Source organism: Rhipicephalus microplus, chromosome 7 (genome assembly GCF_043290135.1).
Source record: "Rhipicephalus microplus isolate Deutch F79 chromosome 7, USDA_Rmic, whole genome shotgun sequence".
In the NCBI taxonomy this organism is placed as follows: domain Eukaryota; kingdom Metazoa; phylum Arthropoda; class Arachnida; order Ixodida; family Ixodidae; genus Rhipicephalus; species Rhipicephalus microplus.
In genome coordinates, this window is record NC_134706.1 from 22,261,540 (window position 1) to 22,372,898 (window position 111,359).

The 111,359-nt window shown below is 46.4% G+C and overlaps 1 protein-coding gene and 11 non-coding genes across 12 annotated transcripts; 6 read left to right on the top strand and 6 right to left on the bottom strand.

Annotated features, from left to right (window-relative positions):
• Positions 1–31,466: 31,466 nt before the first annotated feature.
• On the top strand, positions 31,467–47,090 carry LOC142766847 (uncharacterized). The gene is made up of 2 exons (XM_075868074.1): positions 31,467–32,450; positions 46,873–47,090. The coding sequence occupies exon 1, from the start codon at positions 31,502–31,504 to the stop codon at positions 32,408–32,410; it is 909 nt and encodes a 302-aa protein (XP_075724189.1). The 5' UTR covers positions 31,467–31,501; the 3' UTR covers positions 32,411–32,450; positions 46,873–47,090.
• A 15,933-nt stretch (positions 47,091–63,023) lies between these two features.
• Positions 63,024–63,096, bottom strand: TRNAT-CGU (transfer RNA threonine (anticodon CGU)). Its single transcript has one exon. It is a non-coding gene; the product is annotated as a tRNA-Thr (tRNA).
• A 383-nt stretch (positions 63,097–63,479) lies between these two features.
• On the bottom strand, positions 63,480–63,552 carry TRNAT-CGU (transfer RNA threonine (anticodon CGU)). Its single transcript has one exon. It is a non-coding gene; the product is annotated as a tRNA-Thr (tRNA).
• Positions 63,553–63,935: 383 nt separating this feature from the next.
• On the bottom strand, positions 63,936–64,008 carry TRNAT-CGU (transfer RNA threonine (anticodon CGU)). The gene has a single exon. It is a non-coding gene; the product is annotated as a tRNA-Thr (tRNA).
• Positions 64,009–64,391: 383 nt separating this feature from the next.
• TRNAT-CGU (transfer RNA threonine (anticodon CGU)) lies at positions 64,392–64,464 on the bottom strand. Its single transcript has one exon. It is a non-coding gene; the product is annotated as a tRNA-Thr (tRNA).
• Positions 64,465–64,847: 383 nt separating this feature from the next.
• TRNAT-CGU (transfer RNA threonine (anticodon CGU)) lies at positions 64,848–64,920 on the bottom strand. Its single transcript has one exon. It is a non-coding gene; the product is annotated as a tRNA-Thr (tRNA).
• An 824-nt stretch (positions 64,921–65,744) lies between these two features.
• On the bottom strand, positions 65,745–65,817 carry TRNAT-CGU (transfer RNA threonine (anticodon CGU)). Its single transcript has one exon. It is a non-coding gene; the product is annotated as a tRNA-Thr (tRNA).
• A 390-nt stretch (positions 65,818–66,207) lies between these two features.
• TRNAT-CGU (transfer RNA threonine (anticodon CGU)) lies at positions 66,208–66,280 on the top strand. Its single transcript has one exon. It is a non-coding gene; the product is annotated as a tRNA-Thr (tRNA).
• A 383-nt stretch (positions 66,281–66,663) lies between these two features.
• TRNAT-CGU (transfer RNA threonine (anticodon CGU)) lies at positions 66,664–66,736 on the top strand. Its single transcript has one exon. It is a non-coding gene; the product is annotated as a tRNA-Thr (tRNA).
• Positions 66,737–67,119: 383 nt separating this feature from the next.
• Positions 67,120–67,192, top strand: TRNAT-CGU (transfer RNA threonine (anticodon CGU)). The gene has a single exon. It is a non-coding gene; the product is annotated as a tRNA-Thr (tRNA).
• Positions 67,193–67,575: 383 nt separating this feature from the next.
• On the top strand, positions 67,576–67,648 carry TRNAT-CGU (transfer RNA threonine (anticodon CGU)). Its single transcript has one exon. It is a non-coding gene; the product is annotated as a tRNA-Thr (tRNA).
• A 7,175-nt stretch (positions 67,649–74,823) lies between these two features.
• On the top strand, positions 74,824–74,896 carry TRNAT-CGU (transfer RNA threonine (anticodon CGU)). The gene has a single exon. It is a non-coding gene; the product is annotated as a tRNA-Thr (tRNA).
• The last annotated feature ends 36,463 nt before the right edge of the window (positions 74,897–111,359 follow it).

The following is a 111,359-nucleotide window of genomic DNA, read 5'->3' on the forward strand; positions in this document are numbered from 1 at the left end:
TGCGATGCCACAAAGAAGTCATTGATTGGTACTCCGAGTTCCAAAATGTAGCAGTGGTTGACTTTTTAAGACGCCGTCGCTGCGCCTGTGCTCTAGTGGCTACTGGCACACGCAGAACGCGATTTCGCAAACCGACCCATATAGCAACGATGAATATATGGTGGCTTATAAATGAGAAGGTTAGAACCTCGTAGTAGATAATTAAAGATTTTTCGCCCTATAGAGCACGGGATCAGTTTTGTCGAATAGGCTGGTATCGACGTAATAAGTAGAGCTGTGCATTTTTAGAATGGCGTGCTTGTAAAAAAAGCTTGATGTGAATCCAAGAGAACAGGTTCACGATCGTATTTTTCTACGGGTATAATGATTGCATAAAATGGTGAAATATGTGTATCTCTTGAAAGAGAGTAAGAGAGGTCGAAATGTATGACCACAAGGGTGGGCTTTTGCACACTGTTTCCTGCAAAACATTTTGGGCTTAACTGCGATAAAGTGGATACTCTGCACCAACTCACGTCATCGCCATTGTATTAAGTGCAGGGGCTTAGGTTAAACACAGTGTGCTTTGTTGTCACAAAGCCAGTTTCATTCCTTTCTTACCTATCACGCTATGTGAGATGTTATTGAAATATTCTAAAAAAAGTCTGCAATAGGCATAAGTATTTGCATAACTTGCGCTTGCTAGTATATACAGAAAAGTGCGGCGGCACGGTCGATTCTAAAAAAAGTATAGTGGCACGTCATCGTGGTTTTTTGGAAATAATGTCTGGTGGGATAAAGAAAGGGTTTGGAAATGAGGGGACCGTACGCAAGAGTATGCGCAAAGCCACCTATGACGTTCTACAAAATCCATATTAACAAAAAAAAACCTAAGAAACCAACGCTAAATCAATAAAATAAACAGGCAAACAAAAAAAAACCCACAAACATATACACCTAGAAACAAAGAATTAGCGTGGCTAGGACTAAGTCGCGCAAGGCCGGGTCACATCAAACCTGGGAGGCAGGTTGTACCTTCGATTGGTGACGATCTTCAGCGAATACTTGGGCGGTATTTAGGCTCGTGTGGTTCATGACGATAGTAATTTTCTCTATATGACACATGGCGAAGCATTATTAACTATAACAGCTCGCCTGTAAAATTCCTCCAGTCCGAAAGTGCAACAGAAAAATTTCATAATGTTTCAACTACTCTTGGTAACTCTTGGTTCTCTTTGTTGAGAACATAAGAGCTCTGGTGCGAAGTTTATGTAGGTCGTAAGTGCCACAGATATTGGCAAAATCAGATCCTATTTAGCTCCTCTTCTCAGCCACCTGTATAAAGCTTGGCAACCCTTCGGCGAAACACATTTGGCTTGTATGTACGTACCACTACATTGGACACATCCCCAATGTTACAGCCACCCTTGTTAAGCATGTGTAGCGAATGATGGAGGGTCACTAAGTTTGTGCCGGTTAAGGTTGAAAATTATTTGCATTTTAGACACGGGGCAAATGTTGTTCTTAACAGCCCTACAGGCAAAATGCGCGAATTAAAATATTCGTAGTCACTGTATGCACGGCTAGGTGGCCGCTTCTGGTCTATTGGTATGCTTTGCTGCTTCACACATCAACATTGCGTTGGTGCTAACTTATGCTGTGCCTCCTTATGAAGATTGCCGTTGTTAGAGTTTTCTACGACATATGCATGCGAACAAGCGTTTTTGGGTTGAAAAGTTGAAAAAGAAAGATGGCGATACGCTTAGTGTTGCTGCGGACCACACGACGTAATGACACGCTGCTGAAGTCGAAGCGATGCGGTAGTTGTGCTTGAACACTGGTGTTTATTCGGGTAAAAATAAAGTGCACCCCCATTTTAGTTTTCATGATGACCCTCTTTTGTGGCACTGCCCCCCCCCTTCCATTTTTAGATGCGGAAGCATCTTATACTCGCGCCTTGTAGTGCGCCGTCCGCGCCGTCCGCGCCGTCCGCACCGCTTCTCGAACATTCGACAGCTGACGCGCGCGCATGCGCCGTCGCGCCGTCGCCCACCATCTGTGCCGCGCGCGCTTCTCCTTCGAGAACATTCGACAGCTGACAGCGCATGCGCCGTCGCGCCGTCGCCATCTGTGCCGCGCGCGCGCTTCTCCTTCGAGAACATTCTACAGCTGACAGTGCATGCGCCGTCGCGCTGTATCGCTGTATATATACTCAAGGTCGCCGCTCGCTCGCTCATTTGCCGCTCGTCGGTTGGTTTGTACGGCGCGTCGACGTCCAAAGTCGCGGTGAAATGAATTCCAACGAATCCACAAACACAATGATCGACGTCCCTTCGACCAGCGCCGTCCTTTCGCACACGTGTGTACGTGTTCACTCATTTAACACCCCCTCCTACAACCACGTTAACCAATTTAGCCATCGACCCAAGTAAGTCGCAATTTAACACCCCATTTCACAACCACGTTAACTAATTTAGCCATCGACCCAAGTAAGTCGCACTTTAACACCCCGTTAACCAATTATATGCTCCGCATCCTCCTCAGTGTTCCCCCGAGGGAAGCTGCGGGCAATTTTTTTTTATTGCAAGGAGTGCCCTATCACCTCTACCAGTCTGAAACGAGTCCCCTAACAATGCCATGGTTAAACAGCACTGGTGTTTGCGGCGCTACGCTAGCAGACAATAGAGACTACATCAACTTTATCTTAGTGCGTGCTTAGTGCAGCGTAGTTTAGGATGTGCGTTGTGGACACTACATCTGTGTTTGCGCAGTGTTAAACTCAGCTGTCTAAATATAACTGCGAAATGTCGGAGATGAAAGCATACACAGGAAGATTAAAATTTGAAGAAAATATTGTAACGTTTGAAAGAGACAAGTGGACGTTGAAAGGGGGCCGTTTATTAGGTCGTTAGGGGCAGATCAGAAGCGGCCGACTGGTTAAAGGTCCTCCTGACCCTCTTCTTCCTTTCTCGCTCTCGGCGACAAGTGCGTTCACCATGTACGCTTCTTTGTCTTCGTGCATGTGCGCAACATTCCTCTCCGCGCAGACGAAGGCCGCCGGACGAATCAGTCAAGTTGTCGTGGCGTGTACAGTTTTAGGCGGGAAACATGAACCACTTGAGTTTTGGCAGCTCGTCAACCACTCGCCGTGAGACGAGCTATTACATATTTGACCTCTGTAAGTTTGTCGACAATGACAAAAGGTTCATCGTATGTGGCCAAAAACTTTTGGCATAACCCGCGCTTGCGTATCGGAGTCCACAACCACACCAGATCACCACGGCGATAAATCACAGGTCGATGGTGAATGTCATAGCGTGCCTTCGCTTTGTCTTGTGATGCCAATGTGCGTAGTCTAGCTATGCGACGCGCCTCTTCGGCGAGGCAGAGAGTCTCGGCGACAGTGACGTTGTCGTGATCACAGAATGGTAATCTGTGTCGATTGTGTGCCGGGGCGAACGTGCATGAAGCAAAAAGAAAGGGCTATAGCCTGTAATCTCGTGCTTCGCGGTGTTGAACGCGTAAGTAATGAACGGGAGTACGTCATCCCAGTTCTTGCGGTCGCATGAGACATACATAGACAACATGTTAATAATGGTGTGGTTGGTACGCTCCGTCAGCCCATAAGTTTGGGGGTGGCATGGTGTTGAGTGACGCAGGCGGGATTCACATAAACGGAGTAGCTCCTCCACGACATCCGCTGTGAATTGTCGGCCACGATCGCTGATAATCAGGCGAGGTGGGCCGTGTCGGAGGATGACGTACTGTAACAAGAACGATGAGACTTCACTGGCGGTTGCGGAGGGGACGGCCGCCGTCTCGCGGTAGCGTGTGTGGTAGTCGACGCAAACAATTATCCATCGGTTGCCCTTAGCCTATTTTGGAAATGGGCCCAGAAAGTCAATCCCCGCTTGTTCGAAAGGTGCGCTTGGAGTAGGCATCGGTTGTAGAAGACCAGCTGGACCAGTTGATGGACGTTTGTGACGCTGACATTGCATGCAGCTTGCCACATTACTCTCAACGGACTTTTGCATACCAGGCCAATAAAAGCGCTCTTTAGTCCGGTGAAGCGTCCGCGCCAAACCTAAATGTCCAGATGTAGGGTCGTCGTGCATGACACTCATATTAACGGTTCGCAGGCTCTCCGGGACCACTAGAAGGAAACGCGCGCCAGTGCTGGAGAGGTTTCCTTTGAACAACAGTCCATCACGCATACAGAAACGGCGTGCACTAGTGGAAGCGGATGCAGCGGTGAATAGTGGTGCTAGTTTAGCGTCCTTCCGCTCTGAAACTGGGATAGTCTGGGAATGTAGGCGACACAGACGCTAAAAGCAGGTCAAGGTCATCGGATTCACAGTCCGTTGTGCTAAGTGGCATACGAGAAAGACAGTCCGCGTCAGCATGTCGACGACCACTCTTGTAAGTGAAGGTAAAACTGTATTCTTGTAGCCGGAGGACCCAGCGCGCAAGGCGGCCACAAGGGTCACGAAAGTTGACAAGCCAACACAACGAGTGGTGGTCGGTTACGACTGTAAATGGGCGTCCGTACAGGTAAGACCTAAACCGCTGAATCGCAAATAATACCGACAGACATTCTTGTTCCGTAACAGTGTAGTTTTCTTCCGGTCTGCTTCGGGAGCGACTTGCGTATGCGATGACGTGTTCGCGGTCGCCGTAACGTTGTACTAGGACGGCTCCAATACCTATGCCGCTAGCATCCGTATGAAGCTCTGTCGGAGCAGAAGGACTGAAGTGCTGAAGGACGGGTCGTGACGTCAGCAAAAACTTCAATTGACGGAATGAAGAATCGCACTCCGGAGTCCACTCAAAGGAATTGTCCTTTCGTAAGAGGCATGTGAGAGAATACGCAACATCGGCAAACTTTGGAATAAAGCGGCGGAAGTACGAACAAAGCCCCAGTAAACTACGAAGCTCCTTGATGGAACGCGGCGCATTGAACGCCTCAACTGCTGCTGTCTTTTGATGGTCAGGGCGGATGCCATCCTTGTCAACGAGATGCCCGAGCACAAGCGTCTGACGGTCTCCGAACTGGCATTTCTTCGAATTTAAAATTAAGCCAGCATTTCGGATACAGTTCAAAACAGTATCCAGACGAGAGTTGTGTTCACTGAACGTGCGGCCTAAGATGACGTCGTCGAGGTAGCACATGCAGATGTTCCACTTCAAGCCACGAAGAATGGCGTCCATACACCTCTCGAACGTTGCTGGTGCATTGCACAGTCCAAATGGCATCACGTTGAATTCGAAGAGCCCATCTGGGGTTACAAAAGCAGTCTGTTCCTTGTCCTCTGGGTGCATCGGAATTCGCCAATAACCGGATCGTAATTCTACGGAGGAAAAATAAGAGGCCGATTGTAAGCAGTCTATTGCGTCCTCTATACGGGGCAGCGGATATACGTCCTTTTTAGTCACGGCATTCAGTCGGCGATAGTCAACGCAAAATCTCCAAGATCCATCTTTCTTCTTAACAAGGATTACCGGTGCTGCCCACGGACTGGCTTACTCTTGTACCACTCCCTTTTGCATCATTTCCTGCACTTGGTCGTTGATAATTTGTCTTTCTGACGGGGACACACGATATGATTTTTTTTGGCGAATCGGACTTGCCACGCCCGTGTTGATGGTATGGCGCGTTCGAGACAGGGGGACAGGGATTACTTTGCCCTTCTGCGCAAAGTCAAATACCGAAGCGTGCTTCAACAGCACATTCATTAAAGTTCGGTGCTCGCTTGAGCTAAGTGACTTAATTATCGTTGCCATAAGCGCCCCGTCCAAATTGTGACAACCAGTTCCGTCACGTTCTTGCGGCACGTCTGTGAGCTCGACCACTCATAAGGTGGCGTGTTCTTCGCTGACCGAAGCTAATCTCAAACCATTGGGTAGTGTTACGGGCTCAGAGGAACAGTTTACAGTCCATAGGTCAGTTCGTCTGCCATCTATCGACACCACACAATGGGGAACTAACACATTCTTCTTCACGCAGTTTATGTGCATTGGTTCTACGCTCGCATCGAAGCTGTCAGAATACGCTCCACGACAAACAACAGGAACACGTACGGTAGACAACGCAGGTATGAACGTATCGACACAGACACAGAGCGTAGTTTGATCATTCGCTGGAGTTTCCAGAAGTTCTGACGACATCTGGCCACTCACAAAGACTTTCCCCGTGTGACAGTCTACAGTGGCACCACATTCTCGCAAGAAGTCCATGCCGAGAATGACATCATGTGTCGACCAAGCAATAATCGCAAACTCTCTCGTTATCACAAGGCCTCCCAAAAATACTTCAGCACTACATACACCAATAGGGCGCAACGGCTCTCCACTCACTCCACAGAACGTCGAAGTTTCATCCCAGGTAAAACAACTTTCCGCCCTAACACGTCTTTAAAGGAAGCACTCATCACAGAAATCGTTGCGCCTGTGTCTACCAAGGCCATCACAGGCACATAATCCACCAAAACACGCACTTTGTTTTTAAACATACACACAGGAGGTATTTCTGTCAGTAGCACGTTTCCAGTGACCTCACCCCCATTGGCCGCGCTGGCTAGTTTTCCGGTGGCGAAGAGGGCGCTTTGCGACGCAGCGGTGAAGGAGAACGATGAGCACGAGGTCGCGGTGGGGGCGTTAAACTCCTGCCAGATGCCGGGGAGATGTTGCGGAAGTTGCTGGGCCAATAGTTGTCATCAGGTGGTATATGGGCCGGCCGCCGGACACCATGAGGCTGTTAGAAGGATCGTGAAAAGTCAGATGGTCGGTGATACCGAGGAGTCACCCGACGGTTGCAAAATCGCGATATGTGGCCTGTCACACCGCAGCAATAGCACACCGGCCGAGGTCGAAACGTTGGTCGCTCGTCGTTGAATCGAGCGTCATTATTTGTTCTTGTGTAACGAATGTACTGGTCGGGTACGTCGTACCGAGACGTCGGGTGTCGAGGAGGCATGCGCTGAGAGCATCGGTCATACTGCAACGCGAGAAATCTGGTTGTCATCCTTGACTGTGGGGCTGGGCTGTACTCCACAGTTGCCGCGCTCATCGTCGGTTGCCATGGGGTCAAAGGAGGCACATCCATAGCCTCGCGTGGCAGAGACAACTCGCGATGGTCAGCTGTCGAACACGACATTTCTCGGTGCGATAGTTCCTCACGAACAATCTGTCGAATGGCAGAAAAAAGTTCGAGGCCAGGATTCGTGTCCACACTGGCAACAGTTGTAACGTTAGCCAGCCGACCAAACGTGGGCGCGATTCGACGCATCTTGAGTGTTTCAAACGTTCGGCAATGCTGAATAACGTCGGACACAGAACTGAGGCTTTCTTTTCCAATTAGAAAATTATACACGCCTTCAGCGATCCCTTCGAGCAGATGCCCTACTTTGTCCTCTTCCGACATGGTAGCGCAGACCACCTTGCACAACCTTAACACTTATTCTATGTAAATGGTGCATGTCTCACCTGGTAGCTGTGCCCGTTGCGACAGTGTTTGCTCAGCCTGCTTCTTTCCAGCAACCGAGTCGCCGAAACACGCCCTGAGCTCTTCAACAAAAAGATCCCACGTCGTGAGTGCGTCCTCGTGGTTCTCGTACCATACCAGTGCGGTGTCGGTCAGGGAGAACACTACGTTGGCTAGCATAGAGGCTGCATCCCAACCGTTAAACTTGCCCACACGTTTGTACTTGGTGAGCCAGGCGTCTACATATTCTTCAGCTTTTCCTCCGAAGGGCGGTGGAACTCGGTAGTACGGAGGCGGGCCATACGGTGCCGTCCTGGAAACGCCTGCTTCTTCGGGCATGTCGAAGTCACTCACGGCAGATGGTGGGAGACCGGCAAGTCGACGGCTTCGTCGAAGCTGTGGCAGTGATCGTTCCGTAGTTGAAGCGCTTACCCAGCTCCTCCACTACTATGTTACATTTGAAAGAGACTGGTAGACGTTGAAAGGGGGCCGTTTATTAGGTCGTTAGGGGCAGCTCAGAAGCAGCCGACTGGTTAAAGATCCTCCTGATCCTCTTCTTCCTTTCTCGCTCTCGGCGACAAGTGCGTTCACCATGTACGCTTCTTTGTCTTCGTGCATGTGCGCAACAATATATGGGATAGCCAAAAAGTTAATGAGCTATGAAGTGTAATATTTAATTTTTTAAGTCACCTGTCTTTCACTCACATCACATCAAACTGCTTGATATGAAGTAACATAACTTAGCAGGATGTATGGTTTCAGAGAAATTTGGACGAACAAGCTGCCTGCTCACTCCACTGAAAACTCATTAGTTGTTAATTGTACTCCGAAGAAGCAGACGTGTTTAACAGGGCACGGCCAAAAAGCAGAATTTTCATTCAAGGTACAGAAATTTTCTTCGCAATGAGGCGTACACTTCTCAGAGAACTGCCACATTAATTCTCTTGAGCCTGTAGCATAAAGGTGACTTATTGAATAATCAGTGACCTATCTTGAGTTGATTTTAAATGATATGAACATTTGTACGTGTATAGTTATTATATACATTTTAGGTGTCTTTAATGAATCACTGGTACATTGTAGCGTTTGCCACTTTTCTGTGCCCCACACCTGCTAGAATTTTTCGTTCGAGGGTATATTATTTGTGGAGTTACGGATGACGCAGTTATATACAACTTCACGCAACAATTGAAACTCTCTGTTTAGGCCGCAGATCAAGTATACCATAAAGATTGGCACAAGTTATTAAAGGCCGTGTATGGTCCAGCTTTAAAGAGAATACAAACGAACAGATTTCGTAGCATTTGCGAATAATTTACAGCGCTGCCTACCCAAATTATTGTGTTCTTTTCGTCATGAGCCTCCACGCCACTGTACCATTCTATAGTATGCCTAATTAAAGCTACAAATAGCACGTTAGCAGTGATTGACACGGAGCTGTGTATTGAAGAAAATTGAGGCTTTTACGAAGAGGTGGCATGGTACTACTCAAAGTTGGAGAAAGTAAGCTGACTGTCCAGTTTAAATTCCTGCACAACTTGGCAACAAACATGCGGAGTTATTAAGAAAGGCAATGAAGTAACAATAAATTCTGTTTTGTTCGTATTCCCACAACTGTTGTGCAACTGTTCTTTAAAATATGTGGCGTCGATGAGGTTTCACTTTTAGCTCGACCTTTACCACGATTATGTTAGCGTAAAAATAGCACTGAACAATGCCCATAGCCAGGCATAGGTTTTCTAACCAACATACTACTGCTAAGTTATTGTCTATAGGAAGAGCAGTATGCGTTGTGCAAAAAACAACAGATGTTTCTCAATTGTTTTTTAGGTTTAAGTTTGACAAAAATACCACACGTTTGGTATTTCAAATTTTATTATTTTATTGCCACTTGGAATTTAAAACACGCCCAAGTATAGGGTTGATACACTTAAAAAAAGTTTGTATTTTCGTAGTCACAATGGCATTTGAAGACCGATAATGAATATGGGCTACTTAAGTTAGAGGCCGTTTAGAAGACAACAAGGAACACTTATGTAATCAGGAATGTTCAATGTTTGCACGCACACTTGCCTACTAGCAAATAATTTGATGGTAGTTCCCATAAAATACATCACGAAGCAAGACAAAACAGTACTGAAACCTCGACTTTAAAAATCTGCGTCAAAAACACCTGTTGCGTCATTCAGTGCAACTCGTATAAGGATGAAGAACTAGTTCATTACGTATGTTAGAACTACCAATAAATACGGCACTATTTTGAATTTGCTTAATAAAATTTCTTTGGTTACGTGAGCCCTAAAGCCTCGCAAAATTATAATATTTTAGGTAAGCAGTAAGATCTAATAATGATTAGATGGGTTTGTACCTGTGCTTGAAGATCAGAGCTTATCTTCTATTGTCGAAAATCATAGCTCGCTTATACCTAAATATACCGAAAGGATTCGATGAAAGTACTTCTGTCTGTCATCAAGAAAAAAAATGTGTAAGCTAAATAAGTAACATGAACAATCAAAGCACTCGTACGCTTAAAAAGCGGAGCGCGTTATGGCAGTTATTACTTCATTATTTTATTTTATATACCGCAGCGTTGAGAGAGAGAGAGAGAGAGAGAGAGAGAGAGTTATTGAATGAGCCGATTATACAATCCCGTCTCGACCAAAGGGTAAAGAAAAGGCTACGCTATTGTTCACCTTGGAGCTGAAATTATTCCGAAGGTGCTTCATAGACAGGCGGAACGCTTTGCAGTGACGTTGAACGCAAGACAGGTGCTGCTACATTGAGGAACTTCCCGGGAGACCACCGAGTCACATTGCATCATTTGCCGTCTGGAGACGTTCATTCTCCGAAAAATGGCTCGCCTGCTTGGAAAGCGCAGTGCACTAAATGTGAAAGCTAAAAACGTCAAAGTTATATATAGAACCGTTTTAAACTTTCTGCTGTTGACCAATTCAAGAACACTTGAAAGGCACCGATGATGCCATAAGTAATAATTTTAGTAAAATTTGGCAGCCTCTACTATGCCATATTCGTCCTTCTGTGATGAACAAGATATCCGCTAAGCATTTGCAAGACATTATGTGTCGTTGTTGATGCGGTGGCTGATGGTATAGAATGAAAAAAATATTTAGAATTTCCGGGGCGTTTAAGATTTTTACTGGTGATGACAATGACAATAAAGGATTTCGGCTGAGCCCTTCGTAAAGGTAAGATGCATTCAACGACCCACTGGTTTCAACTTTTGTATTGTACAATGGTGCGATGTCTGGTTACAAAATTTATATTGTGTGACGCTTGGTTGTCATTTTAAGAGCTTGCTCGCCAGGGTTTTTATGCTTGGGGCATGTATCTTGGCGAGTACGCTAGATGTGCAGCTGTGCAAGGTAACCAATTGTGGGCATGTACACATGCGCACCGTAATTTTATGAAATAGGGATGTACTCACTGTGCCACTATGCCATTCTTCATTCTGCTGATAATCGGGGTTGCCACTGCACATCTGTCATCAGGAAATTTTCCGCACTTTGTATTGCGAAGAAGGCTCGTCAACCGGTGAAACCCGAAGTGAGAGCCCGGAAAGAAGAGGTGGCATGCAAGCTGTGCCAAGAGAACCTCAACTCGCCTTCCACCTGTATTGAAATTGCCTTTTCCAACTTTATCTGCACCTCTAAGTCGAGATACCCTCGCCACATACTTCTCCGACCATGATGTTGTAATCTTCATAGAAAAATGCATCCAATAGTTTTGTAATCACTGATGTAGGCCTTGTATGCAATGACATCGGTAAGCGAATGATTAGACCTTGTGTATATATAGGTGTGTATACCCTATAACAACGTGTCATGTCTTTATATGATGGTAGATGGCTTGTACTGATGATTCACGGGTGATGATCCAAGCTCCTCTATCATCACTAATTTCGTAGAGGTGGCGGGATTTTATCTATTCAACCACATTATACAGATCAAGTTTACGTGGTTCTTTTCCGACATAACATCTGTATAGGTTTTTTGTAGAATAAAAGTCCAAGCAGTAGCGTGGCTCTGTGGTCGAATGCTGAGCTGATATATAGAGGACCCAGGTAACAAACCAATTCCATCCTCGACGTACATCATTATTTTGTTTTTTTTTTGTTTTCCTTTTGAGTGATTGCGGTTACGAAAACTGGGGATGCAGAACAATGGTGCTAAAAATGGCCCCTGTAATATCGCACTTTGTTACATGGTAAAGCAGCCAGCGTATGCATTTGCTGTTTTTGAAAAAATAAACAGAGGAAAAACGGCAAATAAATAATTGCCAAAATTGGTTTTTGAAATGCATGCAAAAACCAGCAGAGTACAGTGCTCCCACTTACCGAAAATTGTGATGTTGTGCAGAGCTCGCCGTTGTATGCATGGATTCGTATTTTCTCGCTAATTCATTCTGTCAGCCCGGCCTACGAGCTGCAGCTAAACTTGGGGATTTCAAACAAATACAACACACTTAGTTAAACAAAGGAAGCAGTTGCAATGTCGCAAGGAAGCAACCGAAAACCTTCAATCAGGTAGACACGTGATTGTAAATAAAACGAATTTCACTGAAAGATGCCAAGAAGGAGCGATTTCTCTGGGCAACTCAAACACTATTATATCTCTTAACCTTGCTCGCTGAAACTATAGGACTGAAGAGATTTCTACTTAGTTGAGCTCAACAAGATTCGAAGTGCAAAAGGTGTCAAGATATAGAAAGGATCGATGTTAAATTCCGTTTCGTTTATTTTCACCATCAAAAGAAAACACGATAGCCGAGCTGCCGGCGGTAAAAGCTACCTTTAGAAAATTCTCAATTCTGTGAGCATCTACAATGAAGAAACAACGTGGTGCTGTCACAGCCGCATTAAAGAAGGCGTACACAATGTGTCACATTGTGGGAACCAGTATTAAACTATAAATTGAGGACTAAGAAACATATAGACACATGGCTAATAAAGCACATAACTGTATGAATCCCGTATTAACTTCGCGGAGAGAAAATGACTGAAAGCACAATGAAACATCAGGTACAACGTAGTTAGAGCATGCAGTCATCATGACGTAAAAATGTGGCTATCCAATTGAGAGTAACATTTTCTAGATCATGAAAGAAAGGCTTGATGCGGTACTGTACACAACTTAATAAAAAATGACTTACAATTTCTGTGCTTGCCCCGCTCTACAACATGTTTCTACAACAGACAATATATTTTGTTCCTGGGCTATTTTAGGAAACAAGTGTCACATATAAAAGTTCTTGCAGCAGACACAGTGTTGAAAGCGTGGTTCGAGTTAGCCGTTTCATTTAGCGGCTTAATTGCCTAGGAGACATTTGTGGAACAGTGTTAATTAACAAAAGCTGAACATTAGAAGCACAGCTAAAATTAGTAAAGCTACGAGTGATTCATGCATGGTCAGCCCCAAGGGCACTAAAGCATATTGTTGTGGCGGCCTCCATTGTAAACTCCTAAAACCTAAAAACACACCTGGCGAAAAAGTTCCAATAATTAGTGAAAATTCACGTCACCGCGAGTAAAGGCATCTAAAAATAAAGTAGAACATGTGGTTGACCTCTATGCGTGGAGCAAGTGAACGTGTCAGTAAATAATCGGGGGACCCTTAAGCTTCGCCTTTAAGAGTTGAACGCGATGGCAAAATATGGCCCCTATTGCGCCCTTCAACCACTAAGTGCATACAAATTATTATGCTTTGTTACACACACACACACACACACACACACACACACACACACACACACACACACACACGCGCGCGCGCACGCACGCACACACACACACACGCATACACACACACACACACACACACACAAACACACACACACACACACACACACACACACACGCACACACACGCGCACGCGCGCGCAAGTGCCATGTATTTACAATAATAGAGTGACTGTGTAGTGTGGCCCCTTCCCTCTGCTAAAACGGCGCTTTGCTGAAGTCGAGACGTGTTTTTCACAATGCCTCACAGATGGCCCACAGACACACACACACGCGAATGGTACATACAGGTTTTCGATCAAAATGAAGAGTCCAATATACACGCGCTGTGCTCGCCATCTTGGAGGCCATGTGCACATATGGCAGCACATTATCTAGCTTTTGCTATTTGCTTGATCAACGCCTCTGGAAATGCATGGCATGTTTTCTGCTAGATGGACATAGCTGCCCATTTTAGAGCTGTTTAAAAGTTTCTGTGTGTTTCTAGCAGCGATGGCTGCGCTATCACGGCCTTTTTCGACGTAGTGTGATGGTCTCCCAAATGCGCCTACGAATCGTTGAATTGGCTTGTTTTCCTCGTGACACCTGTCGAACGAAATACGTTAAAGGCCAACTCCGGCGATTTTTTGACCATGACAAGGTTATGGTGTATTTATGTTCCTGAGACACTCTTGTACCCGGCCCCATCGCTGAAATGCTCAGGAAATTCGAAAATAATCTTTAATATGCAAAAACGTGCAATACCGAAACCGAAACTCAACCTTGTGCCCTGTCTGCGTATGACGTATTATTTGGTAGAGCCGGAGGCCGTCTACTGGTTACGCCGGCGCGGAGAATAAAATATGTTGAAGCCAGTCCAGCGAAGCATCGACCAAACACCACATATGACAAAATAAAACATTCCTATACTATAGTCATGCCAAACACCACCGCTTTCGCCTTGTGGAAAGCACAATAAACGCTGTATCGGCCAGAGTACCGATGCCATCGGCTGCGTCACTTCCATTGACGTACCAAACATGACGTCACACAGACAGTGTTGCCAATAATTCTGGCAATTGAAGTGAGCTTTTCGAGGCAACCTTTAAAATTCATTTTTAAACGATCAGTGCATCACTCAAACCTGTGATTTGGCACAAAGGACGAAAATGTGCAAAGGAACACATCCAGCGAATTTCATGGAGATTCATTGAGCTGAAAAAATCACTGGAGTTGTCCTTTAAGAAGACTACTTTCGCTACATGGCATTTATGTAGTGTTTTTTTCTCTTGTATCTGCAAGTGACGTATCGAGAGAAAGACGAAGACGACGTTGTGAACGATCACGTGTTTCATGTTCTCCGCTTCGAAGGATTTATCGGCCATGGGCCAAGGTGCTGCTCAGCCTTGAGCTAGCGGCAATGACTACCGTGTTGTACTTCCTCACCTTCCCTCCAGTAAGCTCGTTGTGGACTCTGTTTTTCTATATGCGGACTTAACTGGGCGCCCCCACTGGGTTCAAGATTTCAGAGATGCTCTTCGGGACATCATTGACTTGAAGGAAATAAGCTATCTAGGACTATTCCAAATGTATCATGTTTGGATGGTCAAATGCAAGTCAGCGCTGACGAAAACAAAGTTGGTCACAAGAGGCAAATTTTTTTCAAAAGTCGTCGATGCCTCGTTATTGACCCGGATCCCATGGAAGTAAAGGTGAAGCTTATGTAGCTTCCTGAGCGCTTGGAGGACGCCTATGTTTGCGAGGCACTGCAAGTTTTTGGGAAAGTCAAGACAGTATCCCAAGAAAGCTGGAAAGTAGCGGACATGGAACAAATGCGTCAATTAAATAGGGATGTTGTTTTGTACCTTGCTGATAGAGTTCGCGTTGCTGATATTCCTCATATTCTTGTTGTCTGTGGAGTGCGAAGCCTTGTCCTGATACCTGGCCGCCCGCCACTTTGCCTTCGGTGCAGTAAGGTTGGACACAACCGCCAAAACTGCAGGACCCCTCGTTGTGACAACTGTCGACGCTTCGGTCATTCGGCCGAGAATTGTGTTATGACATACGCCAGCATGCTGCGACAGCACACACAACAGCCAGATGATAGCCTACAAGAGCACATTATGGATGCCACGCGACGGGAGACCCTCTGACAATATCAGATGCTGCGGGCTCTACAAATAAAAGACTAGAAGAGAAAAGAAAGTCACTCGCTGTTGACACAGTTGAAACTTCTGCGTGCAAAGAGTCAAGTGAATTCTGCAAGCAGCATACCCAAAATGACTCCGCACAACCCCTAGCACAAGTTGAAGTTCCTACGAAGAGCGCTGTTGCGCTGACCCATAAAGACCCTGAACAACCACCAGTACAAGACAGACACTATGAGTTGCATTCCGCAGAACGTTCATCACCTGCTTGCACTGCAGCTCAGCAGCAGCTTTGTCATTATGGTGCGGTGTCAGAAGATGATATGCAGATCTGTATGGATGCAGCAATACCGAAGCGTCGCGCATCGTACAGCTAGGATTCAAGCAAAGGGAGTGACCCAGCGTCAGTGACTAGGAAGTCATGCTGTCGCAGAAAGTCCATGCCCAAAAGGAAGTGTCGCCGATCCCGATCTAAGAGTCCTGGTGAGGGTTCACGGGAAGCCTCAGCGCCAACTGTTGAGAGTGATCAAGTGGGACAATAAGGGCATTAGAAGGTAGTCAACATGGCGCAGTCTGGGTGACTTATCTTTGATACCTTGAACGCACGCGGCCTTAGGTCTTCGTAGAAACAGGCACAGCTCCGTAGACTTCTCAATCGGAAGTGTCTCGACTTTGTCGCCGTGTAAGAGACAAAGATCGAGAGCGAGGAAGACACCGAGAAGGCTCTGCGGCCTTTTCTGTCTCAGTAGAATGTGCGTGTCTTACATGCAAAAGGTTTATCTGCGGGCTGTTGGTTGTTTCTGAGAAAGAGCCTACCCTGTTCAGCATTCTGCTCTAGTGTTGATGAAGAGGGCAGGTATATATGCTGTGATTTCTTGTTGCAAGGAGTGCCATGGTGAACTCTAAATCTATATGCATTTATTGAGGTTCCAAAACGACTTGAATTATTTGAAAAAGAGCGTAGTTTAAGTGAAGTCGACAGATGCATGGTACTTATGGGAGATTTCAACTGTGTATGTGAAGCTATTGATCGTAATAATCCTTCTGGAAGGAGAGGCAAGAGTGGAAAGATTTTATCCGGTATCGTAGATAATGCAGGACTAATTGACATCGGTGTCTCGAATCGGGCAACGGCATATACAAGAGTACAGGGCGATTTATTCTTGCCTTGACTGGATTTACATGTCCTTATCACTCCTCACTCGCAAATGTCCTGCTGCACTGAAGCTGTATCATTCTCAGACCATTATACTGTTATTGCGCAAATTGGTGAAAAACGTCACAAACAATTCCGTCCCCAGTGGGTCCTTTGGAAAATGAATGCGAAGCTCCTTTGTGATCAGGAATTTATGAATCATATCCAGATGACAATGAGGCAATCCTTTTCGATTGGTTTGCCTATCTTCGCTGCTTGGGAGCTTTTAAACAAGAGGTTCGTGCTATAGTCTTAAAAATTGGGGCTGTTAAGTCTTTCTATAGAAAGAATGATGAAAAGATACTTTTTAAAAGTCTTTGCAATCTTTATGAGATGGAATGCGGAATGCCGGGAAAGTACATCAAAGACATCGAGGATATTGCTACAAGTATGTTGGAAGTTCATGGAATGATGCGCGTCTGTGCCTGACGAAGAGGACGAAGAGTACTCTCCGCTTGGTGTCTGGTCAACCAGTCACGCTGCTGTTGCTGCGGGTTTGAAATATATTTCATCCTAAGCCTCGTCAATGCGGCTTGTCTTCTTTTTCGTAACATGTTTGGTAGAAGCGGAACGTTCCGCGTCTTCACCACGAAGCTTCGCAGTGGCCGCCCGACCAGCGTCCGGCCATGACTTCCATTGAGGACAACCCGTCACCACCTTCAGCTGGAGCGCCCGCTGCTACGTACCTTACAATGCCCCACCCCCGTGATCCCGGTACGTTTGCCGCCCAGCCTGGCCTTGACGTCGACTACTGGCTCCGCATGTACGAGTGCGTTAGCCTGACTCACTGATGGGACTCAACCATGATGCCCGCCAACGTAATATTTTACTTGGATGGCCCCTCGCGTGTATGGTTTGACGCCCATGAGGCCGAGCTAACCTGCTGGGACATCTTCAAGGGACAACTACGCGACATCTTTGGGGACCTATCCGGTTGACAAATGGCCGCGCGACTAGAACTCGCCACTCGTGTACAAGTCATCCACCGAGTCGTATGTCTCGTACATACAGGATGTGCTCGCGTTTTGCTGCAAAGTAGACGAGCAAATGACTGAGAGCGACAAGGTCAGCCACATACTCAAGGGCATAGCGGACGACGCTTTCAACTAGCTCGTGTACAACAACGTCACGACCGTCGATCTAATAATTAACGAATGCCGTCGCTTCGAAATGGCCAAAAATTGCCGAGTTCTGCGTCTATTTTCGCTGCTCCCAAATACGGCTGTCACGTCAATCTTCACCGATCTCGGTGCCATACCCCCCTACACGAGAATGTTAAACGCATTGGCGCCGTTTCATCCACTTCCACTTGATCACGGCACCGTGCAAACAGCTCCGGCGGTGTCAGTTAGTCAGACAGTCATGCGGGAAGAAATTGCTAACATTGGTTTTCTGGTCACCTGCTCCGTCTCTCGACCGGACTACAGACCGATGCTAATGAATCCACAAGCCATGACCCATATTTTCGGCCCAGATACCGCAATCCAACGGAATGGAGAACAGCAGATGACAAACCAATCTGCTTCCACTATCCCCGAGTTAGCCATGTCTCCCGCTACAGCCCCCCCTCCCCCGTTGGAGCCAATTTTCTTATTCTCCTCGGCTATACGCATACCCCCGCCGGTGCTCGCCCAGCCATGAGTATCCTGCTACGCACCTAACAGCTGCTCTAACGCTCATTCACTGTCACCGCAACTCCGTCGTTCTCCGTGACCCCAAACCCTCCGTTATCCATCGCCGACTATTTAGAGATCTTCCCGGACGGAAAACTAGATTATGCAGCTCCTGGAGGTAGTGCTGCAACAAGTGTGACTGACCCAAATCCTCCGTTGACGCTCTCTTCTAATAAGATTTTGCTGGAAGTGTATGTGGATGGTCTTTCTTTGACTTTTTTGTTGACACTGGAGGTCAGGTGTCTATAATAAGTGCTGGTCTCTGTGTTTTCGAAAGACATTTACTGTTCTTAGTGCGCAGGGAAAGTTTGAGAAGAAGGTAGAGCAGTGGGATAGGACAGGCGCGCTCTGTTCTATCCCACTGCTCTAGATTCTTTCTCAAACGTTCCCTGCGCACTAAGAAGAGTAAATGTATTTCGAAATGCAATACCAACCAGCCCAAGTGGCCGCTCTTTCGTCTTTTTGCCGCCCCAAAAAAGTACTCACGCCTACTGCAACACAAGCCATTCGTGTCGCCGATTGTGCAACTGTGGCCGTCATTGGAATGTGTACCGCTCATATTAGCCTTGCCAGCCGCCATGTACCTGTTTTATTTATTGTGCTCTACAACTGCCTTCATTACCGCATGCTCGGGGTGGACTTCTTATCGACGCATGCTGCCCTGATCGACTGTTCTGCCGGCACACTCTGTTTAGAACTTCTTCTTCTTCTTCCAGATTCTCGCCCCGAGCTGCCGAAAAGCCTCTGTACCACAGATTTCAGTCGGATACCGCCAAAATCCCTCAAATTCACTGAATTGGCAACAAGTTCACCCGTTATTGACAATGATTATGTCGTCACGCCTATTCATAATGTTCTCCTGGCGCGCAACATCACTGTGCCACACTCAGTCGTAACCATAGCCTCTAACAGAACATGTCTGCCCATTATCAATTTAGGTTTCACGCAGCAAGTACTACCACAGGGAATTTCAGTTGCCACGCTGCAACCCCTAATAGACGTACGCCTACGTCACCGATTTTGCGGCAGACGTATGCTCCAATCTTCCACATCGCCCACAGAATGCCACATCCCTCAATGCGACCTTGCGCCCCATGATCGACCCGAAACTCAAACCTGAGCAATCCGAAGCCCTATGCCACTTTCTGGTTTCCTACCGTGACATATTTGACATCGACAACAGTCCACTCGGTCTGGCTTCCCTCGTGAAGTACCGCAACATTACTGCTGATTCACCTCCCATTCACCGCCGATCATACCGGGTGTCTGCCTCAGAGCGTAAAGTAATTCAAGAAGAAGTCAACAAGGTACTAGCCAAAATAATTATGGAACCCTCCTCGAGCCCATGGGCATCTCCTGTCGTGCTCGTTAAAAAGGAAGATCACACGTGGCACTTCTGCGTTGACTACCGCCATCTTTATCGAACCACGAAAAAGGACGTTTATCCTTTGCCCCGAATTGATGACGCCCTCAATTGTCTTCACTACGCACAATACATTTCTTCAATTGACCTGCGTTCTGGCTACTGGCAGATTGCGGTGGACGAGAAGGACAAAAAACTGCATTTTTAACTCCCGATGGCCTATACCAATTCAAGGCGATGCCGTTTGGGCTATGCAATGCCCCAGCCACGTCCGAATGTATGAGAGACTTATTACAAGGGTTCAAGTGGACAACATGCCCGTGCTACCTGGATGATGTCTTTGTACATTCGCCTACATTTGGGATGAACCTTCAGCGTTTACCAGCAATTCTCGACATCTTCCGCACTGCTGGCCTACAACTAAACTCGTCGAAATGTCACTTCAACCACCAGCAGATCACAGTGTTGGGCCACCTTATCGCCGCACCCGGAGAAAATTCGTGCCATACCGAGATTTCCTGTGTACCCCAGTCTGTCAAGGACGTCCGGAGCTTTGGGGGACTTTGTTCATGTTTTAGAAGGTTCGCGAAAGATTTAGCAACAATGGCTCGACTACTGACCGACCTTCTGAAAAAAGACGTGACTTTTAAGTGGGGTTCCACTCAAGCTGCTGCTTTTTCTCACCTCATCGCCCTGCTCACTACTCCACATATATTGGACCACTTCGATTTGTCCACTCCGACAGAAGTCCAAACCGATGGCGAGTGCTCACGGGATTGGAGCCATCCTAGCCCAACGCCAGCAGAGACACGACCGAGTGATCGCCTCTGTTAGCCGCCTTCTCACAGCTGCTGAGCACAACTATTCAATAATAGAGCGTGAATGTCTTCCTATTGTTTGGGCAATCACGAAATGCCGTTCATATTTATATGACACGAATTTCCCTGTAATAACGGACCACCACGCGCTATGTTGGCTTTACTCACTGAAGGATCCTACTGGCCGGCTTGGGCGCTGGGCTCTGCGACTGCAAGAATATACCTATACAGTCACGTATAAGTCAGGACGTCTACATCAGGACGCAGACTGCCTCTCCCGCTACCCGGTCGATGAATTGAGCACCGTTCCTGACACCGATACCGACGCTTGCGTCTTCTCTGTTTCGCAAATGACCCGCATCGGTGACGAGCAACGCCGTGATGCACATTTGCGTGCAATATTCGAACATCTCGAATCACCATTTTTTGACAAGCCCTATCGCTCATACATCCTTTATGATGGTGTACTATACCGACAGAACTTCTACCCAGGTGGATCAGCCCAGCCGCTCGTCATTCCAAAACACCTCCGCTCGGCAGTGCTCCACGAACTCTATGACCTTCCAACTGCCGGTCATTTTGGTGTGTCACGCACTTTCAACGGGATTCGCCAACGCTTCTTTTGGCCAGGGCTTTCACGCTCAGTCAGAAGATAAGTTGTGGCTCGTGATAAATGTCAGCGCCGCGAAACATCATCGACGCTGCCCGCCCGGCACCTTCAACCACTTGACATTTCGTCAGAACATTTCTTCCGCGTTAGCTTAGACCTCTTAGACCCTTTTCCTTTGCCTTCTTCTGGCAACAGGTGGATAGCTGTAGCCACAGATTATGTCACGGGCTACGCCATCACACGAGCACTTCCAACAAGCTGCGCCACAGATGTCGCCAACTTCCTCCAATACGACGTGATCTTGCAACATGGAGCTCCACGTCAGCTGCTTACAAACCGTGGCCGCACCTTTCTATGAAAAGTCATAGCCGATATCCATCAGCCATGTAAAACAAGCCACAAGCTCACTACGTCCTACCACCCGCAGACAAATGGACTCACGGAGCGTGTGAATCGAACACTTACAGATATGCTTGCGAAGTATGTTTCTTCCAACCCCTCTGACTGGCAACTTGCTTTGCCATACATGGCATTTGCATATAATTCTTCTCGCCATGACGCTACCGCTTACTTTCCATTTTTCCTGTTGCTTCGCTGAGAACCTACATTATCCCTAGATACAGTCATTCCGTCTACCACAACACCGACCAGCGGATATGCCCTTGACGCTATCACTCGGGCTGCCCACGCACTTGAAATCGCCCGCACTCGCTTTCCGGCCTTTCAAGAGAACCAGTGGCGTTTGTACGATCAACGGAACCACGACGTGCACTTCTTACCCGGTTCATTGGTCCTGCTGTGGTCCCCGACCCGTCAAGTCGGCTTGTCGGAAAATCTTCTTTCCCGCTACACAGGTCCATATAGAGTCCTTCGTGAGGTTACACCTGTGACATACGAAATTGCCCCTGCTACTTCAACGCCTTCAACTGCCCCACAGACCACCGATATTGTACATGTGACACGCTTGAAGCCTTACGACGACGACGAAGTGATTGCTTAGCAGATCGTTGTTTCAGTAAGTGCTCTCTTTTTTCACCTAATTATAAGTGAACTTCGCGAATATCACATACGTGTCCGTCGGTGATGAACTTGGACCCCCATGGACGTCCGCCAATTTAGGCGGCGTCGGCGGTGGCCGCATCCAGGAAGCGTACGGGACTCTACAGCGGCTATGACAGCGAGGGCACTCCATTTTACCCAACGAGCAGCGAAGAGCCTTCCGACGACGACAATTTTAAGCTGGTGCTGAGCCGTAAAGCGAAAAGGCGGAACGTCAGAACATCTTCGTCATGGAGTACGTTGAACGACAGAGTGCCAAGGAGACCCATGACAAACACTATCCTTTTTGTCCCTGAGGTACCGGACGGTAACATGAAGCGCCTCAACAGGCAATCTGTTTCGGTGATGCTGGAAGGACTCGTGCCAAACGAGATCACAGACATCAGAGTGAACACGCGTAAGAACGTATTGGCCATCGACGTTTTACATGCTGCGGCACTTATTATACTGCGCAACGTCAACGACCGGGGGGGGGGGAACAAAAGTTCGGTCCTACATTCCTGTGAGCCCTAACGTCATCACTGGAGTCATCTACGTTGTGGATACTGCCATTCCCAGCTCCGACTTCGATGTTCTGGCCAAACCGGCAAATGAAGCCAGCGTCATCGCAGAAGTTGTCCGTTTGGGAAACTCACGCTTGAAGATCATGTCCGAGGGCGACTCTCTTCCTTCACACGTAAAAGTGGGCCATTTTCAGCATTCTGTGTGACCTTTCGTACCGAAGCTCTTACAGTGTTATAAGTGCATGAAGATGGGCCACGTGAGAAGCGTATGCGAAAATAGGACGGTGTGTCCTCGTTGCGCGGAAGCCTACTCTGCGGATGACTGCGAAGCAACTACCCTCAAATGCTCAAATTGTCATGGGTCACATGCAGCTTCATCAAAAGAATGCCCTAAAATCCAAAAAGAAATAGCGGTATTAAAACAAATGGTCAGAGACAATTTGTCGCATCGAGAGGCTGCCAGGACCGTCCGAAAGAGGCGTCATCGTCGCCGCAGTTCATCTAAGAATGCCGCAGATGCTGCATCGAAAGCGCCACTCCACCACCCTTCTCTTCTACCGCCCTCGCCTCCCAGACCGAAGGCGGCCAGCGCGGTCGACTAATCAACCAGCAGCACTGTTGCAGATGAATCAGTTTGGCCTTCATTGCCGAAATCACAGCCACCTGCGAATTCCAAGCGCACATGGACAATCACATCACTCCAGCCAGCCGCTGACAAGCTGCCTGAGGAGGACACAGAGGTCATTAGAATGTTCCGAACACTGCTGAATGCCATGTGAAAGCTGTGCAGCAGTCTGAAGTCTTCTCCACTCGCTCAGAGTGCACTACAAGTACTGGATGCTCTTAGTCCAGTGTTTGAAAATCTCCAGTCGCAACCTTGGATCGACCCATTTTCTCCTTCCGCAACGAGGTCCGACAAGCGTCGATAATGCAGTGAAACGCGAGAGGCCTGAGATCCCGCATCTCTTCATTCCGTCAGTATATATTCATGAATCGTTTTTCTATAATAGTTATATGTGAACCAAACGTGCAACAACCTCCTAAACTATCAGGGTATGAATCTTTCGTTTCTTCAACGTGCGAGGAACGCAGCAAGGTGGTTGTTTACATTCGCACAGATTTTACATATGTGCATCACACAGTTCAACCACATGATGACAATCAATATGTCTGCTTACGTGTGAAAAAGGAAAAAGTGTCATACACACTCATTGGTGTCTACATATCACCATCCGGACGATTTCAACAACACCGCCTACGAGACATACTGACAACAACTACGGGCTCATGGGTCATAACTTGCGACTTCAACGCACATCACTTAATCTGGGGTAGTTCGACGATCAACACTAAAGGAAGAAACCTCGTGTCATTTGCCTTCAAGCATGACCTATGTTTCTTAAATGATGGCAGTCCTACATACCGGCGGGGCCTTACGTACAGCAGTTGCCTCGATTTGACTCTGGTGTCCAGAAACTTCCGGTCGCAAGTGCACTGGTTTTCAGACATCGAAGCGCATGGGAGAGGCCACATTCCAACTTATATGCGAATAAGGGGTCTTACTAACTCCTCTGCTAAGACCACAATACAAAGAATTGATTGGTCCAAATTTCAGCGACTGATGGAAAATACATGCCGTGAGGACCCTGAATAAAACTTGGAGGATGTCATCAAACAGGCAATGAGGGAAGCTTCCTGTCTCCTCCCGTTCACCGGCAAGCGTTGAGATTTCGACGTTGAACTGGAAAAATTGCGCGCGCTTCGCCGAAGGGTGGAAAGGAGATACAGGCGGACGAAAGCAATATGCGACTTCTGGCTGGCACGATGCATATAGAAAAAAGTCCAACGACGTTTCGACAAACTTGAACAGGAACGCTGGAAATCATTCTGAGAATCATTGGATCCGCGAAAGCCGTTGTCACGCATATGTAGCACTATTCGTGGCCTGCGCTCGACTCCCCAACAAAGACATCCTTTTATGGCTTTAGCCCTACATTTAGGCCACACCCAACTTGAAGTGGCAAATGAGTTCTGTACGTGAATCGCTGGTGTGTCCGCCTTGTCCGCTAGCACCATTAGGAGTGTTATCCCTGAACCCCGCATCTACAAAATGGACAATCTTTTCACTATACAAGAACTTGACGCATCTTTGGCGGCTTCCCGACGATCATCTTCACCAGGACCCGATGGCATCACCTACTCCGCTATAGCCAGCCGTCAACAGGAGGCTAAGGGACAGTTGTTAAGCAATTACAAGCACTCATGGCAGGCGGGCATTGTTCCCCAGGATTAGAAGATAAGTCCGCTTGTGCCACTACTCAAAGCAGGAAAGTCACCATTTGATTTGACATCATTTCGCCCTGTTGCCTCGCAAGTTGCGTAGGAAAAGTCATAGAAAAGATGATACTTACACACCTAAAGTGGTACTTCGAGCGCTACAAGGTATACCTAAACTGTATGACGGGTTTTCGGCGAGGTAGGTCATCTCTTGATAACGTGATTGATCTCACAACATTTATCCAGCAATAGAAGAGCCTCAAGCGCGTACCACTGGCACTTTTCCTCGACGTCAAAGGGGCTTATGATAACGTAACACATAAAGCTCTCCTAGACTCGTTGGAAGCTGTCGGAATTGGTGGTCGCATGTTCCAATGGATCCAGGATTATTCGACGAGAAGTTCTTTTAGGGGTGAAGCTCCTTAGGGCGTGGACTGTGCGCCCCCTGTAGCCTGTATGTAGCCACCTCTAGTTTAAATCTTGCAGTGTTTACTAGATGGCGGTACCGTCCCCTGTATGTAGCCACCTCTAGTTTAGTTCTTGCAGTGTTCACTAGATGGTGGTACCGTCTCCTATATGTAGCCACCTCTCGTTTAGTTCTTGTAGTGTTTACTAGATGGTGGTACTTGTAGCTGATGATGAAAAGATGCAAGATGTTATAAACTAGAAAGCGGTACTTGTTGTTGATGAAAGACGCGAGATCTTATAAAATAGGAATGATGTCACATATGGCGCGTGTCATTGGTTGAAGGCAATCGTTCGATTTAGTGCGGCGACGTACTCTAGGGGGAGCGATGTAATAAAATCGAGTGGGCAAAATGTACAGAGGATTCATGGTTTACCAGGTTTACCTCCGGAGCTTCGCCCACTCATCATCATTCACTTCGTGGATAAGGCGGAATTTTTTTTTGTACAAACCTCCGATGGACCTACCACCAATTACTATACGTCCTGTGGCGTCGCTCGGGGCGCCGTATAAAGTCCCACATTATTTAACCTCGTGATGGTAGGAATTCATGAAATTTTGCCAAGTACTATCCTCATATCCATATATGCTGACGATATTTGTCTATGGAATTCGGCTGTAACTCGTCTACAAGTACGTGCAAGAGTCCAGCAGGCTGCCACCCTGACATGCTCATATCTACGCAAGCAAGGTCTTTCCGTCTCAACAGAGAAATGTGCATTGGTTGCGTTTACTCGCCGAGCCATGACACAATACCCCGTTACCATCAACGGACAAAATATTCCATACCAGAAGAACCATAGCTTGCTGGGTGTGATTATTGACAGGGACCTTTCGTGGAGTGCCCACTGCAATCACCTGAAGAAAAGACTAACTGCCATCGTCCATATAATGCGGTTACCCTACGGAAAATCTTGGGGCACATCGGTAAAGTCAATGATGCAGCTATACAGGACACTGTTTCTGGGATTTTTGCGCTACAGCTTGCCGTTACTGGCAAGTACGTGCAAGACGAACATCCGCACCCTCGAAAGTCTGCAAGGACAAGCACTACGCGTGTGCTTAGGACTGCCGCGATGCACCTCAACCTACGGGGCAATTATGATCGCAAGAGAGCATCCAATTCAAACATACATCACCACTGGCAATTTGAGAGCCCACATAAGACACCTCTGCCGAGTTCCTGGTCACCATGTTGCAGTGTTGCCACTTCAAATACCACAAGCGATGTTTTCAAAGATTATTTCTGCCCATAGAAAATGCCTTCCTTGTGGCTTCGCTCCAGCAACAAGACCAGCGTCACCTCCGTGGTGCCTACAACAACCACAGGTGTGCCTCACTATTCCGGGAATAACGAACAAGGACCGTCATTCAACAGTGGTCCTGCGACAGGTGAAATTGTCGCTACTCAACGACAAATACGGCCAGAGGACCCACTATTACACCGATGGATCGGTATCGGCTGACAGCTCCACAGGTGCTGTTGTCATCCCGACGTACCAGGTCACTATAAAGTTCAAACTGTCGCATAGGACAACATCCACAGCAGCGGAGCTTGCCGCCTTACGTGCTGCTATAATTTATATCGCGGAAGCCCGACCTCAAAAATGGGCTGTGTTCTGCGACTCCAAGGCATCCCTTCAGAGCTTGCAATCAGCTTTACGACAAAGGTAGCATCAACAACTAGTGAATGAAACAAGAGAAGTGATTCACAAAGTTTTATGGAAAGGACATGGCGTGGTGTTACAATGGTAATTTATTTTATTTATTTATTTTCAATACTGCCAGTCTCATTCCGAGACCATAGCAGGTGGGCGTACAGATTGTACATGCAGGTGGTACATTAACAGCGCAGTTACCGGGACATTGTGGCATTGTCGGTAATGACCTTGCTGATATTGCTGCCTGATCCGCCCACGCGGACGCCCAGACAACCCCAATTTCATTGTCGAGAACCGACGCTGCAAGGGGCCTTCACTCGTTCGCTAACACCATGTCGGAAACTTGGCTAAGTGGCCCCAGTGTCCGGAAACGCCGCCTACACAAATTGGACCCATCTAGAAAGCTTCAAGTTCTATCGGACCTCTCCCGACAGGATGCAACTTTACTGTGCCGCCTGTGGTTAGGAGTAGTTTTTACAAAGGCGTACTCCTTTCGCATAGAAATGGCGGATAGCTCCCGATGTGAATCGTGTGACACTGACGAGACAATAGAAAATCTACTGTGTTCATGCGAACGTTTTGCAAGCGAACGCAACTTGCTACGCGAAACGTTAGAGACACTAGACAGTAGACGTTTTTCCGAAGAGAAGATCCTTGGCTCATGGCTATACGCGTCGCTGGCCATGAAAGCGATGCGGGCATTGCTAAGTTTTCTAAAGACGACCGGACTACGCGACCGTTTATAAGCGTGCAAGGGACAAGGTCACATCTACACACACGTTGCCCTTCACTTTTCTCTCTCTTCTCCTTTACTCCCCTCACACCTTCCCCCAGTGCAGGGTAGCAAACCGGACGTGCGTCTGCTTGACCTCCCTGCCTTTCATTTCTTTCCTTCCTTCTCCTCCTCCTACTCTCCCACTGACGTTGTCATCTAAATGCGCCGACACGGCGGTTCTGCCGCCGGGGATTATGCTACATGCATGTTGACATTTTGTAGAACGATGCGCATGGGTGCCTGACGAAGAAGACGAAGAGTGCTCTCCGCTCGGTGTATGGTGAACCAGTCACGCTGCTGCTGCTGCTGGTTTGAAATATATTTCATCCACTGCCTCATCGATACGGCGTCTCTTCTTTTCCGTAATAATCTTAAGTGCCAACTACAGAGATATGATGCTGCTCGCAACCAAGGAGCACTTATTAGATCCCGGAACCAGCGCACTTTAAATTCTGAGCAACCGATGCGCCAAGCTTTATTTCATGAGCAACGCCATGTGATTTCTAAAGTTATTTCAAACTTGTACTCTAACGGTGTGCTCATAAAAAATAATAGAGACATTACTTCCGTATTCGAAAAGTACTATCACTGTTTATTTAGCTCTCCCTCTGATGATCCTGGCATTCATCTCAAGGCTAGTTTTGTTGATCTTGTGAACCCCTTGAAGGACAATGATTGTGCAGTCATTATTAAACCCATTACTATACAGGAAAGCGAGCAGGCAATCAATAACTTGCATTTATTGAAAACATCTGGCCCTGATGGCATCTCTGGAGAGTTTTGCAAATCTTTCAAGAATACGCTAGCTCATATATTGCTGAATATTTTTCAGATAAGTTATGACACAGATACACTCCCACAATTCTTTTGCAAACGTCACACTGTTGTAAAACCGAAAACAACTGACAAGGAAAAACTTCACTTCGTCTAAGGGTTACAGATCAATATAGCTGTCAAACGCGGGCTTCAAAATTTTCGCAAAGGTATTATCAAATAGAATGCGATTTGCTATGAAAATCCTCATTGGGTCTCATCTGACAAGTGGAATCAGGGGTCGATCCGTGCAAACCAATATACATGTTGTTCGTACAGTGCTTCGATACTGTCATGGTTTTCAAAAACATCTTGCAATGCTACTGGTAGACCTAGCAAAAGCTTTTGATCGTGTTTGTCATTCCTTCCTTTTTTCTCTTCTCGAACAAGCCAATGTTGGCAAATTTGTTCCTAAAGGCATATAAACTATGCTATACTCAACGCTCAACTGATCTGATAGTTATTGGTCAACTTTCCAAGCCAGTTTCTATTCGCTTTTCTGTAAAACAGGGATGCCCTATGTTACCTCTTCTATTTGCACTTTATCAAGAACCAATGTGCCTAAGCATAATACATTCGCGTTGCATTCATGTCTTCAGTATATTAGACAGTGAAGTATGGGTATTAGCTTATGCAGGCGATGTCGCATTCTTTTGCATAGATAAGCCAAGTGTCGAAAGTGTGGTATATACTATTGCAAAGTGTGGCGTAATATCAGGAGCTTGTTTAAATTTTTCTAAGAGTTTAGGACTCTGGTTTGGCTTGTGGTGTAGCAGACCGAACCACTTTGTAGGGACTAACTGGACAAGAGCTCCTCCAGCATACATTGGTGTACCAATGCATGCATATAGACTTAGTACGCATTATTGGAAGGAATGCGCGCCTAAGCTTGAACGACAAGCCCAGATGTTTGTTGTCTATCGGTTTTTAATCTTTGTGAGAGCTGATGTTTGCAATCTTAGCAAAAAGCTTTACTATGTATTGCAACTTATTCTTTGCGCAAGATTTTATATACAATGCTTTCATCAGATTTTTACTAGTTTCATATGGTCTTCGAATTTTGACCCCATGCGTCATGATAATATATCCAAGCCAGTCAGTGAGGTTGGGTTAAGATTAAAACACCTTTATCTATGGCAAACAGTGTCACGATTCTTTTTTTTTCACGACAATTCCCAACCTTTAATCTGTTCTTTCTTGCAGGTTACACTTGTTGATTGCTTACCAGATTTAATTGTTTCCTCAAACTTCTCCGAATGCACATGCTTGTGGGGATTCATGCAAGAAGTTTACCTCGCAGTTCAGTTCCTTAAAGCTCGCTTTTCTGTAGAATACCAGTACACTGTGTCGCGTAAGGTGCTGTATAAGGATCTACTGAGTAGACTCTTCCCACTTACGTTATACGGCTCACTGTACTCCAATCTTCCCGGCCGCGATGTGTTGAAACAATTGCGCAAAATGTACATTCCACCGAATTCAAAAACATTCTTCTATAAAGTCTTCTCTGAAACAATGGCGGTAAACACATGGTTAAAAAGAAAGAGTTTTTTATTCCGTCTGTTAACTGCCGTCTATGTGATGTGCCGGAAACGATTGAACATTGCTTTGTTAGCTGCAAAGATGCCATACTGTTTTGGTATGTCTTTCAGCGAGCACTAAAAAAACGTTTCGTCCTTAATCTCACACAATACTGTCACGGGGATGAGAGAATGAATAAAACAAATATATTTACAAAATATACAGGGAGAGTCACAGGCAGCTGCAGTCAAGATGGAGGTACAACAGCAACAACAACGTGAGCGCGGTCACTTTCATCGTCGTCGTTGTTTACGTGATGCTCTCTCTTTGCCGATGTCGTGTAACAATACGTTATCTTCTAGCAGTAGCGCTTGATGAAGTGCCATATGACAAGGTTTTCTTCATGGGTATGCACAGCTTCTAGAACACACGAATGCAAAACCGCAATGCAGAGCCCACCACCTCTTCAAGCACACACTTCATTCAAATGGCTATCCACATCAAAAACATTTACGACGAGCTAGACTTTAGACCGGACTGGTACTCCATTTTGGAAAGCTGTTTAACCTCACCCCTTTCTTGTTTGCATAACACGATGTGAAGAGCTCTAGATGTGAAAAACTCACGCTGTGTTAGCCATTGAGTGTTTATGAGTAAAGCTTGAGCACTTACTTTAACCATTTGATTGTAGTTTTGTTTGCTTGATTTTGTTTTCATTACGTAAATACTTTATTAAATACCATGAAAAGAAAAGTAACAGATTGGCTAAATGGTAGGACACCTGCTTGGCATGCGAACGGCTTGGGTTCAATGCTCAATGACATCGAAATTTTTATTCTTTAGTTTATTCGCTTCTTTTTTCACTTTTTCGCTCATGAACGATTTTTTGCTCACAACCATCGCTGCCGACACCGACGACAGAATTTCTGCGACACGAGCTCTCTAATGCTATCGGGATTTTAAGTGACGTGTATAGTACAATAATTGTACTGTTTATTGCATGGGATTGAATTGCTCGAGATTTGCACTAGTCATTTTGTTTGGCATGAATAAAATAATGTCTGCATTATATTAAAGAGAATCTTCGAATATTTTCCTTCCTCATGTTCAGTCTGCACTTTTCATCATGGAGGTGCTTGTGCCAAGCGCAATACAACAGTCTTTAAGCACGTAAATCTTCACCTACACTGTACGTGCCTCGGTACCTACCGTTCCTATTTACATTACTTAAATAAAGAAAGCCTACCTCTTAAAGCACAGCTGTAGTCAATTGTTCTCTGAAAATGCAATTCAATGGCATCGACTGAAGTCATCTGCATTCGCAATAAAATAGGTTTGTACAAAAGCTTTTCATGTTTGCTCTTTCGTATAAATTCTAAATACAGCCTCTAAAACGTAGCAGTTTGGTATATATAGCAGCCGATGATTCGATGAATTGGTCCAGGAGCACTTCGAAGTTCGTACCATTAACAATGGCTCACTCACTGGTTACTGCTGTGCTCGTCATTGCAGTGACTTGCGTTACGTCCTATGCGTTCCCTATGATTAAAGGGCAGCAGCAGCAGCAGCAGCAGCAGCAGCAGCCACCCCCGCAGCTGCCGCCGTCACCCCCGCATCTGCCGCCACTGCTTCAGCCGCCGCCACAGCAGCCGCCGCCACAGCAGCCACCACCACAGCAGCCACCCCCGCAGCAGCCACCGCCACTGCAGCCGCCGCCGCCACCACTGCAGCAGCAGCCGCCGCCGCCACCACTGCAGCAGCAGCCGCCGCCGCCACCGCTTCAGCCACCGCCACAGCAGCCGCCGCCACAGCAGCCACCACCACAGCAGCCACCGCCACTGCAGCCGCCGCCGCCGCCGCAGCAGCAGCAGCAGCAGCCACCGCAGCAGCAGCCGCCGCCGCCGCCGCCGCAGCAGCAGCAGCAGCAGCAGCCACCACAGCAGCAGCAGCCGCCACCGCCACCGCAGCAGCAGCAGCAGCAGCAGCAGCAGCCACCACAGCAGCAGCAGCCGCCACCGCCACCGCAGCAGCAGCAGCAGCAGCAGCCACCGCAGCAGCCACCGCCGCCGCCGCAGCAGCAGCAGCAGCAGCCACCGCAGCAGCCACCGCCACCGCCGCAGCAGCAGCAGCAGCAGCAGCAGCAGCAGCAGCAGCAGCCGCCGCAGCAGCGGCAGCCACCATCACTGCTGCCGCCACCGCCAGAGCAGCCACAGCAGCAGCAGCAGCAGCTGCCACCCCAGGAGCAGCAGCAGCAGCAGCAGCAGCAACAGCAACAGCAGCAGCAGCAGCAGCAGCAGCAGCAGCAGCAGCAGCAGCAGCAGCAGCAGCAGCCGAAGTAGTAGCAATAGCAGCAGCAGCCATAGCAGCAGCTTCAGCAGGGTGAGTAACCACATTTACCTATAAGTTCTGGTTCCCAGTGCAGTCATTCAGACCATTCACTACGCGGTGACAATTAGCGCTTGTGATTAACTAGCTGAAAATAGGCAGTGATATACTTTAATATTTACAAACGATAGAGCTGTGTAGGCTAATACCACTGTAATTTGAGGCATTGCTTTTAGTTCCCCCTTTTTTTTCCAACATGTAACGTATCTCTTCCTTCTTCATAAGTTGTGCGATGTCGTATACCACGCGGCCGAGCAATCAAAAATGCGTAATAAAGAACAAAAAGAGCACCACCCAAGAAATCTATACAAATGAATAACTAGTGATGCTGAAAAGTGCTGCCAATAAAAAATGTCGACCTCGCAGCTGACGCAGAAGCAGTGCTTCAGAAAGTCCTTCAAAAGCAAGCGTTCGCTCAGCTGAGAGCGTTCACGTCATTGCCTCGCTGCGCTGCTATGGGTGAAACACCACTTTCTTGGCTCGTCATTTTCGCTTGGATTTGGCTGTGAAGACTGCCGGATTGTCGATGCGCAGTTGCTGCTTGTGCTTCACCACACACACTGCTGTATCGGTCCAACAAACATGAACTCTCTCACGTATAAGCTATCGGGATCCATTCTTAGAAAGTAGTCTGCTGTTTGGGTGTTCGTATAATCCATGCCCTCTCCATGTGGAAGTTGTAAGTTGAAGCTGCTCCACGCAGGCGCATTGCTTTGGCTGCGAGCAGTGAACGTCGCCGCTGACGGTGCGGCCACTGCACGTTCGCTTAGGTGTAATACAGAGAATGTCGTCACTAATGGCGCTGGCAATGGCACACGCGCTTAGGTGCGACGTGTAGAGAATGACGTGAATGGCCGTGCAGCCAATAAAAACCATTATCATTGCTTGTAACGAATGGCTTTTTGTTTTGCCTAGCCCGATACAGCTTTCGCTCTAAAAACCATGCGACTAGAAAATAGTTGCTCAGTGTAACGAAGATAGAATTTTCAGGTTTCGAGGTACTTGCTGAAGGGCAAACTTATCGACTAATATAATAGCGGATGTTTGTATCGTGAACCGCGTGAGTGAAAATTTTGTATAGATATAGTGCTTTCAGAATCCGTGGAATCTATTCAACTGTCTTTGATTGTACGAATGTTGTCCCAGAGTTGTGACAATGGCGGTGGGAGCAGACAGTAGGTCAAAGATTAAACTGTTTATTCAGCCAAACTTGTGTCCACGTAAAAAGGAAATTGAGATTACAGCAAGACAGTAGCACTGATATCAGTGAACTGAGCGTCGGTCGTCGATCAACTGACTAGCGGCGAAGCGTGTTTTATACCCTTGCCATCGAATATTCTAGCGTTATCGCTAGCAGCGATGTAGGTCCCAGAATACTCTGTTCTATTCACGAAGTTGGCGTATACTGTTATCAAAACGATCAACTACAGCCTCAAAGCTTCCCGAACATTGTAGGCGTGATTTGCGCTGAACGTAGTGTAACCGGGCGATAACAAAACTTGAGGAAAGAAACGTGGCATTGCCCTCGTCTGAAAAAGCCATCGTCCCGATGCTTTAACAAAAGACGAAAGTACAATAATAATGTACGGTACAATAATAATAATAACAACAACCACGTTCATGAACCGGCTCGAGGTGGTGACATGGACGAATTCAGGTCACGATCGGCGCCTTTGAGAGTTCGTAATGCCGTCGGAGACAACTTCGTAGTCGAGTGGCCCTAGATGTCGTACGACCCTGTATGGTCTGAAGTACTGTCGTAGACATTTTTCACTGAGTCCACGTCGGCATATTTGCGTCCATACCCAAACACGTTCACCAGGCTGGTATTCTACGAAGCATCGCCGAAGATTGTAATGGCGGCGGTAGGTCATCCACTGGTTCTAGATGCACAGGCGGGTGTTTTGACGACCTTCTTTAGCTCGCTAAAGATAGAGGGTGACGTCAAGTTTTTCTTCGTCAGCGACGTTGGACAGCATTGCGTTGAGCGTCATTGCCCGGTTCCTTCTACAAACCAACTTGTACGCTTTCACCTGCGTCGTCTCCTGCACGGCCGGGTTGTATGCGAAGGTCACGTACGGAAGGATGGCGTCCCACGTCTTGTGTTCGACGCCGACGTACATGGCCAGCATATTGGCGATTGTCTGGTTTGCCGCTCAGTGAGACAGTTTGTTTGTGGGTGGTAGGCGTTGATGCGGTGATGGCTCGTCTGGCTATGTCTCAAGATCACTTGAGTCAAATCAGCAGTAAAGTCCGTACCTCTATCAGTGATGAGGCCTTTTGGCCACCATGACAAAGGACGATGTTCCCAACAAAGAACTTGGCTACCTCATCGCTGTTACCTTTGGGTGGAGCCTTTGTTTCGGCGTAGCGGGTGAGGTAGTCAGTAGCTACGACGATTTATTTGTTTCCCGAATTCAGCGTCGAAAACGGCCCCATTTGTTGGAATGGACGGCAAGGTACTTCAATCGTCTGAAGAAAGCCTGCTGGCGTTGTCGGCGGTGTTTTTCGTTGCTGACAGTCTCGGCATGTCCTCACGTAACGAGTGAGGTCAGCGGTAAGGCGCGGCCAGTAGTATCTTTCCGGTATTTTCGCGAGCGTACGTGTGTGAAATACGAAGGTGTCCTGCCATTGAATCATCGTGGAGGGCCTGGAGGAGTTCTGGTGGCAGAGCTGAAGGCACCAAAAGAAGGTACTTGGCTCGAAGCAGTGAGAAGTTCTTTTGCAGAAGTTCGTTTTGCAGTGAAAATGACGTAAGTGCCCGTTTGAATACCTTTGGAACAACAGAGGTCCTGCTCTCAAGGTAATATATTGGGTTCCTAAGTTCCGGGTCAGCCCGCTGGCGTTCAGCAAAGTCGTCGGCAGCAGTTATCGTTCCCAAGAAGCAGTCATCATTCGCGTCTTCGGGCGGTGGTGGGTCAATGAGGGCTCGTGACAGGCAGTCGGCGTAGGAGTGTTTTCTGCCAGACTTGTGAATGACGGTAATGTTGTACTCTTGAAGTCTCAGGCTTCACCGTGCAAAGCGACCCGAAGGGTCCTTCAAGTTAGCAAGCCAACACAAGGCGTGGTGGTCGCTCAAAACTTTTAAGGGCCTGACGAAGAGGTAAGGACGAAACTTTGACGTCGCCCAGATGATGGCAAGGCACTCCTTTTCTGTTGTGGAATAATTGCTTTCAGCCTTGGATAGCGGCCGGCTAGCGTAACTAATAACCCTTTCCAGTTCGTCAGTCCTCTGCACAAGGACGGTGCCGAGTCCTACGCTGCTTGCGTCAGTGTGCACTTTTGTTTCGGTGTTTTTGTCAAAATGCGCGAGTATCGGAGGCATCTACAGGCGTCGTTTTAGTTCCCCGAATGCTTCCTCTTGTGGGGTTTCCTGCTTGAACTCGACGTCAGTACTCGGAAGGTTAGTGAGAGGCTCGGAAATGCGGGCGATGTTTCTGACGAAGCGCCTCTAATAAGCGCACAGGCCGACAAATCGACGCAAGGCCTTTCTGTCGGTGGGTGGTGGAAATGCAGTGACGGCGGCTGTCTTCTGCGAATCTGGTCTTACTCCGAACTTGCTTATCACGTGGTCCAAGAAAAACTTTCTCGTAAGCAAAGCGGCGTTTTTATGGCTTCAAGGTGAGTCTGGAAGTCTTGATGGCTTGAAGTACAGTTTCAAGGCGCCGAACATGCTAGTCGAAGCTTGAGCTTCGACTAGCATGTTCGACTAGCATGAAACACCACGACGTTGTTTAAGAAAACGAGGCAAGTCTGCCCCTTCAGTCCTGTCACACTGTGTCCATAACGCGTTGAAACGTTGCAGATGCCGAGCAAAGACCAAAAGTCATAACCTTGAACTCGAAAAGGCCGTCTGGTGTTATAAACGCCATTTTTTCTCGGTCTCACTCGTCGAGTTCAATTTGCCAGTAGACAGTCTTGAGGCTCATCGACGAAAAGTACTTCGTGTTGTGGAGCCACTCTAAGGCTTCGTGTATTCTTGGGAGGAGATAAATGCCTGTTTTTATTTTGTTGAGGCGATAATAATTGACGCAAAAACGTAGGGTTCCATCCTTCTTCTTCACTAACACCACGGATGACGCCCACGGGCTCTTAGACGGTTGTATAATGTCGTCGCATAGCATTTCGGCGACTTGTCTTTTAAAGGCCCCGCCTTCTCGCATCAAAACTCTGTAGGAGCTCTGCTTTAGTGGTCTGGCGTTTTTCTCTGTTATTATGCGATGTTTTACGGCTGCCGCCTGGCAAATTTTCGACGACAACGAAAAGCAGTCCTTATATTGCAAGAGCAGGGCCTTGAGCTCTTCTTGCTTATGCTTCGGAAGGCTCAGATTGACGTCAAAAGCTGGGTGAGGAACTTCGTTCTACGGAGAAGGTTCTGTAGAATTGGCGAGGGCGAAATAATTGGTGGCTTCGATAATTTTGTCGATGTGGCCAACCTTTGTACCTTTGTTCACGTGTTCGTACTCGTTGCTGAATTTCGTGAGCATAACTGTTGCCTTTCTTCCCCGTAGTTCAGCGATTCATCTTGCAACGCAAACATTGCGGTTGAGCAATGGGTGCTGATTGCCTTCAAAGACGCCTTCGATGTCTTCTGGTTTCGGGGTGCCGACAGAAATGATGACGCTTGAGCGAGGAGGGATGGTGACTTCGAGCACATTCGGGTCACGGCTTCATAATGGCTTGTGTGGTGGTAGTGCTTTTTCTGTGGATAGTGTTATCGACTGTGCTGTCAGATCGATGACCACACCGTGGAGGTTCAGGAAGCCATTTTCTAAGATTAACATTCTCGAACAATACCGCAGTACGACAAAGCTTGCAAAGTAAATGCGGCTGTTATTGGTCACTTTGGCTGCGCAGATTTTCGCTGGTGTTTTTAGGTTATCTCTGGCTGTACGGATTTCCGGGCCTTCCTAAACTGTCATAACTTTGTTCAACCTCGCGGCGAAAGTCCCACTGATGACGGAATAGTCAGCTCGAGTGTCGACGAGAGCTGTGACGCTGTGGCCGTCAATGGGAATGTTGAGGTCGCTAGTTCATCTAGGGCGTTACAGTTGGGTCGTGGCGTCGGATCTGATCATGGCTGCGACGGTTTGCATCACTGTTTCAACGTCGCGTAATGAAGACTTTTCTGCTCGCGAAGTTTCGACGTAGGGGCTACGTTGACATGACGGCGGGTTCTTAAAATTTCGTTGTGACATCGTCGTCGTTTGCGGAGTATCTTCGGCAGTTCGTTGTGCAGCAACCGCACCTCCATCGGTTGCTGCCCTTCGTTTTCCTCATATGGGCTAGGCAACCGGCCCTGGCTTGGGCCAGTGTACTGATGATGGTTTGGTCACATGTAGCAGCCGGCGAAAGTCAACGAGAAGATCCTCGGGGTGTCCTTTGTGCTCCGGTGAGATAGTTGGCAATGTCACGTGGTGTTTCACCCCGCTGTGGACGCGGCGCGTCGATGACGAAACCACGTAGTCCCATCTGGTGGTACTAACAGCTGCGGTACATGTGCCTGGCTTCACCGCAGCGGTAGCACAGCGGGCTGTGGTCAGGGGTGCGCCAGACGTCAGTCTTCCTAGGAGCGTAGCGCTGGCCTACAGGAGCGCGATAAAACGTCGATGATGGCGGTGGCGGCGTGCCTGACGGCGGAAATGCGGTGAGGCAGCGTCGTGACGAGGGCGGGGAAGAGCGTCGTAGAGCACTGCAGCGGCGTAGCTCATAGCTTCCGGCTCGGGCAGTGGTGCTTGGAGAATTCTAAGCGATGGCCGTACTTCTCGCGCAATGTCGGCGATCGAATTAACTTGAGGCTGCGGCGAAGGTAATAGCTTGCGCAGCTCTTCCCGCACAATCGCTCGGATTGTTTCAAGCAGATCGTCGTTGCTGAGGGCATAAACCTTGGAGCAGTGTACTGCTGAAGAGTGGCGGTCATAGTGCCTTGTGCGCGTTTCAAGTACATTCTCGATTGTGGTAGCCTCAGTGAGGAATTCTTCGACAGTGTTCAGTAGGTTGCGCACAAGCCCCGCAAACAACTCTTCTTTAACACCTCGCATAAGAAATCGGACCTTCTTGTCCTCGGTCATGGGGGAGACAACGTGGCGGAACAACCGGGTCATCTCCTCGACGAAGATTCTGACGTTATCGTTGGGGAATCACACACGCGTCTTCTATATGGACGTCTCCTTGTGGACAGCACTCGTGATCGTGTGGAGGAACGTCGTCCGAAACACATCCAAGCTTCGCAGCGCTGACTTCCGGTTCTCGAACCACGTTTTTGCGGCGTCTTCTAAGTAGAGGTTTACGCGGCGTAGTTTTTCCTCGGTGTCTCAGCTGTTTAAGAAGGCGACTCGGTCGTATATGTCTTGAGCCACGTTTCCGGGTCTTCATTAGGTGCTCCATGGAAGCTCGGTGGCTCTCGGGGTGGGTGCATCACGGTAGCCGCAGGCAGTCGTGCAGCGGCACTCATCATTGCAGCAGTGGTCGTCATGGTGAATGTGTGAGTCTTGTTGAGTAAAGACCCGTTCTCTAGTGGTAGACCTTGTTGCCTATGGCTGACTCACTGGTCGTGGTTGGTGTCGGTGTCTTCTTTACGACATGGACTTGGTTCACGGCTGGAAGGGTGCATGCGGTTCACTTGTCAGAAAGCACCTGCGCCAGATGTCATGGGGTCGTCACGACGACGATGGAAGCAGGCAGTAGGTCGAAGATTAAAGTGTTTATTCAGCTGAACAGTTGTCCATGTAAAAAAAGATTGAGATTACAGCAAGACACTGGCACTGATATCAGTGAACTGAGCATCAGTCGTAGAACAACTGACAAGCAGCAAAGCGTGTTGGCATTTATACTCTTGTCATCAAATATTCTAACGTTATTACTAGCAGCGACGTAGTTTTTAGAATATCCTGTTTTTTTCACGAAGTGGGCGTAATCTTAACAAAACATTTCACTACAGCCTCAAAGTTTCTCGGTCATCCTTGGTACGGTTTGCGCTGAACCTAGTGTCATGGGGTGGTAAAAAACTCATGGTAAGGATCGTGGAATTATTACTTCTCGGATTAGAGTTTTTTTTAGTTTTGTGCAATTTATTTTTGCATAATTGACACATCACTTTCTTGGTACATTTCCAGCAGCACAGTGGTCACACAACCACATAATTTCTGCTTATTTCTGCAGAACAAAGGGTAATAGAAACGTCTTCACCTAAGAACAAAAAAAAAAATTTCAAAAGCTTTTATTTGCGTATGCTACGTATGCAGACTTCACGTATGCTTTATTTTCTACAAAACCAAAACCGTGTTTTAGAGGGCGAACGGGGGAAAACGAGCCAATTGCTGCTTGACCAGCCCCATAACCCCAACAAAAATTGCTATTATTTTTCAAGATTGCTTAAAATAGAAGACTTACGAACGTATTGGTGTTTTGCTATATGATGAATTGATTTAGTTTTTGTATGAACACATTTTATTATAATAAATGTTCAAGTTTACGTGTTAAAACACTGCTGTGAGAGCACGCTCTAATGAAGTGCTAAACAAATTTCTATCAACTCAAGTGCTTGTTTTAACATGCACCTAAGCTTGACAGGCGTTCTTGTACTTTCACGTTTATGAAGACGTTTCCATTGCTGCAGCTGTCGGAACCACGTCCTCCGGATCAGCAGCCAAGCTCTTTATCTAGTCCACCACCTTGGTGGTTGTACAAAATGTGTGGTGCGAGCAAAAAGATTCCAGGCCTGCGTGGCACGCGCAGCACAGTCAGAGCATTTTGTAAACAGTCTGAGTAACTGCTACAAGCACACTTGTAGCGTGCGACTACGCCAATAATAATAATAATTTCTAAATAGGCCGCTATTCACTATGCTATCCTTCGTCATTCTTTGGAGAAGCAAGGCATCCGCGAAACACTTGCAAGAAACTTCGTGCTAATTGTTTTGCAGTGGCTGATGGTGATGAAGAATTATGCCTGAAGTGGTTTTGCGCCACATTTAAATAATAGGTGATCAAGAACAAGCTTTTGTAATTGGTTGCAGTATTGGACAACCCACTCGTTACGCTTTTCGCATAGTGTCACGTTTAGTTGTTCATTTGCTGTTCTAAAAAAACTTTATTACAAACATTAACACAACCCCTTTTCTGTAATTGAGCCTGCCTAAGGCATGCTTGCAAACAAGTGCCAAGCACCGGCGTGGCTTAGTGGTGGGACACTGGGCTGGCACGCAGCGGACGGGGTTCCCACCTCACTGTGTCCTTGGTGTTTTTTATTTACTAAGGCTTTTCTTATTTTGTGCGATAGTTGCCGACACCAGCAGCGGCAGCCAGCTACAGCACCGCACGTGACCATTCTGATAACAGCGTCTGCTGTTAAAAGTAATCAAAATATAACGTAGCAAAATGACATGCATTCCTAATGTAATTTGGGCCACAGAAATGCTTCATTAAGCAAAGACTAAGTGATAATAAAATTGTTGTGGCTTGGTTTGGGAGAAAGAAACATCGTAAATACCAAGAGAGAAATTTAAGAAAATTGACCACTGAGGGAAAAACAAACGAAAAAGAAACAAAGGCAATAAGACGATGTAAAAACAGAGAGAAAGATAAAAAAGTAGAAATAAAATTGAATGAAAAAAATTGGCCCCGTATCTGCATGTAATCTGCAAATGTCGTCGAAAGACGATAGTCTTGCATGTGGAGAGAGTGAACAAAACATTTATTTGATGTTCTGCGCAAGAAAATTGGTGAATGGTACTATGGAGGCGCTGCGTTAGAGTGTCTCGAGCGTGCAGTGGAGGCGAACGAGCGCATCAAGTCACGTCACTCGTGAGCCATGAGCGCCATCTGGCAGTTTCTTTTGGGAAACAAAGCGCGTGGCCATGCGCGCCCATCTAAAAGGTGATAAGGTGTAGAACGCGAGGCGATGGGTAGGTGCCACCACCATCTCGTCTTTGCAAATAGTTGGAAACACTCCCCGTTCCGTGCAAGCGTTGCATAATAAGCGCAGCGTGATAAGCGCTACGGTTTTTAAAATTACTTATGTATGCGTTTTCTGGTAAGAGATACACATGCAGAATATATGTGTGTTGTTATGGTGCGCCAGACATGCGCAATGATTCCTTCCTAATTGACAATTGCACAAGCATGAACGCTCAAGATTGAGCAACATTGGTGGTCGCTGCGGATGGGATAGGCCGTTTCAAGTACCCGATGCCGGTAAGAATAGACAAACATACAAATGTACAGACAGACAGACCGACAGACAGAAAGACAGACAGACAGACAGACAGACATAGAGACCAAAATTTTTGCATCGAAGGTCCCCAAGAAAGACTATCGTCTTTTAAACAACTATAAACAACAAGCGGCACCCTTGCTCTGCTGTTACTTTAGGCTTAGTACCTCTACGTTGAAGCCACCTTATTCTTTTACAATAAAATTTTCTTTATGCGAGGTAATTAAGGCATGAAGACTGAATACAATGATTTATGTCAGATAACGCTCACAAAGAAAGTTCCGGCGGACCCTACGAATTGTGGGAGTCGACTTCATGGAAAGCTTAATGCCGAATTTTTCCCTGCCTGACGGAGAAATGTCACTGTGCCTAACTACAGAAGCGTGCACAAGGTGATGGCTTGCTGGCGTGTGCCGTGCCATGGTGGTCTAGTGGCTAAGGTACTCGGATGCTGACCCGCAGGTCGCGGGATCATATCCCGGCTGCTGTGGTGGCAGCATTTTAAATGGACGCAAAAATGCTGTAGTCCCGTGGGCTCAGATTTGAGTGAACTATAAAAAAAATGGCAGATCCCACGTACAGTGGAATCGAGGATATGCGAAGCACGAATGAGAAATGTTAATATGTCTCGTTAAAATCAGCCCAGCATTACGAGGTGGAAGTAATTGATGCCATTTGTGACCTACATGTGATAATTATCGTGTTTGGGTGTGTCGTTCACCTTCGTCATCTAATCACATCACGTGGCCCCAAATTTAGTATATTTGGAGCGAGCGAAATGGCTGCGAGCCCGCTATGAGCGTGGTATGTTGTCATTGTCATACATGACACGCGTGCCTGGAATATCATGTTTGCACAAGTCATATATTTTGTCATTCATTGAGGTCACGTAACACCAAATTCGGTATATGTGGAGCTAGCAAAATGGCCGCAAGCGCGTCATGAAGGGCCCAATATACTCCTATGTCGCGTTGACGCGCGCGCACGCTGGGCACAGCGACGCTACGTTAGCAAAGCGCGAGAACTTATAGTCTGAAGCCAGGTGCGACCAGCGTCCGTCGGCCCGGCCCGACGGCAACCGGCGCGAAATGTGACATGCTGCATTTCGGGCCGAAGCGTTAGCTCGACAACACTGCGTCCCTCTCTTTTCGTGACGGAGGGACGATGGACGCCCTGGAACGCGCATGCGTCAAAGCAACGCAGCGCGCGCCTGCGAGTATACGGCAGAACCGGCGCCTGACGTGGCAACGCCGGCGTTACGCCACGAAATGAACGCCGGCGAGCACGCGCACCGCGTCACGTCGAAATGTATTGGCATCTTGACTTTAGCATGTAGTAATGTTCTCACATGACACGCATCTGATGATTATTAAATTTGCACCAGTCACATACCTGTGTCATCCATTGGCGTCACCTAATACCGAGTCTAAGTACACGTGAAGCTAGCGAAAGGCCGCGAGCGCATAATAAGCGTAGCATGTAGTGTTTTTGTTACATGACACGCATTTAATGTTTATCATGTTTGCACCAGTATCATGCCTTCGTCATGCATTCACTTCCCGTGTTACCGAATTTGGTACAAGTGAAGCTAGCAAAACGACCGCCAGCGCTACATGAGCGCGGCCTATAGTCATGTTATTACATGAAACGCATCTTATTATTGTCATGTTTGTACTAGTCATATTCCTTCGTCCTGTATTCACGTACTGTAATACCGAATTCCGTATATGTGATGCTAGCGAAATGGACACGAGTGCATTATGGGCGTAGAAAGTAGTCACATTGTTACATGACACACACGTCATGATTTTCATGTTAGGGTCTGTCGCTTGCGTTCGCCATGCAATTATGTCATACCATACCAGTTTTGCAACATGCCACGTGAACGAAACCACCGAAAGAACGGCAGGACCATGAGATTTGAATCATCACATTGGTGACATACATGTCATGATCTGCATGTTATGACTAGTGAAATGTGTTCTTCATACAGTCGTGTTATGCCATACCAAGTTAGGTATCGATACCATTATCGAAACGGCTAGGAGAGCTAAAACGCGTAGGCGGCTAGTTAGATAGATAGATAGATAGATAGATAGATAGATAGATAGATAGATAGATAGATAGATAGATAGATAGATAGATAGATAGATAGATAGATAGATAGATAGATAGATAGATAGATAGATAGATAGATACGCTCAAAGTCGCCGAAGTTCGCTAAGAAATGCGTCGTATTTAAAACCCTAAATGGTCGAAATTTCCGGAGCATTGCACTACGGCTTCTCTCATAAACATGTGGTTGGTTTGGGACATTTATACCCCACATATCAATCAATCAATCAATCAATCAATCAATCAATTACCTAGTTGTTCCATCAATCAATCAATCATCTTTGGCATAGCTGGCTATGCCAAAGCACTGGCTTATAAAGTGCAGCTGAGAATGCGCACATACGTTTGATCGCGAACGGTTTGATAATGACCGTGTGATAGTTAGTGCTTGTCAGATTATTTGAACGGCGCTTCGCAATATACTGCACATTCAGTGTCAATTGTATTTTTTTCAAAGTGGCTAGTCGGCACTGCAACCACAACTGGCTTTTCGCCCATGTGATGCTTGGGAAAGAGGCTTTTGGCATGACTTTCGAAGCACTAAAATTGCCTTGTTGTGGCGTACTTGACTGTCATTCAGAATGCCTGGATTATATTCCAGCCTTTGGTGGGATCTTTCCTTTCATCATGATTTGCCGCTTGACAACGTAATCAACGCCGGCATCAGATTTTCCGCAACAAGACCTTCTTGAAGGTTTCCCGTTTGTATTCCTATTCAAATATTGCAGTTCTTGGGATCATATGTATAGGGGATAGCCTCTGGCGCTGCTTCCGGATAAACATAAGCCACGGGCCACGTTAAGCGGGTATGTATTACACATGACTAGAGGAAAGGGTTTCTTGGCGTACCGACAGAGAAACCATATTGTTAAGATCGCGACCTCTGAACTAACCAAGTTAGTCATGCACACATGTCCTCCTAGTCAATTTTCGTTTTACGTTTGCGATGTCATAACAAGAATATGTGGAAATCGGTACTTGGACGAAGAAGATTCGCATACGCTCAGCCCACTCGGCTCGTGTTGCGGATTGCTTCTGTGGCTTTGGACAGTTAGTCAATCGGCCTTGCTAGTTCCACCCATAACGTTCTTGAACAACCAATATACCTTTTCACACACACACACATGTATATATATATATATATATATATATATATATATATATATATATATATATATATATATATATATATATATATATATATATATATATATATATATTTTCACATCCGGAGCACTGCGTTTTAAAAAAAATATATTCGAACAATTCAGATTTTATAGAAAACTGCACCAAACTTCGGGAGGCCCTACAGAAACAAAAATATCCACCACAAATTAATAATGATGCTATCAAACGGGCTGAGGACATTGACCGTAAGGAACTTTTTATTCGGAAGAAGCAGGCCGCACCCTCAAGCACGAGCCTGGTTATAACACACTCCGCATCAGCACCAAACATCAACAGCATTCTTCAGAACCATCACAACATACTAACACAGAGTGATCACCTTAAAAAAATCTTTCCTGATCCCCCACGTGTGGTATATCGCAGATCGAAGAACTTACGTGACATACTAACCTCATCAAGGATTACAGCCACCACTTTTTCTGGTTGTCATCCATGCAACAAACCCCGTTGCGAAGTTCGCAACCATATGACGAAGACCACTTTGGTTAAGAGTACATCATCAAACTTTCATCTAAAAATTAAAGGGGATTTTGACTGCGACACAAGCAACATTGTGTACATGCTTGAATGCTCTGTGTGCAAATTCCAATACATCGGACATACTGAAACGCCTTTTAAACTGCGCTTTAATAACCATAAGTCACATACCACAAGCCTACCCAATCTACCTTTGTCTAAGCACGTTAACATTCCTGGTCACTCATTCAATAAACTAAGAGCTACTATACTGAAATCAAATTTCCCTTCACACTTTATGATAGGGAACTGCGCAAGTCATTTCTGATACACAAGTTCAACGCGATCTTATCCGGTATAAATGAAAATCCAGGCAAACTGACGTTTCATCACAGTCTGTTCATAATCACAGTACACGCAGATTTTTACTACACCTTTTTTGGTGCAGTGAATTTCTTGACTTTGTCTTATCAATTCTGTTTGTGTCCCATGAAATTCCCAGTTACGCATCTTGTTTCATTTGAACGTTTTCTGCTATTATTTTTTGTCTTTTTTGTGCGTATGGGTTTGATAATAATATTTGTAGATATTACTGTACTTTTCAAACTGCTATTCATGTGATCTACTTGATGTAAACACCGTTCATTCATTATCATAATCTTTCTTTGACATTGCTCGGACATTCTCTGCTGTTCATTACTCGCCACATCCAAGTAGATAGTGTATGATAGTAATAGTTCACGTGTCAGGGGCCCTTGATATACTATGCCTACTTAATAAAAGCACAATTTTGTATCGTGTTTTACCTGATGAAGGCCGGTCCCCGGCTGAAATGTAGAAAAAATAAAAAGTTTTCGTTTTGCCCGTCCTTCACTTTTTGGTATTTTTCCACTGGATGCAATGACTTCTTTTTCACACACACACACACACACACACACACACACACACACACACACACACACACACACACACACACACACACACACACACACACACACACACACACACACACACACACACACACACACACACACACACACACACACACACACACACACACACACACACACACACACACACACACACACACACACACACACACACACACACACACACACACACACACACACACACACACACACACACACACACACACACACACACACACACACACACACACACACACATATATATATATATATATATATATATATATATATAGAGAGAGAGAGAGAGAGAGAGAGATACATCAGATACTGCGGGATGCTTGGGCTCATAAAAAATTTTTCGCACTTCAAATTCACAAAAAACATTCGCCGATGAAAAGTTTTACTACTCAAACAATGCATTCTCGTAAAAAAAAGTATCCAGCGTTAACGCTCACGTAGTACCGTAGTACAGCAGCAGTGAGAACTTTCTCCTAAAGTAGTTCTATTATTTCTAGGAAGGACACTACGACAAGGATCAGTTGCATTGGGAGCATCAGCCTTTGGAACCATTCTCGACTGCTGCAGCGGCTTCAGCAGCGCCTGCACCAGCACCTCTTTCGATGCCGTCTTAAGAATGGTGTCGCGAAAAGCCTAAATTAGGTAGTTGCAGCTGCCGAAATAAAATCTGACTGGGTTTGAGTGATGCCTAAAATAAATCATTTCTCAATTAGAAGATGTATTGAATTGCGGCCTTACATTTCCACACACATACAATTCGCATCAGTTGTGTCAATGGTGACAACTGCCTTGCTCTAAAGCTAGATGTGAAGCTCGACAGAAATATCATTCCAGAAAAAGATACCGTACGAATACTAGGAATATGGCGTCAAGCTAATCAGAGATGTATGCACACACTAAATCAACTCAAAACATCAGTACAGCAGATTTCACGCATGATCTTGCGAATAACAAACAATCGTAAAGGCATGGGAGAACAAGATACCCTAAAATTGGTCAAAAAGCCTCGTCATCAGTAGCATGACATACTCGCTTTCGTACCAAATTATGAACAGGGAGGAGAAAGAAAAAGCAAACCAAATAATCAGAATGGCCTACAAGACAGCACTTAGATTACCGCGGAATACTTCAAACGACAAACTATTGGCGCTTGGTCTTCATAACACAGTTCAAGATTTATCCGAGGCCCAGCTACCAGCGCAAGAAAAGCGCCTTCTCCAGACCCCAATGGGCAGAGCAGTCCTAACAAAACTATGACGTAATACTTTATTACAAAAACACCAAGAAACTAAAAAAGTATCAAGTGAACTTATAGAATGGTACACCATATTGCCAATACCAAGCAATATGAATCCTACTACGCATGCTGGGAGAAGAAAGGCAAAGGCTGACTATATTGACAGAATGACAAGATTTTTGAACACGGCCTGATTCACTGACACCGCGCCTTATCAGACAATGCGATGAGATCTGTGTGTGTCGTCACCGACCAAAGAAGGAAAATTGCTGCCTGCGCTTCAATAGATCAGGCGTCGACAACACAAGCAGAAGAGGTCGCCATAGCACTCGCAATAAAAGAGGCATGGACGCGAATCGCTCCATTAACAATCATTAGAAATTCGCAGAAAGCTTGCAGAAACAATCTAAAACGCAAAATTTCATTCAATTTCATTTCATTTATTTTACCCTCAATCGCACATAGCTTTACAGAGGGGAGTGGGGTACAGAAAAAAAAACTATAACCAAGAGCGAACACAGTAACATCAAAATAATAAAAATTACAAAACATGAGAATTCGATGTTAGTCAGTACAATGAATGTACGTGTAAGTATCACCAGAATGGGGCAAACAGAGTACAAAAATATATATGTGCAATATACACTTTACGTGTCATTACGTAAGTAATTCTGTACTGTAGATGAAAACAAGTCGTGACTTGAAATGGAAACCATGTCCGAGGGAAGGTGGTTCCAGTCGTTGGATGTGCGTGGGACGACGGAATGATGAAAAGTGTTAGTGCGGCAGCTAATGACGTGTATCTTATGTTGATGATCTAAACGAGCTGAGTAATAGGCAGGAGTGGTAATGAACTGAGCTTTCAAAGGTGGATAATTGAATATCTTGTGAAAAAGTATGAGACGAGATGCTTTGCGACGTGATTCAAGTGACTGTAGTGAAAGGCTGTGTTTCATTGACGTAATACTGCTAGTGCGATGGTAGTTAGATAGAATGAAGCGTGCTGCGTTATTCTGTACTATTTCAAGCGAGTGAGTCAAGTTCAGTTGAAAAGGATCCCAAATGGAGCACGCATATTCAAGTTTTGGACGAAGTAGTGTTTTATACATGGTTAGTTTCACGGCTTGAGGGGCACGGCTAAAGTTGCGTCGTAGGTACCCTAGCATACGGCTGCTATTGTTAATAACATAGGTAATATGTTTCCAGTTCAAGTCAGATGTTATATGAATCCCCAAGTATTTATACGAAGTTGCAGACTCTAGATCAACGTCATTTAAGATGTAGTTAACAGGGGGTCCGGTAGTTCGTGAGATACGTAAAACTTTACATTTGTTAGTGTTGAGGTCCATGTGCCAAGTTCTACACCAGCTGGCAATATTATTAATGTCACTTTGCAAAGAACTAGCGTCAGAGTTAGATGAAATTTCTCGGTAAACAACGCAGTCATCGGCGAAAAGGTGAATCGAAGAAGTTACAACATCGGGTAAATCGTTAATATAAATAAGGAATAGTAAAGGGTCCAACACAGAACCCTGGGGCACACCAGAAGTAACGGGAGAAGAGGGTGAGCTGTAGTTGTTAGCGACAACAAACTGTGATCGATTAATTAAGAAAAACTCGATCCAAGCAAGAATGCCGCTATCAATATTAAGGGTCCAAAGCTTATATAGTAGTAGGTGATGATTAATCTTGTCAAAAGCCTTCGAAAAGTCTCAAAAAATGCAGTCGACCAGTGAACTCCGATCTAGAATGATATGTAACGAATGGGTAAAACAAAGCAACTGTGTTTCACATGAGAATGGCTTCCTAAATCCATGCTGTGACGTGCTAAAGAACGATTTTGATTCTTGAAAGTTGACCAAGTAAGAGAAGATTATGTGCTCCAAAAGTTTGCATGGTATAGAAGTAAGTGAAATAGGTCGGTAATTAGTAACAGAATGCTTGTTTCCTGATTTGTGTAGCGGAACCACCTTTACCTCTTTCCAAACGCGTGGCACCACACCATCATTCAAATACTGTTGGAATATTTTACACAGGAACATAGATGAGGCATGCTTAGTTTCTTTAAGGATTCTTGCGTTTATGTTGTCAACACCACAAGCAGAGGATATTCTGAGTGATTTTTTAGTTTTACAATTCCATGGGCCTTAGTCACTATAACAGACGTTGATGGATAGTTGCGCGCTGGTAAAGAGACGGTAGCAGAAGTGGACGATCCTGAAAAGTTCCGGACAAAATTTTCGTTCAGACGTGCTGCACACATCTCGGAAGATACGGGAAGGCCGTCCGAGTCAACAAGTACAATTTCACTGTCGTTGGTATTTGTAATAGTTTTCTAAAACTTTCTAGGGTTGCTGCCAAGCATTGATGGCAGAGTATTACATAGAAAGTTAGCCTTAAGATCCGAAACTGCTGACGAGTAAACTCGCGCAGCACTCTCGTAGGAGCGCCAGCGTTTCTCCGTACTCCGGAGTTTCGCAGCACGAAACAAGCGTTTCTTTTTGTTAGAAAGTCGCTTTTGGTATGTATTGTACCAGGGTGAGCAAGAGCTCACAGGTATAGACTAAGGGAACAAAGGTACTAGTAAGTTCGCAGATTTTGTTAACAAACAGATCTTAGTTTTCCTGCACGGTTTTATTATCAAAGTCATGTAGATAAGTGTCGTAAAAAAGAGAGAGTTCGTTGTTGATTGCCTCAAAGTTTGCAGCATTGTAGTTTTAGATAACCTTGCGTTTCTTGGTAGCAGTTGGCATGCTGTTGCGTATGTAAAAATGTAGGAGACAGTGATCGCTGAGACCAGGAAGTGAGTTTAGTGCATGAATGTAGTCGGGCATTGTTGTAAGAATGAAGTCAAGGATGTGCGATGAAGAATTGGTGACGCGAGTTGGGTTATTCACCATCTGCGTAAAATTGAACAGGTTGCAAGTATCGAGAAAACATTGGCCATTTGAAGAAAATGGTATGACGTCTGTTAACGATGACGCCCACATTATGGTAGGATAGTTGAAGTCACTGAGAATAGTTATCGAAGAAGATGGGTACCGCATTGTAATTTCAATAATGTTATCGTGAAACTCCTGAACAAAGCTGATGTCTGTATCTGGAGGGCGGTAACAGACGCCAAGAACAAGCGTTTTATTATTCACAACCAACCCGCACCATATCACTTCCAATGTAGACGTCACGTTTATAAAAAAATCAACATGTCACGCCCCACCCGGAACAAGCACAACAAAACAATTCTAATGCCTTTCACGAGAACAAACGCTCACCGTCTATCCTTTTTCCCGAGAACGATAGCAGAATGGAACACTTTGCCACGCGACGTTACTAACTTAACTAATCAAAATGCTTTTTCAACGGCTATTCAAAATTGTGTATGATTGGAAGTGCTGGTCTTGTTCCCCTGTCCTATTGAACTAACGTATTTCACGTGTTATCCTGCTACCATGCCACAACGCACACTGCTTGTCTTTTTTGTTTGTTTGTTTGTGCAATATCTTTTATCTTTACATGGCAACATCCAATTAATTTTTTTTCACGCTTCCTGGTCAATGCGCGTAGTGTACTTTGTGTGTTTTGCACTAGACTAGCATTGCCGGTTTTATTGTATATTCATGTAGCTATTTGTAACGAGAATTACTGCTGCTTTACGAATCGTGGGCCGTGTTACTGATTGCGTGCGCTTGTGTGTCGTGACAATCTGTAAGCTTACTGCATTAATGCTTCCCTGTGTACCGCGAACCGTGTTACTGGTCGCGTGTAAACTTTGTGTTCAAACTCTGCACTGTACCACTCCTGCCCTGGCTGCCAAAGGTTGGCTGGCAGTATTGAATAAATAAATAAATAAATAAATAAATAAATAAATAAATAAATGACTTCAAACGCTTAAAAATGGCAAGCAAAGTACCACCACCTTGTCTTCCATATCTATCGCGGCGGTAAATGTTCAACGATTTCGAAGTAGTAAAAATTTCGTTATCGCAAACATGAGCATTCAACCAAGTCTCGGTCACGGCAATCACGTCGGCTTCACAAGAATCAATAAAAGCGTCAAAAGCGTCCCGCTTTCTCATTAAATTACGGATGTTCGTGTGGAGCGCTGAAATAGGACGTGATACGATACTGCCACTTCCCCTTGCTGATTGTTATGAGGAGGCATTAGATGTCCGCGCACGTGACAAAAGTGCGGCATCAGGCAATAAACGTACGTGAAGGTCATGGCTGTGATCGGAAGTTGAGTGCGCCCCATTTTTGATGCGGTATTCGCTGCCATTACTGCGAGAATGCGCAGTAGTCTCGCAAACAATGCCCGCGGAAGCATCACAACAATAGTTTCTGTGGTTAACATTAAGCTTGTCGTAACGAAGCTGGAAAGCGGGTCGGCCAGGCAATGATTTTGCATAATTGTGCAGCATCTTGCGCGCTGTTCTTGTAGCCTGACAGTAGTCCTCCGATACAGAAACTTTATGACTTCTCAACTTAGATCGACGTGCCAGCACAAGTTCTTTTGCTTTAAGGCTTGCAAATTTTACTATCACTGGTCGAGTTTTTTCGCGTATATATGGACAACCTAAACGATGGGCCTTTTCTACTGTATTCGGGTCGAACTCGGCGCCTAGGCTACTAGAGAGCAAGTTGGTAAGTGCCTCTTCAGTAGCTTGCCAGGTCTCTTTTTATCGGGCATACCGAAAAACACTAAGTTGCACCTTCGGGCTCTGTCCTCGAGGTCGTTTAGACGGGACACCAATGCGTCATTTGTTGGAGTGATGCTGCCGATAGCTTCATTCGTGACCTGGAATTCCTTCTCAATATCCGCAACCGAGTTAGTCCGCAGTTCAACCGTCGAAAGCCGCCTTTCAATCTCGCATAATTTGCTCGCCGCAAGTTGCTGGTTGGCTTTCACCTCGTCGATCGCCTTTGCCAAATTGGACTGCTCAACGGCAGATGAATCACAGCGGGCACTTATCTTAGAAAGCATTGCCATAACTTCTTTATGACGCGCATCAGAAGAAGCTGTGTTGTTCTCGACATCATCTAGTGGCCCAGGGGTCTTTTGGAGGCCCTGGCATTGCTTCAACGTCACCGCAACACAAGAGTAACGAGCAAAGGGTGTTAGTACACTCTCGCGACAAGACGTATAACACCTGAGGGCGTAGAAGCAGCAGTAAACAACGGTTACTTGTCTTCTTAGCATATAATGAATCGGTTTCACCAACCTGTATAACGTGAAAGCGAAGCTCGTAAGCCATTGCCACAGTTGTGCTGCCTCCACGCCCACTAAACCACTGACGTTCGCTGTTGCCGCTTTTGTTGCTTGATAAGAACAACGTCTCTGACGATGACGATGTCCCGAATGGCCTGGAAAGCTCAGGTGTGTCAGCGCAGGCACTCGGATCCGTAGAAAAGCCGCAGTTTTCTGGAAACTGCAGCTGTTTGGCAGGGGTGTCGACCGGCCTTTCAGGGTGAACCACAAGCGGCAGCCAGACCAAGATGACCTGTATAACGTGAAAGCGAAGCTCGTAAGCCATTGCCACAGTTGTGCTGCCTCCACGCCCACTAAACCACTCAGTAGTGGTTTGGTGGGCGTGGAGCACAGGCTCTACGTATACTGGTTGGTACAGGATGGGACCTCACAGTAAAATACGTACAGGCTGTGACTTGGGCAGCGGGGCACGAGGGCGTGACGGGGAACCTGCACGCGCACGAGGCGGCTGGAGGCTTCAGAAACAACCGAGCCACACAAGACAATGCAATTGATAACCCTTCACCCCTGGACCCTTGTTTCGCAACGATGCTAAAATACTACAACGAAAATAGGCAGCTGTATCCACGTCCTCGTGCAAGCTCAGCGCTGCGGAGGCAAAAGCGCTAAGAAGAATACAGGCTAACACTTACATAAACCTGCACACACTTCAACTAATCTACATCACGGCGTACAGAGATATATGCCCGTAATGTGGAGCCACCCAAACACTCTTTCACATCACGTGGGAGTGTGCAGAGCTGTGCAGAGCACGACGAAGAACACAACATCTCTGGCACGTGGGAGGAATGGGAGGCACTGCTGTCTAGCCCAGCCCTGGTGGATCAGCTACGACTGATCCACAGAGCTTAACGGATGGCTCGCGCCAGTGGGGCCCTGGAATAGGGGCACCACCCTGCCGGACGGACTTCGCTCTCCACACTGTATATTCATCGGGGCACAAGAGTTCTAGCTTAAGTGTCTGGATTATGTACATAGTAAAGTTTTCTACTACTGCTACTACTACTGCCTTGCTTTAGCGCTGCAGTGGTAAAAATTTACCTACACTAACCGCACATGGACATGCTGACCAATTTACGCGAATTAGGTTTTAAGGAGTACTCACTCAGTGCCATTGCGTGAATATGTCCTTGTAAAGAATATCGCTAGATTGCGTTACTTGTTTTTGTATATCTGAAGATTAAAGAGAATATATGGCGCTGTTATAAAAAGAAATTCACAGCTTTCCAAGGAGTGAATGATCATGAGTGGGGCGAAGCCTCCATCCGTCTGTTCATCTATCTGACACACACACACACACACACACACACACACACACACACACACACACACACACACACACACACACACACACACACACACACAAGCGCGCGCGCGCGCACACGCACACGCACACGCACACGCACGCACACACACGTGCGCGCGCGCGTGTGTGTGCGTGTGCGTGTGCGTGTGTGTGTGTGTGTGTGTGTGTGTGTGTGTGTGTGTGTGTGTGTGTGTGTGTGTCAGATGGATGAACAGACGGATGGAGGCTTCGCCCCACTCATGATCATTCACTCCTTGGAAAGCTGTGAATTTCTTTTGCGTAGGTAAATTTTTACCACTGCAGCGCTAAAGCAAGGCAGTAGTAGTAGCAGTAGTAGAAAACTTTACTATGTACATAATCCAGACACTTAAGCTAGAACTCTTGTGCCCCGATGAATATACAGTGTGGAGAGCGAAGTCCGTCCGGCAGGGTGGTGCCCCTATTCCAGGGCCCCACTGGCGCGAGCCATCCGTTAAGCTCTGTGGATCAGTCGTAGCTGATCCACCAGGGCTGGGCTAGACAGCAGTGCCTCCCATTCCTCCCACGTGCCAGAGATGTTGTGTTCTTCGTCGTGCTCTGCACAGCTCTGCACACTCCCACGTGATGTGAAAGAGTGTTTGGGTGGCTCCACACCACGGGCATATATCTCTGTACGCCGTGATGTAGATTAGTTGAAGTGTGTGCAGGTTTATGTAAGTGTTAGCCTGTATTCTTCTTAGCGCTTTTGCCTCCGCAGCGCTGAGCTTGCACGAGGACGTGGATACAGCTGCCTATTTTCGTTGTAGTATTTTAGCATCGTTGCGAAACAAGGGTCCAGGGGTGAAGGGTTATCAATTGCATTGTCTTGTGTGGCTCGGTTGTTTCTGAAGCCTCCAGCCGCCTCGTGCGCGTGCAGGTTCCCCGTCACGCCCTCGTGCCCCGCTGCCCAAGTCACAGCCTGTACGTATTTTACTGTGAGGTCCCATCCTGTACCAACCAGTATACGTAGAGCCTGTGCTCCACGCCCACCAAACCACTACTGAGTGGTTTAGTGGGCGTGGAGGCAGCACAATTGTGGCAATGGCTTACGAGCTTCGCTTTCACGTTATACAGGTCATCTTGGTCTGGCTGCCGCTTGTGGTTCACCCTGGAAGGCCGGTCGACACCCCTGCCAAACAGCTGCAGTTTCCAGAAAACTGCGGCTTTTCTACGGATCCGAGTGCCTGCGCTGACACACCTGAGCTTTCCAGGCCATTCGGGACATCGTCATCGTCAGAGACGTTGTTCTTATCAAGCAACAAAAGCGGCAACAGCGAACGTCAGTGGTTTAGTGGGCGTGGAGGCAGCACAACTGTGGCAATGGCTTACGAGCTTCGCTTTCACGTTATACAGGTTGGTGAAACCGATTCATTATATGCTAAGAAGACAAGTAACCGTTGTTTACTGCTGCTTCTACGCCCTCAGGTGTTATACGTCTTATCGCGAGAGTGTACTAACACCCTTTGCTCGGTACTCTTGTGTTGCGGTGACGTTGAAGCAATGCCAGGGCCTCCAAAAAGACCCCTGGGCCACTAGATGATGTCGAGAACAACACAGCTTCTTCTGATGCGCGTCATAAAGAAGTTATGGCAATGCTTTCTAAGATAAGTGCCCGCTGTGATTCATCTGCCGTTGAGCAGTCCAATTTGGCAAAGGCGATCGACGAGGTGAAAGCCAACCAGCAACTTGCGGCGAGCAAATTATGCGAGATTGAAAGGCGGCTTTCGACGGTTGAACTGCGGACTAACTCGGTTGCGGATGTTGAGAAGGAATTGCAGGTCACGAATGAAGCTATCGGCAGCATCACTCCAACAAATGACGCATTGGTGTCCCGTCTAAACGACCTCGAGGACAGAGCCCGAAGGTGCAACTTAGTGTTTTTCGGTATTCCCGATAAAAAGAGACCTGGCAAGCTACTGAAGAGGCACTTACCAACTTGCCACACGCACTTACCAACTTACCACACGCACACGCACACGCACGCGCGCGCGCGTGTGTGTGTGTGTGTGTGTGTGTGTGTCATTGTGAAAAACGTGTCTTCACTACAGCAGAGCGCTGTTCTAGCAGAGGGAAGTGGCCACACCACACAGTCACTGAATTACCATAGATACGTCACACTTGCGCGTGCGCGCGTTTGTGTGCGTGTGTGTGTAACAAAACATATTGTAAGAGAATTTATCGTACTTTATCGTTCTCACTTGTACATAACCGTCATCATCGCGATTGGGCTCGTTCGTTGCTGTTGACGCACTGCAGGAGTTCGTGAACAGTTCAAAGAGGTTTAAGTGTTGAACTCATTCTTCGATAGATTTTATGACTTTTCCAAAAATTACCTTAAATCAAATACGCCGCTTTGTTGCATTACACTACAGATTATTTACAATTCTACCACCGAATTCGTCCTGTTCCATTTTTCTTTTATTTCTCGTAAATAGATTATTCTTAACCTATTATTAAGGAAGTAATTCACAAAAACTATGCGGTTATTGGCCAATCTCCCAGTGTGGGTGTGTGATACATCGTCAAGGATCTGGACTTGACTTGTTCTGAGCCGAGGCAATCATCGTGGAATAAACTCTCCTGCTGGTCTTGCCTGGTGAAGTCTTCCTGCGTCTTACAGAGGGGTGGAGGTGCTGGGTAAAGATCCCCTCGTCCTCCTACGTTGGTGTCTTACCTAGAGCTATGAACCAGCCACCGATTGCGCCCGGCCAACCCAACAGCTATGCCGACAATGAAACCAACACCTAGCCCTAACCCTTTCACCCCGATGCCTACGGCTGCCCTCCCTTCATCCACAGCCCTCAGCGTGAACCACTTTGTTCACGGGTCTCCGCGGTGACGACATCGACGACTAGCTTTACAACCATGTGAGTTCAACTAATCGGTGGACCGAAGCGGAAAACGAGTTATTTCGCATTCCATCTGACTGGCGTAGCCAAAACGTGGCATTTTAACCATGAAACTGACTTCATTGATTGGTTGACCTTTGTCATCAAGCTGCGACAGATCCTCAGATGCTAGTAAGGTCAGCCCGACACCGCAAAACAAACTGGCAACGCGGGTTCAGCATCCACACGAGACCTACACTTCGAACATCGAAGATATTTTGGCCCTCTGTCACCGTGCGAAAAGTGGCATAACGGAAGCCGAGCGCGTTCGCCACATCCTTAAAAAAATCGTCATGATTGCATTCAACGCCTTGGCCGTTAACGATTCCACTACAGTTGAGAACATAATTGCGACATGCCAACGCCTTGATAAGTTGCAGTCACTCCGCCTTCATCACGACAGCGATCCCCGCCCTATGCCTCCATCTGGTTTGAAAAGGCAAATCCATGCAATCAACCGTGAAGAACTTCGAGACCAGGAACAGCAGCGGTCCACTGCCGCCTTAACTTCATCCGCACCGTTCGACTTGAGGAATCTTGTGCAGCAGGACTTAGTGGCCATGACAACACCGACAGCACCGGTCACTCCACCAGCACGCCGGCTGCCAACAAACACTGATGTGGCCTCCATGACAACACTGACAGCATTGGTTAATCAACCACTGAGGAGAACATTTGCGGATATAGCTGCAATTCCACCTCCTGCGGTCACATCTGGGCCTGCTGCCATTACTTGTGGCCGTTTAGCTTCTGTAAGATGTGGAGTACCTGCCCCACCCTTTTGTCTTCAGTGGCGTTTGCCCTGTCCTGTCTGTTTTTACTGCGGTATTCGAGGCCGCATATCTCGTTACTACCATCGCCACCAGTAGAATGAACGACGAGGCTACGATGAGTTCGAGCTGGACCGCCATCGACGGTCCGAATATTATGTTCCTAACTCCTACCCTTTCACGCAGTATTGGTCTCCGTCTCCCCCAGCGTTCCCACGTCAACATCAAGACTACCTCTTCTCCAGATCGTCGCTCTTCATCACCCTACCGACGCTCGGCATCGCCGCTTCACCCCCTCTCTCGCACTGTTAAACAACACTGGGAAAACTAAGGATTGCAGTTTTTGGAGGGACAGCTGCATCCCCTGGATCATCAAAAGTACCTCCTATTTCTCCGGCCAACCTGCTGTTAGTGATTATTGAAGGTGTTCCCGTGCAAGCGCCTGTTGATACCGGTGCCGCTACTTCTGTTATGCATGGCTCACGTTTTCATCGACGGCTTACGTCACCACATCGAAATGATTGTGCTATGCACGTGCGTTCATGAACACGTACTTCACATCGGGGATACTTCGGAAGCATCTGTGTCAGATCCGCCTTCATTGGCTTCAAATTGGCTGTCGCTTAAGTCTGTGTTTTGTGCCCACGTCATGAATACGTAGTAGCTGTTGTATCTAGCCAAGTAGCCGATGGTGACGCCATAGTTGCCACTTCTCCTCGCTGCACTTCTCGTAAAATTCTCATCGCCTCCTATCTGCTCCGGTTGTCCAATGACTGCGCGCTTCTGCTCATTTGCACCACAACTACAGCATCAATAATGTTAATCAAGAGGATGACTGTAGCGATGATAGACGCCTCTACACTGACCTCCAACACAGCACTTTGCCTGTCTTCATCGTCACTGCTCATTTCAGGTGCGAGCTCTTCCTCTTCCTGCACAATCTTCAATTCAAATCTAACAACTCCCCAGCCTGCAACGTTATTGCCGCTTTTAGCTAAGCGTAGGGCCTGCATCGATAGCTGTGCCATGTCACTTGGCTAGACTCCCGTGGCTCCACACTGCATAGAAATCGATGATTTTGGTGTTATACGCCATCAGCCTTATCCTGTCTCGCAATCGGAAAGAAATTCATTGAAGAACAAGTTGACGATATGCTATCACGCAAAATAGTACGGCCATTTTGCAGTTTCTGGGATTCTCCGGTCGTCTTAGTGAAAAAAAAATGGTTTCCTTCGTTTCTGCGTTGATTATTGTGCGCTAAATGGGATCACGTGCAAGGATGTATATCCTATGCCTCGAATAGATGGTGCCTTGGACACATTACAAGGAGCGAATTATTTTCCCAGCCTTAACATACGATTGGAATATTGGCAAACCTCCATAAATGAGGCTGACAAAGAAAAAACCGCCTTTGCTACACCGGATGGTTTCTACGAATTTAAGGTAATGCGATTTGGCCTGTGCAGCGCTGCGGCAACATTTGAGCACATGATAGATGTTGTTATTCGTGGCCTGAAATAGAAGACCTGCGTTTGTTATTATTACAATATTGTTGTGTTTTCGTCAACCGTTACCCAACACCTTCAATGATTGAGTGAAGTATTTCAGTGTCTTTAGAACGCTGGCCTTCAGACAAATACAATAAAGTGGATGTTAGCCAACAAAAGTATAAAAATCTGTGGTCACTTTGTTTCAAAAGATGAAATTCGGCCAAATTCCGACAAAATGGCCAATACATTGCAGTTTCCTTGGTATTCCACCCAAAAGACGTTGCGCGGTTTTCTTGGCCTCGCGTCCGACTTTCGTCGCTTTGTACGCCACTTCGCGACCATAGCGGCTCCCCTAAATAAACTATCAGTCACTGGAGCTCCTTTCATTTGGTCCGACGACTGCGATTTCGCATTTACAATACTTAAAGAACGCTTGACTTCCGGACCAGTGCTTCACCACTTTGACGAGAGAGCGCTTACTATCCTCCACACTGACGCAAGCGCGCAAGGCATCGGAGCTGTAGTTTTACAGCATGATGCCGCCTCTAAAGACAAGGCTGTGGCATACGCCAGCTGGACTCTGTCAACACCGGAGAAGAACTACATGACTACGGAGCAAGAGTGCCTCGCTACTGTCTGGTCGATACAGAAATTCGACCCGTACCTCGACGGTCGGCACTTCACTATCGTCATAGATCATCACTCACTGTGTTGGCTGTCCTGGATGAAAAATATGTCACGACGTTTAGGGCGTTTGGTGCTGCGCTTGCAAGACTATGACTTTACCATCACATATTAGTCTGGCAAATGTCATCTTATAATGCCGACGCGCCCTCCCGATGCCCATGTTCACTTTCACTCGACAATACGCCCTTCGCGTCGCATCCTGGGCGCTCCATCCCGCCTGCCTCACGACACCTGTCGATGACCTCACTGGACCAAACGCTACTTTCTTCGCAATACGGTTTCCGTTCACTTCAGCGGGCCGACTCCTACTGTCGAAGTTTCATTGACTACTATGGCGGCATCACTAAACTACCCAACAGCCGCTTCAAACACCAACTTCGACAATTTCGCCTCGACGACGGTGTGCTGAAACGGTATATTTATCTTTCCACGGGTAACAAGAGGGTGCCAGTCTTTCTCCGCTGCCTTTGTCTTCGCGTTTTAGAAGCATTTTACTGTGACATTGCTGCTGGTCATATAGGTTTTTGCAAGACCTACGACCGCATCAGAACCCGTTGTTTCTGGCCTGGCTTGTCTACGTCGGTAGCTAAATACGTCGGCTCGTGCACGTCATGTCAGCACCGTAAGCGATCCACGTCAACGGCCGCCGGTTTTCTGCAGCCTCTTCCCAGTCCAACAACACCTTTTGAATTTGTCGGAATTGATTTGCATGGTCCATTGCCGTTGTCATCTAACGGACACCGCTGGATCGGTATTCCAGTCGATCATTTGACAAGACACGCCGAGACTGCATCTCTTCAGTCTAGTACGGCTAAAGAAGTCGCCAAATTCTTCTTTGCAGCCCATTGTTTTGCGCCATGGAGTTCCACGGCTTCTTATGAGCGACCAAGGCAAAGCCTTCGTTTTTCGTGTTCTCGACGAAGTGCTATGGGCCTATAAAACGACGCATAAAACCACTTCTACGTACCGCCCACAGACGAACAGCCTTACTGAGCGCCTTCACTGAACGGTCTCTGACATGATCTTCATGTACCTACGTCTGGATAACAAAAAACGCTGGGACAATATTTCACCGTTTGTCACCTTAACATACAATACCGCAACACAAAGATCTACCGGCTTCAGCCTTTTCTTCCTTGTGTATGGGCGATCTGCATCCTCAGTATTCGACACGACATTTTTCTTTGCACAAGCTCCGTCCAGTACTTCCCTACCAAAAGAGTTCGCAACTCGAGCCAGCGGCAATGCCGGGAAATTGCTCGGCGTCACACGGAAGCCACTCAAGAATAACGAAAGCGTTGCTGCGATAGCAGAAGACGTGAAATCACACTTCATTCCGGAGATAAGGTCTTACTATAGACCCTGACTTGAGCGTCAGAAGTGTGCGAAAATTTTTTTCACCGGTACGTTGGCCCATGTATACACCGTTATACGACAAATTTCACTAGTGAGTTATCTCGTGACCCCGCCTCAGTCTGTAATTGACCGCCGTCGTCGCAGCACGGAAATTGTTCACGTGTCACGCATGAAGCCTTCAATTACTCGTTCACCTGATCTTTCTTGCCGCTTCTAAGACGGGACAAATTAGTGTAAGCACATTTATCGTACTTCCTCATTCTAACGTGTACATAACAATCATCATCGCAATCGGGATTGTTCGTTGCTGTTCTGAGCCGAGGTAATCATCACGGAATAAATGGTCCTGCTGGCCCTGCCTGGTGAAGTCTTCCTTCGTCTTTCTATATAATAAGTATGTTCTTAGCAATTGAAGGGCTCACTTGGCGCTGGATCTCGCTATCGCGGTCAACTCTTAAAGGCGAAGCTTGAGAGTCCCCCAATTCACCAGAAAAAATTATACCGAAGCAAGATAAATATCGTAGTTTGTAAACTGTTGCTCATGTTCGTCGAACGCTAATGACCTTTTGTAAATTATGCAAGGATGAGCATTGACGCCATATGGTAAGAAGTTCAAGGAGACAGTTGCAACCTATAAGAACAACAGGTAGCAAAATTTAATCTTTTGGCTAGTCATCTATTTCTCACAGTCCTTGATAAGTTGCTGGAGTAATAGCACATGATGCGATTTTATTTACGCTTCTCTTACTGCCTCGCTGTTTTTTGCACAGTTCAGTGGTCATTGCGGCATCCCATGAAATTGTCATCAATCGAAATCGTTCAACATTCATGGTGGGTAGACTTCAAATGTGGTTCTAGACGAATTTACATGAGTAATAATGTGGCCTAGTATTCTTTTAGTGTTGCGTCAAAATAAGAAACGAGTCCAACAAATTTACTTCATTAATTTATAACGAGGGTTTTTCGGTCTAGCAGAGTTGATATCTTCAATTATTATTGGAGAGCTCATTTGTCAACTTTCCACCCAATAACAATCACGTGCTACGTGATGTCAGCTGGCAACGATAGAGAGTGGACTACACTCACCGTCGTGGCTGCAAGTGGCACTGAGTATTTAAGATTTAAATGAATACGTAATTATCACCTGAAGTGAAACAATGGGATGACCGTCACGTAAGCTCAAAAGGCGAAAGCCTCGGGAGCATATTCTTGAGGTTGCTGGTTCAGCCTCTGCCACCAGGGAGTCGTGTTTTCCCTAACAGTACTATCCGCAGTCTGCAGAAGAACAGAACAGTTACTATAAAACTTACAGAACACTTGAAAGAGTACATTTAAGGCCGCAAACACATTTCTTTACGATAGAATTTATATTAACACTCTCAGCTGCATGTATATATATATATATATATATATATATATATATATATATATATATATATATATATATATATATATACATATATATATATATAAAGGGAAAGAAGTGTATACCTAAGGGCTCGTTTTTCCGTGTTTTTAACACAATAATAATGAGATATAACAGACAGTAATGCCAAGGAATGTACAGGGGAAGTTATTAAAATCAATGGAATATAAATAAGAAGAAAGAAAAGTGGATGAAAGAATTACCAACTGTGAGCAGGAATCGAACCTACGACCTTCGAATTACGCGTTCGATGCTCTAACCACTGAGCTATCACAGCGGCCCTCCCTCCATCCACTTTTTTGGGTTTATGTGTGAATTTAGAAGTAGGAGCGACAGTCAGCGCCATCTATAAGCCAAACAACGAGTGTGAAAACACTCTTATGCGCATGTTTGGCGTCACGTAGCACGTGAACTTAATATGAGCGGGCAGCTGATTAATTGTCCCTGTTATACAACCTAAACACACCAAGTCCGCCAGTACGAGACCCTCGTTCAATGAAATAAGGGAAAGAAGTGTATACCTAAGGGCTCGTTTTTCCGTGTTTTTAACACAATAATAATGAGATATAACAGACAGTAATGCCAAGGAATGTACAGGGGAAGTTATTAAAATCAATGGAATATAAAGAAGAAGAAAGAAAAGTGGATGAAAGAATTACCAACTGTGAGCAGGAATCGAACCTACGACCTTCGAATTACGCGTTCGATGCTCTAACCACTGAGCTATCACAGCGGCCCTCCCTCCATCCACTTTTTTGGGTTTATCTGTGAATTTAGAAGTAGGAGCGACAGTCAGCGCCATCTATAAGCCAAACAACGAGTGTGAAAACACTCTTATGCGCATGTTTGGCGTCACGTAGCACGTGAACTTAATATGAGCGGGCAGCTGATTAATTGTCCCTGTTATACAACCTAAACACACCAAGTCCGCCAGTACGAGACCCTCGTTCAATGAAATAAGGGAAAGAAGTGTATACCTAAGGGCTCGTTTTTCCGTGTTTTTAACACAATAATAATGAGATATTACAGACAGTAATGCCAAGGAATGTACAGGGGAAGTTATTAAAATCAATGGAATATAAATAAGAAGAAAGAAAAGTGGATGAAAGAATTACCAACTGTGAGCAGGAATCGAACCTACGACCTTCGAATTACGCGTTCGATGCTCTAACCACTGAGCTATCACAGCGGCCCTCCCTCCATCCACTTTTTTGGGTTTATCTGTGAATTTAGAAGTAGGAGCGACAGTCAGCGCCATCTATAAGCCAAACAACGAGTGTGAAAACACTCTTATGCGCATGTTTGGCGTCACGTAGCACGTGAACTTAATATGAGCGGGCAGCTGATTAATTGTCCCTCTTATACAACCTAAACACACCAAGTCCGCCAGTACGAGACCCTCGTTCAATGAAATAAGGGAAAGAAGTGTATACCTAAGGGCTCGTTTTTCCTTGTTTTTAACACAATAATAATGAGATATAACAGACAGTAATGCCAAGGAATGTACAGGGGAAGTTATTAAAATCAATGGAATATAAATAAGAAGAATAAAAAGTGGATGAAAGAATTACAAACTGTGAGCAGGAATCGAACCTACGACCTTCGAATTACGCGTTCGATGCTCTAACCACTGAGCTATCACAGCGGCCCTCCCTCCATCCACTTTTTTGGGTTTATCTGTGAATTTAGAAGTAGGAGCGACAGTCAGCGCCATCTATAAGCCAAACAACGAGTTTGAAAACACTCTTATGCGCATGTTTGGCGTCACGTAGCACGTGAACTTAATATGAGCGGGCAGCTGATTAATTGTCCCTCTTATACAACCTAAACACACCAAGTCCGCCAGTACGAGACCCTCGTTCAATGAAATAAGGGAAAGAAGTGTGTACCTAAGGGCTCGTTTTTCTGTGTTTTTAACACAATAATAATGAGATATAACAGACAGTAATGCCAAGGAATGTACAGGGGAAGTTATTAAAATCAATGAAATATAAATAAGAAGAAAGAAAAGTGGATGAAAGAATTACCAACTGTGAGCAGGAATCGAACCTACGACCTTCGAATTACGCGTTCGATGCTCTAACCACTGAGCTATCACAGCGGCCCTCTCTCCATCCACTTTTTTGGGTTTATCTGTGAATTTAGAAGTAGGAGCGACAGTCAGCGCCATCTATAAGCCAAACACTCTTATGCGCATGTTTGGCGTCACGTAGCACGTGAACTAAATATGAGCGGGCAGCTGATTAATTGTCCCTCTTATACAACCTAAACACACCAAGTCCGCCAGTACGAGACCCTCGTTCAATGAAATAAGGGAAAGAAGTGTATACCTAAGGGCTCGTTTTTCCGTGTTTTTAACACAATAATAATGAGATATAACAGACAGTAATGCCAAGGAATGTACAGGGGAAGTTATTAAAATCAATGGAATATAAATAAGAAGAAAGAAAAGTGGATGAAAGAATTACCAACTGTGAGCAGGAATCGAACCTACGACCTTTGAATTACGCGTTCGATGCTCTAACCACTGAGCTATCACAGCGGCCCTCCCTCCATCCACTTTTTTGGGTTTATCTGTGAATTTAGAAGTAGGAGCGACAGTCAGCGCCATCTATAAGCCAAACAACGAGTGTGAAAACACTCTTATGCGCATGTTTGGCGTCACGTAGCACGTGAACTTAATATGAGCGGGCAGCTGATTAATTGTCCCTCTTATACAACCTAAACACACCAAGTCCGCCAGTACGAGACCCTCGTTCAATGAAATAAGGGAAAGAAGTGTATACCTAAGGGCTCGTTTTTCCGTGTTTTTAACACAATAATAATGAGATATAACAGACAGTAATGCCAAGGAATGTACAGGGGAAGTTATTAAAATCAATGGAATATAAATAAGAAGAAAGAGAAGTGGATGAAAGAATTACCAACTGTGAGCAGGAATCGAACCTACGACCTTCGAATTACGCGTTCGATGCTCTAACCACTGAGCTATCACAGCGGCCCTCCCTCCATCCACTTTTTTGGGTTTATCTGTGAATTTAGAAGTAGGAGCGACAGTCAGCGCCATCTATAAGCCAAACACTCTTATGCGCATGTTTGGCGTCACGTAGCACGTGAACTTAATATGAGCGGGCAGCTGATTAATTGTCCCTCTTATACAACCTAAACACACCAAGTCCGCCAGTACGAGACCCTCGTTCAATGAAATAAGGGAAAGAAGTGTATACCTAAGGGCTCGTTTTTCCGTGTTAAGTTCACGTGCTACGTGACGCCAAACATGCGCATAAGAGTGTTTTCACACTCGTTGTTTGGCTTATAGATGGCGCTGACTGTCGCTCCTACTTCTAAATTCACAGATGAACCCAAAAAAGTGGATGGAGGGAGGGCCGCTGTGATAGCTCAGTGGTTAGAGCATCGAACGCGTAATTCGAAGGTCGTAGGTTCGATTCCTGCTCACAGTTGGTAATTCTTTCATCCACTTTTCTTTCTTCTTATTTATATTCCATTGATTTTAATAACTTCCCCTGTACATTCCTTGGCATTACTGTCTGTTATATCTCATTATTATTGTGTTAAAAACACGGAAAAACGAGCCCTTAGGTATACTCTTCTTTCCCTTATTTCATTGAACGAGGGTCTCGTACTGGCGGACTTGGTGTGTTTAGGTTGTATAAGAGGGACAATTAATCAGCTGCCCGCTCATATTAAGTTCACGTGCTACGTGACGCCAAACATGCGCATAAGAGTGTTTTCACACTCGTTGTTTGGCTTATAGATGGCGCTGACTGTCGCTCCTACTTCTAAATTCACAGATAAACCCAAAAAAGTGGATGGAGGGAGGGCCGCTGTGATAGCTCAGTGGTTAGAGCATCGAACGCGTAATTCGAAGGTCGTAGGTTCGATTCCTGCTCACAGTTGGTAATTCTTTCATCCACTTTTCTTTCTTCTTATTTATATTTCATTGATTTTAATAACTTCCCCTGTACATTCCTTGGCATTACTGTCTGTTATATCTCATTATTATTGTGTTAAAAACACGGAAAAACGAGCCCTTAGGTATACACTTCTTTCCCTTATTTCATTGAACGAGGGTCTCGTACTGGCGGACTTGGTGTGTTTAGGTTGTATAAGAGGGACAATTAATCAGCTGCCCGCTCATATTAAGTTCACGTGCTACGTGACGCCAAACATGCGCATAAGAGTGTTTTCACACTCGTTGTTTGGCTTATAGATGGCGCTGACTGTCGCTCCTACTTCTAAATTCACAGATAAACCCAAAAAAGTGGATGGAGGGAGGGCCGCTGTGATAGCTCAGTGGTTAGAGCATCGAACGCGTAATTCGAAGGTCGTAGGTTCGATTCCTGCTCACAGTTGGTAATTCTTTCATCCACTTTTCTTTCTTCTTATTTATATTCCATTGATTTTAATAACTTCCCCTGTACATTCCTTGGCATTACTGTCTGTTATATCTCATTATTATTGTGTTAAAAACACGGAAAAACGAGCCCTTAGGTATACACTTCTTTCCCTTATTTCATTGAACGAGGGTCTCGTACTGGCGGACTTGGTGTGTTTAGGTTGTATAAGAGGGACAATTAATCAGCTGCCCGCTCATATTAAGTTCACGTGCTACGTGACGCCAAACATGCGCATAAGAGTGTTTTCACACTCGTTGTTTGGCTTATAGATGGCGCTGACTGTCGCTCCTACTTCTAAATTCACAGATAAACCCAAAAAAGTGGATGGAGGGAGGGCCGCTGTGATAGCTCAGTGGTTAGAGCATCGAACGCGTAATTCGAAGGTCGTAGGTTCGATTCCTGCTCACAGTTGGTAATTCTTTCATCCACTTTTCTTTCTTCTTATTTATATTCCATTGATTTTAATAACTTCCCCTGTACATTCCTTGGCATTACTGTCTGTTATATCTCATTATTATTGTGTTAAAAACACGGAAAAACGAGCCCTTAGGTATACACTTCTTTCCCTTATTTCATTGAACGAGGGTCTCGTACTGGCGGACTTGGTGTGTTTAGGTTGTATAAGAGGGACAATTAATCAGCTGCCCGCTCATATTAAGTTCACGTGCTACGTGACGCCAAACATGCGCATAAGAGTGTTTTCACACTCGTTGTTTGGCTTATAGATGGCGCTGACTGTCGCTCCTACTTCTAAATTCACAGATAAACCCAAAAAAGTGGATGGAGGGAGGGCCGCTGTGATAGCTCAGTGGTTAGAGCATCGAACGCGTAATTCAAAGGTCGTAGGTTCGATTCCTGCTCACAGTTGGTAATTCTTTCATCCACTTTTCTTTCTTCTTATTTATATTCCATTGATTTTAATAACTTCGCCTGTACATTCCTTGGCATTACTGTCTGTTATATCTCATTATTATTGTGTTAAAAACACGGAAAAACGAGCCCTTAGGTATACACTTCTTTCCCTTATTTCATTGAACGAGGGTCTCGTACTGGCGGACTTGGTGTGTTTAGGTTGTATAAGAGGGACAATTAATCAGCTGCCCGCTCATATTAAGTTCACGTGCTACGTGACGCCAAACATGCGCATAAGAGTGTTTTCACACTCGTTGTTTGGCTTATAGATGGCGCTGACTGTCGCTCCTACTTCTAAATTCACAGATAAACCCAAAAAAGTGGATGGAGGGTGTTGTAGCGGAATAGCAGGGAGGCAGACTTTTTCTAGTGAGACGACGACAGAGAAAAAACACATCCTTTCAGTTTGAACGCATCACGAAGACTGGTTTATTCGTTCGCTATGTACCGCTGTCGTAGAGAGGGGAAGAAAAAAAGGAAAAGCAAACAGAGAAGCACAAGTATTGTCAAAGAGTTTCCTCCGCACCCCGCACGTGCGACGGTCTTCAAGGACAGATGGACAAAACGCTTTCCGCGTGTTCGAGAAGGGTCATTGTGGCCCTCACCCCCTTTTCCCTTCACGGCTGGGCTTGTAGGTAAAAACAGATGTCAAGGACGCCCTTCGCTCCTTTCGCATTGCCCGTCACGCGAACCACCCGAAAACGAGCCCCTCCGAGTTGCCCCTCCTCCCCCTCTTCGCCGCGGAGTCTTTCAATTAACGCTCCCCCGAAGCGGGGGCTGCTTCCCAGTATGCGACAAATACAACAACCTCCCCCGGATGAGCGAACTCTTGAGCTCATTGTCGGTCGACTTCTAGCGGATAAAGCAGCTGTATTGGTCGTTTCACCACCGTTCCCCCGCTTAGTTTCAAACTGCAGGCCCGCACCCTGCCGTCCCTGCCCTTGAACGTTTCCTTGATTCTGGCGATCTTCCACATGTGTCGTTTGAGATGATCTTCCTTTAAAAGAACTAAATCGTCTATCTTTAGGTCACTCGATGTCGTTGGCCGGGACAGATGCGCCGATCGAAGCTCCAATAAGTACTCTCTCCGCCACCGTCTCCAGAATCCTTCAGCCATGGCAGACCGGTACTTCCAGCGTCGTGAGATATGCGCGTCACCGCCCGGAATTTCGGCTGGCAGGTGGTGTGGAGGAAGGGTTGTCAGCTTTCTTCCGACGAGGAAGTGCGCCGGCGACAGTGGTTCTGGCTCTTGAGCATCATCGTAGGTGAAAGTCAATGGGCGTGAGTTTATTACGGCCTCGACTTCGTACAAGACAGTTGTGAGTTCTTCAAAGCTTAAACTGCTCCGACCTAACACCTTGCGCAACGCTACCTTCACCGATCGCACCAACCGTTCCCAGAATCCGCCCCACCAAGCTGCCCTTTCAACAATAAACTTCCACCTGATCTGGTTTCCGGCGAAGTATGACTGCATTTCCTCTGATTTTAGTAGCGTGAACATTGCATTCAGATCTTTTGCTGCTCTCTTGAAGGTTAGCGCGTTGTCCGAATAAATAGTCGAGCAGATTCCCCTGCGAGCCACGAAGCGCTTGAAAGCCAGGAGAAAGGCTGTAGTCGACATGTCGCTAACGAGCTCAAGATGGACGGCACGTGTCACAGCGCAGGTTAAAATTGCGATGTAACATTTTCGGGCACCGCGCGACTCTTGACAAATCAAAGGTCCTGCGAAATCGATGCCGACAGTGTCGAACGGATTTCCTTCTGTTACTCTGTCAGCTGGAAGTGGTGCCACTGGTTCCGTGGCTTGAGGGCAACTTTGTTTGCGACAGATGAGGCACTGCTTGATAACCTTTTTTACGGCCTGGCGCCCTCGGATGATCCAATACGACTCTCGCAATGACGCCAAGGTGTCGCGCACCCCTGAGTGTAGCATTCTCACGTGCTCTTTCCTTATGAGCAGTAGCGTGAAGGGATGAGTGCTAGGTAGAATGATGGGATGTTTAGTCTCTTCGTGGTTGTCGGTGAATTGCAAGCGTCCACCAACTCGCATGAGACCTTCCCCGTCAAGGTACGGACTGAGTGGCAGAACAGGAGAGCCTTTGTGCAGTGGTCTTTGGGCTTTCAAGTTGGAAATGTCGTCACTGAATGCTTCTCCTTGAGTTGTTGTCAACCAGTACCTCTCAGCATCGATCACCTCTTCAGCTCGTAGCGGACCACCTTTCCTTTCTTTCCCGCGGCGGCAATTGTTGACAAAGCGGCGGACCCACGCAGTTAAGCGCACGACTCTGCTGCATGAGCTGAACTCCTCTACTTTCAGCACTGCCTCGAACGGCGATGATATTACGGGCATCACCGTCACTTTTCGCTCTTCCAGGTGACATTCTACTGCCCCTGGGCTCTGCTCACCGGTCGTTGGCCAATGCGTCTTATCCTTGTGAAGCCAGTGTGGTCCTCTCCACCACAATTCGCTTTCTAACAAGGCTGATGGGAGGATACCGCGAGTGATTAGGTCAGCGGGGTTGTCTAGTCCTGGGCAGTGCCTCCAATCCTCGGGATCAGTCAGCGCCTGAACCTCTGATACTCGGTTTGCCACGAAGGGCTTCCATCTGGCAGCGTTTCCTTTAATCCAGTGCATAGCCACTGTGGAATCGGTCCAAAGGATGGCAGCAGCATTCTGGAGGTTCAAGGCCTTGGCAACGTAGTGGCACAGTCGAGCACCAATGAGGGCCCCCATCAGCTCTAGTCGGGGTAACGAGAGGCGCTTCAAAGGGGCAACTCTTGATTTGGCCATAATTAGGCTTATATTGATTATTCCTTGAGCAGACTTGCATGCAACGTATCCGACAGCACCGTAGGCCTTTGGGCTGGCATCGCAGAAAATGTGCAACACCTTCTCTGTCTTTTCATCTCGGAAATCCCTTGCGATGATCCTCGGAATGGACACCGCCTTGATGCATTGAAGCTCTTCACACCAGCACCTCCACTCCGCTTGCATCAATTCTGGCAAGGGGTCGTCCCAACCCGCTCCCAACTCCCACAACCTTTGGAACATTGTCTTTACGTACAGTGTTGTAGGAGCGATAAACCCAAAGGGGTCGAAAATTCTGGCTGAGACTTGCAATACGAATCTCTTGCTGTCGGCTCTGGTGGTGAGGAATTCAAGAAGTGAGGTCAGATTGTACTCGAAGTTATCTGTATGAGCATTCCAACCTACTCCCAATACCTTGGTGGCTGCAGGAAGTTCGGCATTTGCATTCCTCTTCGCCACGTTCCCATCCTCTATGAAGTTGACTAAATCGTGGTCGTTAGACATCCACTTGTGGAGCCGCATTCCTGCTTGAGATAATATATCGCTTGATTCCTGGCATAGCACTTTACCCTGTTCGAGGGTGTCGACCCCTGTCACAAGGTCGTCAACATAGAGATGGCTGCGCAGGATGTTCGCAGTCTCAGCATACTGCTCTGGGAGTCCTTCAAGATGGTGTCGTAATGTTGCGGCTAATAGGAATGGGCTGGATGTAACACCGAACGGAACGCGCGTCATCCGGTAGGCCGCCACCGCTGGAAGTTCTTCACCTTTCTTCGGAGTGGCAGCATACCAGAGAAACCGCACAGCGTTCCGGTCACCCTCTGACAGAGATATTTGAAGGAATGCCTTTTCAATATCCGCGACGATGCCGATGTTGTAAGTGCGGAAGTTGATCAACAAATCAATGAGCTCTGGATTAAGTTTTGGACCACTTTCCAAAACATCATTCAGTGAGAGGCGATCTTTGGCACTTGATGATGCGTCGAACACCACCCTCACTTTTGTTGTCAGGCTTTCTTGTCGAACAACTGCTTGATGTGGCATGTAATACACCGGACCTTCCGAAGCGCTGCAATGCTTGTTGGCTGGCTCTGCATAGCCCTTTTCGATGTATTCTCGGATGCAGGCGTCATATTCCACGATCAAGGAATCTCCCTTCAAAAGGCGCGTCGTGTTGGCTCTAAGACGCTTCGCGGCGCACTCGTAGTTGTCGTCGAGCTCATCAACCATAGGCTTCCAGGGGAAAGACACTGTGTACCGCCCATGCTCAAATTTGACGGTTTCTTTGTAGTGCTGTTGGATTGCGTCTTGGTGGCGAGCTGGTTCGTGTTCCTTGATACCAATGTGTTCGAGCTCCCAGAATGACCTCAACTGCGCTGATATTTCTTTGTTAGTTTGTTCGCTCACTGCTACTCGCATTACGCCAGCAACAGAGGGACAGACTCCTGGTGACCTTTTTGCGCCTACCTGGCCCTGGACTGTCCACCCAAATGCAGTTTCTACTGCCATCAGCTTGGAGGTTAGGCGCTTAGTGGATCCCGTGACAATTTCCCAATAATGATCAGCGCCGATCAGAAGATCAATGTTTTCACTTCCGTCACCCTGCGCGACGTCCGCGACTGGCAAGCCAAATTTCGAAAGTTCCAGAAGAACTGACTTTAAAGGCGCAGCCATTATATCTGCGCAGATGCAGGGAACTTCGAGGGCCTCCACTCGCGCCCTTTTCCCGTCGTACTGGCTTTGCAGCCACAGCTCGACCAGACGCGCCTTAGTGCGGGTTATAGCGGACTTGTCGCCGAAGGCATAGATTTTAAGTTCCTCTTCCCCAAGCACGTTCAACTGCAGTCTTTCAGACAACTTGCGATGGATGAACGTCCTTTGACTGCCACCATCTAGGAGAAGCCTGACAAGCGTACTTTTGTGCGGTCCCACTGTCCAAGCTCGTGCTGTTTGCAGAAGAAACTGATGCCCCTCCATGCACATAAATTTCTCCTCTGAGCCTAGAGAAGACTTTAGCACTGTGGCTTGTCCTGTCGCTGGTGGAGAGGATGCATTCTGTTCACCACTGCCACGGTATTCTCTGAAATCAGGATCACACATAGCCGTGAGGTGTTTTCCGCTACAGTTGGCACACCTGAGCCATTTGGCCTTACGGCACTCTCTTGACGTGTGCCCCTTTACTGTGCAGCGGAAACATCTATTCTCACGCTTCAGCATCTCTCTTTTATCAGCTGCCGACATCTCTGCATCGCAGTCACCGCTTTCGTGGCACCCTGACGAACAAAACAGACACCCTTTTCTCTCCTTGGTCATGGTATGCAGTGCAGCGGCTGAAGACATTCTCGCCGCTTTAAAGGTGCTGTTACGGTTTTCGACAGACGATTCTACACACATGCCCCTTGGTGTTTCGGCCCGCTGTATAATCTCCCGTGCCTCTACCTCGACTCTCAAAAAATGCGCAAATGCCTCCAGTTCACTGCCTCCTGTAGTAGCGCCCTTTCGTCGACAGTATTCGAGATGAAGGTCCGCAGGCACCGCCTTCTTTACTACTGTCAGGAGCAGAGCTCCGTACGTGCTGACACCGACGCCAAGAGAAGTGAGGCTCCGTACACCTCTCTCTACTTCGTCAACGAGGCTCCGAAGTTGGCTGAGGTTCCGCGAGTCACGCACTGACTTGATATTGAGCAGTCTGGACATGTGATCCTCGATTATGGCTTCTTTACGACCGAACCTTTCCTTTAACAGCGAGAGAGCAACTTCGTAGTTTCCGTCGGACAAATCAAGACCCGCAACAGCAGCCGCTGCTTTTCCTGTTAAGTAACTGTTCAGGTACTTGAACTTGTCCACGTTTGACAGGTGGTGGTTAGCGTTTATTGTCGTGTCGAACTGACTCCAAAAGCCTTGCCACTGTCGAAGCTCGCCGTTGAACTTTGCTATCTCTAGTTTTGGCAGCTTTACTGTGGGGGTTACTTGCGGGATGTTACGGCTAGATTCTCTTTGATCTGAGGAACTTGAGGTGCGATCTAGCGAAGCGCTCACTGATGCGGCGTTAGTGCAGCTAAGCTCACGTAGCATGAGCTGTACTTTAGTCCTTGCTACGTTGATCTTTTCTTTGTAGTTCTCGGAGCATGCAATTTCCTCTTCTAATGCATCATCTTCTACGCCAATCTCAATTTCCCGATCTAGCTCTTTGAGTGAGTCTTCCTTAAGGGTGAGAAGGTTGATCTTTTCTTCAAGCTCACCGAGTGACGCGTCGTCCTCCATGGTAGCGATGTCATTGAGCAGCTTTGTTGTTGACGTTCGCACCACGGCCCTTTTGCGCTTCATCCTGTCGATGTCCATCTTTGGGTCCCTAATTCCCGGGTTTCGGCACCAAAAAATGTTGTAGCGGAATAGCAGGGAGGCAGACTTTTTCTAGTGAGACGACGACAGAGAAAAAACACATCCTTTCAGTTTGAACGCATCACGAAGACTGGTTTATTCGTTCGCTATGTACCGCTGTCGTAGAGAGGGGAAGAAAAAAAGGAAAAGCAAACAGAGAAGCACAAGTATTGTCAAAGAGTTTCCTCCGCACCCCGCACGTGCGACGGTCTTCAAGGACAGATGGACAAAACGCTTTCCGCGTGTTCGAGAAGGGTCATTGTGGCCCTCACCCCCTTTTCCCTTCACGGCTGGGCTTGTAGGTAAAAACAGATGTCAAGGACGCCCTTCGCTCCTTTCGCATTGCCCGTCACGCGAACCACCCGAAAACGAGCCCCTCCGAGTTGCCCCTCCTCCCCCTCTTCGCCGCGGAGTCTTTCAATTAACGCTCCCCCGAAGCGGGGGCTGCTTCCCAGTATGCGACAAATACAACAGAGGGAGGGCCGCTGTGATAGCTCAGTGGTTAGAGCATCGAACGCGTAATTCGAAGGTCGTAGGTTCGATTCCTGCTCACAGTTGGTAATTCTTTCATCCACTTTTCTTTCTTCTTATTTATATTCCATTGATTTTAATAACTTCCCCTGTACATTCCTTGGCATTACTGTCTGTTATATCTCATTATATATATATATATATATATATATATATATATATATATATATATATATATATATATATATATATATATATATGTAAGTGAAAGAAGTGTATACCTAAGGGCTCATTTTTCCGCCTTTTGACACAATATTAATGAGATCTAACAGACAGTAATGCCAAGGAATGTACAGGGGAAGTTATTAAAACGAATGGAATGTAAATAAGAAGAAAAAAAAATGGATGAAAAAATAACCAGCCGTGAGCAGGAATCGAACCTACGACCTTCAAATAACGCGTTTGATATATATATATATATATATATATATATATATATATATATATATATATATATTGTGGCATACTTTTCTTCTTCTGGCATGACAAACTTGGGACATAAGCTAGTAGTAGGTATATAGTCTGCCGAGGAGAGAGAAGAAGAGGTAGTTGGAACTATGGCGGAGATGCATTAATAAACCACGCCGTGTTTTCGGAACTGCGTTTCAGAGTGCTATATTTATTGGTGACCCGGACGTGATGCGATGAATGCGTAACTTGTTCTCGACTTCAATGAACCATAAGGAGGGATCGGCAAGCCACAGCTGTGGTAGCGTCATGGTAGTAGTACCTCCAGCAACACCGGAAGACGGCACATGGCCGGGTGCAGTGGCAGCGGTACCATGGCTGAGGCTGTCGAGATGCTCACGCTGCTCCATGGAACTGCACAACTGCACTCGTATCTATGTTTCTTCACAGCTTCGTCGTGCTGTTTTTGATACCCTCCACTCCATCTGCCATCCGGGCGTAAGAGCTACGCAACATCTGGTCACTGAACGCTATGTCTGGCGGCGCATACGCGCTAATATTCGTGACCGGGACCGCACTTGCAGAGCATGTCAGCGTATCAAGGTGCAACGGCACACCAAGCCTCCATGGGGAAAATTCTCTCTCCCAGATGCACGTTTCGTCACCATTGATTTGGACAATGTCGGGCCATTACCTCCATGTCGGGGAAACACGTATTTGCTTACGTGTATTGACAGATACACTAGGTGGCCTGAAGCAGCTCTAATGCCTGACATCACGGCAGAAACAGTTGCTCGTACCTTTCTTGCTACCTGGATTAGCCTTTTCGATGTACCATCAACGGCGACTACTGATCGAGGCAGACAGTTTGAGTCAGCGCTTTTCACCTCTGTCACATCTCTACTGGGTCGTGCGCGTGTTCGCACAACTGCGTATCACCCAGCATCAAATGGCGTAGTGGAAAGACTCCACCGTCATCTAAAAGCAGCGCTTGCCTCGCAGCCTCACGCCGAAGATTCGGTATCACACCTTTCCATCGTGCTTCTCGGCCTGCGTTCAACACTTCGGTCAGAACTTGCCTGCTCTGTAGCCGAGATGGTTTATGGCTGCACACTCCGTTTGCCAGGTGACCTCGTGAGCCCCGTTACTACGCAGAGTGTTTCGGATCTATCTTCTTTCGTACAACGTCTGCGGATCTTCATGCAAAACTTGCGCCCATCAACAACTTCATCTCACACAAAGAACGACGTTTTAATGCCGGCAAACTTACAGGCATCTTCACACGTTTTTTTTCGTGTCAATGCGTCTCGCCGTGCTCTTCAGCCTCGCTATGACGGTCCTTTCCCAGTCATCAAGCGTTTTGAACATCATTTTACAATCCTGCGTAATGGGTATGAGGACACAGTAAGCATTGAAAGGATCAAGCCGGCACCCATTCTGACAAGCTCCGTCTGATCATTTTAGGGGCGAAGCTCCTTATGGCGTGGCTTGTGCGTCTCTCGTAGTACGTAACCACTAGTGGCACATACCCGAAATAGGTATAACATTTGACCTCCAAGGTGGTGCCGGTGAGAGATTTCTTCTGTGCGTTGTTTAACAATAAAAGTAGTGCTCAATGTACATGCCAATGGCTGCTAATGGAGAAGGAGAGACAGGAGCATTCGGCTTTTAGTCAACGAGCACGCTGCGATCCCCATTAGAAGCCATTGGCATGTACATTGAGCACTATCGGACAAGAAAGGGTTGCTACATTATACTCGCTAGGTGCAACCTCCCTAGTTTTAGAAAGGTTTAGCGAGCGTTGAGCCGCAGGGCCATGAATACAATGAACTAGTATATACCATGAATGAATTCGAGGTGGTTAAAGAGGGGAAGCAGATACGAAGGGCAAGCCGTAAGAAATTAAAAGCTGAATTCTCCTGTCTCTCATTTCACATTAGCAGCCACTGGCATGTACAATGAGCACTATCTGACAGGAAAAGGTTGCAACGTTATACTCGCTGGACGTAATCTCCTTGGTTTTAGAAAAGTTTAGCGAGCATTGGGCTGCAGTGCCATGAATGCAGTGAACTAGAATATACCATGAACTCAAGGTGGTTGAAGGTGGGAAGTAGACCCGAAGCGCAAGCCGTAAGAAAGTGTGCGTGTGCCACCTCTAGTTTAGTCCTTAGAATGTCCACTGAACGGTGGTGCTTCTATATGGGGAATATATGATAAAAAGATGCGAGATGGTGGGACTTGGAGTGTTGAATAGATGGACGAACGGACACACAGACAGATGCATGGATGGACGCATGAAAGGACGCAGGGGCGGATGCATGAACGAACGCAGAGACGGGAGCACGAACAGGCGCATGGACGGTCACACAGACGGATGCATGGACGGACGAATGCTTCGCCCCACTCTCCATCATTCACTCCGTCGATATGCTGCCATTTTTTTTCTTCAAGTGCCCACGGCACTTGTCTGCAGGGGGGGGGGGGGGGGGACTATCTGTGGCATACTTTTCTTCTTCTGGCACGACACACTTGAGACATAAGCTAGTCGTGGGTAGTCTGCTGAGGAGAGAGAAGTAGAAGTAGTTGGAACAATGGCGGAGATGCATTAATAAACCGCGCTGTGTTTTCGGAACCGCGTTTCAGAGTGCTATATTATAACTATTATATATTTATTTATTTTCGACACTGTCAGTCTCATACTAGACCAAAGCCGAAGGACATCAATTCTAGAATACACAATACAGTTTTCTGTTTCACGTTTGTACAGCGGCATATTTGTCAGAACATCTCAAAGTGTCAGAACATCTTGGAGTGAAGTATATTCTAAAAAAATGGCGTTAATTTTATACAAACACTCAGAAATCGGTACATACTCAAAGACGACATAGAAGACAGCTCTTATCTAGTGGACAATCGGACCTACGACCTTCGAATAACGCGTTTGATGCTCGAACGAGTTATTCGAAGGTCCTAGGTTTGATTCCTGCTCATTGCAAGTTATTTTTTCAACCACTTTTCTTACTTCCTATTTACATTACATTGGTTCTAATAACTTCTCTTATACATTCCTTGGCATTATTGTCTGTTAGATCTCATTAATATTGTGTCCAAACACGGAAAAACGAGCCCTTAGGTATACACTTCTTTCGATTGATTGATATGTGGGGTTTAACGTCCCAAAACAACCATATGATTATGAGAGACGCCGTTGTGGAGGGCTTCGGAAATTTTGAACACCTGGGGTTCTTTAACGTGCACCCAAATCTGAGCACATGGGCCTACAAAATCTCCGTCTCCATCGGAATTGCAGCCGCCACAGCCGGGATTCGATCCCGCGACCTGCGGGTCAGCAGCCGAGTACCTTAGTCACTAGTTCACCGCGGTGGGGCTATACACTTCTTTCCCTTGTATATATATATATATATATATATATATATATATATATATATATATATATATATATATATATATACAGTCAAACCTCGTTATAACAAAGTTGAAGGGGGAGTCGTAATTACTTCGTTATAACCATTAGTTCGTTATAACCAATATCCATTTCTACCGACAATTAGCCAGCAAGAGAGAATGTACTCACCACCGAATATCACAGCAGCCCGCCGCGCAGAGAAAAACGGCCGTCGGAAGGCAAAAAACTAGCAAAATAATAAAGAACAATGCACTTTATTTCCGCCAAGTTCAGCACACCAGCTGGCAGATCACTTCGAAGAAAAATAGTCCTTGATAGACTTTTGCCGACTCTTCTTCAAGCGGATGACTGCTCTTTCAGCGGCAGCCGCTATTTCAAGTCCGTCCTCACCGTCATCATGAGCACCAAAGAAGCGGCGCAGCAGATCTGTCGCATCCAGCGCTTGCGCGGGCGTCGGTACGTCGGGTTCGTTAGGCTCCGGAGTGTCAACACATTCGTCACTGTCATCATTATGCACTCCCGTCACCGCGCGCACAATTTCCGCATCTGCCAACTCTTCGGTTGTCACCGCGTCAGCATCGGCACTGACGTACGTGCAGAAAGTGTCGCAGTCAGGCACAACGCCGGCGTCAAGGAGAGCGTCCCACGATGTCTGGGCCTGGTCGCCCGCGGCACCCTCACTGGCGACATCACCGAGATCTTCGCTGGGCTCTCCGCTGCTGACGCCAAATGAGGCCTGCCGGAAGCAGTTGGCGATCGTGCTTGCCGTGACGGCAATCCAGGCAGCTTGTAACATCTCGATCGCCATGTACAGGTCGATCGTTGTCTCGCGCTTCATGCTCATATTGAGCAAAATGTGGTCGATGACACGCTTGCGGTAGCCCGACTTAAAGTTCATGATCACCCCTTGATCGAGGGGTTGCACAACCGCAGTAGTGTTAGCCGGCAAAAAGCACAGCTCAATGTTTTTTAACACAACGGTAGTGTGGTGGGCCGCGCAGTTATCCAGGACGAGGCATACCTTGCGGTTCTGCTTGCCCAGCCGCTCGTCCCACTCACGCAGCCATTGTGCAAAGATCTCTCTCGTCATCCAGGCCTTGTGGTTGGCCACATAACTCACTTGGAGTTTCCGCTTTCCTTTGAAGCATCGTGGTGATGCACTTTTGCTGATCACGAGGGCCGGCACCTTTTCGGACCCGTCCATATTCGCACAAAGTAGCACGGTCACACGGACCTTGCTCTGTTTACCGCCCTGGCAGCGGTCACCTTTGAGGGCCAAGGTTTTTTGCGGCAACATCTGATAGAACAGGGCAGTCTCATCTGCGTTGAACAAATCCCTGGGGCTGTATTTTTCGAGCAGCTGCCCAATGTTCTTCTTGATCCACGCCACTGCAGCTTCGCGGTCCACAGATAGCGATTCCCCGCTGACAGCCCTGCCGACGATGTCGTGGCGCTCCTTGAAGCGCTGCAGCCAGCCGTCACTCGCCACAAAATCATCGTGCCCCACGATGCACGCGAAGTTCCTTGCCTTCTGCTGCAGAAGTGCCCCGCTCACAGGAGTGCCGCTTGCTCTGATTTCTAAAAACCAGTTGAACACCGCCTTCTCGACAGCTTCGAAGGCGGGGGCTCGCAGCTTCATTCGGTCGCCTTTGACGCCACGTGCGACAGCGTCGGCAATAGCTTCTCTCTTGCTTAAGATCGTTGACAGCGTGCTCAACGATACGCCGAAATCTTCGGCCACTTTTTTTTTTAGATGCGGAAGCATCTTATACTCGCGCCTTGTAGTGCGCCGTCCGCGCCGTCCGCACCGCTTCTCAAACATTCGACAGCTGACGCGCGCGCATGCGCCGTCGCCCACCATCTGTGCCGCGCGCGCTTCTCCTTCGAGAACATTCGACAGCTGACAGCGCATGCGCCGTCGCCATCTGTGCCGCGCGCGCGCTTCTCCTTCGGGAACATTCAACAGCTGACAGTGCATGCGCCGTCGCGCTGTATATATACTCAAGGTCGGCGCTCGCTCGCTCAGTTGCCGCTCGTGGGTTGGTTTGTACGGCGCGTCGACGTCCAAGGTCGCGGTGAAATGAATTCCAACGAATCCACAAACACAATGATCGACGTCCCTTCGACCAGCGCCGTCCTTTCGCATACGTGTGTACGTGTTCACTCATTTAACACCCCCTCCTACAACCACGTTAACCAATTTAGCCATCGACCCAAGTAAGTCGCAATTTAACACCCCATTTCACAACCACGTTAACCAATTTAGCCATCGACCCAAGTAAGTCGCACTTTAACACCCCGTTAACCAATTATATGCTCCGCTTCCTCCTCAGTGTTCCCCCGAGGGAAGCTGCGGGCAATTTTTTTCTTGACGCCGGACTCAACGGCTCTCAACATTGCAGACTTCTGCTCAATTGTGATTATTTTGCGCTTACGTTTGCCGTTGTCCATGTCTAGCGGCGGAGGGGTGTTGCTCTTCCACAGCGAACGACAAGGAACCAAGCACAAAGCCAACAAAGCCGCAATCTCCGCCGACCCAGCGTGGAGCTGAGGGAAGGAGGAGGTCAGATGCGCGGGCGGGTCAACAAGTTCCACAGGAGAGGGGAGGTCGGCTGACGCGCACGCTCGCGCGAGTTGCTGCGCGGGCGAGTCCATTAATTCCTGAGAAAAGGGGAGGCAGGGCGACGTGCACCCACGCGCGTGTTGGCAGGCGGCGCAAGGCGCGAGTTTTGAATTACCGCTGCCGTGATGGGACGTGAACCGGCGCGCGCTATAAGATATTGAATTCAGGTATACCAAAATGATCAGTAAATGCTTGTTGTGGTCAAAGAATGGTTCGTTATATCCATTGTGAGGAAATTTTCGCTTCGTTAAAACGAGGTTTTAAATACATGGGCGTCTATGGGAATTTCAAGGGGAATTACAATTGCTTCGTTATATCCATTAGTTCGTTATATCCCGCTTCGTTATAACGAGATTCTACTGTATATATATATATATATATATATATATATATATATATATATATATATATATATATATATATATATATATATATATATTGTGAGCATCATTACTCGTTTCATCTTTTCATCTGTACATACTCATCAAGGCGGCCATTGGTACTTACCAATGGCTGCCGTTCCAAAATTTCAAGGCAGCTGTGAACTGTTCGTAGGAAGAACTTTCATGCGCCAAATGAACTCAATCGGCTATTTCCACTGGTTAAAAAGTTCATTGTCTGTTCGGCTTTTTCATTGTCTGATCGGCTGTTTCCACTGGTTAAAAAGTTCGGTGCTGTATTAATGTTTCAACTCATTGGAGGTGCACTCGTCCATTGACGGTGGCACTACGCAACAGGCCACACCTTCGTTTTTATCCAGCAGCCTTGAGATTTGTAGCGCATTGTAAGAGCAAGCCTGTAAATTCGTTTGCAATTGAGGTATGTATACATGTACTTTGTAAAAATGGTCTGTCGTTTTATTTTACAAGGATGAACTTAGTCAGAGAGCGCTGTAGTTGTGAATTTTCCGCTCCAGAATGGGAAATGCAAAACTAAAAAGAGAAAACAGTCCGCCGCTACGTTACGAATTAGCCCACTTTTACAGCCCACTTCGCTCCAACTCGGAGCGAAGTGGGCTGTAAAAACACCAAACTAAAGCTTTATATTATTATTCATGTCTGATTGATATGTGGGGTTCAACGTCCCAAAACCACGATATGATAATGAGAGACGCTGTAGTGGAAGGCTCCCGAAATTTCGACCACCTGGGGTTCTTTACCTTGAACCCAAATCTGGGTACATGGGCCTGTAACGTTTCCGCCTCCATCGCAAATGCTGCCGCCATAGCCGGGATTCGATCCCGCGACCTGCGGGTCAGCAACCCAATACCTTAGCCGCTAGACCACCGCGACGGGGCGATTATTAACCATGTCTATTTTCGCCGTTCCTGGGTGCATATCGACTATCAATCACCTATGGCTTACCCACCCGTGGGTACCCGAGGGTATGTGCCAGATTCATGGCGCAAAGGTTTTGATAACGTACGCAACAACATTGTGACATTATTCATGTGATGACCAGTCATGTTCGTCAACCATCTCACCTTAACATGCTTATTTTGGTTTACCCCAAAGAAAATGGTTGATCACGAGAGCACCCAGATGTAGGCGTCTAGATAGAAGAGAGTTATTCATTTTTCTGAGTTGTGAAACTACCCATAAACTCCATGTAACAATATGCGAATACGCCATTAGCCAAAATAGCTGGTGTGAGCAGATTCTCGCGCCATCTCTGGGTAAAAAAAAGATGGAAACGAAATATGTGTGTTTGCGTTGATGATGAGGATGTTGAAAATGATGATGATGATTTGTGGCTCTGCCTTTTTTTTTTGAGATTGAGATTTGAGATTTTATTTCTGTACGTGCAACAGAAAAAACGAAGCAAAAGCAAACGTTTAACAAATATGTTTTGTTAGAGCCTTGGCATATAGAAAAAAGAAAAGAACAAAAAAATTGCCCGCAGCTTCCCTCGGGGGAACACTGAGGAGGATGCGGAGCATATAATTGGTTAACGGGGTGTTAAAGTGCGACTTACTTGGGTCGATGGCTAAATTGGTTAACGTGGTTGTGAAATGGGGTGTTAAATTGCGGCTTACTTGGGTCGATGGCTAAATTGGTTAACGTGGTTGTAGGAGGGGGTGTTAAATGAGTGAACACGTACACACGTATGCGAAAGGACGGCGCTGGTCGAAGGGACGTCGATCATTGTGTTTGTGGATTCGTTGGAATTCATTTCACCGCGACCTTGGACGTCGGCGCGCCGTACAAACCAACCGACGAGCGGCAACTGAGCGAGCGAGCGCCGACCTTGAGTATATATACAGCGCGACGGCGCATGCACTGTCAGCTGTTGAATGTTCTCGAAGGAGAAGCGCGCGCGCGGCACAGATGGCGACGGCGCGACGGCGCATGCGCTGTCAGCTGTCGAATGTTCTCGAAGGAGAAGCGCGCGCGGCACAGATGGTGGGCGACGGCGCGACGGCGCATGCGCGCGCGTCAGCTGTCGAATGTTCGAGAAGCGGTGCGGACGGCGCGGACGGCGCGGACGGCGCACTACAAGGCGCGAGTATAAGATGCTTTCGCATCTAAAAATGACAGCATATCCATGAAGTGATTGATGGAGAGTTGGGCGAAGCTGGGTCGGTTCGCCGCTGCCAAGCCACTTCAGCTTCCCGTTCTCGTACGACGGGATCTTGCCAGCGCCGCCACGCAGCTTCACGGCACACTTCTGCCTCACGCGCTCGCAAATCGGGGTTCCATCTTCGAGCGCGAATCGCCGCCGCTTGCGCGCACGCCGCTTTGCAGTGTTATCTATCCGCCGACCTTCTGAAAGTGCACGCGTGCCAAAACGGCTTTATTTTGCTACACCGCGCCTCCTAGCGTACGGTGCCACCGACGAGCACGCGATCGCCAACGTTTTCGTGTGAAGTCATGCCTATTTTCTCGCGTGGTCACACATCGGGGTTCCGTCTTTGAGCGCGAGTTACCACCGCCTTGCTCGTAACTTAATTTTTATTGGCGAACCGGGAATCATTTGCTTGCCGCGTTCATCCATCGTCTGCCTGTCTTTCTGTCTGCCTGTCTGTTTGACGCACGGACCAACGAACGCATCGATGAACGCACTAACAAACGAACGACGGACGCATTGATGAACGCATGGATGGACGCACGAGAGGACGGACCGATGAATGGATGGATGCATGGACGAGCACAGGAATTGACGAACGGAAGGACGGACGAACGGACGCATGGACGAACGCAGAGACGTATGCACGGACGGACGGACGCACGGACGCACAGATGGACGCATGAGAGGAAAAACAGACGGAATAATGGACGGATACATGGATGAATAGATGGACGCATGGATGAACGGACGGATGCACAAATAGACGGAAGCAAGAACGAACGGGTGGACGCTTCATCTCCCTTATCATCGTTCGCTCCAGGGATATGCCGTGCTTTTTATTATTTATTATACTACAAGTAACGTCCTCTAGTATCATACCATTTGCATTTTTCGGCGTATATCCATTTCATACCGCTCTCCACGGCAGGTTCAAGAGCTAACGAGAGGTGGCTACATACAATTACGACGGGACGCTCAGCCCACGCCGTAAGGAACTTCACTCCTAAAGAAGCCGCCCGCATCTTTCCACGAGGGGGACTCGAATAAATGCGCCCCAGATTAGTCATATTGAGTGGTATTGAGTGAATGTTGCGTCATTGGCTATGGTTTGTCAATGCTTAATTTTTACTTTTTTGTGGATAAGCTGCAATTTTTATTCGTTCTGTGCTTTATATAAATGTCAATCTTCGGCATTGAAGAAGGAAAATATGTGGCGGACTAATGAAACTAAGCAAGGCCCATTCTGCCACCTTGCCGTAAAAAATAAGTTTTTTTGCAACAAAAAGAAGTTTACGCTTCCCAGGCTCTTGTATACAGCCCACAGATCCTCATCGTCACAACTCTGCGTGCTTCAAAATACGTTCATTATATATGGTGATAGTTAGACTCTTTGTAGATGACATCAGTGTCATAAGTTTATTAACATTCATTGAAGAGGTTCATCGCAACCGATTATGATAGAAGGTACTTATGTTCTATTGCTCCTATGCTTGAGTGCTTATAATATTTAGAATGTCGTTATTGTTAGGATTCCTCATCAGGCCATAATTCTAGCATCAATCTCAAATAAACATAATAAGACATTAAAGAATGTTGACTTCTTGTTTGAGGAATCCGCAGATCGCGGGATAGAAATCTGGCCACAGCAGCCGCATATTGGATATAGGCGAGCACGCTTGAGGCTCGTGTGGTTAGATTTAAGTGCGCTTAAATTTCCGGAGCCCTCCACTACTGTGTGTGACATAATCATATGAGAATATTGGGACGTTCAACCCCAACACTGATAAAAAAGTGCGCCTCAAATTCACTTCCTCGTGTGTTAAAATTTACGCATAGTCTACACGACTACAGCTTATATTCGTTGCTGAACCGAGAACATTTTTTGAAGTTTCAGTTCAGGCATACAATCCTAAAACTTTCTTTGTACAAAATCAGCTGCAGCCTTTGAATATTAACATACGCGGCATCGTTTCGAACTTGACACTCACGAAAACTAAAAAAATATTGATGATTAATTGCTATCAAATTCCGAAATTTTACCTTCTGGATATTCAATGAGTTTGGTAGAAGACTACTTACTTCAGTTGGGAATCGTTATTGGGATCGCTACTGGTGAATCCACGCATGAAGGGAAGCCAGGGGTAGGCATCTTCTCAAAGATTTTCTTGGTACGGCTCCCGGATTACACTCCCATATTTGAAGCCGAGCTTTTAGCAACTATTTTATAGAAAGCTTTCAGTAAATGTTTCAGTTGCTGCTTCCCTCTTCGTATGCAGGTTCTAACTTCAGCGTCGTCTTTTGATTCTTCCAGTTGGAATGTTTTCGCTTCTTTTATTTCTATGAAATTGAATACTCTGTGGATTGTATGGGCGCCAGATTGTTGGAACAAAAATAAAAAAACGATGGCTAATGTTTTGGGGTGGTGGTCCTAGAAGGTCCTGTTATGCACATTGTAGGCTATTTTGTTCTTTTTTCACTAAATCCAGATTTTGTGAATATTACTTACTCATGGATTGAGTGAAATTAGGTAACCTGTTCGAGAATATTGTCATCAGTCTTTTCCTCACGATAACAAATGGTGGCTCACCCAGGAATTGGAAATGTTTTCACAAAATCGTAATGCTAGATTCCACCTTTCAATTTAAGTTTTAACATTTATTATCAAATGCTTGAAAACATTGATCTCTTCTTGCTCACTATTGAAGTTTCACAGGCCGTAGAAAAAAATCCAAATTTTGTTCAGAAAATTAAGAATTATTTTTCATTTTGAAAACTTCATTACCCTGGGCTTTTCTTTGTCCCAACAACAAGAACCGCTTTGTAGCTAATTTAGAGATGCAAAAGAATATCATGTTTGGGTTACTTCTCATCAAAATCTAGTGTTCCTATTCCACGTTTACTAATTTATTTCAATGAATAGATCTGTACTTTGATGGTAGGTAGCCTTATCATTCTTCATTTTATAGTAAAGAACGGAGACAGTCAAAACTGTTATCCGAGACCAGGTAGGAGCGTAGGACTAGCTAGCGAAATCAGCGACAGTCCGCGCTGAGCGTCTCGTGCTTAGCACTGACAATGTGTTTGCCGAGATTTGCAGGACCCACTACGTTCATCATTACATATTTCCCCCTCGCTGAAGATGGTCCCAAGTAAGTGTTCTAAGGTGTCGTGAGGACAAGTGGTTCGTGATACGGTTTGAGGCGATCCACATGTACGATTTGGTGGCCTCGGCGACGCAGATCCACAGTGGCCGTGAGAGGTTCGGTGAGGTAGTTAACAGCGGAAGTTTGTTCTATGACGCGATAAGGTCCATGGTACCTGCTGACAAACTTTGTAGAGGTACCAGGAGCAGCACTGGGGGTCACCCACAGCCAAACAAGAGAGTTGGGCGAAAATTGGTAGTTGGACCGTCCATCGTCATGACGAAATTTCTGTAGCCCTTGTTCTTGTGTTGTAAGGGTGCGAGCTAACTGCCGACATTCTTCCTCATACCGCGCGGCTTCGGAAACTGGTGTTCCTTCGGATGAGTCGGGTCGGTAGGGGAGAATGGTGTCAATTGGAGATGATGGTTCTCGACCATAAAGTAAAAAGAATGGAGAAAAGCCTGTGGTCGCTTGAGGTGCCGTGTTGTAAGCGTACGTTACGTAAGGAAGGATAAGATTCCAGTTGGTGTGGTCGGAGGTGACATACATAGAAAGCATGTCGCCAAGAGTACGATTGAAACGCTCGGTCAAGCCATTTGTTTGTGGGCGATATGCGGTAGTACAGCGGTGAATCACATGGCATTCTGCTAGAAGTTCTCGAATAACATCCGCGAGAAAGACGCGGCCTCGGTCGCTCAAAAGTTCACGTGGAGCGCCGTGACGCAGAACAAAACGTTGCAGCAGGAAAGACGCAACGTTACGTGCCGTCGCGGCTGGTAGAGCGGCCGTTTATGCATATCTCGTGAGATAGTCGATCGCTACAATAATCCAGCGATTCTCAGCTGATGTATATCGTAGAGGACCACAAAGGTCTATTCCAACCCGGTCGAATGGTCGCACTGGGCACGGTAACGGCTGCTTTGGTGCAGTAGGACGGCTAGGATCGTGCTTGCGGCGTTCGCACTCTGTGCAAGATCGAATGTACTTTAGAACGAATGTGTACATGCCGGGCCAATAAAACCGAAAACGTAGCCTGGCGTAGGTTTTAAACAAACCGGCGTGCGCACACTGCGGATCGGCATGGAAAGCAGCACATATGCTGGCGCGGAGATGCCTGGGTATGACGAGTAGCCATTAGCGACCGTCAGAGTGGTAGTTGCGGCGATAAAGTATTCAATCACGGATGGCGAAGTGAGAGGCTTGTCGGTGTAGTGCTCGAGATGGCAAGTGGGCCAGTGTTTCAGATAGGTAATCCATCAGAGACGCAATCCACGAATCTTTGCGCTGCTCCGCAGCCATGTTGATGGGTCCTGATAGTGGAAGGAAGTTGTCTTGGATGGAGACACTCGCAATATCAGTAGAAACAGGCGAACGCGAAAGAGCGTAAGCATCGGCATGCTTCTGGCCTGAGCGATAAATGACACGGATGTCGTACTCTTGGAGCCGTAAAGCCCATCGTGCCAAGCGTCCTGAGGGATCTTTGAGGGAGGATAACCAGCAGAGCGCGTGTTGGTCGGTAACAACATCGAAAAGGCGGCCGTACAGATAAGGCCGAAATTTTGTAATGACTCAGATAATCGCTAGGCATTCTTTCTCAGTTACCAAATAATTTGCTTCTGTTCTTGTAAGAGTGCGGCTCGCGTACCCAACAACATATTCTTGGTAACCAGGTTTTCGTTGGGCGAGTACAGCGCCAAGACCGACACCACTAGCATCTGTGTGGATTTCAGTGGGAGCGCTTGAATCGAAATGACGCAGTATGGGGGTTGTTGTAAGTAGTTCACGGAGCTTCGCAAAGGCACTGTCGCAAGCTGGAGACCACGCAGATAGATTGCGGTCTCCCTGAAGTATGTCTGTCAGAGGCGCCATGTTCGAGGCGAAATCCCGGACGAAGCGGCGGAAGTATGAGCAAAGCCCAATGAAACTACGCAGCTGCTTGAGAGACGCGGGGCTCGGGAACTCGCGAACAGCACGTAGCTTAGCGGGGTCAGGAAGAACACCATCCTTCGACACGACGTGTCCGAGAATGGTCAGCTTGCGTGCTCCAAAGTGACACTGCTTCAAGTTGAGTTGGAGGCCTGCTGCAGAGAGGCAGCGTAGAACCTGTTCTAAGCGACGAAGGTGCGTGGGAAAATCGGGCGAGAATACCATTGCATCATCTAAGTAGCACAAACACGTGTTCCATTTGAGGCCTCGTAGGATAGTGTCCATCATGCGCTCAAATGTTGCCGGCGCATCGCATAGCCCGAATGGCATCACGTTAAATTCGTATAAGCCGTTTGGTGTAACAAAGGCAGTTTTTGGCCTATCATCCGGATTCATGGGCACTTGCCAGTACCCAGAGCGTAGATCAAGGGAGGAAAAGAACTCTGCGCCTTGTAAAGAGTGAAGTGCGTCATCGATTCGAGGCAAAGGATAAACATCCTTTCGTGTTATTTTGTTTAGGCGATGATAATCTACGCAAAAGCGTATCTTTCTATCCTTCTTTTTAACTAAAACAACCGGCGACGCCCAACGACTGTTTGACAGTTGAACGATGCCTCGCTTTAGCATGTCACCTACTTATTCATCGATGATACGGCGTTCAGTCGGCGAAACACGGTATGGTCGCTGCCGTAGTGGTGGGTGATTACCTGTGTCGATCTGGTGGCATACGGTAGATGTTCGACCTAAAGTAGCGCTGTGACTGTCAAAAGATGGTCGAAACTTGTCAAGGAGGCTCAAAAGCTCACACCTCTGTTGTGGGTTTAGGCCTTCGTCCATGACACGGTAGAAAATGTCGGTAGTGGAAGGGTAGTTCACGGAACTACAGGAGAGGGCGCTGACTTCCGATGATTCATCAGGAACGTCAAGTGTAGCGATGGTTTCGGATGATTCTATCAAACCAATACATTCGCCTCGAAGTAGCGTAATCGTGAATGGGAACGGATTCTCCACAGGCACGTTGGTCGCACCAACTTGAAGAGTAACGAGAGTGGTTGGAAGCGGTGATAGGTGGCGATGAACGAAAGCAGCTGAAGGCGTGAAGAATGCGGTAGCGTCGACGACTGTGGAACACGACACAGGTGCAAAGACAGTAGCACGTGGAGGGATTTGAGTGTTGTCACTAATGACCAACTTCGTGTCGGAAGGGCGATCGTGCACTGGTAGCGCATCACCAAGGGGACAAAAGGCGACTTCGGCACGGGCGCAATCAATGACGGCTTGGTGATGGGAGAGAAAATCCCAACCTAAAATGATGTCGTGAGAACAGTGCGGGAGTACTACGAACTGCACTGTGTAGGGCACTACTTGAATTAGAAGTCTGGCAGTACACGCGGCCACAGGCTGCACAGGCTGTGCAGTGGCAGTATGAAGACCTGAACACAAATAAGGCGTTGTCACTTTTCGGATTGAACGGCAAACTTTTTCGGCGATGACAGAAATTGCGGCACCAGTATCGATAAGGGCAAGTACGAGTACACCTTCAAGAGCGGCATTAATTACATTCGGCGGCGAACGAAGAGGGTTTGTGCTTTGCGACGAGGACGCAGTTCTTGCCTCGGGAACTGCGGGCGTCGGCGCATCGGGGAGGGCGAGCGTCGACGTGGAGAAGGAGATCGGCGATCAGGAGCTGTAGTAGGACGGTAAGTCGGGCCAGTTGGTTAGGATCCATCGTGAACTTTCTTACAGCGCAACACCAGAAAAAATACAGGACAGGGAAGAAGTAGAACAGAAAGAAAAGACGGCGCTGACTCACAACTGTTGTTTATTGGAAAAAACGGGGTGAAAAGTATATATAGGTCCCGGCAGCCTACACCACAACATGCGCAGAATACGAGGTGCACCGAGGTAGCGTTATCACACTCATGGCAATAAACAAGCTTGGCCTAAATAACTTAATTCTTTTTCATGCAGTGCATGTGACGGATGGTTCACTAACGCAATTGCTACCCCTAATCTTTATATGCTATGCCTCAGCGATTTCTCCAGTTAGCTGGTTAGGATGCTTGAAGATGATGGTGGTTCTCTCGAAAATGGGACGACAACCGCATGACCTGCAATGTTCCGGCAGATGAAGTCGCGCGATCCCTTGAAGAGATAACTCATGCTCCCTTAAACGAACATTCACACATCGTTTCGCTTGTCCCATGTACTCCCTGCCACACGATAATGGAGTTAAATACACAGCTTTCTTTACGCATGCGATGTACTTGTTTTTATGATTCACAGCGCATCTCTCTTTGGCCTGTTTGTTCCTCAGCGCATTATCAACCATCGGGCAAATGCGACTTACCTTATGTTTGGCGGAAAAAAGAACGTCGACATCACACCTTGAGCCTACGTTTTTCAACCCATGCGCCAATTTGTGTACATAAGGGAAAACTGCTCTTTTTCGTTTTCCATCAGAATTTTCCTGAGCTCCTCTGTGTTTCACGAGCTTAACGCTCCGAACCATAGACTCACACACAGACGAAATCACCTTGTCGAGATACCCAGCATCTACTAAGCGTTTTACCTGGTTATTAAAAGCAGTATTCGACACGTGCACACAGGATTTCCTGAGCGACGCATTTAAAATCGTCTTTGCAGACGCTCTCTTCACAATCTTAGAATGACCAGACTTGTAGTTTAAGATAGGCTTAACTGATCTTGGCTCATATTTCCAACACAAATGATCTTTACCAAAAGTTAGCTTTAGGTCAAGAAACTGTAGCTCGTAATCCTTACAGACTTCGTGGGTGAAGGTGAGGCCTATACCATGCTGGCTGAACAATTTAAGAATGTGGTCAATGTCCTTATGGTCAATGTCATTGTGGGAAAAAATTACAAAATCGTCGTCGTAACGAAAAACAGCACTGCAGCACTTACTAAGGTGACCTTCCAGCTGCCTGTCAATATAGCCTAAAATAATGTCACTAATAATAGGGGCCACGCTGGACCCTATGCAGACACCAGACTTTTGTACATAAAGATCCCCCCGCCACGACACAAAGGTACTTTCAAGGTAAAATGACAAAAGTTTAAGAAATGATTCTAAAGAAATACCGCAACCATCGATGAAAGATTGTTCATCGTTGTCAAACACAATGCAGGCTTTTACGCATTTCATAACCTGACAATGCGGAAGGGAATAATATAAATTTTCCACGTCAACACTGAAGGCACTACGTAGGCTCATCGTGTTGTTTTTGAGGTACTCGCACACAGAATCCGAATTCGGTATGCGGAAAAGGTCAACAATATTCAGGCATGCTAGGTTCTTTTGCAGAAAACGTGAAATATCTAACTGCCAGCTACCTTTTTCCGAGACTATGGCCCGGAAAGGCATGTCTTCCTTGTGCGATTTCACCGTAAAGAAAACTTCTAACTCCAGGTTTTTCGCCCTCTTTATGCTGGCTTCCAAACGTTGCAGACTGATTCCTTCTAACAAAGAAAGCGCTCGGTGTTTTACGTCTGTGGCCTTAACACTTACACGCCTGAAATTTTCTTAACTGCGGCCTCGCTCTTCTGTGAATACGCTTCAGAATTCATAATGGCAAAGTATCCCTCTTTGTCCGCTACTAGTACATGCAGTTTGTTTTCACAAAGAAAATCAACTAGCGGCCTTAGTGAGTCCGTGCCCCCCCGCGCCTTTCCCGTTCTGGCAATGGTATCAACACAGTCCGAAACACACCTTGAACGTTCATCTTCCTTGGCACACCTTGAGACCTTCCTTGCTGTGGCTACCTTTTCAAAGGGATTCAGGTGAGGCTCGAAGCAGTACTTCGGGCCGAGTCCCAGCACCCTCTCATGTTCCTCCGGTATTGGCGTTGCGCTAAGGTTAAGCACATAGCCCTGTACCAACATTGCTTTCTTCTTCACCAGAAGCGTCGGACGTACAATGCGCCAGAGGAACTCGCTGGTGAATTCGGCCGTGTCGCACCACTGTCTGTACCGGCGTGAACCAGGGTTGTGATCCAGATAACTCGAACATGCAATACGAAGTAGGTCCTTGAGCATCCTAACTTGCCGCCACCATTCAGACTTGAGAATTTTGCAGATCCTTCGCGAATGTCCATCCGAAGGCTTCAGCCAACCACACAACACCTGCACCTCGGCCGGACAAATTCCTTGTCTGACGTGCCATGAAGCAACTCTGGCTTTGCACACGCACACGGCAATCATAGCTGCCAGGCAAGCCGGGTCATGAAGGTTCGAGTTAACACATAGAAAAGAGCCCTGGGTACTAGAAATATATTGTAGTAAGACGGTAAGTCGGGCCAGTTGGTTAGGATCTATCGTGAACTTTATTACAGCGCAACACCAGAAAAAATACAGGACAGGGAAGAAGTAGAACAGAAAGAAAAGACGGCGCTGACTCACAACTGTTGTTTATTGGAAAAAACGCAGTGCTGTTTTTCGTTACGTCGCCGATTTTGTAATTTTTTCCCACAATGACATGGACCATAAGGACAATGACCACATTCTTAAATTGTTCAGCCAACATGGTATAGGCCTCACCTTCACCCACGAAGTCTGTAAGGATTACGAGCTAAAGTTTCTTGACCTAAAGCTAACTTTTGGTAAAGATAATTTGTGTTGGAAATATGAGCCAAGATCAGTTAAGCCTATCTTAAACTACAAGTCTGGCCATTCTAAGATTGTGAAGAGAGCGATTGCAAAGACGATTTTAAATGCGTCGCTCAGGAAATCCTGTCTGCACGTGTCGAATACTGCTTTTAATAACCAGGTAAAACGCTTAGTAGATGCTGGGTATCCCGACAAGGTGATTTCGTCTGTGTGTGAGTCTATGGTTCGGAGCGTTAAGCTCGTGAAACACAGAGGAGCTCAGGAAAATTCTGATGGAAAACGAAAAAGAGCAGTTTTCCCTCATGTACACAAATTGGCGCATGGGTTGAAAAACGTAGGCTCAAGGTATGGTGTCGACGTTCTTTTTTCCGCCAAACATAAGGTAGGTCGCATTTGCCCGATGGTTGATAATGCGCTGAGGAACAAACAGGCCAAAGGGAGATGCTCTGTGAATCATAAAAACAAGTACATCGCATGCGTAAAGAAAGCTGTGTATTTAACTCCATTATCGTGTGGCAGGGAGTACGTGGGACAAACGAAACGATGTGTGAATGTTCGTTTAAGGGAGCATGAGTTATCTCTTCAAGGGATCGCGCGACTTCATCTGCCGGAACATTGCAGGTCATGCGGTTGTCGTCCCACTTTCGAGAGAACCACCATCATCTTCAAGCATCCTAACCAGCTAACTAGAGAAATCGTTAAAGCATATCATATAAAGATTAGGGATAGCAATTGCGTTAGTGAACCATCCGTCACACTGCATGAAAAAGAATGAAGTTATTTTGGCCAAGCTTGTTTATTGCCATGAGTGTGATAACGCTACCTCGGTGCACCTCGTATTCTGCGCATGTTGTGGTGTAGGCTGCCGGGACCTATATATACTTTTCACCCCGTTTTTTCCAATAAACAACAGTTGTGAGTCAGCGCCGTCTTTTTTTTCTGTTCTACTTCTTCCCTGTCCTGTATTTTTTCTGGTGTTGCGCTGTAAGAAAGTTCACGATGGATCAGGAGCTGCTCGGTGGCTTGGACGAGGAGCGTACAATTCGGGGTCTGGGGTGTATTGAGTGTACGTGTAATCGTTCTCATATGGACGTAGGTTTTCACGTGAGTGGAGTGGGCGGCGGTGGCACAGACGTGCGACGTGCCCAGGTAGACCACACGAAAAGCAGATCGGTCGGTTGTCGGCAGTGCGCCATGGATTAGGGACTCGGCGAACTGTAGGTCGTGGCGGCTGGGCGGCATAAACAGGAGCAGGCAGTGGAGGCGGCGCTTGGAACGTCTGTGGTCGTGGTCGTGCTGCCGCTTCGGCGTACGTCAATGGTGCATTGACTGGTGGCGCAAGCTGTGGAGGAAGGACCTCAGACACTTGATCTCGTATAATAGTCCGTAGAGTAGGGCTAAGCGGTGCACTGCGCTCCGGTGGGCCAGAGATGAGCGAGAGCTGGCGAGCAACTTCTTCGCGCACGAAATCTTTGATCTGCGAGAGGAGGAGGGCGTCTTGCGAGGGAGTTAAGCCGCACATCGATTCCTGATGTGGGACAGCACGGCGGGTGACCAGACGTTGCCGGCGGAGCTCATCATAGCTTTGGCAGAGCACGTTAACTTGGGCGACAGTAGCAGGCCTTTTTTAAATGAGCATCTGGAAAGCGTCCTCGTCAATACCCTTAAAAATATGCTTGATGCGGTCCACCTCTGCCATGTTCACATCGACGCGTTTGCACAAGTCAATGACGTCTTCTATGTAACTTGTAAAGTTCTCACCAGGCAGTTGAGATCTCGACTGAAGGCGCTGCTCCGCACGAAGTTTGCGGACAGAAGGACGACCAAAGACTTCGCTGAACTTTGCCTTGATTACTGTCCCGGTGGGAACGTTGGTCTCATGGTTCCGAAGCCATAAGTGGGCAATGCCCCTGGGGAAAATGCCGACAGTGGTCAGTCTCGTGGCTTCGTCCCATTTGTTTAAGACACTCACGAGTCCGTAAGTAGCCAGCCAGTCATCGACGTCGTGATCGTCAGTGCCGCTGAATATGGGAGGATCCCGCTGACGGACCGCGCCGGGGCACACGATGGCCTGGGAAGCCATAGGAGGAGGGCTTGTGGCAGATGCAGTGGTCATGACAGCAGGTAGAGTCCGGCTTCGCAACTCCAGGATTGCAAGGAGACCTCGCAAACTCCACCAATTATAATAAAGAACGGAGACAGTCAAAACTGTTATCCGAGACCAGGTAGGAGCGTAGGCCTAGATAGCGAAATAAGCGACAGTCCGGGCTGAGCGTCTCGTGCTTAGCACTGACAATGTGTTTGCCGAGATTTGCATGACCCACTACATTCATCATTACAATTTTTTTAATTTCTTTGATGACGGAATAATTTATTTTCCGTTAACTGAATATCAAATTTATTTTCCCCCATCATTTACTACCAGTGTAATAATGAACCCCCTGGCATGCACAAGTTAAAGCGTGGATACAAACAAGCAAACTACCTAAATGTTGCTCGTTGGAAGTGGGTTTCCTTCATGTTTCACTTTTTCAATAAACGTAATTTTCTCGGTTCTGTTCTTTTCTTTCTACATGTTTTTGCTGTGGAAAATCTGAGATCCATATCGCCTCGGATGCTTCATATCTATGAGTTCTGCCGCGACAAAAATAAATAAAAGAACAACACTGAACGGTTCCCAAAAATGAACTAACAAACAAACAAAAAAGATACTAGCACACTCAAGCCAGTTGTACTGCGTATTTGTTGTTTTTATGCAAAAGGCACCAAGCGATTGCACTTAGATGAAAAATCCTTGAGAAAGAAATGTTGCTGGTACAATTTATCGATAAAATGACATGTCCTGACACATCAAGAATGGTCTTTGCTTCAACAAACACAAATTTACATATCTGAACATATACAGCCACACCTATATTAAATACTTTCCATCTATTCAAACTCAAGTTTTGTCAACTTCTTCAAAATTAGATAACAAAACAAGAAAACTATTGTGATTCTTGACACCACCACGTAGATTATTAGTAGCTTGTCTAAAATACCTAACGTCACCGTGGGGCGAGTTTTTAAACGCTAGACTGGGCAGGCTTTTTTAATGCCTAAAAAAATTAGTCTAAATTTGTCCCTAATAATAAAGTTATCACTTAATTAGGATTTAATCATGGCTCAATTTCTTTACTCCGTCACTTTTTCTGTAATGCGGGGAGTACCTGAATGCCTGTAAAGCTTTTTCATTTTTACTTCTTAGAAAAGGTTTAATCGTAGCGAACGTAAGCATGTTACGCGTTCAAGGTGTACTTAAACTCCGGGGACCATCCGAACAACTTTGAGATTTTTCGTTTAACTAAAATCATAATCACGCTGTCAAACTTACCAGCTTCTTTTCAAAAGGGTTAGTGGTGGTCAGTATTTTTTTATAGCATATATAAATCTTTGCATGCCAGCATGTATAGTTTACCGTGGTATTTACTCGCGGTTTTCGTGCCTTGTTCAATAAGCAATCCCTTAAAACCAACTTCATAAGGGCAAATGTTTTTTTAGGTTTTCATGCGTTGACGTTTTCTATATGCATATATGTTTAATACACGCGTAATTATAGTCCTCGTCCTTTTATGGTAGCTCCAACCTTGGCGACATTGGAAGATCATTTATGAGTGACGTAAGCCTCTACACAACAGTGAATAACATCAGCGAAAACACAAAAAAAACCTGCTAGCCTGAACCTTCAATGCTTCATCGACCCATGGGTACAGCTGCTCATTGTATTCAAAGAATGAAAATTATGGCTCTATAAAAACGTCGTGACACGACAGCCTAACTTGAAGGAGGAAAATGCTTTTGGTTTAGAGTGCCTTGAAAGACTGAAAGCCTAGACAGACACCCTTCAACTTCGTCTTGTCCTTGAACCGGCCATACAGCGGCTATTGTGAATCTACTTAGCGACAGCAAAACAAAGTTCACCCTGCTGGGCACTTTTCATTTTATTGTTCACTAGCCTTCGCTGCACCGTTCGGCATAGATTTGATATAACTGTAAGATTGATGTTGCTATCTGCATGAAAAGCAAAAATATTTAGAAAGACGAGCTACAGCAAGCTATGCCTGATATGACGGGTAGGCCTCGAAATAGGACATGACCTGCAAAAGGACATTGCCATCATACCTAACGAAGTAGGCTATATGTTCAGGTTAAAGCGGCAGTTTCAGCAAAGTGCTCATACGTAGCGGCTGAATATGGCTGAGTTCGCTTCAGGCCTTCTGTTGATATTAATCACGTGCACTTTTGCTTCCTTCACCGAAGGAGCTCAAAGTATTTCAAGCGATTTTCAAGGTAGTAATGGTCTTGAAATCCCTGGAAAAGATTGGTGGCCACGACCAAAACAGCGTACGTAATGTGTTCTTCACAATTATCAACTGTATAATGAAGCGGTTGATTAACGTGCATGATAGTGAGCCTTTCTCATAACCGCGAATGAGGTATATGATGGTCAATCAAATTTTAAAGTTCCATTGAAATATTTATTGCATTGCATATAGATCAAGAAAGTATGTATTTCATTTGGTATATCTGTTCAATGGTTTCATACTCTTAAGTGCATGCATCCTTTTTATTCGCGTTTCATTGATATATAGCCAAAATACACAGTTTCTGGTGATGAAGCTTCAAACTTTTGTCGACGAGGAGCATCCGATCCAGACCACATTAATGTCTAGCGATAATATAAATGGTAAACGTCACTTGTTTGGAGTTATACATCAGATACTGTTTTAGTAGTTATGAATCCCAGCACTGTATCTTGAATAACTGCAGTTGCAATGGTCCAGTTACAAGGATTGCTGTCTCGACAACTCAGTGAGTTATATGTATACTGTTCTCAAGTACAGAACATAAATGGCGTTAGCAAGTGGTTCTGATAGACTACAATGAATATAACAGTCGTAAATTTTTAACAACCAGTTCTCTTCAAGTATTGATACTTTGTATGCTACGATGCTAGACAATTACAGAATTTTTAGCAGACACCCCATGACAGAAAAGAGATTTTACTGGCTACAGCGGTACTGAGAACAATTTCACCGAGTAGCTTATCGTTCAGAAAACCACAAATTGTAGACGTATAGGGTATAAAAGACCGTATCTGGTGCCACGATAGCTGAACTCTTCGTCCATTGGAAGTGCTTCTTCAAGAACCGATATTTTTCTTGTTATATATACCAGGCAAACCTTCGGAGTATTTCATTCTGCCATATTTTGTCTGCCAATTTTGTAAAGAAAGCCCTCTGTGCGTAGTTGTGGCTCGCAAAAAACCTAGATCATTTTCGCAACCAATAAATCTGAACAGCAAATACAGTGAAAATAGTGAAGTATTGCGTGCGTAATGAGTAAAAGAATTACTTCAGACAATAGGAAAAGTGTTATTGTGGGGATATTGTAAGCAGCTAGGAATACGCCGCTGATAAAATGACATGAATAATTTAGTGAGCTACTCAAGCTTCTTCCATAATAACTATCTAAAATGTTAAAACACGTGCATGTCCTCAATCTTGAAGCTGCCGTATCAAGCCAATACAAGCTCCGAATCCGTTCGTTTTGAGTTATCCTGACGAGAAAAGGAATTTGAAGAATTGGTAAATCCAGGTTCAGACAAAATATGGTGAATGAAACCAGTTAGTTATTTTCAAACTATCTCTTGCTAAACTTATCTAAATTATCAACAATTCCTTTTATATAACAAGGCTCCACTTGTTTTATGACCGATTGCCATGGTCGGTTGCGTCAGGTTAACAAGGGTAAAAAAAAACCAACCAACCAACCTAAGACGCCGATAGCAGGCAGCCCATAACTCCCATGCCACTACGCTATGAATAGTTTTTTTTATTTACCAGTGGTTCACTAGATTACATGGTATTCACAAGGCAAACGCTGTTAGGATCACATAAATTTGTACATCTTAGAGTACAACTATAATGTTAGATTTCAGGCTTGGCAGTTGACTTGATGAATGTGCTGACCCTTCTCCTTGCTTTTTTTTGCGCAGCCTGCCGACGCAAACATGAAGTCTACAAGCAGTGCGTCGGCACAGGCTGCGAAGAGGCAACGTGTTGGAAGCCTACAATTGGCCCGATTTGCCACTACGACTGCAAACAAGGCTGCTTCTGTGAAACAGGTTTCTACAGGGACTATCGAGGAAAGTGTGTTTCATGGAACACGTGCCTCAAGCAGATGTACCCTTGGTACACGGGTGGGCGGTACTCATGGTTGCCGTACACGGAGCCTGCCTACACTGGAGTGGTACCTGTGGCATTCTAAGATGCAGTCGTGACAGATGGTAACATCGGGAATGGTTAGAAATGTGTTTTTAATGTTTGAAAAAAAAAGAATAAACATGATTGTTATATTTTGCAGTTGCAAGCCTTAGTTGCGAGCTGTTTGTACGCATGAGAACATGGGGGCTTCGTTCTACTAAAACGTGCCATTCTCAAACAGAGTTCATAAATATACGACGCTCAAAGCGCAGGTAATCATGCAATACAGTGTGTGATATATTCATCGACACACTATCCAGTTACGTACGCTCACTAAGACGAACTCTTTAAATACCTCAAGCGACATGCCGGAGTATCCTAAACAAACACGCCGAATGACAACACACCCACCTTATGGGCTTAATCACGGGAATTGCGTGCGACAGCACTTGCGCGCCTGGTAGCGCGTTAACGTGATAAAAAATAAAGTGAAGTCAGTTTGGAAGAAGCTGGCGAGTCTTTTCGTTTCTCATTGGTTTCACTTTAATTACCTCCTCGTCCCCCCCCCCTTTTTTTCAGTATTTTTCTACTTTCTTCCTGTTTGTTTCTGCGCGTTTCTTCCTGCGTATTTATCTATTTTCCTCTTTCTTGCGCTTTCTATTTCTCATCATGCTTTCCCTTTTCTCTCTATTTCTACATCGCCCTTGCTCCCTATTCTTCTTTCTATTTTGGTACGTGATTTTGTTTTCGTGGTACCAAGCGCACTAACTGTTGTTGTCGCTCATGATGATAACTAATCATCATCAACACGTTCGAAGAACAAGATGAAGAAGAATTCTTCTGGGCGTTAGGCCTAGCTGCTTTATTATCATCAAGGTACTCAAAAAGAAGTAAAAAGAGGACTTCTCGGCGTGAGCACGCCGTCTTAATAAATACACACGAAGAAAAAATTGGCCCCAATCTGGATGTTACGCTGCAAATGTCGTCGAAAGACGATAGTATTGCGCCTGGAGAGAGTGAACAAAACGTTTAGTTGATGTTCTGCGCAAGAAAATACGTGAATGATATTATGGTAGCGCTGCGTTAGAGAGCCTCGAGCATGTAGCGGAGACGAACGAGCACATCGAGGCACGTTAAACACGAGCGCCATGTGGCAGTTGTCTTCGAAAACGAAGGCGTGCCCGCACAGAAAGATGCGCGCCAGCCTCGGAGGTGATAAGGTGTAGAACGCAAAGTGACGAGCAGGTGCCAGCCACCACAGTGTCGTCGTAGCAAAGCGTTAGAAACACTTATCTTTTTGAGCTTCGCGTTGAACTGTCGGCGCAGCGCGATAAACGCTACACTCCTTAGAGTTACTTGTGTGTGCCTCTTATAGTATAAAGGCAGACATACAAAACACCGACGTAATTTCATGGCGCCTCAGATATGCACAATAATTGCTTTTTAATTGACAATCGCACAAATATGAACGCTAAATCTTGAGCCTTATTGGTGGGAGCTGCGGATGGGGTTGGCCGTTAGGTGCTGTTTGAAGTATTGCAAAGGCGTACATACAGACAAATGTACAGACAAATCAAAATTTTTCCTCGAAGGTCCCCAAGAAAGATTAATAGTGGGTGTGAGCCACAAGTTAAGGTCAACAAGAACAAGAACAAGAATAATATGCTATACACGCAGGAGTGTTACACCAAACGACGACGACAGCACGCAATAGCCTGGCCGACTAGGGGCTCAGCACTTGACATTAAGACGGTGTTGTTATGACTCTACTGAGCGAGATGAACGCGAATTGTTACTAAAGTTCCAATAAATTGTGCATTCAGTCCCTCTCCGCAGCGTTCACACGACCCAGTGCAGGGTAAAATGACTACACCTGATTGACTCCACCTCCGATTCGTCCTAGGAGTTGGCATATCTGTTGCGAACGCTACGGCCAGTGCAGTAAATATAAGAGGAGAAAAAGCTCCAGAGAAAACCAAGCAGAAACAGAATCGAATTTTCTGATGGGCGCGTCTCACAATAATGATGTCGTTTGCGAGAAAACTCGCGCGCATGGCGTGCTCATGTAGGCGATATCCCTTTAAAATATATCTTTGCCCCATTCTAATAATTGCGATTGAGCGACATAATTTATGACCACTTAAAATAATGAAGCAAACAGATAGCCTGTCAAATCGGTAATTTGCTTGCAATGCCAGAATGTGTCCAGCAAGCTTTATAACAGGGTTGAACTGGCATGTATTGTGCTTGACATACAAAAAAACAAAACATGTCAATAATGAAACCTGTCCATAAAATTTCAGACAGGGGCATTATGATTTAGCGCGTGCTTCATGCATATGCTTTTGATTTCACGCGAGCACAAGCTTACCGCACGAGCAAAAGGAAGACGAAGAGTCGGCGTAGTTCTTGAGCTGCACAGGAAATTCACTGCGGCTTCGCAAATAGAAGCAGCACGACGAAGTGAAAGTCCTTAGCCGTCGTCACCACTCACGACCAGAATTCGTCAGTATCCTGCGAGTTTATTCAACTGGGACTGCGAGCAGGGCGATCAACCGTCGGTTGCACTCGAGTCCTCGTCTTTCGAAGTCTTCGGCCAGGTTCGATCCGTTGACCTAAACGAAGGTGTTCGAGAGCCGGCCCACAGAAAGCATGGCCGAAAGCAGCAAGGGTGCGCCTAAAGATGTTCCCGAGCCAAAGACGAAGCCTGGAAGCGTTCCGGCAGCACCATCTACAAGCGATCGACAAGGCCAGCCAGCTTCGATGCAGGGAGCAGGGAGCAAGAACCCGACCGTCAGTGGCCACGTTACTGCTGACGTCAAACAAGCGGGTAAGTTGCATGCCCTATGATTCTTGTGCAATAACGCAGGTCAACAAAGGGTAGGTTCATAGCGTAAAGGTCAAGTAGGTCCCTTCGATGAGAACGCCGCGAGGAAACGAAAGTGGCTTGTGTTGTATATCCTGTCCTCTTTATCATCGTCACCATGCGGCACTTCATCAATACCGTATACGAAATCGTTGCAGCGTATATCTGTAGGTTGGATGCGGGAGTTTACTGGCCAGCCGCTGCGTATAGAGCAAATACCACTGCTGCGGGACGCTCTCTATAGCAAAAGTGGTGCGCTCACGAAGCCTTAGCTACGAGGCGCGCTGGCAAACAATTACAGGTATTAAGCGTACTAAACGTACACAATTATATGGTTAAGTCAATGGAGAAGCACCTTTGGGTATAGTTGTATCGAACTTTTCCATTTCTTGTGTTGCTTTTACGCTTTGCGGCAGAGTTGTGGTAAAAGCCGGTACAATTGGTATTGCCATAATGAAACCGTGGCTTCTCAAGGGGCATTCTGTGACTATTTTGCTATAGGGTAGGAGGGCAGCAGCACATCATCGTGAATGAACTGAACTGGTGGAGCTCCGGGCACGTAACTTGAAGTTATAGCCTCGAATGTCATAGATCAAATAGGTTTTCGGTCTGCTTTATTTCATTAAAATTTTTCTTACGCCTACTGCGCACCATAGCTAAGGCAGCAATTAAGGTGTCAAATATTTTTCTTGGTCTATTATTCCAGTGCGTTCATTTTGTTTTCGCAAATAGGAACGAGTAAAACAAGGAAACAGAGAAAAACAATCCCTTTTTTTGTTCACACCAACTGCATGAAGTTCTCGCAAAGCTATGAAGAACCATCGTGGAACCTTTTTCTGAGAGGCATTCCTTCTTTTATATTACATTGTAACTAAGCTATCGCTGATGCACAAGCTTAAACATTCACATCATGTGAACCACCGCGGCTGAATTCGATTGTATCTTAGTTCCAGCAAAGATATCGGGCATACCATTGTTAGTGATTGATTCAATCAGTTTCTTTCCAATCTAGTAATTCAGCCCCCGTCTTCTCCGTATCAGACCACAGTGCGTACTTGTTTAATAAACAAGTGTATCGGGCCAATTGGTATGAACCCATCTAGTAGGAAGCGCAGCAACTATTACACAGAACACACAACACAAGCGCTTTCTACCAAGAGTTACTTGTTTAGTTTCACTTCTGAAGTTCCGTTTTACACCGTCCTTTCACCCTATACGTTTGTTAAAAAAAAGAGGTTAGCTTCCGGTCGTTACAAGCTTTGCCCTGACGCTGCAGGCTCTTCTGAAGCCGCGCCGCTGACCAGCCAGTCTCATCTACAGGAGACGGTCTCAAGCACTTCATCCGTCTTTACTTCCCCGCCGTATGACGACCCGGCCAAGACACCGACCAGCCCGTTCTCTGCCGTCGAATCGGGCGTCGCCTCGCTGGAAAGTCCCGAATCACCGAACTGCATTTCTGACGCTGAACGTAGAGTACGTCATACGCTTCCGTTTCTTTTAATGGTTCGTTTGCTTAGTATACGGAAAAGCGTTGCGGCTGCATATTACTTCCAGTGCAAGCGGACTTGCCGACATAGAACCATTGCATCTGCATGCTATGTGTAGTGCAAGCGTACGGCAAATAAATTCGAATAATGCTATTTGAACCCACGTCTACGTGATTGAGTGCATGGTGAATCATGCTAGATTGAGCAGTGGCGTTTTGTGCTACGCGTACATTTTACATTCCTTTCCGCAATAATATGGTAACAGTCGTATACCAGCCATTGCATACCGACAGAGTTTAAGCGCAGTTTAACGAGTAGATTTTTATTTAATATTTCTCATGCTACGTAACGGCGTACCTTCCCATGCATGTACACGCACTTCCGTAGTGTACTAATGTTTGTAGCTACAGTAGGCCAAGTGAGCATTTGCAAACATCAAATAAACGTTCTTAGATACTTCCATAGTATTTTAATAAATAGACTATTTTGAACAACAATAATGGGACGCCCATCAAAACATCTGCTCAGTAACGTAGCTTACTGCTTCTTAAATGGCTTATCACCTCTTCTCACCTTATCCTGTGCTCAAAATAACATTAAGTCATCTAGCATCTGTCAGGCCTACTAGTAAGAAGACTGGAAAAGGCAGTCTTGCCGCAAGAACGAAGCAGTGAATTCAACAGTACAATATTGTCATGTTATACTAAGTAAGATACCCAGCTAACTCCGTTAGGATTCCATTCTGCATAACTACACAAAACACTGGCATAAAGATGTATGGCTGCTTCACGGAACAAAGTTGAATTCGCCTGGCCAGTGTTAAAACCCAACGCCGAGCTACGTGCAAGGGCCATGTGTCATTAGGGAGTTTTAGAATAGCGCACTGCGAGCCCCTGCGGGACGGCCGCTGCGACTGCGCATGTGTCGTAACGCGAGTCGCCATTCGCGTTCGCAGACCGCACGCTGAAAATCCGAAATTGCGTGCGGCGATTGCGGCCCGCATGTGACCCGAAAGCGCTGGTTTCGAGGCTACGGTGTCGCTATGATCGTGCGTTGCGCTGCAGCAGGACAGACGCTATTCTAGATCTCATATGGCGCCCGCAACGCCCGCAGCGCTTGCAAACGGTATTCTAAAACTTTCTGTTTACTAGTTTACACCGAACGAACGCACGGGAGCACATGAAGTTTGCCAATGTTCCCACTTGCTGCCTTCCCTCCCCCCTACTCAACGCTAATCCTTCATATTTCCCGCGACAAAGCAAGCCGGCGCACTTCATCTCTTGCTTGAGCCGTTCCCGTATGTAGCCATCGTAGGCTATCACTCACGCGTAAAACATACATACGGCGCGTGGGGTGATGTTGTCGATATGCACATTATACGAAGTATAACAATGAAGGCCAAAACGCGCCTCAAGTGTCCGCACAAATTGGCATCGCAATGAGCATTATGCTGTGAAACAGGTCTGATAAATATAATCAAAGCTTGATGGGCGCGTTTCGTTTACGTGAGCGATTCATAATTATGACCTGACGACTTCGCAGCTGGCCGATCTGACAGTACTCAGGGGTCGCAAACTGCCCCTGAGCGAGAGCGAGCTGCCAATGAGTCCCATGGTGGAGCGAGATCGAAGGTCGTCCAAAGGCAGGAGGGTGTCCATCGACATGATGCCCACCATCGACCTCATCTCTCCGCGGAGTGCACTTCGCTCGCCAGTGACCGAGGTGAATTCGCCGACAGATCAGATGATGACCATCGGTGAGTCGGCAATGATGGACATGCTGGATAATGTGCTACTCATTCGATGTACTAAGTGTATTTGGCCCACTTGTTACACGATTACCCAAATTGATAAGTTATATGACTGACTGTAGAGCAACTACAGATACATGAATGAAAATAAGGACGAAAGGGTGCGGGCCTAAAGCTGATTTATTTCCTTTAGCAGGCAGGATGTGTCAACTTGGGAAAGGTGCATATATAAGTGACACCAAATAGCTTTGCTTGAACATCCATAGCACTTGAAGAGAAAGCGGACAATCATCTCAGAAGAGATAGAAAAAAATATCAATTAGTGACTCAATTCTTTCTATGTTCTCCTCAATTTAAGTTTCCTATTTTCGTGTCTCTTGTGCTCTTCGGTGTGAAAGCACGTATGACGATGGCCACAGCAGAGTAATTTCTCTCTGCGCACAATCTGTAAGTTCTTCGGTAAAGGAGCACCGACTCGAAACATGTTTTTGAGGCAATTCGTGGGTTATGACCCGCACATTATAGACGCTTTTACTGGAAAGAAGGATCCCCTCTGTCAGGACTGTTGCACGGGAGTACAAAAGCTGACGTCACAGCTTCGGCCCTGCATTTGTTGGGGGGTCATGCATGCTAAGAACAGCCCGGAGGGGCTTATGTTGGCGCCCAGGGAGCCTTAAGTAAAAAGGTCCATAGCTCGAAACATTGTTCACGTGATTGTGTGATGGTCACTTTATTTAGAGAGGTCTTTAGAGCTCCCAGTAGTGGTTTCGGTCTCAAAAGAGCACCGAGCTAGGTAGGAGCCATTCCGGTAGGAAGGTGAACATACCTGGCCACGTGATCACGTGAAACTGCGGCGTAGCAGTGCTCACGAGCATGCTCATGCGCGTGTCGCATTGACAGCCAGCCAATGCAAAACCACCAGTACGGTGGAAAAAATCGCAGGCAGCGCAAGCGCAATGTGCGTCCAAGGCAAGCAGGCAACACGAACTCGAGACGTACTACGTTTGTTCACACTCCCGCCCCGTTGATGTCGGCGTCGTGAGGTGCTCCGCATTTGGCTCAGTCGCGCGGCACGCAGTTTAAATTTGATTTTAGGTACGTTGTATGCACCATGTTAAAGATGATAGTCTTTCTTGGGGACCTTCAACGCAAAGATTTTGGTCCGTCTGTCTGTTTGTCCACCCTTAACGGTACCCTAAATGGCACCAAAGTGACCAAGCAATACCCCAAACGGCCGACCACATCCGCAGCACCCAGCAATATTGCTCAAGGTTCAGCGTTCGTACTTGTGTGACTGTGAATTAAAGAGCAATTATTGCGTATATCTGAGGCACTATAACAACACGTCAATATTATGTATGTGTATTTTTTACTAGAAAAGGCATACGTGAGTAATTTTAAGGATCGTAGCCTTTATAACGCTGCGCTGGCTATGCAACGCTTGCACGAAATGGCAAGAGTTTTCAACGCTTTGCTAAGACGACACGGTGGTGGCACCTACCCGTCACCTTTCGTTCTACACCTTATCACCTCAGAGACAGGCGCGAAAGGCGCGCGCCCCATTTTCCAGGATAACTGCCAGATTGCACTCATGTCTCACGTGTGATGTGACTTGATGTGCTCCTTCACCTCCGTTGCACGCTCGAGGCACTCTAACGCAGCGCCTCCAGAATACCATTAGCCGATTTATTATTTTTTTTTGCGCAGAACACCAAATAAACGTTTTGTTCACTCTCGCCAGACGTCTCTTTCGACGACATTTGCGGTGTAACTTGCAGACACGGGGCCAATGCTTTTCTTGGTATTTCGCAAACCTGGATGTCTCTCGATAAATCTGTCTCACTCGTTATATAACCAACAAAATTTTGTGCCAGCGCTCCTTCAATAATACAAAATTCAATGTGGTACATAAAGTAATGAACTTTGGTTTGCGATTGATACCAAAAGCAATAGTGCTATTTCGTTATTTTGTCCCACCAGTATTGCCGGAATCTCCTCCAGTAACGTCGCAGACAGCAGCGTTCAACGAAGGCGGTAGGAAGGCGTCGGCCACGAGTGTATTACGCTCGTCGCTTTTAAGCCGACGCACGGGGTCTACGGAGTCCCAGAAGCGCGCCGTGGTCTGCCCGCCAGTACGGAAGATTCGACCGTCCCCTCCCGCTCAACCTCGGCCACCTACGGGATCTGACACCAGTCTGCCACGGGAGCAAAAACGTGAGCACGCAGGGAGCATTAGCTGCCCGTAAATTTATCAATAATATTTGGCCTTAACATCTCAAAAAGACGATATGACTTTGAGTAATGCCATAGTGATTTAATAGAGATTTTAATAACCTGAGGATATTTGACGTGCTCCTAAACCTAAGTACATGGGCCTCAAACATTTCCACCTACATCGAAAACGCAGTCGCCGTAGGTGGTATTCCATCCTTTGGGTATTCCAACCTACGGGTTAGCAGTTGCGTGCCATGAGCACTACACCACCGTGGCGGGTGCATGCTTATCAAGGTGAAAGCTCCTTGAAACGAGAGAAGTTAGAGCTGTTGTAGACGCGAACAGTTCAAAATAGTCACGCATTCACAGTTGACAGCAAAGATCATCACTTGTTATATCACATCGACGATGTGATATAACCAATTATATCACACGTTATCACTTGGTCAAAGTTGGCCCAGTCAGGAAGGAAGTGCAACACAACGTGGTAACGTCACGCACCCCGATAACGAGTAACAGTGATAGCAGTGATATACTGAAGGGGCAAGGACTCAAGGAAAAGAATCTGACAGAGACTCGTGTACCTCTGCAATTCGTTTCAATTGGTGAGCTTCAACAAGAATGTACCAAAAAATGTCAGTGTATTGGTTTCCCAGAGATAGACGGAAAGCAACATGCAAATATTCACAAAATTCATATGCAAATAAAACTAAGTCTAAGGCAAGTTGTTCACTTACGGTCCTTAACGTGGCATTGGCTGGTGGTTGGTGATGTGGTCGTGTTAGTACAACATCCTCACTTAGCGATAGCGTAGCAACAAATAAGGACACTCGAAGGACGAGACATCTGAAGACTTATTGCAGTATGTCGTAATATGCCTCCTTTTCTGCGTATCCCGGGCTCTTTGCTGCACTGTAGCATTGTTAAAGAGCTCCCAAGCGACTCAAGCTATGACAGACGCCACTGAGAAAGGCTCGCAAAATTTTGACTCCCAAGGCGTCTCGGAGCGCACCTGATTCTGAAGACGTGGGCTTTCATCATATTACGCGGGATCAGACCAGCGTCACTGGGTTCATCAGCCGAGCAGAGTTATTGTAGCAGCGCTGCTCGCATAAGTGTAGTAGCTTGTTTTGAACATTAGGTGGTTATAAATACTGGAATATGCATATAAAAGCGCGTAGGAGGCAAATGCATTTGCAATGACATTCCTAAATGGGCCGTTAAACACTTTTTCAAGCAACTATAATATGGATTCGTCAAAAGAGCTTATTGCCTCGAAAATTCAACGCCACGAGAATTTTAAGAATACGTTCAGTACTAGCGAAAACCGCATTCTCTCTTCTCTCGTCCCAGTAAAACGCTGGATGCCAAGCAGGAGGGGAGGGATGACATGCGGAAAGAAAATATCTTATGGTCGCCTTGCAACCTTAAGCACTTTTTTTTTCTACGAATACGCGGCTTTGTCAGTGAAATCGCGTGTCCACGCGGGGACAAGTCTTAGCCTCCTGTGGCGATCGCTACAACGACCCAGCGCGCCATGTTCAAATCAGCCAATGGCTGATAGAAGGCCTTATACGAGTGATTTTCGGCGTTTTTTTTTTTACATTTGCGGAGAGGAGAGGAAGGAATCTTTAGCCAAGTTTGATAATTTATTTTGAATTTCAGGCCCCGTGATGCGCTATATCATTTGGATCGCGTGTTCTCGGAAGCCTCTACTACCGATCGCCAGTGTTTTCTGACTATGCTCGAAAAGTGTTGCAGGGCAGCTTTAAACTTTATGGATGATTACAACCCCAATAATTAGGTGACATTTCTAAACACTGAAATTATGAAACGGTTCAAGTCTGCGGTGGCATGTGGGATAACAAGTTGTAAAAGACCGAAACTTCAACAAATACTTGGATGTTTGAAAGAACTTATTTTAGGGTTAATTACATTAAATGAAGCCATAACGCTTAAAATACATTGACGAAGAAATCTAAAAATGGTAGAAAGGGGAAGATAGAAACTTGCGATAAAAATTGCCCTATTCACCCTATTTACATTGAGGAAGAAAGAATACAGGACGTGCGCAGAAAGGGCGTGTCCTGTACTTTTATCTGTAGTCACTTTTTTATAAGTAACATGGCTTCTTCCAATGTACTTCAACTTCGTCGTCTTCTTGTCGCGAATATGCATAATCATGAAAGCCACAGGCTTCAAGTGAACGTTTATTATTTTCTAATACCTGCAAGAATTGAACGATTAATGGTGCCAAGTAACACATGACACACGACGTAAAATTAAGCTTGAGCACACCACAAAATGAAGTATCTACAGTTAACTTGAAAAATAAATGGTCGAACAGTTTGAGTAAAACAACTTTTTCTCCGCAGCTTGATGAGAAGAATGAAGACAACGCAATAAATAAGGAATAATAAACGGCCTATTTATCGTATAAAACGAAACTTGGAGTTTTCTGTCTTATTTTTTGGTTTATTTAGAAATATTACATTGTTTAAAACATACGTACTCGTGACGACTGCGAGTGCGATTTCATCCAAAATCACGAAACACCTTTTATGCGATTACAAACCAAATTTTAGAAATGCAAAAGAGCACGAAACTTAGAAATGTCGTGGTAGTTTTTGGCGAATACAAACCAAGTTTTAGAAATGCAAAAGAGCAGGAAACTTGGAAATGTCGTGGTAGTTTTCGGCGCTGGGAGCTTTTATCTTCAAGTTGTTTTTTGTACACAACACAGCTACTTAGAAAACTATGACGACTGATATATGCAGCCTCATATGACGAGTAAAAGCGCCGAAGTTTTAGCTAATGTAGTCACCATTGAAGTTCGTTAGTTAATAAGTAGCGATACACAAAATGGAGACGTAATCTAACGGTTCACTTAGTCCCTTGGTAATATCACCTACTAATGAAAGTGTATTTATCTCTTGTGTTATCCAATGGCTAATGTAGTCTGTTGGTAATACTTACAACTAATGAAAGTGTGTTTGGACCGCCGTTGATATTCATCGAGTGGTCGGCTCTGAGTTAATAAATTTTAAGGCCATGACCACGATATCATTAGCTCGCAGCAGTCGATGACGCTGAGTAAGGTGCACTCGCACCTAAGGCTTGGTACCAAGGGTCTGGTAAAAATTGAAAACATAGTGACATAGCGTGCGCGAGAAGAAGAGAAAAACAAGGCATGGCGCGTGGCACGA

Coding starts and splice junctions, on each gene's coding strand:
- LOC142766847 (XM_075868074.1), top strand. CDS start 31,502: ATGAATTGGTCCAGGAGCACTTCGAAGTTCGTACCATTAACAATGGCT.